The sequence below is a fragment of the Trichosurus vulpecula genome, chromosome 5 (genome assembly GCF_011100635.1).
Source record: "Trichosurus vulpecula isolate mTriVul1 chromosome 5, mTriVul1.pri, whole genome shotgun sequence".
In the NCBI taxonomy this organism is placed as follows: domain Eukaryota; kingdom Metazoa; phylum Chordata; class Mammalia; order Diprotodontia; family Phalangeridae; genus Trichosurus; species Trichosurus vulpecula.
Genome location: NC_050577.1, coordinates 86867523 through 86989418, shown reverse-complemented (window position 1 = coordinate 86989418; position 121896 = coordinate 86867523). Strand labels below are relative to the sequence as shown.

General features: G+C 40.0%; 3 protein-coding genes across 4 annotated transcripts; 1 reads left to right on the top strand and 2 right to left on the bottom strand.

The window, feature by feature from the left end:
* Nucleotides 1–11630: 11630 nt before the first annotated feature.
* LOC118849660 (U3 small nucleolar RNA-associated protein 14 homolog A-like) lies at nucleotides 11631–43167 on the bottom strand. 2 transcript variants are annotated; one of them, XM_036758596.1, is made up of 2 exons: nucleotides 42993–43167; nucleotides 11631–14427 (listed from the first exon to the last, which is right to left on the bottom strand). In XM_036758596.1, the coding sequence occupies exon 2, from the start codon at nucleotides 14387–14389 to the stop codon at nucleotides 12131–12133; it is 2259 nt and encodes a 752-aa protein (XP_036614491.1). In that variant the 5' UTR covers nucleotides 14390–14427; nucleotides 42993–43167; the 3' UTR covers nucleotides 11631–12130. The 2 variants fall into 2 exon arrangements, with proteins under 2 accessions (XP_036614491.1, XP_036614492.1); XM_036758597.1 differs by lacking the exon at nucleotides 42993–43167 and adding an exon at nucleotides 32161–32233 and having other exon boundaries at nucleotides 11666–14427.
* A 77-nt stretch (nucleotides 43168–43244) lies between these two features.
* On the top strand, nucleotides 43245–70747 carry NOM1 (nucleolar protein with MIF4G domain 1). The gene is made up of 11 exons (XM_036761947.1): nucleotides 43245–44308; nucleotides 46290–46411; nucleotides 48364–48559; nucleotides 55642–55965; nucleotides 56458–56568; nucleotides 61252–61416; nucleotides 62477–62598; nucleotides 66183–66315; nucleotides 66944–67075; nucleotides 69755–69864; nucleotides 70234–70747. The coding sequence occupies exons 1-11, from the start codon at nucleotides 43340–43342 to the stop codon at nucleotides 70406–70408; spliced, it is 2559 nt and encodes an 852-aa protein (XP_036617842.1). The 5' UTR covers nucleotides 43245–43339; the 3' UTR covers nucleotides 70409–70747.
* A 34830-nt stretch (nucleotides 70748–105577) lies between these two features.
* Nucleotides 105578–110662, bottom strand: MNX1 (motor neuron and pancreas homeobox 1). Its single transcript, XM_036762159.1, is given in 5 exon segments — nucleotides 105578–105928; nucleotides 106671–106831; nucleotides 110013–110438; nucleotides 110441–110504; nucleotides 110507–110662. Coding segments are annotated over 5 exon segments (1158 nt in total).
* Nucleotides 110663–121896: the final 11234 nt, after the last annotated feature.

Genomic DNA, 121896 nt, shown 5'->3' with positions numbered 1-121896 from the left:
ACTACCTGCCAGAGAAAGCCAGTAGTGGGGAGAATGACAAAGAAGTAATGTTATCAGAAGGGAGTCATGTCTCAGTGTCAGAAGATGGAAGGAGAAAGGAAGAAGTTTAAGAAGAAAGAAATTTGCTAATTATGGAGCATGCATTCCAGAGGGTATGGAATGTCTGAATCTCTAATCACATGCCTCCCTCAATAAACCCCTCTCCAACCATCAGTAATATGGCTGGATCCACTCCTGAATGATTAGTACACTCCCTTCCCCTTTTACTCAGCCCATGCCATTGCTTCTGAACCCCTGGCTGCTCATGTACAGACCTTATTCCCCATCCCAACTGGCCTTCCTCCCTTAGACAACCCTACCCTTATGCCATGTTCCATTCCAGATCTTCCAGGTCCTTCCACTATACCCTCTGAACAGAGCTCAGCTGAACAGAGGTAGAAAAAATTACAAAACTGCTAAACTGCATCTACAACAAACAGACTCTCATCCCTGGCCCTCTTCCACATAAGGAACTGTACCAGGCAGAGCCTACTCCACATTCTTTGAGAAAGAGCCTCCCATTGCTCCTTTCATGTTATACCCATGTTACATCTACATCTATTCGAATGTAAGCTCTTTGAGGGCAGAAATTGTTTTTGCTTTCTTTGTATAGCCACTGCATATCACAGTGCTTGGCACATAGTAAGCACTTAATAAATGCTTGTTGGCTGACTGAATGATACAAGAATAGAATTCAGGAGAAATTAGGGCAGGAGATAGAGATTTAAACAGAGCAAATCATCACCTTAAAGGCTATTATCCAACAAGTTGTCCTCTATCTATATATCAAAAGCATTCAAAAGTCCTTGAAAGATAAAACAACAGAAATAACCCTGATTAAGGACCTTCTGATAATAAATGTGAAGCAAGGCATAAAATGGGGAGATGTATGCTTGCCAAAGGTGTTAGCCACTGTGAAGGAGGAGATCCAGCACCAAGTCAGTCAGTCAATAAACATTTATTAAGTGCCTGCTATGTGCCAGGTTCTGTGCCTAGGGCTGGGTTCAAGTTGAAGCCATGGTATCCTACAGATCCTGCTGTTTATAGAAGACATGGTGCTGATCATATCAGTCCTCTGAACATTGCAGAGCTTCGTGAAAAAGATCTATAACCATTCAAAAGAATTTTGCCTAAAACAAAGACCAAGTGGATGAAGAATGTCTGATTAGGATATGCATTTGAGTAAATGCTCTATATAGCTTGTCTTTTGGTATGTATAGTTAGGAAAGTCATTGTAGATGAACAATTAGTTGGGCCAGAGTTGAAGAGGAAGAGAAGAGAGGGTTAAATTGCAAAGATTCTTTAATGACACCATGCTTCTCATGGAAACAAAGGCCCATGTTTAATGTTTAATGCCAACAGTCTACCGTAGTTACTGCTTGGCAAGTAAAAATAGAACACAACGGTCTCTGAAAAATTAAAAATGATTACCACACAAAGGGCAATAGAGAGGCACATGGTGGGCATAACCAGCTACAACCTAGAACCAATGAGAACTATAAAGGAGAACAGCAGTAAAAAATGTCGTTAAGGGAATATATGACAGGAAGAAAAGATCAAATGGTTGTATTGAGGATTGACAGATGGGCAGCTGGAATGCTCCTCTGGATTCCCCAAGAAGATAGGAGAAAGCAAGGAAGACTTCCAGGATACCAAGTGGATTTTCTACATGGGAGGACATGAACAAAGACTCACACAGGAAGGGCAGGCATGGATGGATTATGATTTTCATTGTTAGAGAATGAGATCACAGATCCATTGAGTATTTGACTATTTAGATCTGAGAGTCATTTGCATTTTAATTGAATCCATGGGAGCTAATGAGATCACTGTGAGAGGCTATTCAGAGTTACTCTTGTATCTGATAAGCTTGGTCACTTCTAAATTCACCACCACGCTGCTAATTCAAGTCTAGATTGACATCCCTCAGCATCCTCTCCCCTCTAATTGGAGGGCCAGAGGGCAGAGTATCAAACTCCTCCCAAAATCTTCCTTTACAGAGCGCAGAAACTGGACTCAGATCACTCCACTTTACATCTACTGTCCCACCTGGTTTCAACTCCAGAGAACAAGATACCACTGGGTGTACTGTGCCCTGTCCCCTAACTCTTTTTGCATGTTGTCTTCCCTTTTAGACTGTAAGCTACTTGAGGGCAGGGACTCTCTTTTTTTATTAATTGTATCTCCAGTGCTTAGTGCTGTGCCTGTCACATAGTAGGCACTTAATAAATGTTTATTGGATTGGAGAGGGCCTGTGACAGAGCCCTCTCAGGGAGTGGGACCTGGATGATGATCTAACAAAGGAGACTGAGTTGCAATTAAACAAGAGGAGAATCAGGAGACAACAGTGTCATGAAAGCCAGTGTAGGTGTATCCAGAAGGAAGAAGTGACCAACAGGACCAAAAGCGGGAAAGCAATCAAGAAGGACAAAGACTGAGAGACCATTAGATTTTTAAAAATGATTTGAGCTGATTGATAACTTGGAAGAGAGTCCTAGAGAGTTTCAAAGCCTCCTCCATAAAACTGAGATATCCATTTCCGTTAAGTGATGGGATCAGAAACCTGTGAATGAGATGTAAGGAAATGAAGGCAAATGGAGGATTTTTCTAGGAGTTTGGCTCTTACAGAGAGAAAAGAGATAGGAGATGAATGCCAGTGGAAAGATCAAACGAGAATTTTTTTGAGTGTGGAGGAGCTCTGAACATATTTAGAAGCAGCAGATGAGTCAATAGGCAAGGAGAGATCGAAAATGATAGAAAGAGAGGGGATGACCAAAGAAGAAAGAAGAAGGCATAGGATCAAGGACAAAAGTGGATGAGTTAGCCTTGGAAATAAGTAGGGTCTCCAGTTCTCAGAAACTACAGCAAAGGAGAAGAGGATGGGGGATGAAGTGGGAGATCAGAGAGAAAAGAGGTTTCTGTATATACACTTGGGATAATTTGGAACCAAGACATAATTAAAGCATAAATATATAACACTAGATGGCATCATATACTGTACAGTGAGATTCACAATAAAATATTCGGGAAATTTTTTAAGACATTTTTTCTTAAAAAAAATCTGCTTTTGTTCCAGCATTGAACATACTTTTAAAATTCAACATTCATTCTTCATAGTGGTTGTCTCAAGGTAATTATTTGCCTCTTCTCCGCAGTAATACACTTACTATCAACATATTGCATAAAAGGATTTCATGTGAATTCAAGGTTGTTTTTAGATTTATAGCCCTTTCAAGTGAAAAAGTGTTTTTTAGAGGTGCTTCCGATTCCCAGTGTCTGGGGAATCTTCTCTTCACCATCAATAATGCCACCTGCAGAAATCTAGCTTCATATAAATCCAGCATGACATTTTCTATAATGTACAGTGCAAAGAGTGCTCTTAGGGCAAGGAATAATATCGATGTGAATTATATTAGGCCAGTATGTGGAAAAACATCTGTCTCATAATTTATAGATTCAGGACATTTCCAGGACATGTTTCAGTGCACCAAATAAATTTTGGTGTTTTTATATTAGTTAGCTATTTAGATGAATGTTCACTACAAATGATGCTGACACCTAGATAATCTTTTCCGCAATTCTCCTTTTAAACCTGTGTTCAATGTTTATTACTCATGGGACTAGATTTACATATCTACCTGCAATAGTGACCCAATATAGCTCTCTATTCAATTCAGCAGTTCTCAAAGTGTGATCTGCAGACCCCCAGAGGTCCCTGAGACTCTTTCAGGGAGTCCATGAGATAATTATTTTCATAATAATACTAAGATTATTTGCCTATTAAAATACTCCTCACTTTTCCATCTACATATCTGTGTAAGGTTAGGTCTTCTTTATATACTTCAATCAAAATAACATATCATAATACATTGAAAGCAGAAGCAAACATAAGAATTCAGCTGTCTTTTATTTAGCCAGATATTAAAGAGATTTGGAAAAAATATGTAAAACAATGCTCTGTTCTCACTAATTTTTTTGTTTTGGAAAATATATTTTTCTTTTTTCCCCCTGAAGTCTATATTTTATTTTTGCAAATTACATGTAAAAAACATTTTTTAACTTTCACTTTTAAAAATTTTGCATTCCAAATTCTCTTACTACCTTCTTTCTCTCCCACTCCCTGGGCATGGCAAGCAATTACATATTGATTGTACATATATAGTCATACAAAACATTGAAAAATATTTTTTACCAAATCATGTTATTTATGTTAACATGTAATGCATTTATTATTATTATTTTAAATGGATAAGTACATTTTTAATATATCTCTTTAAATTTCTAAGATGGTAAATCATAATAGATATAATCTACATAAACAAAAACATATTGGGGTCTTCAATAATTTTTGAGAGTTAAAGAGGTCCTGAGACCAAAATGTTTGAGAACTACTGATTTAATTCAATGCAATTTAGTTTAATTCAGCAATGAGTACTTACTATGCACCCAGCACTGTGTAAGCATTGGGAATTAAAAAACAAAACAGCACCTACCCTTGAGAAGCTTACATTCTATTTTAGGAAAACAACATGTACACAGAAATAAGTAAATATAAAATATACACACCAGAGAACTGGGGTTGGGGCAGAGGCGGGGTGGTGGGAGATTCAGTTAAAGCTTCCTTAATCACTAAAGAGCACTTGCACTGAGCCCCTGAAGGAAGCTAAGGATTCTATGAGGCAGAGGTAGTAGGTCTGTGCTTATACATGTTTAATAACCAGCTTGGTGGGGGGAGATGCCTGACACATTTAAAAGTTTTGTCTGCATTATTAACATTTTCCTCACTGTTTTCTTAATTCTACACAATCAACAAAACAATAAATCAAGCCCTTATTTGTAGTGTTTGCTATTTCTAAGGCCTAAATGCTCACACAGAAATTTTAACATTCGAGCACACCTCTGGCAGAGGCAAGGTGGTAGTGTATTCCAGGTACAGGTGGCAAACATTTATTAATTGCCTACTACATGCCAGACACTGATATATGATAATTCATATATAACTAGTTCCTGTTAATGGTGCCATCATTCTTATAGTCACAAGGCCCAGGAATTCAAAGCAAAGAAGGGAACCAGCCATGAAATCCACAGCATCTATAGACAAATGAGAGATCCCAATACAAAGAGAAAAACTCATCCATAAGATAGTGTGGCCTAGTGGATAGAGACCTGACCTTGTGGTCAAGATGACCCTCTCACATGCTGGCTACATCCCTTGAACTTCTCAGTGCCCCCAGGCAACTTCCCAAGACTATCATTTGCCCAGCAGATGTGGATCAGCATTAGTAGAGAAATTTCTCACCAGGAGTTCCCTATAGCAAGGAAGTCACAGGTCCAGTAAAAGCAGTGCAGTATCCCTCTTACTTGGGATTCATGACTACGGAAGGGTATTTCTTATTTAAAAGAAACAAGGTAGAGAGCCTTTAAAACTGCACATTAATCTACCACATCCTACCCTTTTTGGTAACCAACAAACCATTAACATAGGAGTATCTTGTAGTATCTATTACTCTGAGTCATTTGTGTGACTGTGAAGACATGGTTTGCCAGGGAAAAGCATCCCTGATTTTGTCAAGGATACTCTCAATATTTTTATAGACCATTCTCATATAGATTATATATATATGACAAATAAGCACATGGGTGGGTAGTTGCTGATGTATAAATCATATCCTATCTGTATGAGTTATTCGTGTATTTAGAATGAGATATTTGTAAAGAACTTAGCACAGTGTCAAATGCTTGTTCCCTTCCCTTTCCTCCTGTCTTTTCTCTCTTATTAGGTAGTAAGCTCTTTAAGGTCAGAAACCACTATTTCATCTTTGTGTACCCAGTGCCTAGCAGAGTACCGTGCATACGGTAGGTATTTAATGAATTTTTTTTTTGCTGTTTTCTTTATATTTCTTTATACTCCTTGAGATGCTTATAACAATTTCTTGCACACAGTCAGTGCTAAATAAATAACTTGAAATGCAATTCCTTTTATTATAGGCCCCAATAAACATCTGGGTTACCCCATCATTTCACTAGCCACATGTGATGGGAGACTCATTGATCATGTGGGCAGTGAGTGGGGTGCTAGGGACCAATGCTACTGTCTCTATGCTGAAGGGGAGGGTCATGTCAGGGGGTAGGAAACCCAAAGCCTCTTCTTCCTCATTTCCCTTTTACTCTCTGCTGATAGCTCTTCTTTATTCCTCTCAGAGGTGGAGGGGGTATTGCCTATTGAAATATAAAAAGATGAGGGGTGGGGGAGGGTGCAGAATTATGTCTGAGGTTATTCCTAAACTCCAACTGCCTGCAAGTTACCTTCTACGGGCCCTGACCTGGGGACTACAGAGGCTAAGGTGAAAAGACTTTTATAGCTTTTTAATTTCCTAGTTATGCTCTTTTAATCCTGTCTTAGTAAAGTCTGTTTACTCCCTTCTGCTCATGAGTACTTCATTTCCTTTTAAACTTGGAGCCTGAATCACTGATGTGGCCTACGTTAGGCCTGGCCTAGAACGTTTGGCAAGGCCATAGTGGCTCTTTTGTTATGGTCTTGTGGTTCAATAGCTTTTTTTAAGTGAAGAAAGGGTGTTAATAAAAGAAAGAGAGCACTGGTTAAGTGGATGGTCAAATCCTGGACCCTGGTTTCCAGTAGATAATGTTGATCAGGGGTTTATTAAGAGGACTGCTCATGGGGATAAGAAAGCTTCCATTCACCCTGTGAAATTGGTAGGATGGGTGCTTGATGGGAAAAGTATGCAGTTGTTTTTACGGATGCTCAAAAGAGGCTAGATTACTAAAATAATTTTCCTTGCTAAGTAAATGAGTTTTTGATCTTTAAAGACTTTGCCTTGGAGGAAGAAGACCGATAAAATAGCTCTGCTTATCTCACCAGCGAAAAGTGCAAAGCTGAAAGGGATAGGACTAAATCTTGTCTCCTTGAAAGTTCTCTTGAGGGGACACGGATGAGAGAAAAGGTGTTTAGAGGAGGAGGAACAGGATGGCGAGGGATCTCAAGATTGTGTCCTATAACCTGGAAAGACTTACATGAACTAACGCAAGTGAGCAGAACCAGGAGAACACTGTACACAGTAATAGCGACATTGTGTGATGATCAACTTTGACAGACTTGGCTCTTCTCAGCAATATGACAAATTGTACACAAAGACAAATCCAAAAGACTCGTGATGGAAAATGCTATCCATATCCAGAGAAAGAACTATGGAGTCTGAATGCAGATCGAAGCAGACTATTTTCACCTTTTTTTTTCTTTCTTGTGGTTTTCCCCTTTTGTTCTGATTCTTTTTTACAACATAACTAATGTGGAAATGCATTTAATATGACTGCACATGTATAAACTATATCAGATTTCTTGCTGTCTTGGGGAGGGGTAAAGGGAAGGAAGGAGAAAACAAAATTTGGAACTCCAAATCTTACAGAAGTGAACGCTGAAAACCACCTTTGCATGTAATCGGAAAAAATAAAATACTATTAAGTGCAAAAAAAATAAAAAGCCCAGAGGCTCTAAAAAAAAAAAAAAAGGACATGCCCTAGAAGGATATGGTGAAGTACCTAGGGCTAGTTAGTCTGGAGAACACCAGGCCTAAGGTAGACAGGTTAGGCATCTTCCAAAATCCGAAAGGTTGTCAAAGGACACAGAGAAAAAGAAGACTGGATCTGGAGTCAGGGGACCCAGGTTTGGATCCCGACTTTACCTCTAACTGCTTCTAAGCAAACCACTTATCTCTAGGCTTCAGTTTCCTCATTCGTAAAGTGAAGAGTTGGGACTCTGTGATCCTAAGGATGGAGGAGCAGGGCTGGGATTTCTTACCTAGGGGACAAAACCAGGAGCAATATGTAGAAAGTTATGTATGTAAAATATGTAGAAGTTGCAAAAAGATAAGAGATTTGATGTTTATGAAAAACTTCTCAATAATTAGAGCCTGTCCTTTACTTTCCAGTAAGGAAGATATTGGGGGCAAGGAAAGTGATCCAGAGAAAATAATCCTGCTTGGTACTGCCACCCTGCAGGAGGAAGGGATGGGGAGGGAAGGGAATAAGCATTTATATAGTGTGTACTGTGTGCCAGATATAATCTCATTTGATTCTTACAACAATCCTGTTATTATCCCCACTTTGCAGGTGAGGAAGACAGAGATTAAGTGACTGCCCCGCGGCACACAGCCAGTAAGTGTCTGAAGTTATATTTGAACTTAGGTTTTCCTGTCTCCAGACTCAGTGCTCCATCCCCTGTGTCATCTTGCTGCCTCTAAGTAAGAGGCATCTGTCTAGAGCAGCGATAGCCTGTATCATGATCACCAAGGCCCAGAAGGCTAGAGTTTTTTTCTGGGCTATCATAGCATCTGATCCCCCTTTGCTAGGCCAATCCCAAGGCCTAGCCTATGTATGTAAGAAGCAGTCAACATCAGTCACCCAGCACAAAGGTGTCCTCAATAGGGCAATAACAGGGGACAAGAGGAGTTTACACCTGTCAAAGCTTCTTGTACCTGTAGGTCATACCTGGGCTTGCTTGCTGCCTAGTTCTAGGATCACAGAATCATAGAACTTAAAGACATGTCAAAAAATTATCCAGCCTCCTGCCTTTATACTCCATCTGGATCAGGATGTAACCTATTCTTTTCCTGAAGAACTCAACAGATGGCAACAGCGAGGTCAACACAGAGGATAGTGCACTGGACCTAAAATGGAATTGTTTGTGCCTTGGCCAGTTACCGGCTGTGTTACCCTGGACAAGTCCCTTCCGTGCTCCCAACCTCTGTATCCTCATCTGTAAAATGAGGGTGTTGGATTCAATGGCCTATAAATTTTTCTCTCCCAGCTCTAATCCCAGGGTTATATATCTCTGACAGTGATCAGTGTTCCTAATCTCCCACCATAAAAACATCCCAATTACACTCCACGTTAAAGCAGTGGAGGATAATTTGTTGGGAATCTTATAGAGAAGATTCTTGTTCAAGGGTGGCTTGGACTGAATGGCCTCAGAGATTACTTCCTACTTTTGCGATTTTGTGATTCCATGTGATTTCACCTTTGCTGGTAGTAAAACCCCACTAGCTCAGCTCATATTAGTTATTGGATGAAAGAATTCAGTTCATTAGCTAAATGACTATCATGTTAGCCAACACACTATGAAATATTCTAACTTCACAGAGATCCAAAATTAAATTAGGAATTATTCTTCTCTACCGGAGTTTACATAATCACTTTGTTCAATTATAGTATTGATAAGAAGCCATAGGCTATATATTTTCTGAAACTTTTTCCAGAAGCATTAGAAAATCTAAAGGAAATAAATCAGATTAATTTTCACAATTAACAGGGGCAGAATTTATTCTGAAATCATAGGTATTCTGTTAAAATTAAAATCAAATGTGTTTAATGCCTCCCAGACACATTAAGAAAATAAATGAACTTTTGGGAAACCTTAATATCCTTGAGCCTTGTCAACAATTATGCCAGGTGACTCATAAAGCCTGATGGTTAGCATATTCAGATCTTCCATCTTCTGTCTCATTACAAAAAATGCCTCCAAAACTGTGGAAGGAGAGAAAACCTTCCATCCTTCAACTTTCCTAGAGTGATCTCTTTGGCTAAGCTTATGGTTAGTCAAAGGAAGAATGAGCTCCCTTGCAGCTAGCTGCCTACACGGCCCTTTGCAAAGAGGGGAATCTTTCTTCTGCTCCCCCAAACAAAGTAAGGACAATTCTGCCAGGAGCTCATCAGCAAGCAGGGTTTGAGAGCAGAAGAACTATAAGCTCTGATCACACCTGGTGGGCTTTCCAAGCAGGAGCAGAGCTGCAGCAGGGCTGAAAGCACGCACATGCCCATGGAGGATACCTTCACTCAGCTCAAATACCCCTCATTGAATTTTAGAGACAACTTCATCTCATATAAAGGGACAATCATGCTCATGTTTCCTAGAATCCCATCAGGACAACAAACTACTTGAAGAAACCACATCTTTACTTATTAATAAACCATACTATCTTTACAATACTAAATAGGGTGCCACCCCAAATCCCTTATCTGAGGAAGGTCAAGACTTTTCTCTTCTCTGGTTGAAAATTCTCTTACCCTTCAAGGCCTGCATCCCCTTCTAGCCTCCCCTCCTAATGATAATAGAGGATATATGGGTATATACTTTTCCCTCATGTCTGATTTCATAATCTGATGCAGATAAGGCAACTCAGTGGTAACTTAGAGCCTTAGTGAGCTGTCTAGGGTACTGAGAGATTGGGACTTCTCCAAGGTCATACAGCCAGGGTCTACCAGAAACAGGACTTGAATCCAGGTCTTCCTATATCAAAGGTTAGCCCTCTCCACTATGGCACACTGCCTTCCAGTTCATACTTGTATTTTTGTTGTTTGGTTGTTTTTTTTAGTCATTTTCAGTTCTCTGTGACCCCATTTGGATTTTCTTGGCAAAAATACTGGAGTAATTTACCATTTTTTTCTCCAGCTCATTTCACAGATGAGGAAACTGAGGCAAAGAGCGGTAAGTGACTTGCTCAAGGCCACACAGCTAGTAAGTGTGTCTAAGGCCAGATTTGAATTCAGAAAGATGACTCATATTTATATAGCTCTTAATATTACAAAGTGCTTTACTGAGAAACATTACTCCATTTGATCTTCATAATAACTCAAACGGGAGTCTGGGGATCAATTTCAGAGGATCTAAGAACTTGAATTGGAAAAAAATGATATATTTTAACTAGCCTCTAACTGAAATTTAGCACTTCCTTCAATTTTGGGGAAACCATTAATTACCTTGAGAGGGGTGTCTAGGCTTTGCCAGGCTGCCAAAGCAGTCCACGATCTAAAAAAGGGTTTGGAATGCTATCCTTGAAGCATTGTGACCCCATTTTGCAGATGCAGAAACCTATTTCCTGAGGAAGGAAATGACTTAACCTATGTCATCCAGCTAGTAAGTGACAGAACTGCAAGTTTAATCCAGATCTTCAGACTCTTGTCAGGAACTCCCAACCTGGTCCTCCCAGGTAGTATGAGAAACTTATCAAAGGGGTATAAGAAATATGTGGTAAATAACTATATTATCAAATAAAAATATTCCAAAACTAGCAGTGTTTGTGAAAAAAAATCTTTGAATTCAAGAGAGAATTGGTGAGGAGGTGGGGGAAGGGTGGAAAAAGGGAGGAGCTTTCTAGTGCATCTGGAAAATGTGAAATACAATGAAAAGAATAATTCCTATTGGCCAAAAGCAAATGAGATGAGATATGGATACAAAACCTTTTTCACACTGAGCCAGAAAAGAATCGGCAACAACCCGGTGAAAAATGAGCTAATTAGTCAATGCAGTAACCATTAACTCCAAACTGATTCCCGATAAATGAAGTTACAAAACTTCTGATGTACCTGTAGAGAAGCGTATTTCAATCTTAAAACATACTTACTAGGCTTTTAATTCCCTTTATAACAACCAACTTATCTCTACGAATGAGGATTCTCAGACATGATCTTAATAAAATCCAAAGTAAGGTACAAACTGGGGGCTCAATATGATATATGGGTACCTCTTTCAAAAACTATACCATGAATAAGAAACTGTTGGCTGACAAGAAATAGAATTAAGGTTCTTGTTAATTTATTTAACTGTGTTCTGATAAATATTTAATACTTTTATAGTAAAAAAAAAGTTATGTACCAAATAAAGTTTTCTTTATGAAAAATTTATCTCTTTATGTTATTTCTTATGCAAATATGCAAGATACACTCTAGAATTTATTTCCTTTCCTACTGCATAGAGACGGTCTAGGAAGGTTTGCCGAAAGCCATAGGGATTGAGAAAGATTTGAACTCCCTTGCTTTAAACCCGGTATTTTTTTTTATTTAATTGGAAAGTCTGCTTTATTTCCATTAGGTGACATCACTGGCCACATGCTGGGTTAGCTTCAAGTTTTAGCAGCTGAGGACAAAGGAGAAGTATGGAGTCCTCCCTGTCCTGGTACAACAAAAGGTGGCTGCTCAAGCAGCAGGACCTAGGGTGCTTTCTTTAACATTCTTCTGGGACTGCACCCACTGGCTGCCACAGTTTCCTTTGCAGGGCTGAATGGCTTGAATGCAGCAGCTAGAAGTTCACATCTGCCACCTTTATGGGCTCAATGATGTGACCCTGCTTGACCACAACTCGAGGAGCCGTCATTTCTTGGAAAGCCCTTGGCGTGTTCCAAGTAGAACCCACAGGGGTCTGGACAGTACTTTCAAACTGACAGTGGTGGCTGAAGGGAAACGGAAGCACATTCACCCTATGGGCAGCAGCCTGGATGTTACGCTTTTCATTGACAATCACATTTGGCAAGCTCTTGCCTTTCCTTGGGGGACCATCAGGGGCTTTGATGAGAAACCTGTGTCTCTTCCTGGTCCTCTTCTCAAGCCCTGGGCCTCCCCACTCACCCCAGCCAGGCAGGCTCAGGGCCACGGCTTTGGGCTTGCTTACTTCCTTTGCTTCTTGCTTCTCCTTCAGGAAGTCAGCAATGACATCATCCCCAGCAAAGGCCTCCTTTATAATGTGCTTTTGGGTGGCAGCCTCATCACTGAAGTCCTCCTCTTCTACCACGGTGGGAAGAGATAAAGCACTTGCCTTGTGGGACTTCACAGTGAGGTTGGCCTGTAGGGCAATCACCACCTCTTTTTTTGACTTTGGGGACCTCCTCTGTTCAGCTGGACTCCCCAGAGACTGCTGTGGCTGCCCTCCTACTAGAGATTTGAGAAGTCCCTGTTCTTGGGCACATTCTTCCATTCCTGGAGTGTCTATCTCCTCCAGTGTTTGTACTCTCTCTGGCTTTTTTCTGGGCAAGAGTTCCTCCTCATACTGGGCAAGTCTCTCTCCCTGAACAGGCTCCTTGGGGGCTGTGGTAGCTGACCTCTCACTTTGCTTTCTGTCTTGCCTTGACTTCTTTCTGATTTTCTCAGAGAGAGCCCTTAATTCAGCCAACACGCCCTCATCCTCTTGCCTTCTAGGTTCTTTGGTCCCCTGTGTCTGTGATTCTGGGAGGATGCCCACCTTTTTCCTTAGGGCCCTCCTCTTTTCAAATTCTTGTAGCACAGACTCCTCTGCTATGACCTTTTCTTCTTCCTCACTCTCAGATTCTTCACTGGCAACATCTTCGGAAGGTTTTTGAGGGCCCTTCAGGGTCTTGGACACCTCTGCGTGAGGGCCACGGTTTCTCTGCATCCAGGGATTCAGACTCTCTGTCCCCAGCTGCACTTCATTCACAACATGAGGGATGAGGTGGCACTCTTCTGCATCTTCCTGCTCGCTATCAGATGGTATTCGAGGTTTCTGGGTCAGTTCTTTGTTCCTGGCCAGCTGTTCCTGGATTTCTTTACGGGTCTTCTGGTCATGCTTGGCCACAGCAGCCCGGGCCCTGGCCCGCTTCCCTTTGCTCTGGTGACTGAGGCTCATCCGCTCCTCCATTCTGGCCACTTCTCTCTTTTCCAGGTCTTCTAATGAGGCAGGAGGACTGACTGTTCCTTTGAACTGCCTGAGGACTTCTTTGGCCTTCTTTTTCCTTAACACTTGGTGAAACTTTTTGCTTTTGATTTTCTTCTGTCTTCGAGCCCTGGCTTCAAAGTAGGACTGCAGGGCCCGGGCTCTCTGAAGCTCTGCTCGGTGCTGTTTGGCCACCTCCAGGCTCATGGCTTTGAGGGAGGCCTTCTCCACTGGGGTCAGTAAAGGATCCCTCAGTGGCTCCTGGTCCTTATGGAGGAGGTCAAAAATTTCCTGTTCCAGGGGAATTCTTGCCGTGCAGTCACCCAGAGCCACCTCCTCAACAGGGGCAGCTTGTACTTGTTTCTCTTCCAGGGGAAAAACTAGCTGTTCTGCTCTCCTGTTCTTCAGAACTACCACATCCCACTTGGCCATGGCCCTGGAGGTTTCACTGTATGCAGCTTCCCTACGGATCTGCTCCGTGTGCTCTTTGCTGAGGAGTAACTCCACACTCTTCTTATTTTTGACTTTCTTCAGCTGTCTTTTCACTTTGGCCAATGAGGAAGGCAGCTTGATATGTTCGAGCAGTTCCGAAAGGGCCAGCTTTTCCTCCATCCCTGCAGTGCTAAAGCTGAACTCTGACACTTGCAGACTGGCCTCAGACCTCTCAGCCCATCTCTGTCTGCTCTTTCCATCCAGGCCACTGATTGCCTCTAGGAGCTGTAGGTGTTTTCTCTCTCCATCATTGTCTTCCTCATCCTCACTGGCACTTATGGAATAGTTGTTCAGAAAATCTACTACTTCGTCCCCTTGGCGCAATGCCAGAAGGCTGTTCTGCACAGCCAGCATCCTGCTCACCTTGGCAGGCAGCTGGTCATTCCTTATGCAGGCTGCCATCCAGTACTCTTTTCACAATACCACGTTTCCTCTCAGCCCTACAGAGAAAAAAAAATGAAATAATTAATATTATATAAGTGTTCTGAAGGAAAAATCAGCATATAGCCCCAATGCGTACCCTTATAATCCATTTGTTTTTTAAACTAAGAGAGCAGGGGATCCTCAACCAGCAAAGGATCAAGTGGAAGAAATGCAGGGAAGTTGGATACTTTAGTCCAGTGGTATCAAATTCAAATAGAAACAGGGGCCACTAAACCATATACAAGGATCCCTGTGGGCTACAAATTGACTGTTTTACTGCATTTTAATTTATTTTGTTAAATATTTCCCAAGTACATTTTAATCTGGTTTAGGCTGCACTCAGGAGTGTTGTGGGCTACATGCAGCCTGTGGGGTATGTATTTGATGCCTGTGGTTTAGTACTGAGACTAATGAAAAACCTGAAAGAGTTTCTGGGTAATTAATTATCAATTTACTGATTAGACTAGCTGGCAATCAATAAATTGATGGTCAGTGGTTTCTCTCAGTAACCAAAGACACCAAGGGAGACCCTGAAAGGCCTTAAATCTCTTCTGAAAGGGGACTCCCCAACAAGTGAAAATCAACCCAGATTGGTGACATTTAATGAGGAGGTAGGTTAAAAGTCTCCTGCTCTTCCTCCTGAGAGACATCTGAGCAAGGAGAAGCCTTCTCCAGCTGGACCTCTCTAGCTGGTTTCCTCCTTCCTGAGCTGGGTCACCCTAAATGCTAAGGGAGGAGATGAAGGGCAGGAGTTTCTTTCCTCAGGATAAGGGGTTGCCTAGACTGGATTCTGTTTCTGCTCAAAACAGAAATTGGGTTTCCTAGTTGGGTGGGGTCCCACACAAAGTTGACAAACATATTCCTTGAGGGCTAGGAGCAATCTCATCAATCTGCCATGTCCTTCAGAGACTGACTGACCTTAACAGGAGTTAGAAGGGAAAAGGATGGGTCACCCTTAATAACTGGTTATTAATAAAATAGCATAATATTAATTTCTCTCAGGGCTTTAAATTTTGTCTCGGGCTAGTTCAACTGGCACATAACTTCTTCACATTTTTATAATAATAAAAAGATACTGGATACTGATGGATCACAGAGATATCACCATTTCCGAAGGAGCCTATGCAATGTCTTACTGGTAAGAGAATGCCATTCTAGTATTAGTCAGAGAAGATGGCATCAGGAAATAGGAAAATATTCATTTTATGGTATATAACTCAGGTCACCCATTGGCAAAAAGAAATGGAACTTTTAGTCAGTTATTTGAATGAATCTGTCTCCCACCCCTTGTTCTCTTGCCTCCCTATATGCCCTCACAGGCTAAGTCATTGCTTATTTAGTGAGTACAGTGGGAAGAATTCTAATTTTGGCAGAAGTGATTTTGTCCATTTTATCCTGATAAGTATGTCAATTTTACATGCTATTTTACTAGCGGAGCCCTGGATAGTGTCATGAACGCCTATGTTACAAAATAAGACTTCTAAAATAAAAATAAATCACTGTCCTAAAAAAGACTACTTAGAATTTGTCTCAAATGGGTATCATAGAGGAACACAGATGGGGATGCCTAGAGACTGTACTAATCAGCAAGAAAATGTAGAAGAAGGCGATGTGGAAAAAGCATGGCACAATGGAAAAAGAAAGAAGGGGGCGGCTTGATTCATAAGTGCAGAAATGTTTTTATGCTTTTAAACTAAAGGAGGAGGTACAAAGTCAAGTGAATTAGAGACAAATGAAAACAGCAAGGATATATGCTGTGGAGGAGAAGGAAGGTCACACAAGATGGACTTGAAAAGAAGTACAACTTCTCAATATGTCACCCAAGTGATTCCACTGTTTAAGTGGATAATTTAACTGTTAAGTATCTTTGAAATGCTCACTCTGCAGTGCCCATGACATGCAGGATGCCTACTGAAAATACAATCAGAGGACTCTATGGAGGCCAAACAACATCCATGTATTTTATGCTTATTCCCTTATCAATATGGTTGGAACCTTTTTTTCTTCCTCCATAAACTCTGAGTTGTATTCTAGCCTTAAAGGTCCTCTTAAAATCTGTTGTTATTCCACCTAACCTGAGAAATGACAAGTGTGATGATTTAAAAGTATTTCATCCAGTTTCTCACAGTGGAGAGAAATGAGAGTTTATACATCCAAACTACAATGCAATCTGACTTTTATATGCAACCCGTGCCAAACTTTAGCAAAAAAAGGATGTATACTCAATTTGACATATCTTAGCAACTATCTCCCATACTCTAATTATAATTTTTTATGCCATCTTTGCATATTATCTCTTTGACAGATTTTAAGAAAAACACATATTAGATAAACAATATAAATTATGACTAAAATCCATATTTCAGGATGGAAAGCAGATGTCAAGAGGGCTGTTCCAACAGCACCACAAGACAGCCCCTCTCTCTAATATCTGGAAGTGTGGATTTCCCCTCGGCGATTTGTGCCATTTCCCCCAGTGTCATGAGAGTCTATGGGAGGAATTATTTCTACTAGTTAATGAGGGATTAAGAAAGACTTGATTGCTTGAGTTTTCCTGTCAGTAATATTTTGTTAGTATGGTTCAATCAATTCTCCTCCTAGATCACTGCCTTGTTGTGGCAGAGGAGTTTGTATAGCTCAATGAAACTATGAGCCATGCCATGCAAGATTACCCAAGATGGCCAGGTCATAATGGAGAGTTCTGACACAAGGTGATCCACTGAAGAAGGAAATGGCCAACCACACTCATATCTTTGCAAAGAAGACCCCTATGTACAGTATTAAAATGATAAAAGATATGACACCAGAAGATGAGTGGGAAGATGTCCAACACACTACTGGGGAAGAGCGGAGGATAACTACAAGTAGTTCCAGAAAGAATGAAGCAGCTGGGACAAAGCAAAAGGGAAGCTCAGTTGTGGATGTGTCTGGACATGAGAGGAAAGTACAATGCTATAATGATCAATATTGCACAGGAACCTGGAACGTAAGGTCTACGAACCGAAAGTAAGCTGGACATGGTCAGATGGGAGATGGAAAGATTAAACATCAACAGGCTGGGTGTCAGTGAGCTTAAATGGAAAGGAATGGATGGATTAATTAATTCAGGTGATCATTAAATATAGTACTGTGGGCAAGAATCCCTTAGAAGAAATGGAGTTGCCCCTCACAGTCAATAAAAGGGTGAAAAAAGTAGTACTGGGATGTAATCTCAAAAATGACAGAATTGGGGGGGCCGAGCCAAGACGGCAGCTGGAAAGCAAGAACTCGCCTAAAGCTCTCCCCCAGGACCCTCTAAACACCTATAAAAATGGCTCTGAACAAATTCAAAACTGCAGAACCCACGGAATAGCAGAGGGAAGCAGGGTTCCAGCCCAGGACAGCCTGGATGGTTGCTGGGTAAGGTTTATTGCACAAAGCTGGGAGCAGAGCGGAGCAGAGCCCAGCATGGGCTGCACCCGACCAACTAGACCATTAGCTGGGTGGAACAGGCCCTAGTGCCCTGAATCAGTGAGCTGTGGCAGTTACCAGACTTCTCAACCCACAAACACCAAAGACAACAGAGACGGTTAGTGGGAAAAGCTGCCGGGACAGAGTGAAAGTTTGCAGTTCAGCCACCACCCCGGGAGCAGCAGAGGTGGTGCAGCTACAGAACAACAGCTGCAGTTGCTTCCAGCCCCAGGCCCACCTGGTGGGAGGAGTTAAGTGGAGGATCAGAGCAGGAGTGCAGAACTTGCTCAGATCTGAGTCAGGTCCAGGTTGGCGGTTCTTGGGGAAGGAGGAGTGCTGGTGTGGCAGAGCTGGCTGTATACAAATAGCTCTGAAAACACCAGCACAGCCCCTCAAGTTTGGGACAAAGTACTCTCTACTTTACAAGCAGTCATACCCTGACAAAAAACTCAAGAGTCCAGTAGTTGGCTGGGAACACGGCCAGGCAGTGAAAATGGACTCAGATTCAGTCTCAGCCTTTGGAATCTTTCTTTGGTGACAAAGAAGACCAAAACACACAGCCAGAAGAAGTCAACAAAGGCAAACAGCCTACATCAAAAACCTCCAAGAAAAATAGGAACTGGTCTCAGGCCATGGAAGAGCTCAAAAAGGATTTGGAAAAGCAAGTTAGAGAAGTAGAGGAAAAATTGGGAAGAGAAATGAGAGTGATGCAAGAAAACCATGAAAAACAAGTCAATGACTGGCTAAAGGAGACCCAAAAAATACTGAAGAAAATAACACCTTAAAAATAGACAAACTCAAATGGCAAAAGAGCTCCAAAAAGCCAATGAGAAGAAGAATGCCTTGAAAGGCAGAATTAGCCAGATGGAAAAGGAGGTCCAAAAGACCACTGAAGAAAATACTACCTTAAAAATTAGATTAGAGCAAGTGGAAGCTAGTGACTTGATGAGAAATCAAAATATTATAAAACAGAACCAAAGGAACAAAAAATGGAAGACAATGTGAAATATCTCACTGGAAAAACCACTGACCTGGAAAACAGATCCAGGAGAGATAATTTAAAAATTATTGGGCTACCTGAAAGCCATGATAAAAAAAAAGAGCCTAGATATCATCTTTCAAGAAATTATCAAGGAGAATTGCCCTGATATTCTAGAGCCAGAGGGTAAAATAGAAATCAAAAGAATTCACCAATCACCCCCTGAAAAACATACCAAAAAGAAAACTCCTAAGAATACTGTTGCCAAATTCCAGAGCTCCCAGGTCAAGGAGAAAATACTGCAAGCAGCCAGAAAGAAACAATTTGAGTATTGTGGAAACACAATCAGGATAACACAAGATCTAGCAGCTTCTACATCAAGCGATCGAAGGGATTGGAATATGATATTCTGGAGGTCAATGGAGCTAGGATTAAAATCAAGAATCACCTGCCCAGCAAAACTGAGTATCATGCTTCAAGGCAAAATATGGATTTTCATTAAAATAGAGGACTTCCAAGCTTTCTCAGTGAAAAGACCAGAGCTGAATAGAAATTTTGACTTTCAAACACAAGAATCAAGAGAAGCATGAAAAGGTAATCAAGAAAGAGAAATCATATGGGACTTACTAAAGTTGAACTATTTTGTTTACATTCCTACATGCAAAGATGATGTGTATAATTCATGAGACCTCAGTATTAGGGTAGCTGAAGGGAATATACATATATAGAGAGACAGAGGGCACAGGGTGAGTTGAATATGAAGGGATGATATTGAAAAAAAATAAAATCAAATTAAAGGATAAGAGAGGAATATATTGAGAGAGGGAGAAAGGGAGAGATAGAATGGGGTAAATTATCTCACATAAAAGTGGCAAGAAAAAGCAGTTCTGTGGGGACGGAAGAGGGGGCAGGTGAGGGGGAATGAGTGAATCTTGCTCTCATCAGATTTGACTTGAGGAGGGAATAACATATACGCTCAATTGGGTATTGTACCCCACAGGAAAGAAGGAGGAAGGAGATAAAGAGGAGGGATGATAGAAGGGAGGGCAGATGGGGGAGGAAGTGATCAAAAGCAAACACTTTTGAAAAGGGACAGGGTCAAGGGAGAAAATTGGATAAAGAGGGATAGGATAGGAAGGAGCAAAATACATTTAGTCTTTCACAACATGAGTATTGTGGAAGGGTTTTGTGTAATGATACACATGTGGCCTATGTTGAATTGCTTGCCTTCTTAGGGAGGGTGGGTGGGGAGGGAAGAAGGGAGAGAATTTGGAACTCAAAGTTTTAAAAACAGATGTTCAAAAAAAAAGTTTTTGCATGCAACTAGGAAATAAGATATACAGGCAATGGGGCATAAAAATCTCTCTTGCCCTACAAGAAAGTAAGGGAAAAGCAGATGGGGGGGGAGTGGAGTGACGGAAGGGAGGGTTGACTGGGGAGTGGGGCAATCGGAATATATGCCATCTTGGAGTGGGGGGAGGATAGAAATGGGTAGAAAATTTGTAATTCAAACTCTGGTGAAAATTAATGCTTAAAACTAAAAATATTAAATAAATTAATAATGATAAAAAAAGAAAAAAAAGGCTAAACAAAGGGATTTAAGATTCATAATAAAATTCAAAATAATGGTCTCAGCCAAACACTTTAGTTAAAGTGAAAGGACCTAAATGTGCCAAGAAAGTAAAATCAAATCATTCAATATGAAAAAATTTCATTTGTATGTAATGGTGAAAAGTACATTAAGTGAGGCATCATCATAATTCTTTCTCTTTGGTCATGGTCTTAGGAGCTCTACAGAAAATATACATATGCCTTAAATATTACAGATTATATCCAATTGACTAAAACAGCCTGTGTATAGGTAAAATAATGGATGAGACCGAGATGCCAAGATTAAACTAAACTAGATTAGTGACAGAAGCCTAGCATGCAGTTTCAATGTAATTAAATTGATGATTTAATGTGTTTTTTAGCCCAGAATCATTTTAAGAGGTTCTGTATAGGAGCACAGAAATGGATGTGCACTCATCCAAGCTGCAGACAAATAAGAGCTTGTAATATTTTGGAGTCCTCTTGGCAAAGTAATCTATTCTCATCAATCTTAACTCTATGGGAGAAAATAAGGCAGAGATATTTCTCACCCAATCATTCATAGACATCACTTAATATAAGAGAACAATCACAGTCCTCATTAATATATTAACCTATGGCCCAAGAAGGCTTCACAATAAACAGCATAAGAACACCTCACCACAGATATGCGTCCTTGACACATTCCATCTTTTCATTAGTGGAAGTGAAGAGGGCTTTCTGGTGGCATTCTCTAGCTTCAATATACTGGCAGTGTGCTATGTGGAGGTAGTGGTGCTCGGTAGTGCCTGCCACAGAATTCATATTAATCTTAAACATTTTCCTCTGGAACAAGGCTGTTAAGTGCTAATTCTGGCGGGCTAGGTAGTAAGCATATAGAGACTCGTAAGTTATAAATCCTACATTTTCTGGTTAAATGTTATTTTTGTTTTTTTTTTTAAAGGAAATTTCTACATGTAGGCAAGTAGGGAGAAACCATGAAATCGTAGAGTTTGCAGTTAATCATATTAACTAGATAGCAAACTCTGCAAAGGCAGGTACTCCCTTTACTAGGCCCAATAAATAACAATCAACTTTTATATACCTTAGATAGAACTATCTCATCTGAAGCTTACAACAATCCTGTGAGGCAGGTTCCGAGGATGTTACTAGTTCCATTTTATAGTGAAGAAAACTGATCATCAGAGGTGGTCATTTGCCCAGGTCACAAAGTGAATATCAGAAGAGGGATTTGGACCCAGGTCTTCCTTACTCCCAGTCTAACATTCTGTCCAATAAACTATGTGGCCTCTCAAATAGTACCGATTGAGAGACTAATATCTGTTAGCTAATCGGCTAACCTGAAGTGGTTATTGAGTTTATTTCTCTGAATCGAAGCAAGTTTCACAACCCTAGTAAAATCAAGGAATCCTACAACTAGAAGGGCTTGAAAGAGAACACACTCATTCAACCCCCTTGCTTTCGGCAGCACTACACCAAATACATCCCACATGGAGGAGACTCTATGCTATCTTTAGATTCTTACAGAAAAGAAGATTTCAAACCCTTCTTCAGTATTATATTATAATTCTTACTGTCAGGAACTCTTTCTTAAATCTGCCCTAAATCCCTCCTATTGCAATATAAGTATTTCCTCTTGCTGTTTACCTAGCAGAGATAAAGAACAGCTGGCTACCATGCTTAGATGAACAATCTCACATGTTTCAGTCTTTTAGTCTCAGTGGCTCTAGATCCTTTATCCTTTTTTTTTGCCACTATCATCTGAAAAGTAAGCTTGTTTTACACTAGATTATTTTAAGGTAATTAAACTTATTACACACTGACTTTATATTATAATTTTTAAAGCCTGTAATTTAAATTCAATCCAAACAAGCATTTATGAAGTACTTTCTATGTCTCAGATACTCTACTAGGCACTGGGACAAGCTAGCACAGAGATCTGGCACATGCAAATGACTGAATTATACCTTATGAACCACCAAAATAGATATATAAATTCAAAATTGTTGTGTAAATATTTACTTGAGTAAAATTGGCATCATTTTCATCAGAAAAATAATCAAGAAATTAAGGTTCAAATCCTGGCTGTACAGACTAGAACCTGTTGGGTCTTGGTAACATCATTTACCTTTCCTCTAGGCCTCACTTTCCTCACTGGTAAAAGAAAGGAGTTATACTACATGATCTGTAAAGTCCTTTCTAGCCCCAAATCCTATGATGTCTGACTTGGCTTATTTTCCAGAATTCAGATCTTGACAGTGATTTCTGGCCTTGCCTCATTTTTACTAAGAAGGAGATCCTCATTTTTGAATTATCAGGGTAAAACCTAGGTATCAGGAAAGTCAAATTATATCCCTGCATTTATAAGTAAGGGAGTAACTTTAGCATGGCACAATCCAGCAATTATCATCAGTCAAAGAGAGGACAGAAAGCAAAGTAAATTCACCTTGTTAAATGGTTACCGCTTGAGCACTAATGAAAATTGCACTATAAATGACAAAGTAATGGGCCAGCTTCTGCAGTCCATAAGAAGGCAAATGGACAGCAGGATCAGACCCAATACCAGTAAGTGTTCCCAAGGTGAGGGCAACTTTCATCTCCATGCTGAATCTCACCAAACAGGAAGAATTACTTTCCTTGGCAACAGATAGATTAATTGTATAAATTACACAAAGGAAATGCAAAGTTCCATAATGCAAGACATTGATTAATGATGCTCTCCTGATTTATTGTTGTGTATTTTTAAACCAAGGCTATTTAAAACAGAACGAATTTAAAAGCTAATATTTAGGCAACACTTGATTATTGCTTAAGATTTACTCTTATGCTAACAAGAAAATTATTCTGACTACATTTTTCCAGTGTCCAGGTCAAAGGTTGAACAACTAATAAAGTGACTGGTCAGGCGGTAAGTACTCAGAGGTTGTTTTTTATGTACCCTGTTTCTTGGTCTCTTTAATTGTTTTCCATTATTCTTGAGGATGATCTTGAAGTTTCATTCAGTAGAATCAGAAATTTCATGGTTATTAACAAATGGATGCTTTCTATTTACTTATGCAAATGTGTTTTCATCTGCTGGGGAACTCCCACTCTTCCCTGGAAGATCTCAATTATGACACAAATCACAATTGTCTATGAAGTAATAAACAAATCTTAGAGAACTGCCAGAAGCATATGGAGATTCGCTGATTTACCCAAGATCACACAGCTATTTTGTGTCAAAGGTAAAATTTGAACTCAGGTCTTCCTGGCATCAAACCCAGCACTTTACCCATTGCACCACAAATAGATCTTAAGTTTCAAATATTAAGTAAAATTCCTTTTATGCATACATATAAAATAAAGGCCTGCTAAAATTCCCCCCAAACATTTTAAATATGTCTATGTGAATCATTAAGGAAAGTACGCAACTCAAAAGCATGGGATCTCACACAGACAGAAAAAGACCATGGTATTTCACCGGAGCTCTGTCAAAGTCTGTAATCTGAATCACCAGAGCACAAATGCTCAACCTAGTCTTACCCTTACTCCAATTCCAAACGAGTTTTTGTATTGCCATTAATAGGCAGTCCGGAGGAAGCAAGTGGTTGTTAACAAGTAGCAAAATGCAGCCGACACACAATCTATATGATTGAAAAAGTACATCACAGGTAGTGAATAGCAAATTCTATCAAGTAATAAGTAATCTGATGAACCCTCAATTCATATAGCATAAATTGTACTCAATAATGCCCTGAAATCAAAAGCTGGGAAACAATTTTTACAGCAAGTATCTCTGATAAAGGCCTAATTTCTCTAATATATAGAGAAATGGGTCAAATTTCTAAGAGTATAAGTCATTCCCCAACTGATAAATGGTCAAAGGATATGAACAGGCAGTTTTCAGGCAAAGTAATGAAAGCTATCTACAGTCATATGAAAAACTGCTCTAAATCATTACTGATTAGAAAAATGCAAATTAAAACAACTCGGAAGTACTACTGCACACCTATCACACTGGCTAATATGACAGAAAAGGAAAATGATAAATATGGAGGGATATAGGAAAATTGAAATGCTAATGCACTGTTGCAATTTGGAACTCTGCCCAAAGGACAAACTGTATATACCCTTTGATCCAGTAATACCACTACTAGGTTTGTATCTTAAAGAGATAAAAAAAAATGGAAAAGGACCTACATGTACAAAAATATTTATAGCAGTTCTTTTGTAATGGCAAAGAAATTGGAAATAGAAAGGATGCCTAACAATTGGCTGAACAAGTTGTGATATATGATTTTAATGGAATATTATTGGGCTATAAAAAATGATGAGCAGGATGATTTCAGAAAAACCTGGGAAGTCTTAGATGAACTGATGCAAAATGAGCAGAACCAGAACACTGTACATAGTAAGTAACACAGTAATATTACACAATGATCAACTGTGAATGACTTAGCTATTCTCAGCAATACAATGATCCAAGACAAATCCAAAGGATTCATGATGACAAATGCTTTCCATATCCAGAGAAAGAACTGATGGAGTCTGAATGCAAATTGAAGCATACTATTTTTCGCTTTCTTTTTTTCATGGTAGGTTTTTTTTCTTTTGGTCTGTGTCTTCTTTCATAACACAACTAACATGGAAATATGTTTTGCATAATTGCACATGCCATATGGGCAGTGCAGGAACAAGGAAAAAGGAATAAAGAAAATTTGGATCTCAAAATTTTTAAAAATGAATGTTAAAAATTGTTTTTACATGTAATTAGGGAAAAAATATTAATTTTTATTATTTATTATTTTTAAAAAAAGATTGCCTTGAAATCATGTGTCTTTTCTAGCTTCCGTCCAGAGAAGATAGGCAAAAATATAATGTAGGTGTTGGGGTTGTAGATTTGGAGCATCTGCACTAACAACCTGCCTAACTAGCATTAACTAGTAAGTCACATGACCTCTTAGTCTCATTTTCCACAGCTGGAGTAGATAATCACCTAGATCCCTTCTAGCTCTAAAATGTTATAATCCTTTGATTCTAGAGCATGCTAAATTTCCTCATAGTATAGCACCATTAGGATGCACTGAATGTACTCCTGAAAAACTGTTCATGGGAAATAAACCGCATAGATAGAAATATATGCATATAAATAAACAGCCCAGCATGAATAAAAGCAGGCCCACAATCATACATGGCGTTAAGACACACAGTTAAAATATAACCCAAGAAATGCAAAGTCAAATCAAGTCTTGAATGACTAAGAGAAAAAGGCACCATTTAGATCAAAAAGGTGAAATGTACCTGGAATCAGAATCCTGTAATCACTGGCATTTAGATCAGAGGGTGTCATCATGAATATGAAAAAGTGTCTGGATGGAACATGAAATATCTAATGAAAATTAATGCTACATCTGAGTTTCAGCCAAAATCAGATATAACTCCACCGTACTCAACTGGACAAGAGCTGACAGAAGTGGGATCTGAGCCAGGGGACAAAGACTTTGCTTGGACTTTGGTAATAGTGACCGAGATGGATAACCATAAAGAGAGCCATGACATTAATAATGTTGGGATCAATGACACAGACAAATCTAATTTAAAGATCATAGCCTCAGTTGGTGGCTTAAGGAAGCCTACCGTTTTTTTAGAAAAAATTATGCTGGTTGGTATGAAATGCAATTGGCTCTTAGAAAGAAAATACTGAATATCACAATGTGCAATTAGTTATCATATTTCCCTTTCTGTCTTGTACAAGGGTTGTGAACATAGATCTGTGGTCAAGAGACATGGCCTTTCCCCAAATGATGGATGGTATGAAGTGATGAGTAGACCTTCCATTCAACTTCTATTAAGCAGCAGAGCTAAGACCCTTCTACTTCTATTAAGCAGAGGAGCCAAGACCCTTCTCAGCAAGTTCAGGCCAAGGTTTTATTACATACACTGTTGATGGAAATGTTTTTCTGATGTAAGAGCTGAGTAACACATTGCTACTTAGTGCTAGCCTACTTCTGTAAAGAGAATCTCATTCCAAACCTCATTCCATCTATTATCAAAAACAATTAACCTGGAAAACAAATTGAGGACATACAATTTAAGAAACATCTATCAGACTTCCTGAAAACCATGAATAAGAACAAAACAAAGCAAAAGAACCCACCTGGATACTTAACAAAAAAATCAGAATTAAAAACTCCATCAATTAAAACCAGAAAGACATTTCTTGAAAGAAACCCTAAAAATGAGAACTCTAAGGAATGTCAGAACTAAAATCCTGGGCTTCTAGGTCAAAGGAAAAAAAAGTATTGCAGGCAGCCAAAAACAAAGAGTTCAAATTCCAAGAAACTACATACAGAAAAGATCACAGAAGACTAGGCATCTACTACTGTAAAGAAGAGATCTTAAGAGCTGCTATTCCAAAAAGCAAAAAATAATGGCTTGAAACCAAGAATAACTCACTTGGAAAGATTGGATATAATCCTACAGAGGGAAAAAGGACCTCTAATGGAACAGAAGATTTTCAAGAGGTCCTGATGAAAAACCCACAACTGAGTAGAAACTTTGAAACGCAAAATCAAGAGAAACTGGGAAAAGTAAATAGATGAGAACTGGAAGGACTCATAGCAGGGGAAGGGAATAAGCATTTATGCGGCACCTACTACGGACTGTCACTGCGCTAAAGAGTTTATTAATATTACCTCATTTGATCCTCATGACAGCCATAGGAGATAGGTGCTATTATTATCACCATTTTATAGTTGGGGAAACTGAGACAAACTGTGATTAAGTGACTTGGCCAGGCAAACAAATGCCTGAGGTTGAATTTGAGTTCAGTTCTTCTTGACTTCGGGTCCAGCACTCTATCCACTGCACCACAAGTTGATGACAAAATACTTACATTCTATTGGGGAAGAAGAAAAGAGGGTCCCTTGAGAGCTCTAATGTCTTCAGAGGTAATAGAAGGAGTTAAATAAGATAAACAGAGTCTGAGGTGGTTTTGTTCAGTTTTGATGGTCATAAGAAAGAGGAGAGGGAAAACAGACTAAAGAAGAAAGGCAAAAGAAGGTAAAGAAATTTACATCCCTCAAGATGAAGGTATACAGAAAGAGGAGTCTCCCCACATGGAAGAAGGAGTAGGGGGGAGTGAGTAAAGCTCATTCTTATCTGAAGTGGACAAAGGAAGGTTTTACACACACACACACACACACACACACACACACACACACACACACGATCATTCTTATCTGAAGTGGACAAAGGAAGGTTTTACACACACACACACACACACACACACACACACGTTTGGTACAAAAATACATTGAACTCAACAGGGAAACATTTGCAAATCAGGAAAAAGGTAGTTAAGAATGGCAGACCCACAGAAGGACTAATCAGAAGCAAAACAAACTCCAACTTCAAAGAGTGAATCATGAAAAGGAAGTGCAAAGGAAAGAAAGACAGGTAAGAGCCTATGATCCAGATCTGGGTAAGGGGAAGAAAAAGGGGGTTTTGGAGAAGAGGCAGACTGCTCCTTCTTCTTCCACCCCTTTCTTCCTCTTTGTAATGAGGTAGGCCGGAAACAAAGAAAAGAAAAAGTATAAGGGGATATAATATATACAACTAACAATCATAACTGTGAACGTGAATGGTATGAAATCACTCAAAAACCAGAAAAGGATAGCAGAATGAATTAGAAAGCAGAATCCATCAATTTTTTTTACAAAAATACATACTTAAACATAATAATTTACAAAGAGTTAAAGGACTAGAGCAAAATCTACTATGCTTGAGACAAACTAAAAAAAAGAGAGATTTAAAAAAGCAAGGGTAGCAATCATGATATCAGGCAAGATAAAAGTAAAACTAGGTTTAATTAAGAGAGATTAACAGGGAAATAAGATTATGATTAAAAGTACCATAGATAATTAATATCAGTCTTTAATACATATGCACCATATGGCATAGCACCTCATTACATAAAGGAAAAAGTTAATCAAATTACAAGAAACTGAAATAGTTGGGTATGTCAATGTACAATTTTCAGAACTAATAAAAAGATAAGCAAGAAATAAGTCAAAGAAATTAAAAGAATAATGGAAAAGCTAGATATATATCTGCAGAATACCAAATAGGAACATAAAGTAGAATACATATCACTCATCTGTGCATGACATCTTTATAAAAATTGAACATTTTCTGGGACATAAAAGCTTCATAAACAAATGCAGAAAGGCAGAAATAATAAACACATCCTTTATTGACTATAATACAATGAAAACTGTAATATTAAAGGTCCTTTGAAGAAAGAATTTAAGTTTAAATGGAGACTAAATTTAATTCTAAACTTGTTCAAGGAACAAATCACAAAAACAATGGATAATTTCTTCAAAGACAATGACAATGAGACAACACACTAAGACTTCTAAGATAAAGACAAAGGAATACTTAGAGTAAAATTAGTATCTTTAACTGATTTCATCAACAAAAAAGGGAAAGAACAGATCAATAAATTAGGCATGCAACTAAAAAAATTCTTGGAAAATCAGCAAATCAAACAATTTCAACTATGTCAAAGTTGAAATTCCATTAGAAATAACTACAGAATGTGTTAAAATATCTGGGAATCTACCAACCAAGATATACACAGAACTATATGACTATAGCTACAAAACACTCTTTAGAGAAATACAGAGCTAATATTAATTGCTCATGGTTAGGTAATGCCACTATAATAATATTATAAATTATAATTTACAATTAATTATAATTGTAATTACAATTAAAAATTAATTGGGGAAAATTTTTGCAGCAAGTTTCTTGGAGAAAAGTCTGCTATCCAAGTTACATAGGAAACTGACTCAAATATATAAGAACAAGACACATGTCCCAATAGAAAAATGGTCAACGAATAGAAACAGGCAGTTCTCAAAGGAAAAAAATCCAAGATACCAAGAGCCATATGAAAAAATGCCCCAAATCACTTAAAAGAAATGCAAATTAAGACAACTCTCATATTTCACCTCCTTTCCCAAAGACTGGTAAAGAAGACAAAAAGGAAAATTCAGGACTGCTGAAGATGGCAGTCTCTAAGAGAGTTAAAATTCCACTTGTTAGAAGAGCTTGAAGAAGATCATAACGAAGTAGATCAAGGTAAGGGTAGCTGGGTACTTGAAGATGATGAAGATATAACACTTAGTAGGGTGACAGGCATGTTAAGGACAAGTTATGAAAATAGAATATACAATCTCTAAGTAGAACGCGGCACTCCTAAGCACCTCCCAAAGCTTGACTTATAACAAAAAATAATATGAATGGGACAAATAATTCCAATGGTATGAGGGATACATAGAGAAGACAGATGGCAAAATGGAAAAATTCTTATAGCACTGAAGACTTCTAGAATTAATGCAGTCCAATGATGTCCAAAGAAAATATGAAGTTGCCACATCCTTCAGAAGGACAAACATATAGCAAGTAATTTTAACAGATCTCAAACTTATTAGAAGCACCAGCCTTCTATTTATGTTAATGTCCTAATGACTGATTCTTATAATGCAAAGCCTACACATTAAGAGTTTTATCTGATATATATGGCTTGGACATTTGTAAGAATATTTTTAATATATGTACACCCATTATGTTTTCATGCCCAATGGGAAGAAAAGTGAAGCACAATTCCCCAACCCCCTTATCAAAGCACTATCATTTAAGCATAAACTCAGAGCATTCCAAATAGAATTCAGGTTTTCTAAGATGAAAGCATGACAAGAAATGTCAGATTGCTGTGAAATAATGTTTCAGAAATCTAATTTCTCAAGAAGAAAAATTATAAATGGCTTGCTTTATCCATCTTGATTAGTGGAAGAGCTCGATTTAAATTGTTTAAAATAGCAGGTACAATAAATAATGTTGCTAATTTTGTTTAATTTTTGAAGACATGTGGGCATTACTAGTAATAACAAAAAAAAACATGTTTGAGATTGTTTTTATACCTGTATTTATAAAAATGGAATGAAGGGGTGGGACAGATTTCTGTTTTAAGGCAGCTCCTTTTGTGTTACATGAAACAGACATAGTAAATACTTGTTTACAGTCTGTTCTGATAAACTAAGAATTTAAGATTAAGTGAAAAAAAACTGGTGTGCAGATGTCATTCTGAAATTCAAGTTAGTAGTAAAATGTAAATAAAGTGTGGAAAGTATCCTCAAAAAAACCAAACATGATGAAAAAAAAAAGAAAATGACAATTGTTGGAGGTACTATGGTGGAACACTGCAGTTAACTGCTGTTCTGGGTTATTTTTTAAAATGTTTTATTGATCCTTTTTCAAAAATCATTCCTCCTCACCATCTCACGTCACCTAAGTTCAGTTAAATAAAATAAACCACGTCGGCCATGTCTGAAAATGCATGCTTCATTCCAAACCCATATATTATTGCTTTTCTGTCTAGACTGCAAGGGTTCCAACCTGGGGTCCATGAACTTTTAAAAACATTAGATCATTGTGTTTCAACAGAATTAGTTTCCTTTGTAACTCTTTGTATTTTATATTATCAAATATGTACTTAATTTAAATTGTATTAAAATACATATTCTATGTCTTTTATTTTATACTTATAAAAATATCATTCAAACGGCTCCCTAGGCTTCACCTGATAGCTAAAGAGGTTCACGACACAAAACAGGTAAAGAACCCTTGGCCTTTAGACTCTCAAGTCAAAATTGGTCACTGAACTGATTAGGATTCCCAAGTTTTTTTTTTTTCCATTTTTTTCATTTACATTATTGTTGTCAGTGTGTAAAATGTTCCTCTCATTCTTTTTAACATCACTCAGCACCAACTTGTCTTTCCAAGTTTCTCTGAATACTTTATATTTGTCTTTTCTTACGATGCAGTAATATTCCATTATATTCACATACCACAATTTGTTCTGCCATTTACCAGTTAATGGGCATTTACTCTTCTTCCAGTTCTTTGTTACTACAAAAGGGAGCAGTATAAATATTTATGGAATTATGGGACCTTTCCCTGGCATTTTGATCTCCTAGTTGTACAAAGAGAACACATCATTTAGTGACTTTACTGTAAGTCTGAGTTGTTTTGCATAAAGATTGGACCAAGGATTGGACGGGTCTACTAATGATGCATTAGTGTACCAGTCTTCTCGTAGCCTTCCCAACAACTGGCTATTTTCATCCTTTGTCATCTTTTCCAATGGGTGTGAGATGGAATCTGAGAGTTGCTTTAATTAACATTCCCTCAAAGGAGTTTTCCTCCCTTTTTTTCTGGTTTTCACTTATCTTTAGATATATAAGCTTACTAAGGGACAGACTAAGATGGTGGAAGGTTTCTGTGTATTTCATTATTATAACAATAACTTTATTATAATATTGTTACTATGACAGCCTTATATTATATTTAGTATTATCTAAGGTTCAGACCCTCAAGGAATTTACATAGGGAGGATGTCAGGATACAATCTATTGGATCTTTCCATCCAATTTAATGGAGATTATAAGATTTAAAAAGGAAAAAAAAACCTCAGCAATAACATAGGAAGAATTCCAAATGTCTAGACCAGGAAGAATGCGATCATAGCGGCCTCCTTGAAGCCCTCTGCAATCAGTTCTCTTCAGTTTTTTAAAAATAGTTTTAAGGTCTGTGGCCCACAGAATATATAGACTTGCTTCCATGGTATAACAGTAATAACTGATATTTAATTAGTACCTCTAGGCTTGAGATGCACTCTGCATACCTGTTTTCATTTGATTGGTCAAAGTTGAGATGGCTGATTGTGGAGGCTGGGCTGTATAAAAAGGCTTTGCTGAAAGGTCTGAGGTTCTCAACTCCAAGGAAGCTTCAGTCAATGGTACCAACTTTTTGCCTCCTCCCACATTTTCCCACTTGATGAGAGATGAGGTCTCATCTCTCCAACTATTGATTTTTTTTGAATAATCAGTCAGGGAATAAACATTTATTGAGCAACTACTGTGTGCGAGGCTCTAGGCTAAACACTAGGGATACAAAAAAGAGTCAAAAGACAGTCCCAGCCCTTAAGGCACTCACAATCTAATGAGGGAGACAACAAATAAACAAATACATACAAATAAGCTACATGCAGGAAAAATAGGAAACAACTCAAAGTGGGAAGGTATTAGAATTAACAAGGTTTGTGAAAGGCATCTGTAGAAAATAGGATTTTAGTTGGGACTTAAAGGAAGCCAGTAGGTGGAAATGAGGAAGGAGGGCATTTCAGACATGAGAGATACCCAGAGACAATGTTCAGAGCCAAGAAATAAAGTATCTTGTTTGTGGGCAAGAGGAGAGTACAAGATGGGGAGTAAGGTGTAAGAAGGTAGGAGGGGGCTAGGTTATGAAGGGGATTGCATGCCAAATAGGTTATTTTGTATTTGCTGCTAGAGGTGACAGAGAGCCACTAGAGTTTATTGAATAGAGGGGTGACAAGATCAGACTTACACTTTAGGAAAATCACTTTAGTGGCTGAACAGAGGGTGGATCGGAGTTGGGAGAAACGTGAGGCAGGCAGAACCACTAGCAGGCTATTGCAATAATCCAGAATAATCTAGGTGTGAGGTGATGAAGGCCTGCACCACACTGCTGGCAAAGTCAGAGGAGATGAGGTGTATTTGAGAGAGATTGCAAACGAGGCCTGGGCAACAGATTGAATAAGGGGTTGAGTGATAGATAGTGAGGACTTGAGGAGGATACCTAGGTTTTGAGCCTGAGAAACTGGGAGGATGGTGTTGCCCTCTACCATAATAGGGAAATTAGAATGGGAGTTTGGTTTTGGACATGTTGGGTTTAAGATGTCTACTAGACATCCAGTTCCAGATGTCTGAAAGGCAGTTAGAGATGAGAGACTGGAGATTAGCAGGGAGATTGGTGGAGGAAAGGAAGATTTGAGAATCAGCAGTATATTGATGGCAATTAAATCCATGGGAGCTGATAAGCTCACCAAGTAAAGTAGTATAGAGTGAGAAGAGAAGAGGACCCAGGACCAAATCCTTAGGGACACCTATAGTTAAGAGAGAGTGATCTGGAGCACTGGATCTAGCAAAGGAGACAGAGGAATGGTCAAATAGGTAGGAGGAACCAGGAGAGTGCCCCAAAAGCCTAGAGAGAAGAGAAGATCATGGAGGAGAGAGTGATTAACAGTGCAGAGAGGATAAGGAGAATGAGGACTGAGAAAAGGCCACTGGATTTGGCAACTAAGAGATCATTAGCGACTCTGGAAAGAAAATGAAAGATTTTTAACACAATTTTTATAATTGATTTTTAAATTGAGTTAACACTGGAGGAAAAAAAGTGATTTTTTTAAAAGCCTGCTAAATTTTTTTATTGCTATTATTGCAACAAGATGAGAGAAATAATAACTATATCTAGCCCTAAGCTATGATTAGTGAAACTTGCAATTTGAGATAAAAATTTCTTGGGACTATTTGATAATATTCTGAGTTTTGAATTCAGGTGTAAATGTCTGAATGATCCTTAAGTCAGAAATCTACCATTTGAGGGAAATGCCACAAGCTGCTCAAAAGGAATCTGATATGGAAAATGCTACAGGTGGATGTCGGTGTCTGGGAAAAACTGTGGGGACAATCTTGGCATAGCTGAAGTCAGGATCCTCTTGACTCGGTTTCCCCACTGTTGTTTCCTTTTTGAATATGATTGGTTCCTCCCTGGTTAATCCTGAGCCTGGCTATGATACCCTACGAACAAAGTGAAACTTTACTGCATGGTTGACTGTTCCAATAGTATAGGCCTGCACAACTCGCAGTCCTCGGGGCACTTGTGGCACACCAAAGGATTTTGGGCAGCTCACAAAAAATGTAGAGGAAAACATCTTTTGTATGTAGAGGAAATTCTTTGGTGTGCCAAAAGCAGCCTGTGGCCTGCAAGTTATGCAGGCCTCTAATAGTAACTACCACTCTTAACCTGATATCAAACAGAACCGAGGATGCTTTATCCTATTTTACCTATGTTTAGTCATTCTGTCCCCTTAGGCTTAGGTTTGCATGACCAGTCTTGATGTTGTTACAACCATGCCCTTACTTCTTCCTTTCGTAGCAAATTTCTCTAACCATGGTAGGCAAATTTTTTTAACATAATGAATCTTGTTGCTGCAATACTCCAGCACCTCTACACTACAATAATAGGATGGAAGTATGAAAGCTCTTACTGTTTTCAATATTAACTGGTAGGCAATTTTATATCCTAAGGAACTAAGTAAATGAGTTCTTGTGTTTGCCACCCCCTCACTAGTAGTTATGAGTTCTTGTGTTTGCCACCCCCTCACTAGTAGTTATGATATGGGGATAACATCCTCCCAAGGGAATTATAAAGATACAAAAATTTTCTAATAAGACAAAGATACAAAAGTTTTTTTCAATTAGAGCTGTAAACTTTGAGAAAGTAACAGGATCAGACTGTTTTCTCTAGAATACTAAAATGTATATAATTGGTTTCCAAATCTTTCTAATGGGAAAATAAGTTTCAAAAATTGGATTAAAGATTTTACATGTAAAATTGCATTGGAAAATTGTTAAGGTAAAATTATTTTTCCATTTGAAGTATCTGTTTGATAATTTTAAGAGACAGGAAGGCCCACTTTACAAGTCAGGCCCCCATAAATTGTTTTTAAAATTCTTTCAGCCTGTTAATAGTAGTTTCCATAACAGGTATAGGGTTTAGGTAAAAATAGTATGTAACAGCTGAAATTCTCTTTAAGTTTCAGGATAATTATGGGTTCTTAATTTGATGTTCCTCTTACAGCTCTACTGTTAATATGATCAGAACCATAAAGGTTGAGCTGGTTTTCACCACATAAGCTAGTTATTGGAAAAGCAAATGTAGGAGTTGGTACTAAATTGTACAGGCAATATTGTGGAGATATCACAGGTTCAGTTCCAGATAAATGCAATAAAAAGAGTCACATGAATTTTGTGGTTTCCCAGGGCATACAAAGCTTATGTTTAAGTGTGTGTAATATACTATATAAGTGTCTAATATACTATATTAAGTGTGCAATAGTATTATGTCTTAAAAAGGTATATACCTTAATTAAAAATACTTTATTGCTAAAAAAAAAAACTGCTAACCATCATCTGAGCCTTCAGCAAGTTGCAAACTTTTTGTTGTTTGGGGGTCTTACCTCAATTGATGGCTGCTGACTGATCAGAGTGGTGGTTGCTGAAGGCTGGGGTAGCTATGGGAATTTCTTTAAAAAAGACAACAATGAAGTTTGCCACATTGACTGACTCTTCCTTTCATGAAAGGTTTCTCTGTAGCATGAAATGCTGTTTGATAGCATTTTACCCAAAGTAGAACTTCTTTCAAAATTGGAGTCAATCCTCTCAAACTCTGCTGCTGCCTTATCAACCAAGTTTATTCAATATCTTCAATATTGTTGTCTCAGGGAATAGGGAGCTCCCAGGAGAGGGAGAGTCAAGGAGGAATGGCTGGTGAGTGGAGCAGTCAGAACACACACAACATATATAGATTAAGCTCACCATCTTATATGGGCACGGTTCACAATTACAATAGTAGGATAAATGGGGGATAATAGGATGAAGGGAAATACATAGTAATCATAACTGTGGAAAAATTTTTACAGCAAGTTTTTTTATAAAGGCCTCATTTCTCAAACATATAGAGAACTGAGTCAAATTTATAAAAATAAGAGCTATTTCCCAATCAATAGTCAAAGCATGTAAATAGAAAGTTTTCAAATGAAGCAACCCAAGCTATCTATAGTCATATGAAAAAATACCCTGAATCATTATTGATTAGAGAAATGCAAATTAAGACTACTCTTAGGTACCACCTCACACCTATCAGATTGGCTAATATGACAGAAAAGGTCAATGACAAATGTTGGAGGGGATGTGGGAAAATTGAGACACTAAAGCACTATTGGTGGAGTTGTGAATTGATTCAACTATTCTGGAGAACAATTTGGAACTATGCCCAAAGGGCTATAAAACCATGCATCCCCTCTAACCCAGCAATACCAGTACTAGGTCTGTATTTCAAAGAGATCAAAGAAAAAGGAAAAAGACCTATATATACAAAAATATTTATAGCAGCACTTTTTGTGGTTGGGGAATGGTTGAACAAGTTGTGGTATACGATTGTAATGGAATATAATTGTGCCATAAATGACAAACAGGATGATTTCAGAAAAACCTACATGAACTGATACAAAGTAGAGTGAGAAGAAGCAGGAAAATATTGTACACAGTAACAGCAATACTGTTTGATGATCAGCTGTGAATGACTTAGCTATTCTCAGCATATAATGATCCAAGACAATTCCAAAGGACTTATGATGAAAAATGATATCTCTCCAGAGAAAGAACTGATGGAGTCTGAATGCAAATTAAAACATATTTTTTTACTTCATTTTCCTTGCCTTTTTTTTTGGTCTGTCTTTTCTTTCACAATATGACTAATATGGAATTGTTTTGCATTACTGCACATGTATAATCTATTATCAATTGCTTGCCTTCCCAGGAGGGAGAAAGAGGAGGAAGGGAAGGAGAGAATTTGGAACTCAAATTTTTTAAAAATGTTAAAAAAGGATTTTTATATGTAATTGTGAAAAATAAAATATTAGAATTTTAAAATATTTTAAAATTTTAAAATAAAAATTAAAAAATTAAAAAAGCAATTATCTGTGAAATGCAATATAGCACAGCACAATAAAACAAGATATGCTTTTACTGAGTCTTGTTACTGGCAGATTTTAGTTAAATTACCTAGCATTCTTTGCAAATGACTTGGAACCAAAGAAGCAAAGACATTTAGGAGCCTGAGAATGAGGCCTATTTCAGAATGTCCAAGTGAAGATGTTTTCAGGTACCAGACAACTACATGGGCTATCTGGGATCCAAGATGAAATGGTGCTGATTAAACAGACATTGAGAGTGGGTTAGTAGAATACAAGAAGACTTGATGTTAGTTAATACTAATGATCATTATTGTATTACTTTGGCTTTTTGGGGTTTATTTGCTGAGTTTTCCTGGTTACCTTGGTGACATGCAAATCTCTCCTCTCAAATTAGTCCCTGGTGAATCCTCCAAGCAGCCTGAATCTCTCACTGGAAATTGAGACGTTGGCTCGGGCCACAAGAGAATCCATTCTTAAAACAACACAGGGAAAGGCTTATGCTATAACTCATAAATCTTGTAATTTTTACATTCACTGGTCAGGAGAAATTCTGACAAGCCTACGTAAGATTCCATGAGTTATAGCAGAAACACAACTACCATCCCCAGGTGACCCCTGGTAGAATCCTTCTTCCTGGTCCACTTGGTTACAAGGAAATGGCCTGATAGCCACCCTTAGTAAATGGACCCTTACTGCCCTCTGTTTTATTCTTTTTAAACTTTCTCTTTATTACTGTGTTAAAGCCTCTTCTAGACTAGCCCCAGAAAAGCTTATGGTAATATGCATTGCTGATAACGACCGTCTTAAAAATCCTACAGAATTAGATTATAGACATATTTCCCATTGATCAAAGGAGGAATTGAGAAAATTAAATTGATTCCATTTGTAACTGATTCTATTTTATACCAACCCCTGACATTTTATCTAACCATTGAAGTCACTTTCATCTCTCAGTTAAGTTCAGAAGTCCATAAATCTGTAAATTCAGTAATCTTGTAAATCAATGTTTTATCTTTATGCCAAGAAGACCTGTTTTCTCTGTACAGTTAGGACACAACCTATCAGCTTTCCCATGATAAGGAAGAAAATCTCTTTCCTTCCACCAACGAAACCAGAGGAGTTAATCCTCCCTACTGTCCTGTCTCTTCTATTTCTACCTACTTTCTCTCGATTATAAGAAGCCCTGTAAACCCTACCTGCGGGGTCTTTTGGCTTGTTGAGGAGCTAAGGATCCCTTTGATTGATCACTGATAACCTTACCAATAAATTGAACATGCTCAGAACTTTGTTGTTTCAGTTTACCTTAATTTCAACTGCAAAAAACCGAATCCTTTTGAGTGTTGTCTTCTCCTATCAGAATGTAAGCTCATGAGAGCAGGGACTTTCTTTTTCTTATTTGTAGCCTCAACTTTTAGCATAAATGACAACAACAATAACTAACACTTACATAGACATTACTGTGTGCCAGTGCTTTACAGTTATCTCATTTGGGCTTCACAACAACTTCGGAAGGCAGGTGCTATTAGTATCCCCACTTTACAGATGAAGAAACAGGCAAACAAGGGTTAAGTGACATGTCCAGGATCACGTGGCCAACTCCAGTGCTCCTGACTCCAAGTCCAGAGTCTATTCACTGGCTAGCTGCCAGCGTCTGGCACACAGTGGTGCTTAATAAAGGTTCACCAAATTGATTTACTGCTGGATCAGCATTGCAATTGCTGATAATGCATTTACCCGGTTTGTGTCTTCAAAGGACGTCTGATTACACAGAACCTGGGGGGCGAAAAGCTACTAGTTAAGGTACTAGCTATGTGCACCTGACTGCTAACAACTGTCACTTTTCTTTCTGTTGTCTTTGCCAATTTGGGGGGGAGGGGGGTGAGGTGAAATCTTAGAGCTGTTTTAACGTGAATTTCTCTTATTATCAGTGATACAGAGAGTTTATTTTCATATGTCTGTTGGTTGATAGCTTGGATTTCTTCCTTTGAGAACTGTTCCTAGCCTTTGACTGTGTATTTGTTATGGAATGGTTCTTAACATTATATTATATATTTGAGTCAGTTTCCCACATGGGCTTGGATATCAAACCTTTATGAGAAGAATCAGCTGCAAAGATTTTTCCCAGTTAATTTTTGAGTGCATTAATTTTGTTTATGCAGAGGCATTTTAATTTTATGCAATCAAACTTGTCTATTTTGCCTTCTGTAATCCTCTGTCCTTTGAGTATTCTCCTATCCATGGTTGCGAAAAGTGTCTCCTTCCCTGTTCTTCTAATTCAGTTATGATGGGACCTTTTATATTTAGGTCTGTATCCATATTAAGTTTATTGTGATACAAGCTGTGAGATGTTAGTCTAAAACTTAATTTCTTCCATACTACTTTCCAGTTTTCCCAGCAGTTGTTTTTTTAATAGTAAACCTTTACCCAAGTATGCAGAATCTTTGGGTTTATCAAAAACACTACATAACTATAATCATTTGCATGTTGTATACCTACTCTGTTCCAATGACTGGTTTTGCTATTTTTTAGCCAGTACTGATATGGATACAAACAGTGCCCTAAGGCTTAAGCAGAATATTAAGGGTTGCTTTCCAGTACTTTGTAAGGCCCCTCCTGTGCCCTAAAATTTCTTCCCCTTATCTTGAAACACCATAAAACTTCCCCTTATCCTGGACAATAAAATTCCTTGTCTCCCTCATCCTGTGTCATGACAATCCCTCCTTCTCTTGTAAGCAACCACTTTCTTCATCCTGTCCCTGATCTCCAACCCCCATAAGAAACCCTAAAATTACATCATCATCCTACAGGCTTGTATAACTTTCTGTCTATATCAGCCTGGTCCTTCCAAATATCACGGCCTTTCATTAGCTTCTCGCTAATCTCAGGCCCGTGAAGCTTTCACGTGATAAAGCTCCCATGGTTAAGGGAAAATCGTCTGAATTCTTTCACACCTGAACCACTCTCCCAAATCTGATTTCAACATTTCTGGTGCTGAAACGTGGGAGTCCAAATATTAATTGGACTCTGCTGATCTTCTCCTAGACACTGGGATAACAGGTAAGTGCCCTTTTCTTTGTTCTCTTCCCCAGGACTTTCTGCTCCTACCGTCTCCCCGACTGTAAGACCCCTGGAATGTTCAGATAATGCCAGCGGCATCTGAAGCTCCGCTGACTTCCGGGCTGTCAGTGGGACTGCAGACCCTCACATAAGGGGATGCTGTTGCATTGGGTCAGTCACATTTTTTTTCTCTCCTCTGTCTTGGGATGCTAAGATGGAGTGATGGGATGTTGCCAGGAGACTACTAGGATGGGAAATCCAGGGAAGGAGATTTTAAGGAGAAGCAACCCTTAATATTCTTAACCCTTAGAGCACTGTTTGTATCCACATCAGTACCAAATAGGTTTGATGGTTACTGCTTTGTAGTATAATTATATATACATATATATATATATATATACACATATATATATATATATATATAATTCATAGTATATTAGTACAGCATACTACAGTGATAGTCTGCTATTGCTAGGCCCCCTTCCTTCTCACTTTTTAAAAAATTATTTTCCTTAAGATTTCTGACCTTTTGTTCACCCGGATGAATTTTGTTATTATTCTTCCAATGGTATATGTAAGCCTTTGGAAATTTTATTTGTTATGGCACTGAGTAAATAAATGTAATGATAACACACAGCAAGCTACAGCTAGCAAAGCACTTATAGAATGTCATTTGATCCTCCGAACGACTCTGTGAAGTAGGTGCTATTATAATTCCCATTCTACAGATGGGAAAACTGAAGGTGAGAGATGTTAAGCAATTCGCCCAGGGTCACAGAGCCTGGGGAAGGATTTAACTCAGGTCTTCCTGCCTCAAGCCTGCTGTTCTACCTGCTGTGTGGAACCATGGGTTCTGAAAGGTGAGTTTCTGCCTGGCCACCTCGTCCTGCATGGACATTCCCTACCTCCACCTTTTCCTACCTCATTATCCATCCTTCCGTATTAGAATGTAAGCTCCTTTAGGTCAGGGACTGGCTCACTTGCTTGCATTTATATTCCCACCACTCAGCATAGTGCCTGGCACATAGTAGCCTTTAATAAATTCTGTTATCTGCTATTAACTGTTGTTATACAAGAGATCGTTTGATTATATTAATTTTATGTAGGGTGAAGCAGTAAGGAGAGGTTTGCAATCTTTCTTGGAGCCAAGAATACTGGGGTTCAACTCCTGTCACCTACATACTGTCTGTGTAATCCCTATCATTCATTTAATTCCTTGGCATTCTAAGAGACTCTCTAAGACAGGGGTTCTTAACCTGGCATCTGTAAATTTGCCTTTAAAATATTTTGATAACTATTTCAATACAATTGATTCGTTACATTGCTGTTTCCCTCTTAATCCTGTGTATTTTATGCTCTTAAAAATATTACTCTGAAAAGCGTCTAGAGGCTTCGCCAGAACACCACATACCAAAAAGGTGATGAACTGCTTTAAGAGGAAGACTTGAGTTCACAATCACATGCAGTCACTAGCAGGACAAGACACTTAACCCTGCCTCAGTTTCCTGACCTGTAAAATGGGGATGGTAATAGCACTTACTTCCCAGAGTTGTTTTAAGCATTACATGGGAGAGTATTTGTAAAGGGCTTAGCATAATGGCTGGTACATCATAGTCATTTAACACATGGTGGTTTCCTTCCTCCCTTCTTTCCCTCCTTCCTTCCTTTTCTTTCTTTCCTTCCTCCCTCCCTTCTCTCTTCTCTACCGCACCTTTTATCCTTCTTTCTTGTTTTTCTCCCTTCCTTCCTCTCCTCTCCTCTCCCTTCCTTTCTTCCTTCTTTGTCTCTTCTCTCCTTTCCTCCCTTCTTTTTCCTTCTCTTTTCTCTTCCTTCACTCTTCTCCTTCCTTCTTCCCTTCTCTCTTCTCTTCCTTTTTCCTTTCTTCTCTCCCTCCTTTCCTTCTTTCTTGTCTCTTCTCTCTTTTCCTCCCTTCTCTTTTCCTTCACTCTTCTCCTTCCTTCTTTTCTCTTCTCTCCCTTTCTTCTCATCCTCCTTTCTTCTCTTTCCTCTCTTTCTTCAACCTTCTTTTTCCTTTCTTTTCCTCCTTGAGTGGAATGGATGAAAGTCTCTCATTTAAAGAAAAGGATACTTAATATTTTAGCCTCCATAACGCCTGAACTATATCTTTGAGTTTAAAAATCAAACCGCTCACCCCCCTTAAACTTGCATATACACCACATATATCCACATCCTGCATACACACAGGGTGAGCATGCCTGTTAACTGCTGTCTGTTAGTTTGAAGTTAAGGTGTTAGATTAAGAAACTTTCCTTGTTTTAAGAATGTGAGGCCAACTACCCCCTCGGACGGGGATAGAGGTCCAGAGGGTTTGGGGGGTTCTTAGAATTTTTTTGCAAGGGGGTTTGGGGAGGGGAGCCTTTAAGAGATATATAAACTGCATGTCTGCCTTCTGAAACTTGCCTCCCTACTCCAATCCACTCTGGAGTAGGCGATGCCCAATCCTCGCGAGAGACTTGCAAATAAAGCCTCTGTCTTTACCTGGAGATACCTTTGATTGTTGTTTCATTTGGGGGGAATTACTGTCCCACACATCCTTTCCTCCGTCCCTCCCCTATTCTCTCTCTCTTTTCTTTCCTTCCCTCCTAGATAATAAATTCCAGAGAAGGTGCCCAGAGGCGTTGGTAAAGGGTTCCCTCCCCTCCAGGAAATCGCAGCTCCATCCCAAGCCTAGGTCACGCAGCACACTATGAGCCCCTGGAGGGCAGGGCCCACTCCCTCTCCAGACCGCGGCTCCTTCCAAACAAGCCCATTAATTGATAATCGGCCCTCACAAGCTTTCCTTCGTCCCAAGCCTTCTCCCCGCCCCCCGCGATAATTACTGCGGCCAGAGGAGCAGAGACTTCTCCTATATCCTGTCCACCATATCAAACTTCGCCATGGGCTGGGTGCCCGGAGAGTCCGGAAGAAGCCTCCACCAGTGAAGCCGGCCCTTTGTCGAAGCCTCCCAGGTGCTCACTGCAGCATCTTCCCCTCGGGCCAGTCGCCCTCCCGCCAGGAGGTGGCGCTGTGACGCGCGCCCTCTTACCTCCCACGCCGGATGGACGGCTGCCTGCCGCTCTTCTTCCGCCCGACTGGAGCCTCGCGACCCTAGGAAGATGGCGGCGTCCAGCTGCATGTGGTAGTGGCTTGCCCGGGCTGGGGTCGGTTGTCCCGAAGGGAAAAAGCCATGAAACGCAAGGCCTTTACGGGCCGCCACGGCGGCGCGATGAAGCGGCTACGGCTGGCGGTGCAAGAGTTCGTGCACGCGGCCTCGGGGGAAAAGACCCCCGGCGGCGCGGAGAGCGCGGGCCACACCGGACCACCGCGGGCGGCCCTGCGTCCCGGCGGGAAGAAGCGCCGCAAGGAGCTGAAGAAGGAGAAGCGACATCTAAGGAAAGCCCGCCGGCTGCAGCGGACCGGGGGGCCGGCTCAGGCCTCGGGGGCCGCCCGGGAACGGCCGGGGGAGAACAAGAAGCAGGCGGGCGCAACTGCGGCTCCGACCCCGGCCCCCGGAAAGCCGCAGAAGCCAAAGCAGCAGCTGCACAGGCCGCTGGTCGAGGACAGGCCCCTCTGCGGGCCCACTCAGGCCCAGTCCCGGGGACCCGTAGCCGGCGCCGCTTCCGCAGCCGCCGCCGCCGCAGCTCGGAAACGAGCGCTTCTGGCGGCCAACGAGGAAGAGGACCGCGAGATCCGCAAGCTGGAACGCCGCCTGGGGCTGAGCAAGCGCCGCCAGAAGAAGAAGAAGGGCGACGGCGCCTCCGCGGCAGCGGCCTTGCCGTCCAGCTTCGTCCGCGACGGCCTGGACTACATCCTTGGGGCGCTGGAGGCAGGCGGCGGCTCTGCCTTGTACGAGGACGGGGATAGCGAGGACGGGGAAGGGGAGGGGTCGCCGCTGCCCCGCGGGAGGGGCCTGGACGGGGACTCGGGACCGGACAGTGACAACGGGGACTCGGGAGAGGACAGTGACGACGACGAGGAGGAGGAGGAGGCTTTTGTGGAAGAGGAGCCCCCAGAGGAAGAAGAGGAGGAGGAGGAGGCGGGGGCCGACACGCAGGTAGAAGCGGAGAAGGAAAAGAAGGAGGAAAGGAAGAGGGTGCGTTTTGCAGATGAGGATAATGGAGATTCCTCTTCTGACGCTGAGAGCACCGCCGATGAGGTAAAGTGAAAAAATATCCCCTTCTTGTCCATGAAAACTTCGCCCTTTTTTTTTTAAAGCACCTTGCTGTACTAACAAAAACCCTTTTGGGTGGTCGTCTGCTTTTTAAGGTATTCAATCCTTAAATCCAGCATTTGTTAAGGGTGTCTTATGTATTGCTCATTCACAAAGAACTTAAAAGGATAAAAATAAATTAACGAGATAAATTTTCTGCGAGGAAAAAAATTACAAATTTTTTCAAGTTGCTTTTTATCCTATTTCCGTTCCGACTGTTAAAGAGCTGAAAGTGAATGGGAAGTTTTCCCCATTGATCGCACCCGCGGGGATGATGCCAGGATAAAACCCGAACATTCCAGGCCGCTGGAAGCTTACTTTCCAGTGGGTCTGGGTGTCCCAGTGAGGAGGTATAATTTACCGTCAAGAGTGCTGAAAACTAAGGAGGGCGAGCTCACGCTTGAGCGGTGCTTTGAAGGGAGCTGGAGATGTACTGATTTAATGCTCCCTGCCTCGAAGACCCCTTGGAGTGGAGGATCCTATTTTCCAAAGGTGCCTCCCTCCTAGAAAGTACGCCTGTTATCCATGATGATGAACAAGTGAAGAAAACGAACATCTGTTAAGTGTGAAAAGCACTGTGCGCGCTCCTGGGGAAGAGGAAAGGAAGGCAGTGTTTCCTTTCAAGAAGCTCACATTCTCATAATGCAAAAATCTTGTCATCATAAAGATCATACAGCACTTACTGTGTGCCAGGGGCTTTCCCATTTCATTTGACCTCTGTGACAACCAGGGAGGTAGGTGTTGTTATCCTCATTCTACAGTTGAGGAAACTGAGGCAGTCAGTAACTTGCCCGGAGTCATAGATCTACTAAGTGTCTGAGGGCTGGATTTGAACTGGGGCCTTCCTCACTCCAGGAAGAACAACTCCTAACTTCCTAACTTTATACACCGAACCGTCCAGATGCACCAACATAGGAAGTTTCTGATACAATTCGTGTAGAGCAGCAAGATAGGTGAACCTTCAGGAGTGTCATTTTTATTAAAACAAAATTATATCACTTTCTGATGTTGAACCATTGGGTATAACCAAATACAATTTTCTTTTCTGGATTTTTGAGATAACTGGGACTTCTGATGGAGTGGGGCCTGTGCACCTATTGGAAGCAGTTGCCAGGTTGTATTTCTACAAGGAATCTGGGAATTTATTGAGCAAGAGACAGATTTTTGTTTTCCTGCGTCTTGGTGTTTTGGACAAATATTAAATTATTTCAAGCTATTTTTGGTCTAGCACTATGTTAGTGAATTGAAGGTGCTCTCTAGAAATACTAATGTGCATGCAATAAATTTAACATGTTCTTAATATGGAAGAATCTCTCCTATGTGCCATTAAATCTGGATTAACATTGTATTAATATGTGCTGTGATAGATAAACTCAGTGAGCGCAAGCTGGTACAATAGAGGATATTAACACGTGCATTAAATAAAACAGGCCACTGTCTAGAACTAGATATCCACTCTGTTTAAATTCTTTATATTTTGTTAATTGTCACTAATCATTATTATTAACATTTAGTTTATGGGGAAATGATTCATGAGCTTTAAAGCCCTAGGTGAATGTTTGTTGTTCTGCCTCCCTGTAGCAGAAAGATCTGGAACTTAGGAAAAGTCAAAATTTGGTTTGAATCCCAGCTTTGACGCTTTAATTCTGTGACCCTGGGGAAATCATTTCATCTCTCTGAGCTTCAATTTCCTTAGTAAAATGGAAACGATAATACTTGTACTACCTGCCTCACAGAATTTTTGTGGGGGCTGCCCTTTATAAACCTTAAGGCACTGCATAAACGTGAGTCCTTATAACATTTCCCATTAATTTTAGCTTTTTAATACTTTAATGGGATTATGACAAAAGGCAATTTGCAAATGAATTTTGAATTTTTTTGTAATAGAAAATTTATCTCACTAATTTATTTCTATCCTTTTAATTAGGTTCTTTGTAAAAGTGCAAAGTATATCCCACCTCATGTGAGAAGATCTGAGGAAACAGTGGATGCCAAAAAGAAGGAAGAATTAGAAAGGTTAAAGAAAAATGTGAAAGGTCTAATTAACAGGTAATATATCTCAGTTCTCGAGGACTCTCTTGTGTCTTGAAATTAGCCCGATTGTGCATTCTCCATAGAGATAGAGAACATTATTTTAAGTGAATTAAATTTTAAACAGCAGGCAGGAAAAATGATTAGGTTATTATTGAATACTTTCTACAGGGAAAGCAGTATGTTCTAAGCCATGAGTTCTCAAATTGTGTTCATCCTATGAATCCTCCTTCTCCAAGGCCTCCACCTCTGCCCTCTCCTTCTATTCTCACCAAAAAAAGCCTAGAGCAGATCATACACTACAAATCACCCTCAGCCTTCTTTGGGAGGGGTCGCTAGTAGGGGGCCTTATCCCCTTCTGGGAAGAAGTCAGAAAATATGTAGTTTTAAGTCATCTCTATTTTAGTTAAGTGTTGTTATAGAGTTTCCTGAGAAATTAAGGGAGTTCCCATGATCTCAAAGCTAGGGTCAGAGGCAAGAATAACTCCAGGTCTTTCCATTCTACAGGTCTCCTTTTGGTGAAGAAGTAAAGGAACCAAGTATACTCTCTACAATGGTAGTTTTGATTCAGCTTCAGTGAGCACCAGCATTCCCACCTCCGCCTGGGAATATCACTCTGCTCTCAACTCCCCACCAAACATTTTGCTGTCCTTTTCTATTTTTTAGGTTGTCATGTGTAAGAAGTCCTAAGATGGATGTAATTCCCCTTTGTTGTTATTGATGACAGCATTGAAAGTACAAGAAGGGGATCATGTTAACTAGGTTGCTTTCTACTTTAGAATCCACAAAGATTTCAAGAAATATAGTTTATATGAGGACTCCTGGGCAAAGAGAATATGGTGTCTCTGAAATCCATGCTATTCGCAGGCCAAGCGGAGTCTTATGACAGGGCAGTGCACTGATTGGGGAGAAGTAGATGGACATTGTTTATGGGGGCTTTTTTGTGGGTAACTTTAAAAATCTACAAGGTTTTATTTTACTCTGTTCTAGAGCTTAATAAGATATTTACACAAGGTCCTTGTTGACCTCCTGTTTTTAACAAATAAATCAGCTTAACCTCTCTCCTCATTTTAAGTTCTAGAGCAGGAATTCTTTTTTTTTTTTTTTTTTTTTTTTAGAGCAGGAATTCTTAACCTGATGTTGACCTTGTTTGTAAAAAAAGATTATAATAGCCATATTTCAGTTTGATTGAATCCCTTTGTAATCATAAGTGTTTTATTCATTTAAAAACATTCTGAGGAGAAATCCAAAGGGTTCATCAATCTGTCAGTGATATCCATGACTCCAAAAAAGTTAACTCTGGATCTAGAGAGGTCCTTCTGCACCTTAAAGGTAAAGGGCTGAAAGACAGAGTTGAGTGTACACTATCCTTGGATTCTCCTTTGCAGTACTCAAGACATAATGATAAAAGAGGACTATATATGGACCTTTTTCTTCTAAGGGGAGAATCTCTAGGCATTATGTTCAACAGAAGGAACAATGGGAGAGCGACAGTGAATGGTCCCCTTATGCTAGCCTCAGTATAGCATTCTTACTACAATAACATCTGGTAACATGAACTGTAAGGAATGTATTATTTTGAATATATGTTTATAATCTTTGAATAATTATTCCACATATTAAAAATCCTTGCAGTGGAATATAAGCTCCTTGAGGAAGGGAATTTTATTTTTCTATCCTTGGTACCTTACACAGAGTAAGGGTTTAATAAGTATTTCTTAAATAAAAATAAAAGTTTAATTGAATTGTTTAGTATCTGTTCATAGTAACCTTTTTCATGGAGTAAGATAAAAGTATTCTAAATGGAAAAAATACTTGGAATTATAAAGTTGTGATGTTTTGTTTTGTTACTGTTTTTTTAACTTGCATCCTGGAGCTTTTTAAACAGAAAATAGAACTTGAAGCTCTAAATACAAAAAATAAGTTAACCTGAAATAAATTTTTGAAAAGAAGCATAATTTTTATTATAGGTTGAGTGAACCCAATATGGCTTCTATAAGTGGACAGCTGGAAGAGTTATACATGGCAAACAGTAGAAAGGATATGAATGATACTTTGACAGATGTTCTTATGACTGCTTGTGTAACTGAAGCTGTGATGCCTGCCAGGCTGATGATGGAGCATGTACTTTTGGTTAGCATCCTTCACCACACTGTAGGAATCGAGGTGAGAAGTTTTTAGCTTTCTCATTTTTCTTCATATGTCTTCACTGTGTTGAAGTTATATCAGTTTATTGTTTATATTCTTTCCTGTTGAGTATATTTTAAATTTGACGGTTATTTCAATTCTAGCACTTATAATCCATAATAAACAATATAGCACCTCACTCTGGCTTACATACTTCACAATCAATCCTTTTGTGTTAGCCCAGTCGTTTAGGAAGGCTCCCATTAAGGAGCCTTCCTTTACCAATGCCAATTGATGCCAACAGAGTGTTAGAGGCTTCAAGAATTTCCCATGCCTCTGGAAGTTTAAATAACTTGCCAAAGGACACAGTATGTATGAAGGGTGGATTCAAGTGTAGGGTCTTATTTGAGCTTATCTTTGTAACTAGCTTGTAAAGTATTTGAAGGTAGGAACCATATTTTATAATTGTCTCCTATATTCCAAAAGCAGGGCAGCTGGGTGGTGTAGTGGATGGAGTGCCAGGCCTAGAATCAGGAGGGCCTGAGTTCGAATTCAGCCTCTGACACTTATTAGCTGTATGACTCTGGGCCAGTCACTTAACCCTGTTTGCCTCAGTTTCTTCATCTGTAAAATGATGTGGAGAAGGAAATGGCAAAGCTCTCCAATATCTTTGCCAAGAAAACCCCAATGGGGTCACAGAGTCAGATATGACAAATGACTCAACAACAACAAAAACAGTCCAAAACACACAGTAGATATTCAAATCAATTTCTCAAATAATACTTACTAATCAACTGTTCCCAGTTTTCCATTCTGTCCTTTTTAATTCTTCTTCATATGTTACTTCCAGATTTCATAGATTTCCTTGCTTGAAAGGGACCTCAAAGCTTGTCTAATCCAACCCCTTAACTGAAGTGAGAACCTCTAATAAACACTCCTGACAGTGGTCATCCAGTTTTTGCGTGGACGCTTCCCCTAGTATTCTGAGATAGCGATTTTACTTTTGGACCGTTCTGATTGTGGCAAACCACCCTAGTAACTGCCAAGAAAACTCCATATGTGATCTTGAAGAGTCAGACACAACTGAAAAACAACTGAACCACAAAAATTGTTGGGAAATTTTTGTTTATATCAAGCTGAAATCTGCATATCTGTAACTTCCATATTTAGTCCTAGTTCAGCCCTCTGAGTTCAACTACAAGTGCAATTCCTCTTCCATAGGGCAACCCTTCAAATGTTTGAAGACAGTTACTCCTCCCTAAGGCTTCTTTTATGCAGGTTAGGTATCTTCTATTCCTTTATTTGAATTTCATACGGTGTGATTTCAAGTTCCTTCAGCTACCGTAATGGTTCTTACTTGGATATGCTCAAGCTCACTAAGGTCCTTCCTAAATGCCTCACTCCAGACTGAATTTCAGATCTGGTCTGACTAGAACATTATAATGGGGATATCACTTCCTTTGTTCTAGATACTGTTTCTGTTAATACAGCATAAAATCACTTTAGCTTTTCTGACAGACATTTTTACACTCAATATTTTAATTAGCCTAAACCCACAGGTACAGTGGTTTACTTTTAACTACATCTTCCCTTTTGTATTTGGACAGTTATTAATTTTTTTTTGAACCCAAGTATATAGCTATCCCTATTACATTTAATCTTAAACAGGCATTTATTAAGTGTTTACTTTGTGACAGACTCATACTGAGCATTTGAAATACAAAGGCAAGAGTGGAAGTACTCAAGGAGTTGATAGTGTATTAGAACAAAATAGGGTGTTGCTCAGATAAGCAGGTCCCCAATACAAGCTAGATCCTCTTGGGTTCAGCCTATTACTACAGCTCATCATCTTTTTGGATTCTGGATTCTTCCATCTAGTGTGTGGTCACATCCCTCCCAGCTTTGTGTCGTCTCTAAATTTGCTAAGTATGCTATCTATACTTTTAGTTCATTGGTAACAATTTTTAATACTGGGGCAAAGGACAGAGCTTTTGGACACTCTCCTAACAACTTCCCTTCCTACCAGCTCCTTAGCTTGTAATTGCCTTGGCTTTTCTGTATTTTGTCCGTTTCTGTTTATGTCCATATTACTTTAGTATTTTAATTGCTTTGTTTTAAGTATTCTGGTAGTCATCTGTATAATTTTGCTGTTACCATTTATCTAGTCACCCTTTCACAAAACCTTAATGTTACCTTCGATTCTTCTCTTATCAAGTCCGGTGAGTTGCCATGTTCTTTCTGTGTTCTTTCACAACGTCTTTCATAACTTTCTCAGTGACTTTTGTAACATCTCCCATCCTTGTCTTCATTTCTCTCCTACTCTGCCCTGAAATACAAGTCATTAGTGCTTCCTAGACTATATTTTAAAAGCCTCCTTGATGACCAACTTCCCCACTTTATGCTTGCCCCTCTGTATTCCCTCCTCTCTAATCCATCCTTCACCCCCAGGCAGGTAGATACTTATCTTCCTTATGCATACATCTAATCGTTCCTCATCTACTCAGTACTCTTTAGTGATTTTCTGTTGCCTGCTAAATTAAATCTTAAGCCATTAGGGTGGCATTCAAAGTTCTGTACAATCTGGAAGCACCCAGTGCTTTCAGTTCAACTCCATAGACAGTTACTGATGCTGTGCACTAGAGATGCAAAGATTGAAAACAAAGCAGTTCTGTCTTCAAGGAGCTTAGATTCTACCACAGGAAATACTGCGTGTACAAAAAGCAAATATAATACCAAATACAAATATATACAAATAATACAAATATAATACCAAAAAAATTACTGTGACAGTACTAACACCTACGAAAACTTCATGGAGTAGGTGGCACCTAAACTGAGTCCTTAAGGACTGAGGTAGAGATAAAGATGGAATGCATTCCAGGCGTGGGAGATGGCTTATTTTATAGGCAATAATGAGCCAAGCCCTATTTTTGTTATCTCCATGCCACATAGTCTTTGCTCTGGCCATATTGTGCTACTTGCTGTTCCACATTGCTCTGGGCTCAGTCTTCTAACTCTCACTTAGCTCCTCAAAAAGTAGCTAACTACTGGATTCTAGGGTAAAATTCTGAGGGTTTGAGAATTGATTTTCTAGTACTATAACTCAAAAGCCCCCACTGGTGTGTGCTCCTACTGATTATCAGTGTATCAATTACCCACCCAGACTTAGCTTTAAAAATGGACATTTACTAAGGTAATATAATAAGAACACTTGGTACAACTAGAATTTCTTTCACTCCCTTTCCACCTGTTTGAAATCCTACCCGTCCTTCAAAATGCTCCTCAAATTTTGCCTTTTATATGAAATCCTCTCTGAGTCCCCTCTTCAGAAATATTTTTTCCTTTGACTTCATGTAGCAATTTGTACCAATCTCATATTCTCTTCTACAGAGTAGTTGTATTTTTATTATATAACATTTCATTTTGGGGATGTGTCATATCTACCCTGTTACAATCTGAACACCATGAAGTTGGAACCATGTTTTAATTATCTTTGTTTCTCCTCAGCACCTAACAATATTTTCTATGTGTTAAATGCTTAACAAGTGGTTAGTGAGTGAATAAGTGAGAGTGAAAAACAAGTCAAAGCGCGTAAAGAAATTTCTGTTGTGAATAATCTGCACATAAATGGTTGGTAATTAACTCTTATGTTTTAAATTATCTTTCATTTCCAGGAGGTGTACTCTTTTCTTCTGTACTTTAATGTTGTAAGCTAGTTCTTCCTGTCCATTATGAAATGTAATGAAACACCTGAATGCCATTCTTAGTAACTTTTGATCGCAATCATACAGTGCCATTATAGGGCCATTTCTGGACTTGCTTAGGTCTTCCTAAATCACATTGTTACACTTTTGAGCAAAGTTACTAGCAGGTTTTAGCATTGATAGCTTAGCATTTCGGTGAGTTATGATAAGTGTGGACAATGACCATTCACAGCATGTCGAGGATTTACTTTATCTGCAAACATGAGATGATTAGTCATACTTATCGTCTGTACCTTAGCTAATAGCATGAAAGACAGTTGAAATTACTTGTTCCAAAGGGGAAGTCATTACTGCAGCTTGGCTAATGACATCCACTGAAGCTTTTGCCAAGGTATAATGAGCTATTTCAGGATGCTAGTTCCATTAAACTTTCTTTTAATTCTGTAATGGCAGAAACATCCTCACAGGAACCCATACAAAAATGTACTAAAGACCTTAGTGTCATTTGATGAAATATTTTTTTATGGTCTTTTGTGAATCAAAATTAAATTCCGGATGAATGTGAACTTTCTTAAATTTCCCATATTAAATAATGTGTGAAGTTGAATAAACTTTAATTCTTCCAGTTATTCATGTAGCAATATTGCTGTTCTTCATATATTTGTATTTGCTAATGGGGCAAGGTTACAGAATGTAGAATGAGATGATCAAGGACACAAGTGGAGGGGTCAGTTTAGGCAGGTTGGAGGGCCCTCTCTTCCTCTGTGAAAATGAGGGGAAAAGGAAAAGGTGGCTAAGGACATTGAGGCTATAATATTAAATTTCTTTCTCAGATTTTATTTCTAATGCATAATTTTAAAACTGGCTTAAAATAAAACTTTAAAATTCTGCACTGAATTTAAATCCATTCAAAACCAGAAAGTAAACATGTGAATTTTTTTTTGTGTCTACATAATTCTACTTTTCCTTTTATGTATTTTGTTTGCTAAAAGGTTGAAGTCACATCAAATGGCCCCAGTGTCCATAGCCACCTTTTCTTTTTCTCTCTCATTCTCACAGAGGAAGGGGTAGCCCTCTAATTTGCTTAAACTGACCCCTCCACTTGTGTCCTTGATCATCTCATTCTGTGTTCTGTAACCTTGCCCCATTATCATTCTATCATACATACTCAGTCTCTTCCCTCTCTTCTGGCTCCTTCCCCACAGCTTATAAGCAATATAGTTCTCCCCTCTCCTATAAAAGTCTCCCTCTCATTCTTTGATCTCCTCTAACCATTATATTTTTCCTCTTTCTCTTTACTTGTAAGCTTCTACAACCCCACCACTAGAACAGCTCTCCCCAAGGTGAATGATGACCCCCACCGCTAAATCTAATGGCCTCCTTGCCACAATCCTCTTGACCTTCCTATGACCCCTACCTTCTGATACTTCTATTCTCTTGGCTTTTGTGACACTGTGTTCATAATCCCCTCTCCTGTTACCCCAGACCCATTTTTCTGTTCCTGATAATGACAAAAACCTCTCCCTGCCACTCAGCTTTGTGATCTTGTAGCCTTTTTCTTCTCCAGTCTCTTATTTTAACGCCATGTGAATTTTTATGTTTCAAGTGTGTTTCTGGTAAACAACCTATTGTTAGATTCTGCTTTCTATTCCATTCTGCCATCCTTTTCCATTTATAGGTGAATTTATTTGTGTATTTCCTTCCATCTCTTTCTTAAATTTTTTTCTTTCTATTCGTTTCCTGCCTCCTCTTTATTAAGAAGAGAATAGTGAGAGAGAAGAACTATACTCAACACCAGTGCTCTGGGTTTGGTGTCATCATCTTCTCCTCCCCTACCCCTCGTCTCCCTCACCCAGGGCCTAATCATGGGTTCTTTTCCTTTCTTTTAAACCCATCTTCAAGATCCACCCTCCTTGGTCAGACTTTGTTTTACCTAGGACTGATTTCTTTTCTTACTGTTTTCACTCTCTTATCCCCCTCTTCCTATATCCCCTTTCTCTCCAATTTCACTGTTAAGTGAACTCTATTTCAGTATCCAGTTCTGAGTGTGTTTGTATACCTTCCTTTGACCAATTCATATGAGAGTGGGGGTCACCCCTTCTTCTGCTTTCATGCTCTGATTATATGAGGTAATTTCCCTCTCCCTTTTCTCCACCTAGCACATTCCTTTTACATTCCCTTTCTGTTCTTCCTTTTAGATCATTAAAACATAACAAAACTCCAAGCCCCATGTCCCTTTTTGTGACCCTTAATGATAGTAAAGCTCCAAGGGGCTGCCTGTATCATCTTATATTAGAGTATAGACCAGGGGTGGAGAACCTGCAGCCTTAAGGCCACATGTGGCCTTCTAAATCTTTAAGTGCAGCCTTTTGACTGAATCCAAATTTTACAGAACAAATCCTTTTAATAGAGTCAGGAAGACCGAAGTTCAAATTTGACCTCAAATTTGGGTAAGCCACTTAACCTCAGTTTGTCTTAATCCATTGGAGAAGGAAATGGCAAACCACTCTTGTATCTTTGCCAAGGAAACCCCGCAGACATTATTGGTGTGCTATACATAGTACATGGAGTCATGAAGAGTCAGACATGACTGAACAAACAACAGTCAAGCTAAATGGTCACATGAATACTTCACAAATTTTATTTAAAAATTTTTTTTCTAATTAAGAAAAATTCATGTTTTTTTCCCTCTCCCACTGTTGGGGGCAGGGGGAGAAAAGCAAAATCTTTGTAATAAATATGCATAATAAAGCAAAAGCAAATTGACCAAGAACTTTCTCTAATGCTCTCCTTCCTCTTTTCCCCAATATTGGTAGAAGTAATTTCCCTTAGACATCACTTTAGCACTTTGTATGTCTCCTGATCACTTATGTGATCTTGTGTATTAGGGTTATTTACATTTAGGTCTTCCTTACTTGATTAATAACCTTGATGGGGGCAGGAACAATATAATTTAGCAATATAATAAGCTTCTATATCACTTGCATAGTACTCGGTACACAATGGATACTGAATAAATGTTTGATAAGTTTGAACTTGTATGAATAATCTGAAATTAAAATCAGTATGTATGTGAAAATTATTCTGAGAAATTTTTTGTTTAAATATTCAGTACTAGTTTTTAGGAAATAGTAAAATCTTTTAAAAGAAAACTGGATCTTAGAGAAATGTTGTGCATATATTTTTACTGTTCCAGACACTGAGAAATTATTTTTTGTTATTAAATATCTGTGTTGTACAAGGCATTGTACAGATATACTTAACACTGGAGATTAAGATGCTCTGTTGAAGCTTACATTCTATACTATATATTTTATAGTCATGTGAAGTATTATTTTAAATGTGGTTAACAAAGGGGACCCAGGAAAATTCTACTTTTTTTTTTAATGTACTTTTTTCATCCTTAACTGTTTTCAGGTTGGTGCTCACTTTTTGGAAGCTGTGGTGAAGAAATTTGATAAAATACATAAAACTGGTAGTGAAGGAAAAGAATGTGACAACCTCTTTGCCATAATTGCCCATCTGTATAACTTCCATGTGGTACAATCTCTACTCATCTTTGACATTCTCAAAAGGCTTATTGGAACTTTCACAGAAAAGGACATTGAATTGATTCTCCTAATGCTGAAAAATGTCGGTTTTTCCCTGAGAAAAGATGATGCTTTGTCCCTGAAGGAACTGATCAGTGAAGCTCAGACCAAAGCCAGTGGAGTGGGCAAGAAGTTCCAGGATCAAACTAGGGTATGATTACGTAACTGAGCAACATAAGAAGTACACCTGATGAGAAGTAGCCAATAAAAAAGAACCAAACCCCAACTTTTGATGAACTATTAGATTTGATTTACTATAGGTAATTCATGTAATGCTTTACTTCAGCTAATTTTATGAATTAGGTTTAACATGTGGAAGACCCAACTCCTTAAAATTGTCAGACTGCAGATAAATGTGAATCTGAAGTTTTAATCTGACGATGAAGGAACATGATCAACAGCCTTTTTTGTTTACGTAGTGAAAGTCTTGTACCCTATTAACATTTAATGTTGTTGACTTGAGTTTTGAAGTCTAGTTCAAAACAATTGCCAATGGTTATGTTAATGAAAATTCCTTACATCATACCTAATGAATAGAATTAATATGAATCAGAATATATATGTGCATATAGGGATATATTTTCTGCCCATTTAAGTAATGCACCATTCACTATAGTTTTACGTATTTCTTTCTTTTTTAAAGATTCGATTCATGCTTGAGACCATGTTGGCACTAAAGAATAACGACATGCGCAAAATTCCAGGCTATGACCCTGAACCTGTGGAGAAACTAAGAAAACTACAGAGAACATTGGTAAAAAAAAAAAAATGTTTAATGTTAATTTACATTTTAGATAATGATGACAGTTAACTCCATACTAAAGTCTACTCTGGTGCCTCATTTAGGCATGGAGGTCATCCCATGTCTTTGCGACTATTCCATTGCAGGTCCTATTCAACTAGAAGGGCCCACCTATCGCCCTGAAGAGAACGTGTGTCTGTGGTCTGAGGATCAGCCTTGCTAATGCAAGGAATAATTTCCACCAGATTAGATTGTTCATCATGATGTATTTTTTTTTGTTTAGTGAAAGTTAAAGACCAGTCCATTAGGTTGCAGAAGTTTTGTGCATTGAGTGAGGTAATTCTTGGTGAGGAAATTAGATATGCTTAAGATAATGAAGTATGTTGGTTAATATATACCCATAATTGCCGACTCCTAAGTCAAGCAATAGGAAAGTAATAATTTTAGTCTGACCCAAATTTCACAGGGCACAAGTAAGAATTATTGTCGAAATCATAATTATGACTACTGCAGATCTCTAGCCATAGTGACTGGTCTGATGGTCTCTTTAATCTGTTTTAATACTATTTACAGCAATAATCAATCTAAAAATTATGTATCATGCAAATCTTGAGTGAACTAATGTTGGAGACTAATGGCATTACCTTGCTATCACTTCACAGTGTGGTTTAAGTGGGAAGAGTCAATTTTGGTCTACCACTTTAAACAAGCTATAATCATTTAGGTTAATATCATTTAAATGACATTTCTAATTTTAATTTTATAAGTAATTAAATATAAATACATTTTTATAAGTCCATTTTAATTGCAGTAGAGGAATCCTCATTATAAAAGATTTTTTTGCAGTATAAATCATTATTCCCTAATATCTCGCTTTGGCAAGCTTGGTTATTTGTAATTTTTTTTAAGTGAAGTCTAATTAAACTTCCACAAAATGGTGCTGCTTGTTTGTGCAGGAGTTTAACCTTGTTTTTATTGACCACATTTAATATGATTATTGAGATTATAGGGGTTAACAAATATATAATATTACTGCTTGTTAGAAAACTTCCTTCACAACCATACTTTTTAATTAAGAAGGTAATTGGGCAACAGACAAATTGGCTCCCCATTTTGAGACTTTGTTTTAATATTCATTGGGGAGAAGAACAAAAGGAAAACAAGAAGACTGATTTTTTCCAGTCATGCCTTAGACTTGCTTTTATCCCTGAGCTCTGCTGTACAATTTGTGAAATACAAGATAATGATAGCTCTTAAAACTGCATTGACAACCTCTTTGTCTTTTTCACTTTTTTCCTTATTCTGAAATGTATGAGTATGAGCTTCATGAATTGTCTACTGTTGTTGTCAAAGCCCTTTGGGGGGATGATGACAAATATTAAGTAAAAAAAAATCTATATAAACTTATTATCTATATCCTTGCCTTTTTCTATTTTTATTCTATATTTATCAGAGACTACAGTTTTACTCATTTTTAGAACGATGGCGTTTTTTATCTGACGAAAGGCCAAAAACTCTTAAATTATGCTTTCTACTTTCTAGATTTTATTTTGCTTTTAACTCTAAAAATTTTACTTAATAATTTAATTGATGTCTGAAAGCACTACATTTCTTAGGACATGCATAATATATGGAATATGTATCATAGGAGTTTTGCATTTCACTTTCAGAAGTGAAATTAAAGTTCATTAAAGAGTTTCCATAATTTAAAAATGCATATTTGTAACCAAACCTATGATTTCATTTACATAGGGAAGTCTAAGGTAGAGGCAGTTTCTTCTGCCAGTACAATCCTTATGATCTTAAAGTATTGCCTGGGGATACTAAGTGGTTTAGTGACTTACTCGGGGTCTGTGTTAAAGGCAGAGCTTCAATAGGTAATCCTAACTCTGAGGATAGCTTTCCACCATCTCATACTGTTTCTTCTACCCTTAATAAGTACAAAAGCCTTTTTGTACATTAAGAAAAACTGTTTATTTATGCCAGAAGTGTGGCATAGGGCATGAGAGCTCTAGACTTGGAGTCAGGACGACTTAGCTTCAAATCCTGCCATTGACACTTACTAGCTTTGTGACTGTAGCAAATTATGTAATATCTCTGCGCCTCAGGCATCTTACTAGGTCTTATTCTAATGAACTATTGACAAGCTGTGATCTTCGTTGATAGAACTATTACAGGAGAATTCACTACAGAGCCTTCAAATATTTATGTATTTTTACTGCTGTAATATTACTAATACAAACACAGTTAACACAAATACTAGTGAACTAACAGTTGAGTCAAACATAGGGTAGTCAAACTCTAACCAAAAACCTCCACAATGTTAAATTCACTGAGAATTGGTGTCATCCTAGGATTACATAATTTCTTAACCATTTTAGAAATCTCTAACCATTTGGAGCAGGAGTTTAACTTTTTTGTGACATGTACCCCCTTAGCAGTCTGCTAAAGCCTGGGGAACTTCTTCTCCAAATAATGTCTTTAAATGCATAAAATAAATTACATGGAATTATATAAAGGAAACCAACTATATTGAAATAGTTGTCAGATTGTTCAAAAAATAAGTTCACAGATCCTAGGTTAAGAATCCCTTATTCAGAACATTAGACAACACTGAGCAGTATAAATTGGCTAGTATAAAATAGTTCCCACTGTTGTTAATACAGCTCTCAGGTCTAAATAAACAAGCATACATATCTATATTTAGGCAAGAAAGCCTCTAAAACTTAAATCTTAATAGAAGTCTTGAAAGAGTTTTAACATTTACTTTTGTGTAATAAGTTTTTATTGAATATATGTGATCCATGTTTGGTATATCAAATGTGTTTTTTGTATACTGATTAATTAGGCAGCCTAGCCACCAACTCATACCCAGTTATTCACTTGTTGACAGTAACAATATTTGAACCCCTTCTGCCTCATATCTTTTCACCTAACAACCAACAACAGGTCTCAGTATTTTATTTCTGTCTTAAAATGACTAGTATCTCATCCCTTCTGAGGACCTGTTGTCCTCTTGGGAAAGTGTACGTTTGTTCTGTCTCAAGGTGTTTTGAGAATGTCACTCTCAGTGGATTGTAGACATAGGGATGTTACCGTGCATTATCATATATTAGCTAAATTTCTTTTCTAAACACAAAGACTAAGCTGATATGATCAAGCACACTACTGGAGAAACCGCCTTCTATATGTTTAATATCTGCAGACAAATTGGCAAAGTCATAAATTCAGGTCATATTTATTCTTCTGCTTTTCAGGCAATTTATTTTTTGGTTTTAAGTAACCTTTGAATAAGGCTGTTAAGGTTAAAGGAAAATATTTCGGTTTTGTGCTCTTAACCACCTCTGGAGCCATAGTCTCAAAATAGTCAATGATACACTGTGCAGGAGTTGGCTAGTTGTTCTGCTTTGTTAATATTTGCCTTTCCATAGGAAAATGAATCCAACATCCCTTTGTATAAGGTAAACACTTTCCATTCCGTATCTGCATCAGATTACAAATTATAAAGGCAGAATTGGGGGTGAGGGGCAAACTGTACTGTTTTGCTAATAACCAGTATTCTCACATGATTTGCTATAACTGATTTTCTCTAGAGCATGAACACTAGACAGTGATAGGATAACAGAATAAGGCCCGAAAAGGACCTGAGAGGTCTCAGAGTCCAGACTTCTACTTTTACAAATAAGGAAACTGAAGCCCAGAAAAATGAAGTGACTTTTTTCAAGGTCACACAAGAATAAGTAACAAAGTCCAAATTTGAACCCAGATCCTTTGGCTCTAAGGGTAATGCCCTTACCACTGCACCATGCTGACTGTCCAGTGATCTGGGAACTCCTTCAAGCACTACGACTCCTCACTCTTAGTAGTAGTTCCAACAGGGACCTTGAGGCCAAACTTCAAACCTTCCTTAGTATGATCCTCTCAATGTGGAAAAAGTTATCAAAGGCAGAGACTGTACTAAAATCTAACACTGACTTTTCTTACTCTGGTGTTTGTGAACTTGTTACTTTAATATTTTGTAATCCTGGCTTGAGGGGGGCGGCGGGGGGTAATGTATTTAAAAATATTACTCTGAGAACAGTTCCATAAGTTTCACCAGGTTGCAACACAAAAAAATGTTTTAGAACCCCTGCTATAAACCAACCCTGAATGAATACACACAGTCACATTCACATTCATGTAGTATCACTGGATTTGAGGTTTCCCCTTGTGGTGATAGGGGGACCTCAGAGAAGCTTGATTTTATAACCTTAACCCCTTAAAGAAAAAAAGAAACATAGGGTTACAGAACATGAACTCTGGCATAACTAGAGAAGTTGGAAATGGGAATCTGATTACTAGTGGGTAGGATAGGTTACTCAATAAGACTGACTTCTGTGTTTGAGTTAACAGTATACTCTTGAATTTTTCTATGAGAATTAAGTTAAAAATCTGTAAGTAAACCCAGTACTCAAAAGTTCTAGCAAAGTAGGCTATCAAATTAAAATAGATATTCCAAGTAGAATAAAATGTATAAGATCAGAATATAGTCTATATACATACATTTATGTTCACTGCCATGATTAAATTAAATGTAGTTAATTGGTCCCCCAAATGCTGTGATTTTTAAATGTCCATAAACTAGCTGTAGGAAGATGTATAGAGTATAAACCAAGTAAAAAAACTACAATGAAAATTGTTTCATTTTTAAAATAGATTCGAAGCAGTGGTTCTGGTAAAGAAACTCAACTTCGGGTGTCCTGGGAAAGCCTTTTGAATGCAGAGCAGATTGGCAGGTGGTGGATTGTAGGGTCCTCATGGAGTGGAGCCCCAATGATTGACAGCAACAGTCACAGCCAGCAGAAACAACTCAAAGGAACGGTAAACTAAACTAATAATGAGGATTCTTATTTGAATTCCATCCTTATGCTGTTCTATTTATATTTCCTCTAAAATGTGAACTTCTTAGAAGAATGACTGACATGTACCCTTTTTATCTCCTGCACATCTTAGGCCCTTAATAATTCTTGAATGAATAAGATTATGCAAATACACATTTTGAAAACTAAAAGAATAATCTCTAATTCCAAGGTGGAAGCCACACAGTGATCATTTTTTTTATTATGAAATAGGCTTCCTATAAATATGCAAGCTTTTATTGTACTAGAAGGCTACTCTTGGAAGGGACCTTAATGATTATAGTTAAAGAAGTTAGAATAGGTAACACAGGGAGAAATGTAATACTGATCAGAGTAAGCGGTTCTGAGTCTTGAAAGAGGTCTCTTAGTAGTGGAAATGCTTTTAAAATCTTTATTTTAGAACATTGTTTTCATGATTCACATAAACTGTAAACTGTACTGTTAGCACATAAGCTTTCCTCAGTTAGGCATGATACTCATCTATTCCTACTGCTTTCTCTAAGTCTTCTCCTATTTCTGTCTTTTCCTCATTTTTAAAAAACCAGCAGTTAAATGATTATCTCTTTCCCCATTGAAAGGTTTCATTTATAAGACTAAATCAATTATGTCCAAGCAGTTCAGTTCAGCAAAATTTTGAGTACCTGCTAGTACCAGGGTTTTTGTTTTCTAGCTGCATTACTTACGTCTATGTAACCGAAAATTTGTTAACTTTTCAACTTTGTACAGAAGGACGGTGGTGGTGTTTGATTTTTTTTTATTTTATTTTATTTTTAGTGCTTTTACTGACAGCTTATTTTATTACTTAGCACCAAATTTCTCCTTATATTTTATTTTGGGGTCAAGATACCAATTTTTTTTTTTTTTTTTTTTTTTTTTTTTTTGCTACAGACTTAAATTTTAGAAGCTTCCATAATCCAAGGTATACATAAACTCATGAATTTTTCATTAGGGTCTCATAAGAAAAAAAAGAGTCTTTGTTAAAATATGCTTATTAGCCATGGCTTATTTTTTCTTCTTTCAAGGTTAGCTCAAAGATACTAGAGCTTGCCCGAAAGCAAAGAATGAACACTGATATCAGAAGAAATGTTTTTTGTACATTGATGATTAGTGAAGATTTTTTGGATGCGTTTGAAAAGCTTCTAAAGTAAGTACACATAGGAATTTTCAAGTTTCTTTTGTAATTTGACTATTTTTGTCTCCCAACTAGAACCAAATCAAAGAATTATTGGGGGGGCAGCTAGGTGGCACAGTGAGTAGAGCACCGGCCCTGGAGTCAGGAGGACCTGAGTTCAAAGCCGGCCTCAGACACTTGACACACTCTTAGCTGTGTCACCTTGGGCAAGTCACTTAACCCCCATTGCCCTGCCTTCCCCCCCTCCAAAAAAACCCAAAGAATTCTTGGTCCTTTCTGATCTTGAAACTAACAATGTTTCTAAACTTCATTGGTTGAGGATGTTTGCTTTGGTTGACTATAATATTATGTGAGTTTTCCTTTCCTTTTTTTTAATAAACATTTGTTAAAGTGCATTGGTCCTCTTTACTGTCTTAAGACGTACTGTGTATACCAAACATATTGGAATTTTTAATTAAGGATGAGCTTGTAGTAAAAACCTTACATTTATTCCCGACATGAATTATGTTATGTAATACTTTGATCTAGAGGGTTTAATGGGTTGAACAGACCCATTACTTTGGAAAATTTGCACTGCTCCTTTCCTCCTTTTTATAAAAACTAAATGCCTCAGTTCAGGTTACTTTCTAGCAATTATCTTTCTCCTCCCAGTAAAGTACAGTAGAAAACTTGAGGAATCTGCTGTTTGAGTTTTTTATTTAGAGATTCAACATTTACTTCACCAGCTCTGTTGCTTTCTGTTATATAAAACAGAAAGTACTCACTTTATATTGGTTTGCCTCAGTTTTTTGAACTGTAAAATGAGAATAATGATACTAGTACCTACCTCCCAGGACTGTTGTGAGGTTTAAATGAGGTCATAATTGTAAAGCACTTTGCAAACCTTAGAGTGACATATTAATGCTATCTATTATCAGTGTCATCATCATCACCATCGCCATCAAATGGACCTCCCTCTTGGGTCTTCTAACATTTCTAGGGTGCCAGTGCAGTACTGGTAAATCAGAGGATTTTCCCTAATTTAGAGCCATAATGATAATAACTGGTGCATGGCACTTGAAAATTAGTAAAACATTTTATGTATATTGTTCCATTGAGCCTTCTAAGAGTGCTGTGAGGTAGATGCCATGGGTTCTATCCCTATTTTACAGAGGCTTAGAGAGGTCAAGTGGTATGCCCATGGTCACTCAGATGGATCTGGGATGTTATCAGATGATGCAACTTATAAACCATTCTTGCCTGACCATCCTGTGTGACTCTTGCTTGCTTATATTATCCCATATATTCATTACAGGGGTTCAGCTAGTAGGCCACAGGCCTTCCTCCATTTCCTTCTACATCAGAAGCACACCAGTACTGCACACAAGCCATTTATCGATCACCCCTTGCTCTGCCACGTGACCAGTGTGTCTCAGTCACATGGCTAGCAAATGTCCAAGGCAGAATTCCAGCCCAGGTTTTAGACCTAATAGCTCTTTATCTAATGCAATGAGCTGCCTCTCAGCCACATAGCATTACCAAGACAGTATTCGTGTTTGAAAGATATGTTTATGCTCATGTGTGGGTGTGTACGTGTGTACGTGTCTATGTGGAAGCAGCTTGTGATGATCGTAGATGCTGCACAGTTTTAGCTTATTGTCCACTTATGCTTCTATCTACAATATATGTACTGGCAGGCTAATAACTCAGTGGACTGACTGCCTCGCCAGCTGTACATCATGATGTGGTGGGAGACGTTGTTTCTCTGGTTTATTTCCTTTGTGCATTGTTAAACCAGGCTCTTGAATGGCCCTATAATATTCTAGTGCCTAATGCAGTCAACACAAAGCCATACTATCCAAGGACTTGCTTTCATCTCCACTGTCTTTACGTGTTTCCTGGGGCAAAACTTTCTAACTTTCCACGTTTTAACAGTGATTTTGTACCCTTAAGCCAGTGCCGCCCTTGGCTACCAATCTTTCCCTTGTCTTGGCAAAGAAATTAGGTGTTTTGTTTTTGTGGAAGCTGTTTCTGAACTCTTCTGTTCCTTGTGGTGACTTAATTACATCAGTTAAACTTCTGTTAGAAATGGTATAAACTGAGTCATTGTCCTTGCCTTTTCCATTTCTTGTTTTTCAAGGTTTGAATAAGTCAGGCTAAAGCTGTTGTAGTTGATGGCAGAGTCTGCTGATACTCTCTTCTAATTTGGTGTTCATTTTTACTTTTGCTCCAGCAGGTAGATGGTTTGACTACATACCAACAGCTGATTTTAAAACCACTCTCACGACACTAATAACAATACATTTTCTGTCTATTGAATTATGATTTTTCATTTTCTTGAGATGTTTGGTGCTTGCCATTTCTAGCGCCTTCCATTTCTCTTCTTCTGGAGAATTAAATGCTATACAAGCATGAAGCTTCTGATTGGTCTATAATACTTTAGCCTCTTTTGTCTTGTTCTATACCCACCTTTGCATTGAAGTCACCAAGGATCAAGGTATATGTTGGCTTGGTTTCCAAAATCTTGTCAGATTCTTCATAGGATTTATCTTCATCCTTAGCCACTGATATTAGCATATAAAACAAAGTTTTTTATGATCTTTATGCTTATGGGAGGGCCAGTGTATTCTACCATTTTTGGTAGAATAAGTAATGGCTCTATAGTCAGAGGATCTGGGTTCAAATCTCACCTCTTAATACCCGGGTGACTTGGACTTCCCTTGGACTCATGGCATCTGAGGTCCCCTCAGGCTGCATATTTGTGATGTTCCCATGTTCTTAAATACTGCAAGAGAAGATAACCAAGTGTCCCATAAAATGATGTTTCTTATTACCTATGAGCATATGAAACCAATTCTTCCAATTCCTTATTTGTCTCTCCAAGTAGAATATCTCCAATGATTAATCTTTCCATTTAACCATAACTTCTTTATGCCTTCTGGTTTCATTCAAATACTAGAAAAATTCCTTTCGCTCCTGCCGGGCCTTTGCATCACTGGCTGTGGTTGCCTTGCATATTAAAAAGTAAACTATTGGCACAAAATAGTTAGTGTTAATTTATCAGCAGTTTGTATTGATGTCAAATGATTTAGTTGTAATATTCAGGTAGAGATAGAAAAAGAAGAAAAAAGTTAGTTGTAAGTGGTTGGGTAGAAAAACTGTAATGTATTTTTTTTTAACCAGGAAAAAACAGGAAAAAAGTTTCTTCCCCATGGCTTCAACATTTCTGAAAACCCTACCTCTATAGTCAGACAATTTTCACCTCCTAACGTGAAAAATACTAGATGGCCAAATGATTGCCTCAAAATAAATCTAACTCTTAAGCTCACATATGATTTTACATCAGCATTGATCTGGCTTTAATTAATTCATAAAATCATTGAATTTTAGAGCTAAGAAAGACCTTAGAAATCTGCTCTAACCTCCACCGAGGCTGAGAAAAGTAAAAAGATTTTGTCTGTGGTCATACAGATAGCAATAGCTTCTGTCTTTTGAAATTTATTTCAAAGAGATTTCATTCTCTTTTATTTATATACAAATAAATAATTCCTGTCTTAAAACAGTTAACATTTTGGAAGTTAAATGATTTCTATGTTATTGCTATTTCTTACTTGCAGGCTTGGACTCAAGGACCAGCAAGAAAGAGAGATAGTTCATGTCCTCATAGATTGTTGCCTACAAGAGAAAATATATAATCCTTTTTATGCATTTTTGGCTAGCAAATTTTGTGAATATGAAAGGAGATTTCAGGTAAGTTGAATGTTTTTTAGCCACATAAGTGCTAGTCAAATTTACTCATTGACCCAATGTATTTTTCTCCTCCTTCCCTCAACAATTCTTTCTTCCTCCTCCTCACCACACTCCCAACTCCAGATGACATAAATTATGCCACAGATGAGATTCATTTCAGAACCAAGTGTATAGCTTGAGTTCTCATCACCTACTTGTATGTCTTCTGCTAAAGAGTTTCTTTAAGCAGCATTTTACATATTTCAGTTCAATGTATTATTTTTATACTTTAAATTAGGTTTTGAAAGAAGATGTTAAAAGAATCCTTAGCTACCTAAGAAACTGGCATATTTGCCTTTAGAAGCCTTGACATGTTTAACAATATTAAATGCATTTTAACTTGCTATTAGCTAAAAGATTTCATTTTATAAGAACAATGTTATAATAAGGGTTACTTTCCTAAGTGCTTTTCATATGACTTTTCACTGAAATGTCAACAAATACCATATTTCATCATAAGTTGCGTTTTATGATAGCATTATTTTAATGAGAAAGGAATAGAATGGCATTCTATTATATGATGTTACATCCCATTTCTACCTATGTCTTTGTTGCATTGTGACTTTATTTTTATTTTCTTTTGGAGTAGATGACATTCCAGTTCAGCATATGGGACAAATTTCGGGATTTAGAAAATTTGTCAGCTACTACATTTTCTAATTTTGTGCAGTTGGTGGCCCACTTGCTGAAGAAAAAGTCACTTCCACTTTCTATCTTTAAGGTTTGTAATTAATTAATTAATATTAACCTTTAAAATACTCTTGGTTAAACATAGATCTTTTTAAAATGACTTCTGCTGTTTTGTTATAGCTCTTTATAATAATTAAACATTGTATGTGTAGCCAATGACCCTATAGTCAATTTATTCCATGCACTAGTTCACTCAATAAGCATGTTCAGAGATATTTTACTAGTCTAGGTAAGTGCTTATATTACTGGATTTAGTGTTAACGTGTGCGTCTTAATTGAAAATTCTCAGGTTGATAATTTCCATATAACCTTAGGATGATGGAAATATTACATATGTCAATGTTCAGAGAAAATAAGGAAACTTAGAAAGGTGGATATGCCCACATTTGTTGGAGGTAGGTTAGTGTCTGTGAATTCTGTCTGGAAATAGGGTATTGGATCAGAGTCCCTGATGTTCATCATCAGAGATGACTTTTCTCCCTCTCATCTCTGTGTGGATCCCAATAACAAACTACCTATCACATTCAGACTGGGACTTTTCTGAATCTAAGCAGACAATATTGACTGAAATGGGACAGAGGTTATGGTTTGCTTATCTAGATTATCTATCTTCGTGGCTAGAAATAACCTTTGGCTCCTTCCCAGTGGCCCTGACTTCGTGAGACTCATCCAGAGAAGTAGAAAATCTGTCCTGTTGAGACAGGCATAGAGAACTGGACCTGGGACATCACTGATCTAGGCAATTCTGAGGGAGGATGTTTCCGCTTTCGGTGAAAGTTGGCACTTTCTCTGCAGCTTCTTGGGAGTTGTCTCAAGGAGTGTGAGATTGGGCAACGCTCTCACCAGGTCACAAACACAGGAAGTGCCATTTGGAGCCCAGCTCTCTCTCCACTGTGGTCATGCTTCCTCCTGAGGAGAGGAAGGCGGTCTTGGCAATTTTGTGTTTCTGGATACCTGGGATATAATCGCATCCCTTAAACCAGTTGAAATTTTCCAACAGATAACCCTGAGCTACTGGGTGGAGTCTGCCCAGTGTTTGAGAAATATTTCCTTCCTTGGCATCTCTGCTGATAATAAGTTACTTAAGTGGCTTCTCTTCTCCTTCATCCACCAAGTGAAAAGGTTGAACCTAACCTACAACCATGCTAGAGTCTTCTTATTTTTCAGGGCAGGAAAGATTGTGGAGCCTCATAAAGGTGGAAAAACTTAACTTTCAAGAGAGCCTATATAGGGTGAGAGATCTGTAAAAGAGAAACCATGAAGGAGAGCTGGCTCCAGAGGCAGAGCTGCCACAAAGAGAGAGGAAGTAAGCCATCTTCCTAGCTTTTCCTCCCCTACAGACACATCATAGAAGCAGACCCTGTGCTGAGTGCTGTGAAATACAGGTCTGCAGCTCCTGACCTAACAGCATAGGTGTTTGCACATCTTTTTTAAAATTTATTTTTAGTTTTCAACATTCACTGCCAAAAGATTTTGAGTTCCAAATTTCCTCCCCATCTCTTCCCTCCCCTTTCCCCCAGACGGTGTGCAATTTGATATAAGCTCTCCATATACATTCATATTAAACCTATTTTTATATTAGTCATGTTGTAAAGAATTAAAACCAGTAGGAGAAACCACAAGAAAGAAAGAAACAAAAACAAAAAAAGAGAGCAAATAATGTGCTTCGATCTGCATTCCAACTCCATAGTTTTTTTCTGGATGCGGACAGCATTTTCTATCATGAGTCCTTTGGAGTTATCTTAGATCCTTGCATTGCTAAGAAGAGATAAGCCTATCAAAGTTAGTCATCACACTTTGTGGCTGTTACTGTGTACAATGTTTTCCTGATTCTGCTCATGTCACTAAGCATCAGTTCATAGAAGTCTTTCCAGGTTTTTCTGAAGTCTGCTTACTCATCATTTCTTATAGAACAATAATATTCCATTACATTCATACTCCACAGCTTGTTCAGCCATTCCCCAACAATGGGCATCCCCTCAATTTCCAATTCTTGGCCACCACAAAAAGAGCTGCTATAAATATTTTTGTACATGTGGGTTCTTTTCCCATTTGTGTGATTCTTTGGGATACAGACCTTGAAGTGGTATTGCTAGGTCAAAGGGTGTGCACATTTTTATAGCCTTTTGGGCATCGTTCCAAATTGCTCTCCAGAATCTTTGGATCAGTTCACAACTCCTCCAACAATGCATTAGTGTTCCAGTTTTCCCGCATCTTCTCCAACATTTATAATTTTCCCGTTTTGTCATGTTAGGCAATCTGACAGGTGAGGTGTGGTACCTTGGAGCTCTTTTGGTTGGAATCAATCCCTGTACCACAGTAGTGTGATCAAGTATCTATAAAGTGCATAGTCTGTCTGTGCTGCTAAGCTGTCGTTTTTCCTTAAAGTATCATATCTGCTCAAGGAAACTTTAGCTCCTATTTCTGTGCTGTGGATTGACTCTAAGTTACTTGTTTCAGTTTGGACATTAAATTTTGACATTCCAATACAAACGTCAGCTGTGTTGTTTGGCTTGTTAATTTTTCTGGCTTTCCAAGAGTTTTATGGGATTTGTGGTGGATACTGTATGGTGGTGTAGTAGTAGTAGAGAGTGTTCTGGATTTGAATTCAAAGGAGTTGTGTTCAATTCCTGCTTCTTACATTTGTCACACTTGTGTGACTGGGCAAGTTTTAAAATTTGTTTTTTATTATTAATTAATATTTTCTTAGGTAATTGAGTTCAGTGAACTAAACAAACCTAGAGTCCACTTTTTACGGAAAATATTACATATGCTATTGATGGAAACAGAAGTTGAAGAACTTACCACAATTTTTGGCAGGTATGTAATCAGATTATGAGACATGTGGAGAATATGACTTGAAAAGTGAAATGTTCCTTGCTTTTTCTTTGGTTCAATCAATTAATCAATTCCATCTGCAAAGGTAAATTTTAGTGGAGGGAATTTTTGAAGCTTCATTTTAAATAGGTGGTATTATTTTACCACAAAGTATTTGAAAACAAAGCTACTTAGTACTAAACTGTCAGTACATAAAATGTTCTAAATTTAGTATTATTATTAGAAAATGATTTTGTTGCAATATGCAATCCTTGGTTGTTTTTATTTTATGTGTATTTATTTTTGGTAGAAGGAGATATATAAAAGAAACTAGTTTTGTTGATTCTCATATCTTTACACTTTTTTTCCCAGAGTATCTGACAACCCAAAGCTGGGAATGTTGCGGGAAGGTTTGAAGCTTTTTATTAGCCACTTCTTACTGAGGAACACACAGGCCCTCCAAAGTGCCGAAGAAGCCAGTGCACTTAAAGAAAGAGCCGATCTTGCAACAAAAGCTTTGCAAGGAAAATCATCCTTAAAAATGTAGCATTTTGGTAAATGGTCATGATTGGAGTGAATCGGTAAAACCAGAAAATCTCTAGGCTTGCAGAGCCAGTATTTCCAGATAATGGAACTCTGAATGAGACTTTATAAGGATCTATTTATTTTTATATATCTTTGTTGTATGTGTATAAAGTATGCTGGGTATAATTTATACAGTTTTTAATATTGAAAATGGTTTTCTATTGCTGGATGTAATGAGACCTTGATACAGATTAAGAGTAGACCACTAGATGGTGCAGTAATCATGAAAAAAATTCAGTGTCATTAGTGACTAAATGTTTTTTTAGAAAAAAGAAATCCCTCAATAAAATTATTTAAATGTAATTTCTATTGTGTTGATTTAAAAAAAGCATACTATTAGATATTCCAATTTATAGAATTTTTTTCTTTTATTTCTCTTTTTAAATTTACTGCATTTGTCTGAATAACCCTTTTGTCCTCCCAGATAAAGTCACCAAAGGGGGAAATGAAAAATATGTATAAAGCTTAAATTCTTAATTGAGTAGTAAACCTTAACTTGAAAAAGGCAAGAAGATAAACTACTTCCACTTGGAGGATAAGTATGTTGTTTGCTTTCAAATGTTTTTTAGTTAATAAAAGAATATACACAAAGGGCTCGTGACAGCTGCAATTGTATTAGTAGCCATAGAATTTTTCTGATTAACCAACTAGATCAGGGACCACATGTGGCTTTCTAATCCTTAAGTGTGGCCTTTTGACTGAATCCAAATTTTACTGTAAAATCATTTTATGATTAATCTCTTTTGGTAAACAGCCTCCTCTGAGTAAAATCCAAAAAAGACCCATTTTTCCAATCAATTTTATTTTGTAGTAAATAAATTGGGCAAAGCAAGCATTCAGCACGATAAATGGCTAGTGTTAAATGTCAGTTTTATTAATAAGCTTTGACATGAGATATGTGAATTAACACCCACTCCAGCTATTTTTAGACCTCTCTGGCTTCTACTTTTCTAAACCAGAATGAAATGTTTTACATTCAGGATATAAGTCAGTTTTTGTCACCTTTATTTCCTTTTATTTTTCAGATTTTCCAAAGAGGAGTATGTAACACTGTCAGATCCCAGCACTCTCGCCCATTATGTGCCAATTGTCTCTCTCTTCAGTGGCAGCCTCAGAACGCACTCCACTCTGTGCCAAATTAAAACCCTGTGTATGCCCCTCTGTCAAGCTCTGGGGTTTGACAACAAAGAGTGGAGGCTGCAGGTGTTAGAAAGAAGTGAATTAAATGAAATCCCTCCAGTCACAAGTAGGCTTTTATTGCAAGCTTCTCTAGCTCCTAGGTAGTTTTAGTGGTAACACAGACTGAAAGAAATGAACCAGAGACGCAGCTGTCAGAAGTAGAAATAAACCAGCACATGACTGGAATAATACTGTCCAATTTCATCATCATGTAATATGTATGAGTTTCCCCCGCTTAACAGAATAGATGAGTTCTGCAAAAATACTGTTAAATTTCATTTAATGAATCCCATTTTCATACTGACTTTCATTACACATTTGAAGATGCATTGAATTGTTCTTTATAAAGAAGTTTTGACTTGACCTGAAATTCCTTAAGAATAAGTTTTCTGCTAAGTGAGGGATCTATATTAAACTCATGTTTGCATCTAGGTAACAAAAGATTTCTCAAAAGATTGACTTCAGAGGATATGTTTTCTGCTAGATGTATGTGTCTTCTATTTTAAAAATAGAGGAAAATCTATATATTTAGTTCATATTTTTGTATTTTTTTCATGAAGGAATACTTTGTTGGTAAACAAGCTTAGGTGAATATCTGGTCATCTTTACTTAATTTCATTTTTATTAAGAAATATTAGAAGAAGGGAGATAAGTTTTCAAGCCAATTAAAAAGGTAATAATCTTTGGCTTTTCTGATATTTTTCTTAAAAAATACATCTCATTAATACCTTTTGTCTTTACGTCAGTCATTTTCCACCAATCTCTTCAGACTGAGCCCTCATTTGTGACAAAAACAAAAACAATCAAGTAAAAACATCAGGTTCAGAGACTGACAGTATATTTTGTCCATGGAACCCAACATGAAGAAGGAAAATATTTCCTTATCTTCTCTATTTTCTATTTCTCAGTTCAGCTTGCATTTAGTGATCTTCTCATTTTATTTATTGTTCTCTTGGTTTTTCTTGTTTTGACCTCAATTCAGTAAGCATGTATTAAGCTGCTGCTACATGCCAGGAGCTGTTCTGAGTGTCAGCGATTCAAAGACAAACGGGAAACTTTCCTCAAGGAGCTCAGGCTCTTTTGAAAGGAAACATGTACATAGATAGATTTAAATACAAAGTATATGTGAACAGGAAGGCATAGGTCTGATAGACAGTTTGTGAATAGTAGAACAGGTTCCAGACCTACAGTGGAAGGGTAGGGTAGAGTGGGACAGAGACACAACAGGTCTGATGAATGGATATAAGAGAAAAGAGGGAGTGGTGGTGGCCAGGGAAGGAATCTGGGTATTCTGAGCGGTCCCTCTTCACTTGTAGCAGTGATAAGGTCAATTTGATTATCTATCCCTGAACAAGAAATGGAAAGGAGGTGTGGAGGAAGAGGCCGTAGGTAGCTTGGGACAGCAAGACAGATTTCAAGTCCCTAGTCCTGCCTCTGATGGTCCAGAGAGGAGTCTGAAGACCTGCGGCCTGGCTAATTATAGAGGGGTGAGGTGTCTTCATTAGCTCTGCTCCGGGGTACACTTCAAGGCAGAGAAGATAATGGCGGTAAGGGAGGGCGGTGTGGGGTCTTTGACTCTGAACCAGTGGTCATTGTGGAGGGGAAAGGATGGGCAGAGCATTTGGCAGGTGCCTGGTCCTGCCCTTTGAAAAGGTACTTCATAGAAACTTTCCTACATTTCTCTGAATTCCTTGTATTTGCCTGGTTTTTTTTTTTCTTTTTGCCTTTTTTTGTATCCGTTGCCTGACACAAAAGGCTTTAAAAGCTAGAGGATTTATATTTATCCTGGAGGTAATAGTGACCAACCGGAGTGTCAAGCCCCACCTGTACATCAAACCAAGCATCAAAGGGGGCTCATTCCAAAAATGTTAGCTAACCGATGTTTTGTTCCAGCATAGTTCTCTTAGGATAAAGCTTTCATTGTAATAATCTCATGTTTTTGAGGAGTGGGAAGGAAAATGAGGGTGACCATGCAACTTCAATTTTTCTTTATTTTTCAGAAATAAGTATCAGCTTTCACTGAAGACACTGTCCTGCCTAATAATGGCATGGAAGTGACACTGAGCAGTGCTAGGAAAACAGGAGCTCCAGCATTAAAAGAAAAATGGTGGAGGCCAGTGAAAACCAGGTTGTAGACCAAGTTGGGAAAAAGAGACTTTCTCATTCTTTGTATCCCCAGTGCCTGACATGATAGTTTCTTAATAAAATGCTTGTTGATTAATAGATTCTAGTTTCATCTAGGATCCATCAATACCAAGGGCCAGAGTCGAGTGTAAAGGCCAAAGACATAGACCATAGGAAAAGGGCCTTAAAAAAAAAAAAACCTTTTCTATTTATTTAACATTTTTTTTTTCATTTTGAGTTCCAAATTCTCTTCCTCCTACCCCTTCCCCATCCATTAAGAAGGCAAGCAATATAATACCTATTACACATGGTGAAGACTTGGAAAATATTTACAATATTAGCCATGTTGCAAAAAATGAAAAGCAAGAAACAAAGTGATTGATCAGTGCTCTCTGGAGATGGAGAACATTTTTCTTTGTGAGTCCTTCGGAATGGTCTTGGATCATTGTATTGATCAGAGTAGCTAAGTCGTTCACAACTATATGTATGATATTGCTGTTACTGTCTACAATGATCTGGTTGTGCTCACTTGGCTTTGTATCAGTTCATATAAGATTATACAGGTTTTTCTGAAACTATCCTACTTACCATTTTTTATAGCCCCTTGGGTGTTCTCCAGAATGGCTGACCAGTTCACAACTCTGCCAGCGGTGCATCATTGTTCCTGTTTTTCCACATCCCCTCCAGCATTTACCATTTTTCTTTTCTGTTGTGTTAGCCAATCTGGTACGTGTGAGGTGGTACCTCAGAGTTGTTTTGATTTGTATTTCTCTTATCAATACTGATTTAGAGCATTTTTTATGTGACTATTGATAACTGATTTCTTCTTCTGAAAACCATTCATATCCTTTGACCAGAAAAGGGCCTATTCATGAAAAAATATAACTGTAGATCACTGAAGGCAGCCTAGGGTGTAGTGCTGGGCATGTCAGGAAAGCCTGGTTCAAATCATGCCCTACAACACTGATTGTGGGCAAGTCACAACCCCTAAGCCCCTTCCTAAAGGGGTGGAGGGAGTTCCCTGAACTGATGACATCACAGATCCTTCACATCTATCTAGAAATAATGAATGCTGGCAGATCCCTTTATAACTGCCTGACTTATCTCTGATCTTCACCTGAAACTGCAGTTAGATAGTTAAGCCAGAATTACAATCAGCCTCTTTATTTTAATATTACTGTTGAGTCATATCAGTCGACTCATTTTAGGATTTTAGCTAGTTAAACACTTTATTTGTTTCAAATGTAAATGGTCAATGGTTCCATAATAAGCAACTAGGGGATTGGGACTGAAACTGTCCCTATTTTATTGTTAGAAGAAGTTCAAGGATGGGGAAACTCAGTGAAGGTCTGCAATTTATAGTCTTGTAGAATTGCCTACAGTGTGTGTGTGTATGTGTGTGTGTGCCCGTGTGCGTGTGCCAGTTTGGGTCTAATGATAGCCATCTTGAGAGGGGGAGAGAAGAAAAAAACTACATGATAATTTTGTATATTTGAAAGGAATAGCAACTTATGTACAGTAGATTTGCAGTTTCACATGCAATCATCTTTTTTATCATACTATGCTATGGAAATGCCTGTTTAATTTTGTAAGTTTAAAAAAAATTAAAAGTAAAAAAAGTTTTAAAAAATGTACCTACTGCATTAAGAAGTTAAAGGACTTTCCCAAGATCACACATTCAATATGTGTCAAAGGCTGAACTTGAACCCAGATAGACATTCCTAGCTCCAGGCTGACTCTATCCACTAAACCATGATAGTTTGAATTGCAAGGACTCAGAAAAATGGGTTTACCAGTTAGCCAGTATCTTTTATGAAAGAAAAAGAGTATCTTAGTCATCAGAGAGCTGGCAGTTCTTTTAAATCATACGCTGTTTTGCACTAATAACCATTATTGGCTTTCTGAGGTGTGTTGAAATGGATTTGGCTCCATCTGGTGTGAATTAAAAAGATTTAACACGTTTAAAAAATGCCGTCTCCCACATCTAACAGTAAACAAAATAATATATCCTTTGCCACAGCTTTAGAGGAATATTGTTTATTACCAGTGGAAATAGCTTCATGCCTTTTTATGGTTTTAATTACATTAAGAGTAACAGTTTGAGGCATGGTGTTTCAGGTGATGCCAATCAGAGCAAACATAGTGACTCACCCCAGGAGGCTGGCATTAAGACACCGTTGTAGATCTGCCTGCCATGTTTCCCTGCCTCCCAAGGTTGTTAAGAGTAAATGAGATAATGTTTGAGAAAGCACTTTGAAAACCATAATGTGCTTTACAAAATGTAAGGTATTGGCTATTTTGCACAAGATGGTTTTTACTATAATTACTTTTTGGGAGGATCAAAAACCAGTCTTTGTGACTTGAGGGGAAAGACCTTTAATTTATGTTTTTTCACGTGCCCTTTTATCTCTTAGGCTGGTGGTTTGTCACGTAGTAGGAAATTAATAAATACTTCATTTAAAGCATTTAATGGGCATTTTTTAAATGCCTGTTGTGTACAAGATACTGTGCTAGGCACTTAGGGGATACAGCAATAAATAAGAAAGAGGCCTTCAAGGAGTTTATCATCTAATTGAGGTGATAAGATATGCATATAACTATAACAACAAAGCAGAATTTAATAAATACATAAGAGAAGGAAAAGCGCTCTTTGGTTCAGAGAGGGGAAAGATCATCTCTGAGAGAAAGACTTGAAAATGGGAGAGACGGAAAAGAAATTCCAGGTGGAAGAAACGACTCACGAGCGATGGTTTAGAGAGGAGAAATAATGGTATGTCTTCCGCAAACTGTTTTACTTCATCTAGATCATTAGGGAGAACAGTATGGGGGTATAGGGCTGGAAAGGTGATTTGGAGTCAGATTGCCAAGCCAAGGTGTCACGGTGGGTAGAGTGGCAAGTGACCAAAACATCTGGTTTTAAATCCAGGGTTTGTCATTTTGTAGTCACTTCAGTCTCTTTGGGCCATCTGGGAGGTGAAGGAGTTGAACTATATAATCTCTAACTCTTCATACAATAAAATCTATGACTATTTTGTAGGCCATGAGGTACCATTAAAGATTTTTGAATAGGGAAGCATGCTTTATGGAGATTAACCTGGCAAGGCTGGATGAAGTGGAGGGAAGACATTGGAATCAGGGATTCATTAGGAGGCTCTTGGAATAGTCTAAGTGAGAGGTAATACTGGTTTGAAGTAGCATGGTGGCAATGATAATGAAAAGGAACTCAACTAATTGACTATGGGAAGGGGACGAATCGAAAATAACTGAGCATGATCCAAGACAACTTTGAAGGACTTATGAAAAATGCTGTCCCTCCCCAGAGAAAGAACTGATGGTGTCCGAATACAGATTGAAGCATACTTTTAAAAATTTTTTACTTTGTTTTTCTTGAGTTTTTTCCTGTGTTTTCTTTCACAACACTACTATTATGGATATGTTTTGCGTGACTACCCATGTACCACCTATGTCGAATTGCTTGCCTTCTTAATGGGGGGAGAGGAGGAAGGGAGCAAATCTGGAACTCAAAAGTTTTAAAAACAAATGTTAAAAAATCATTTTTACATGTAACTGGGGGGAAATAAAGTACTAAATAAATAGAAAGAAAAAAAAGAATGAGAATCTGAGCTTGTGTGAATAGTGGTACCATTAACAGAAACTGGGAAATGAAAAGGCGCAGATTTCAGTTAACTAAGTCTTTATTCAAAGTGACCACTATGTGTTAGACACTGTACCAGGTAACTGGGATACAAACACAAAAGTGAGACAGCCTCTGCCCTCAAAAGGCTCATATTCTTTTAGAGGCATAGAGTACATGAGGGGAGTGGTGGGCAAGGAAGGGAGTTGTGATCTAAAGAGACCAAGGGATTGTAAGTGGAGCCGTAGGAGAGGACGTTGGCAAACCCTTTCTAATAACACTGGTGGTATTTATCTGGGATAAGAAGTGAAAAGGAAGGGGGAGGGAAGGTTGTATTCAGGCATCAGCAGGGCAGATGGTAAGATATCCTCGCTGCTTAGGCCTTGGTGTCGTAGTGGAGGACCAAATGGGAAGAGATGCATGGTCTGGGGTCAGCTAGATACGATTAGAGGTGATATCTCACCCACCAAAAAGGACAGCTCAACTACTAGGCAGGGTCCCAGTGTTAAGTGGATTAATGTCCCCAGTGTTGGGAGGAACACATGTTCTGGAAGTCCAGGCCAGAGGTTTGATATTCCTGGTGGGAAGATCTACCCAGGTGGAGTTGTAAGTAGTTTGAAAGTTCAGTATTTCAGGAATGAGGTTAAAAATGGGCAAAATGTAGATAGGTGGATGGATGGATGGATAGATAGGTAGGTAGGTAGGAAGATCATCCTACAGAATTGTTCATTAAAACAGAGTGAGAGATGACCAAGGAAGAGAGTAAAGACAAAGAATTGAAGAATGAGACAAAGCCTTGGGTTAAATGTAGGTTTTTAGGGTTTGGCATGAGGGAAGAGGAGTCAGAAGGGAAATCAGAGAGTGTAATGCCACCGGTGCTAAAGGAAGGAAAGAGAATCAAGAGGAGAGAATGTCAGCGTTGCCTGATGTTTTAGAGAAGCCCAAGAGATTGAAGACTGAAGAAAGGTCAGTGCATTCATCAAGTCCCTGTGCATTCTCAGTAGAGCTGGTGGAGGTGAAAGTCAGTTCAATTCCACAATCTCTGCTCAGACTCAGACGATGGTTCCTCAGACTCCCTGGCATTTCCACACGTTAAGATGGTCCCACATTGAATCTCACTGTTACCTGTTAGTGCTCTACTTCTTTAATTAGCAACTCTGATACTCTTCTATCTGAACCAACCATCATTCCACATTTCCCTCCCAAACTTATTCTTTGTCTTTATTGAATCCTCCACTACTTACATCCCTTGGTAGTTTTCTCAGACCATCAGTCCTCTTTCTCTACTTTTCTCTTTTCAATCTAATTTCTATTTCTATTGTATTCCTATTTTTTATTATATGCCATTTTAACTCTGCACTATCCTTTGCTCTTAAATCCCTCACTCGCTTGTGCTATTGGCTACTTACTCATCACTAGATTGTTCCTACCATCCACTTCCTCCTTGAAGATGAAGGAAGTAACAGTAGCGTTGACAGAGTCCTTATAAAAGCACATTATCCAACTTCTGCTGGCACTCACCGCAGCAAGCCATTCCTTTTATTCCTCCCTAATTAACTCCCAGTCTCGTTGCCCACAGAAGCCGTTCTAAACCTCTTCCCTCCTCAAGTCCCCCACACTTCTCCCTCTCCCTCTCCCACTTCCCCAAACTGAGGACCTTGCCTCTTACTATACCGAGAAAATTCAGGCTCTTTTACTTAAGCTACCACTTCTCCCTTTGTCTCAGACACCTTGACATCATCCCCAGCTTTTTTGTCCTTTCCCCCAATCTCTAAAAAGAGGCAGTCCTTCTTCTTGCCAAGGCCAATCCCTCAACATATGTGCTTGATCCTATCTCCCGTATTCTCCAGGAGATTGCAACCTCAATTGCCCCCTGTTTCTCGAGAATTTTGAAACTCTCCTATTTACTGGTTCCTTCCTTACTACCTTCTCACATCCTTTAAAAAAAAAAACAAAAACAATTTCTCTAGTCCCTAATATTCCTTCCTCCTGCTGTTCTATACCTCTCCCTTTTTTGGTGGATAGCCAAAAGAAAGCTGTCTCCACTTCTCACTCTTCAGCCCTTTGCAATCTGGCTTCTGACCTCAACTCTTAACTGAAACTTGTCTCTCCAAAACTACCAAAGATCTCTTAGTTGCCAAATCTGGTGGTGTGTTCTCAGTCTTCATTCTTCCCTACCTATCTGCCATATGTGAATTGTTGAGCATCCTCTCTTGGATGCTCTCTTCTCTCTGGGTTTTTGTGAACACCCTCTCCTTGTTCTTCTACCTAACTGTTCTTTGTATACCTCATTTGCTGGCTCAACATCCTTAAAAGCGCCCTAATTGTGGGCATCTCCCAAGGTTCTTTCCTAAGCCCGTTTCTATATTCTTAGTAGCCTCATCAGCTCCCATGGGTTTATTAACTACCATTTCTATGCAGGTAACTTCCAGACCTAGATATCCAGTCCCAATCTCTCCCCTGAGATTTAGTCCTATATTACCAATTTGGATGTCCTGGAAATATCTCAAACTCAGCATTTCCAAAATGTGCAAACTTGCCTATTTCTGCGAAAGACACCAACATCCTTTCAGTCTCCTAGGATCATAATCGTGACATCACCCTTGACTCCTAATCAGCTGTAAAATCTTGCTGTTTCTAACTATAACAACCTATCCTTTCTGTCTATTCACACAGCTGCTACCTTAGTTTCGGCACTCATCACCATTAACCAGCCTCCTGACCTCTTTTAGACTCGTGTCACTCCAGGCCATTGTGATTTTCCTTTAACACAGATCTGATGGAGTCACTTCTCTACTCAGTCAACTGCAGTCACTCCCTTTTTTTTCTAGGATGAAATATGAGCTGTTTAGTTTTGAAAGTCCTTCACAACATGGCCTCAACTTATCTTTCCAGTCTTACTGAACATTACTCCCCCTCCTTCACTCTTCAAAGCAGTCGGCCTGGCTTCTCTGTGCCTTTGGCCTAGATGTCTCCCATGCCTTAAATACACTTGCTTCTAATCCCTTCCTCATAGAATCTTTTTCTTCCTATAAGACATAGCATCTTCTCTGTGAAACCTTTCCTCTAATCCTGCCCACTGTTAGTCCCTTACATTCCAGACTTCCTTGATTTCGATTTTTGTTCAGTCATTTAGTTGTGTCTGACTTTTCATGACCAGCATGGATGTCTGTCCATGGGGTTTTCTTGGCAAAGATACCAGAGTGGTTTGCCATTTCCTTCTTCAGGGGATCATCTTTTGTCAGAACCCTTCACTATGACCTGGCCATCTTGGCTAAACCTGTATAGTTTCATTGAGCTATGTAAGCCCCTCTGCCATGACAAAGCAATGATCCAGGAGGGATATATTTCAATACCTTATATTTATTCTCTTGATATTTATTACATGTATACTTTTATGTTTACTTGTCTTCCCCATTAGAATGCAAGTTCTTTGAGTAGAAATTTTTTTTCACTCCATGTATTTCATTCCCTAGCACCTAGCACAATACCTGGCACATAGTAGGTGTTTGACAAATGCTTGTTGGTTGATTGATAATCAAACCTCCTCATTTTACAGATGAAAACCAGAATTCAAACCAGGGTCCTCTGACCCCATATCCAGTGTTCTTCCCACTGAATCAAGATACTTTTCTTTGGGCATAAAATACCTCAGATGTTTCAGGACATTCAAGAAGTATTTTCCCTCACTCTCAACAGATATATGTTAAGGCATTTTTTTCTTTTTGCAAATAAAACTGATTTCTATTCCCTGATCAACAACTTAACAATGATTTACCCTAGTTGAAGATGCTGCCTGTCTGGTCAAGTGGAAGTAGGATTGAAAATACAGGTACTTATTAAGAGGGAATTATTTTGTTATATGAGAATCGATAAATTGATAGATTCGTCTACATTAATTAATTGCCCTAACCATATGTATGTTACATATGTATGTATATGTATTTAATATTAATAACAATAGCTAAAATTTATATAGCACTTGAAAGGTTTACAGAACACTTTACATATACTATTTTATTTGTTCCTCACAATCCCATGGGGTAGGTATTATGATTCCCATTTTCAGGTGAGGAAACTAAGGTTAAGTGACCAAGGTTAAGTGAATTTCCCAGGAGCACACCACTTAGTATCTTTGGCAAGATTCAAACTCAGGTCTTCTGAGTCCCAAGTCCTACATTCTCTTCACTACCCTGCCTCACTGCCATTAATGTGATTAGTGATCTGCAAACTTTAGACTTTCTTGTGTCAATAATGCTGGTCTAAGGATTCAGTTTTGCTCTTCACCCTGGCTTACTTTCTCCTTCCTCGTTTTAAAGATTTTTTTTTAAATAATTTTTTTTTTATTTTTAGTTTACAACACACGGTTCTACATAATTTTGAGATCCAGATTTTCTCCCCTCCCTTCCCCTCCCTCCCCAAGACGGCATGGAATCTCATATAACTACCATGTATAACTTCGCATTGAATTAATTTATACACTAGTCAAGTTGTGGAGAAGAATTATGACCAATGGAGTGAATCATGAGAAAGAAGAGACAGAACCAAAAAAAAAAACAAAAACCCAAAAACAAAAACAAAAGAGAAGAAAAAAGGTGAGCATGAAGTGTGCCTCAATCTGCATTCAAACTTCACAGTTCTTTCTCTGGATGAAGATAGCATTCTCCATCGTGAGTCCCCTGGAGTTGTGCTTGCACCTTACGTTGCTGAGAAGAGCAAAGTATGTCAGGGTTGGTCCTCACAGAATCCATATATCTGTGGTTGTGTACAATGTTCTCCTGGCTCTGCTCCGCTCACTCAACGTTATATTGTGTAGGTTTTTCCAGATTGTTACGAAGTCTGTATCATCCCCATTTCTTATGGCACAATAGTATTCCATCACCTTCATATACCACAGCTTGTTCAGCCATTCCCCAATTGATGGGCATCCCTTTGATTTCCATTTCTTGGCTACCGCAAAAAGAGCCGCTATAAATATCCTTGTACATATGGGTCCTTTTCCCGCTTGTGTGATTTCTTTGGGATACAACCCTAGAAGTGGTATTACTGGGTCAAAGGGTATGAACATTTTTATAGCTCTTTGGGCATAGTTCCAAATTGCTCTCCAAAATGGCTGGATCAGCTCACAACTCCACCAGCAATGTAGCAATGTTCCAATTTTCCCACATCCTCTCCAGCATTTGTCATCCTCCTGTTTTGTTATTTTAGCCAATCTGACAGGAGAGATGTGGTATCTAAGAGTTGTTTTGATTTACATTTCTCTAATCAGTAGTGATCCAGAGCATTTTTTCATATGCCTATAGATAGCTTTAATTTCTTCCTCTGAAAACTGCCTGTTCATATCCTTTGACCATTTCTCAATTGGGGAATGGCTTGTATTCCTATATATTTGGCTCAGTTCCCTGTATATTTTAGAAATGAGGCCTTTATCAGAGATACTAGTTGTAAAGATTTTCTCCCAATTTTCTGCTTCCCTCCTAATTTTTGTTGCATTGGCTTTTTTTGTACAAAAACCTTTCAATTTAATGTAATCAAAATTATCTATTTTGCATTTTGTAATGCTCTCTATCTCTTGTTGGGTCATGAATTCTTTACTTTTCCATAAATCTGATAAGTAAACTATTCCTTGCTTTCCCAAATTACTTATGGTATCAGATTTTACTCCTAAATCATGAACCCATTTTGACTTTATTTTGGTGTATGGTGTGAGATATTGGTCTATGCCCAGTTTCTGCCCTACCATTTCCCAATTTTCCCAACAGTTTTTGTGAAATAGTGAATTATTAGCCCAGAAGCTGGCCTCTTTGGGTTTATCAGAGTAGATTGCTAAACTTGTTGATTTCTCCTACTTGTGTACCTATCCTATTCCACTGATCCACACCCCTATTTCTTAACCAGCACCAGGCAGTTTTGATGACTGCTGCTCTGTAGTACAGTACGGCAAGGCCACCTTCTCTAGCATTTCTTTTCATTAATACCCTAGATATTCTAGACCTCTTGTTTTTCCAGATGAATTTTGTTATTATTTTGTCCAGCTCAGTAAAATAATTTTTTGGTAGTTCGATTGGTATGGCACTGAATAGATAGATTAATTTAGGTAAAATTGTCATTTTTATTATATTAGCTCGGCCTAACCATGAGCAACTGATATTTTTCCATTTATTTAGATCTGATTTTATTCACGTGAAAAGTGTGTCATAGTTATGCTCATATAGGCCCTGGGTTTGTCTTGGCAAATAGACTCCCAAATATTTTATAGTGTCTACAGTAACTTTGAATGGAATTTCTCTTTCTATCTCTTGCTGTTGGGCTTTGTCAGTAATGTATAGGAATGCTGAGGATTTATGTGGGTTTATTTTATATCCTGCAACTTTGCTAAAGTTGTTTATTATTTCAAGTAGTTTTTTACTTGATTCTCTAGGATTCTCTAAATAAATCATCATATCATCTGCAAAAAGTGATAATTTAGTTTCTTCTTTTCCTATTCTAATTCCTTCAATTTCTTTTTCTCCTCTTATTGCTACAGCTAAAGTTTCTAGTACCAAATTGAATAATAGGGGTGATAATGGACATCCTTGTTTCACCCCGATCTTATTGGAAATGCATCTAGCTTATCCCCGTTACAGATAATGCTTGTCGATGGTTTTAGGTAGATACTATTTATAATTTTACTTATTCCTATGCCTTCTAGTGTTTTTAATAGGAATGGGTGTTGTACTTTGTCAAAGGCTTTTTCTGCGTCTATTGAGATGATCATATGGTTTCTGCTAGTTTTGTTGTTGATATGGTCAATTATGCTAATAGTTTTCCTAATATTGAACCAGCCTTGCATTCCTGGAATAAACCCTACCTGGTCATAGTGTATTATTCTCGTAATGAGTTGCTGCAATCTTTTTGCTAATATTTTATTTAAAATTTTTGCGTCAATATTCATTAGAGAAATTGGTCTATAATTTTCTTTCTCTGTTTTAACTCTACCTGGTTGGGTATTAGTACCATATTTGTGTCATAAAAAGAATGTGGTAGGACTCCTTCTTCACCTATTTTCCCAAATAGTCTACAAAGTATTGGAATTAGTTGTTCTTTAAATGTTTGATAGAGTTCACATGTAAAACCATCTGGCCCTGGAGATTTTTTCCTAGGGAGTTCATTGATGGCATGCTCAATTTCTTTTTCTGAGATGGGGTTATTAAGAAATTTTACTTCCTTTTCTGTTAATCTGGGCAGTTTATGTTTTTGTAGATATTCATCCATATCTCTAAGGATCTAGTTCAAGAAGGGAATAACATACCCTGATAAGTTTAGAAATCTAACTTGTCCTACGGGAAGTAGGAGGGGAAAGGGGGAAAAAGGGAGGGGGGTGGTCAGTAAGATAAGGGAGGGGAATAAAGAGGGAGGGTAAACTGAGGAAGGCGGCGGTCAAAAGCAAAACTTTGTTGAGGAGGAGAAGGGGAAAGGGAGAAATAAAAGCATAAACGGGGAAATAGGATGGAGGAAAAGACACAGATAGAAATCATAACTCTGAACGTGCAGGGGATGAACATTCTCATAAAACAGAAGCAGATAGCAGAATGGATTAAAAACCATAACCCTACAATATGCTGTTTACAAGAAACGCATTTGAAACAGGGGGATACACATAGGGTAAAGGTAAGAGGCTGGAGTAAAATATATTGTGCCTCAGCTAAAGTAAAAAAAGCAGGTGTAGCAATCCTAATCTCAGACAAAGCAAAAGTAAAGATAGATTTAATTAAAAGAGATAAGGAAGGACACTACATCCTCCTAAAAGGCACCATAAACAATGAAGCAATATCATTGCTTAACATATATGCACCAAGTGGTAAGGCATACAAATTCTTAGAGGAGAGGTTAAGGGAGTTACAGGAAGAAATAGACAGCAAAACTATAATATTGGGAGACCTCAACCTCCCCCTTTCTGAATTTGATAAATCTAACCTCAAAATAAATAAGAAAAAAGTTAAGGAAGCAAACGGAATTTTAGAAAAGGCACATATGGTAGACCTCTGGAGAAAACTGAATGGGGATAAAAAGGAATATACTTTCTTCTCAAAAGTACGTGGCACATACTCAAAAATTGACCATGTACTAGGGCATAAAAACCTCACAATCCAGTGCAGAAAAGCAGAAGTAGTCGAAGCATCCTTTTCAGATCATGATGCAATCAGAATCATTTTTAATAAAGAACCATGGAAAAATAAGCTAAAAACTAATTGGAAACTAAATAATTTAATTCTAAAGAATGAGTGGGCCAAAGAACAAATCAGAGAAACAATAACTTCATTCAAGAGAATGACAATAATGAAACAACATACCAAAACTTATGGGATGCAGCAAAAGCAGTTTTTCGGGGAAGTTTTATATCCCTAAATGCCCACCTGAATAAAATAGGGAAAAAGGAGATTGTTTTAAAGATTTAAATCATATGCCACATTTGCTGAGGCAGGAATTGAAACAAGACAAAACTTGGCTATTCCAAGAGGTTGAAGCCATTTGTGTTGGCTCCTGTGTAATTGGTGATGTCAGTCCTGTCTGACTCTTCATGACCCCATTTGTGGTTTTCTTGCCAAAGATACTAGAGTGGTTTGTCACTCCCTTGTCCAGCTTATTTTGCAGATGAGGAAACTGAGGCAAACAGGGTCATGTCACACAGCTAGTAAGTGTCTGAGGGTAGATTTGAACTCAGGTCCTCCCGACTCTTTCCACTTCACCACCTAACTGCTCCTGAAAAAAAAAATAGGGTCAGTTTTAATGTTCTAAAGATGATAGAAGTGATCTTTGGAACACTGGTTGCTATGTTCACTTTGACAAACAATTTCTCATACATATCCCAGACAGGCACAGGCTGCCAGACAGGAGCTGCTTTGAGCCAAGCATGCCCCAACACTGACTTTCCTCAGGCTATTCAGTCACAGCTCTCCCACACTCTCAATATGGAATAAAAATTTAAAAGACAAAAAAATTCCTGTTCTGGGGAGCTCTCAGTCTCCTTCTCATCTTGTACCAAACCTTCTGCTCTGGGCTATGATAGGTGATGTGGCAGCAGCCTCCTGAACTCCCTTTGTAAATGCCCACTGGATCCTTTCTCTACAGCCCGGCACTGGTGATCTCCTTTGCCTGGGGTGGGGAGTGGGGTGAGTTAGTCCCTTCCCTTCACGTGGTAGAGAGGTAAAAAAATAAAAGCAGGATTAGATTTTTGGACTGTAGTACCAAGTTTGGGCTGCTAGGTGGTGCAGTGGGTAAAGTACCAGCCATGGAGTCAAGAAAGACTTACCTTCCTAGGTTCAAATCTGGCCTCAGACACTCTGACTCTGTGACCCTGGGCAAGTCATTTAAGCCTGTTTGCCTCAGTTTCCTCATCTATAAAATGCGCTGGAGAAGGAAATGGCAAACCACTCCAGTATCTTTGCCAAGAAAACCCCAAATGGAGCCACAAAGAGTCAGACGCGACTGAAAAACAACTGACTGAAATACCAAGCTTTGCCTAGAAAAGAGGAAAGGACAAAGAAGATGCCCCATTTATCTTCTACAGTGGTGTCTCCCAAATGCTGCCTGAATCAGAATAAAATATAATTGGGAAATATTTAACAAAATAAATGATACAACATAGATAATGTTAATTTTTGGTTTCCTAAGTCAATAAGCGGGCTGCAGGGATCTGGTCCTGTTTCATTTGGGCACCATTGTTCTATGGTTCATTTCATCCTGTTTTCAATGATAGAAGTGCTACGAAAGAAACAAGGGAGGGAAGGAAGAAGCCAAATCCCTCTTTCAAGGTGTAGCTCCACCGAGCCTTCTCTGACTCCTATTAGTTTTTCCCATTAATCTATTTTCTATTTATTATGATTACTTTTTGGATCCTTTCCCCTATAGGGTTTTGGATATACAGAAGGCTTTCAAAAAAAAATTTGGCCCTAAATTAACAGAAAAATCTCACTATATCTCATTGAAGTGCCATTCTAGAGAATCTTACAAATTACTTTCTCCACCTTACCCCACCTTTTGTGATATTTACTCTCTGACAAATGCTCCAGGATAGTTTTCCCTGTCATTGTGAGTATTCCAATGAAAAATAAATTCAAATATGCAAGCCAAGTATATTAAATGAGGTTATCCTATCCTGCCAGACTAAAAGTTCTCCCAAAAGTGCAGGCAAATTGTCCTGTCTATTCTTAAAAATTCAGGACATCCTTACATTTTTTTTAATGCCAACTACTCCATTTGTTACCTTGCATATTTTCAAACCTCTGATCTCCATAAGATAGGTATATATTTAGGAGTTTGGCTTTGATAAATGGCATCATTAACAGCAGAAACTATGCCTCTTAGATGGAGCCTTGGTACTTAAGTATCTGTTGAGCGCTTAATCTGTGTAGGGAGAGAGAAGAAAGCACCATGGTCCTCAACAAACTGAGGTCACAGGGAGAAACTCCAATAGGTCAAGAGCCCCAAATCCCAAGGCCAAATTGTTTTCATCATTGAGCAGAGAGGGAAAGGGGTGGATGAGAAAGATATTCTCTCTACTCATCCAGATAGCTGACCCTTCTACAGCATATAGAGTGTTTGAGAATTGCTACATTGGAAAAATTCATCACGCTGAGCCTAATCCAGTGATGACCTTCTCTCTAGCTTGGTTCTCAGATACAGATATATATAGTCAGTGCCTGAGCCCTTTACTGGAAGTCTTGGAAGAATTTACCCAAAGAATGTGCTTTATTGGAGTAATGGTAGAGAACCTGGGGTCACCTGCCACAATAAAATATGTTATTACATTATTATTATGAAAGAACTATTATGTAACAATGATATAAATATTACATAATAAAGGAATATATAACAAAAGACTTTAGTGAAAGAATAAGAGCAGAAAATGGTTCCTATTTAGTTAATAAAAAGTGTTATCATTTGAAATTTGTTTCATTTATACCTTTATATAACAACAGCATTTATAAAGCACTTTAAAGTTTGAAAAACTGTACACACATCACCTCATTTGATCTTCATATGAACCCTACACTGTTATTATCCCATTTCACAGATCAGGAAACTTGGGGCTTGGGGCTCTTACTTTAGAGGTGGAAAGGCATCCTAGACAGGCATCTAGTTCATCTAGGCCGCTTAGGAAGCTTGTCCGTGGTCACACATGGCAGTGAGTGAGCGCAGAGCTGGGGCTGACCCGTTGGAGTTTCTCCCTATGACCTCAGTTTGTTGAGGGCCTTGGTGCTTTCTTCTCTATGTATACAGATGAAGCACTCAACAGATACTTGTCATTACCAAGGCTCTATCTATGAGACACAGTTTCTGCTGTTAATGATGCCATTTGGCAGAGCCAAGCTCCTCGATATACACCTATCTGATGAGAGGGTTATAGCTAAGCAAGAGTCTGAGGCAGGATTTGAATTCAGATCTTCCTGACTCTCATTCCAGCACTATACCACTACCATCATATTTGATCAGAAAAGGAAATATATTTCAGTCTGACCTCAAGTTAGCTAATAAAATCCACACAGTAATTATTAACAAGGCAGTTCAGTGGTACAATAGATAGAGTGCCAGGCCTGGAGTCAGGAAGACTTATCTTTGTGAGTTCGAATTTACTCTCGGAGATATACTTAGCTGTGTGACCCTGGGTGAGTCACTTTGTTTGGTTTCCTCATCTGTAAAATAAGCTGGAGAAGAAAATGGCAAACAACTCCAGTATCTTTGCCAAGAAAACCCCAAATGGGATCACAAAGAATTGGACATAACTATAAAAACTATTGCCACCTCTCTGTGTTGGGTTTTTTTTTGGGGGGGGGGGGGTTGAGGCTGTTTGGAATTTGGGGTTGTTGAGGTTTTTTTTTCTCAAACGGACAACCAGATTTTCAGAGCCTCTTTCTGTTTTCTAAATCAAAATGACCATGGCCCAGAGTCTGGTTTTCAACTTTGTGGACTACGTAGACAGATAAATCAAATTGCAAATACCTTTGGCAATATGTTAACCCTGAGTCTCAGCAAACCCAAATTTCTGCCAGGCTTCTCAGGCCTCTGTGCTTCCTCAGCCTGAATATAAAAGATGGATAGTTATGATGGGATCAGAGGGGGACAGATAGATCCCTAATTGCCTTGTTTTGTCCTAGTCTGGGTTGTTTTGGTTTTTTTAATGTTACTTAGCACTACTCAACACAGAGGTTAGGCAGGTAGGTATCACAGTGGCTGGAGTGCTTGGAGTCAGGAAGACCTGAATTGAAATCCAATCTCAAATACTTAATAGATATGACCCTGGACAAGCCACTTACCCTCTGCTTGTCTCAGTTTCCTCGAATTAGAAGTAGGGATAATAACAAAACCTACCTCTCAGAGTTGTTGAGAGAATCGAATGAGATATTTGTAAAGCACTTAGCATGGGGCCTGGCATGTAGTCTGGGCTATGTAAATGCTAACTATTATTATTAATATTCTTTGAGAAAATTGGGATTTGGGACAGCTTAGGTAGGAAATGAATAGGGCACTGGCCATGGAGACATTAGGACCTGAGGTCAAATCTGATCTCAGACACTTGCTAGCTGTCACTTAACCCTGATTGCCTCCAGAAAAAAAAAAATTGGAAATCCTAAACAAAACTGAGCGTTAGTGGGAAGGTTTCCTGCATATGTATTTTTATGAATACGTATTTTTACAATTTTAAGCATCCCTGCCTCCCTGTCACTGGTCTGTGTATTACATTAAGAGTTCATCAGACCTACACAGGGTAGAGGGCTATCTTTCTGCAGTTGATTTTTTTAATGAGTCTAAGCCTTTCCCTTCTGGGGAAATCATGATTTCTTTATTGGTACAGTAACAGGAAATTGTAGGTGACGGAATTATCATTATCTCACCATATGTCGTTTTTTATGATTTCGTCTTCTTAAGGCTTACCCCTCCTCTCCTCCTCCTCTCTCCCCCTTCTACCCCTAATAAACCCACGGTCACACAGATAGGTCAGTAAGAGAACAGAATTAGAACCTAGATCTTCCGACTCAGAGACAGTTGAATGCTGTATTTTTTCCCACCCTAACATGAAGCCCCATACCAGCCACCAGCCGCCAGCCTCTTTGGGAATTCTTTCCAGTGCCTAATAACACAGTCATATAATACTTGTGTGTGAAACACCTTGCAAATCTAAAAGGCTCCTTAACTGCTCACTAGGAATAATAAAGTACTTTGTTATCCCTCAACGAGAGGCCTGATAAAGGCTAAATATTATCGCTACCATCAGTGATTAGGAGGCAGCTGGGTAATGGAGACATATTAACATTTACGAGAAAATATAATTATTTCTGTTCTCTGATTATGAAGGTTCACAGTGGTTTACCCAGTTGAAAATGCCCCAGACGTTTTATCTGGTTAAATAGACTGGGAAAGAAAACAAAGACAGTCATTAAAAGGGAATTATTTTGTTTATGAAGATAGAATTGAAAAGGCCTCTGAGGCCTTTCTGTTTCAGCTTAGTTAGTGTGGGCCCTGTGAAGTGACTTTAGCTTCCACGAGTAAATACGAATGGATAGTGGGTAAGGCATGAGGGAGGAAGTGAGTGATATGACTGACAAGAAGCGCCCACAGTGGGATTTTTTTTTTTTTAGTTTTTGAGAGAGGCTCCAGAGAGCTGTTTGTTCACTGCAGATTCTGACTAATGAACAGTTCCCTTCAGATTTGTTGGAAAAGCTTAGCAAACCTACTTTCCTTCATTTATTAAGGTCTGGATGACATGCAGACTTGAAAAATTGCCAGTATTGAAACATAGCAGCTGACTCCAGGTTATAATTTTCTTTTAAAGCTAATCAGGGAACAAAAGTTATCAATAAAGTTAAAGTGACTTGCTAAAAAATTTAAAATAATTTCATTTATGTCAATGAGAATGCTTACTTTGGCCATTATATTCTCATGTATTAAAATACTAGGCCAGGGGTGGGAACCTGTGGCCTCAAGGCCACATGTGGCCTCTAGGTCCTCAAGTATGGCCCTTGACTGAATCCAAGCTTCACAGATGTGACCTGGAGGCCACAGGTTCCCCGCCCCTGGATTAGTCCTTTGTAAGACTTACAAATAGATTTTAATAATCTTATTAAACTTGCCTTTTGTAAAATAAAATTATCAATAATTACTTTTAAACTAATTAGGGAAAGATTTCTGAAGCCAAGAACAAAAAGACCTAGATCTCACACTTTCAAATTTGACAGAAACTTTTTTTAATGAGAAATATTAAAATCTTTACCCATGGAAGACATTTCCCTTTTACATCCCTTCCCACCTATACTACCACCACTTTCTCCCTCCTCCTCAGCCCATCTTAGCCTTCTTAATCCACAGTGGGTTGAGCAATGAGCCTGGAGTCAAGAAGACATGAATTCAAATTTGACCTCGGATGTTATTTATTAGCTGTGTGACACTGAGCAAGTTATGGGACAAATGTTTGCCTCAGTTTCTTTAACTGTAAAATAGGGATAATAATAAAGCACCTACCTCCCAGGATTATTTTGAGGATCAAATGAGATGATATTTGTAAAGGGCTTAGCACAGTGCCTGGCGCATGGTAAGCACTTCATAAATGCTGGCTGTTATTATCATTATTCTTATTAGCATTCTTATTAGCATTATTATATCTGAAACTTTCAATCGATTACTTCTAAGGATAAATCTTGAAGAAGTTTTTTTGGTAAACAAAATGCAATGGATCAAAAAATTCATTTCTGTAAGAGCTTTTAATAGGACTTATGTTAACTTATAATAGGACCACGAGTCCGTTTATAAATATCCTCTGGAGGTTTTAAAGAAAGGCATTAAAAACATTCTCAGAGGAGTTTAGGTATTGTTCTTTCTTAAGGTAGGAAAACTGATGTATTGACCTTGTAGGTTCCTTGTGCTCCTGTGATTTGATAATAATTGTGAATATTATTTAGTCCCTTTTCCACATGAAGCATGTCTCCTGTTTCCTGTAATTTTCAGTCTCTCAATAGGCATAGAAAAAGAACACAGCTTAAATTGAGTTTACTTACTATAGGATCCTTAAAAGGAAACTACCTAACCATAATGCCTGCAGTGTACCCTGTTGAGAAGTTTTACAACATGCATAGCAAAGTGACCAAGATATCTGATTACTGGCCTCAGTCCAACTGGATTCCACACATGTGGAATGCACCTTGCTGTGAGCCTTGGTATAATTTAGCATCCTCACACCTGATCAATTTCCAGAGTAGGGAAGGTGTTATCTATCTCTACAAGCCCCCAAAATGACTTAATGAGGGTTACAATTCTCAAATTGTTGCTTTGAGTTTGGACCCCAAATGACACACCAAACTGGAATTAACCGGAATTACCCGAAGTATACCACCCATATTGTCCCAGTTTGGGGAAAACACAAATCCAAGAACATTAGCATTGAAAAGGAACCTTAGAGTTCATCTAGGCTCCTAGGACCTGTGGAAATAGAAAGGTCCTTAGAGGTCCTTTGAGGTCAATGATTCTAGTAATCTCATTTTACAATATGAAGACATGAGGTCCAGAAAGACGAAGTATCTCACCAAAAACGACAGAGGGAGTTAAGCGGCAGAGCTAGGAATCCAATGTGGATTTTCTGTCTCCAAGTTCAGCGCTCTGGTCATATACAAGTACTGAGAACTCCCAGCTCCCAACAACATTGAGTCGGAAAACACCCTAAAATCTCCAATGCTGCAAAAGGTCCTAAATAGACCCTGGGAGTTAGGGCTAAAGGAACATCTTAACCTTTCTTGGTGAGGAAAAACAGCAAAACAATTCATACATTACATTACTTATATTGTTATGAATATTAGATAAAAATGAAGATAAGGATTATGGAAAATGTACTCTACTGATACAGACTGAGACTTTTCTGGCCATATTGTTTCGTTTGACTATGCATATTTGTTATAAAGGTTTTGTTTTTCTTTTTGGAAGATGGGAAGGATGAGGTAGAAGAAGAGAAAATAGATTTTTGTTCATTAAAAAAATAAATTAAAATTTTTTTAAGCAAAAAGGAAATTATACTACTGGACAAGAGCCATCCCTGGCTCCTTTGTGGTGAAATTTGGAAAGCACTTATAAGGTCTCTCCCCCCAATCTCTCTCCAACCTATTACTAAAGTCCTGAAATTTTACTTTTAGAGATTCTTCCTGAATCAAGGGATGCCTCTTATAAACCTACCCCTAGACAGAGTTGCACGTTTTAGCCCCTCATCAGGAACTAATGTATTTGGTGTTTTCCAAGGTTTGAGCCTAAGAGCAATTTTGATAGAGAACAGGGCAAGGAGGGAGGATAGTGTCCCTGTCACAGCTCTGGACAGTAAGTCAAATGGTAGTTAGAGGTGTAAAGATTATATAGGTACAAAGGAAAGCAGCCAGGAACCAACATGAAAGTACCGGGTAGCTAGTGAGTTTATTGGAGGGAGAGGATTCCAACACTCAGGAGAAAGAGGAGACAAAAAAAAGTAATGAAAAAGAATTAAACTTTTTTTCTTTCACAATTTTGCCTAGGTCTAAACTTGATGCTAGATATGTTAACTATGGCTAATTATTGCTAAATATTTTTATTTAAAATAATCATTTTCAAGCTAGTTAATAACTGATTTTGTACTGCTTTAGGTTTTGCTAAATGATTAGCAAATCATATTACTCTGTGAAGTAAATGGTATAAATCTTGTCCCCATTTTACAGATGAAAGCCCTTGCATTCAGAGGAAGTGAAATTATTTGCCCAGGATTACCATTAGGACAAAGAGTGTGGAATCAACTACCTGACTGTGCCTGCAATTTCTCCATACCTTGCCTCTTTCATTAGCATAAGGGCCAGTCCACTGGGGGGTGGACAAATAAAATATTTGATCCCAGCCTGCTGAAATTATACTGTGTCTGATGGAGTGCAGAGACTATAATTCTCCTTTTCCTAGGGACACAGGAAGGGCAGGGCAATATAATTTTTACTTTCAAATTGAATCTTACCAGAGATTGCATGCAAAAACAGTTGATTAGATCTTCCTTCCCCCTTGTATCTCCCTGAATCGAGCCCGGCTGCCCTTTCCCCTCTGGTAGCATCCTCCTAGCTCACAGCATAATCCTCAGGATCAGTTGGTGTCTTCCATAGAGCCTGCAGGAGTTGGGACTTTTTATTTCGCAGAGGCAAACTGATTTCAATTCAGTTCAACACATTTGTTGAACTTCTAGTCCCATGCAATAGAAAGGATCTATATGCATGCAGTCCTTGCCTAGAAGAACCTTGCAGTCTAGATCATGTGTGAAGCATTAAGAGCATAGGCAATGTAATGAGAGCCAAAATGTTGTAGCAGAGGCAGCAAAATGCAACTTTGCCTGTGCTAGGGTTGTGGGGAAGGCTTCCTGGAGGAGGTGGGATTCTAGCTGGTTTTAAAAAAGTGAATAGAATCTGGAAAATGAGATATGGTTGGGGAGGAGAGAGATAAAGGAACATTCCAGAGAGGGCAAATAAAAAAGGCCCTGGGCAAATAGGAATGAGTTTGAAAAGTTTGTAAGTTTATGGTGGATTTTGTAGTCGCGCAGTTGTGTTCAAATCCCAGCTCTGCTTCCCACCATCCCAGTGACTGAGCAAATCAGTTACCTCTCCTGGCCTTAGTTTCTTCAATCTGTAGAATAGACTCAGTTACCTTTGAGGTTCTTGCCAACTGTAAATCTCTGATCCTATAAGACCTTGCTGGAACAGTATACATTGCTCTCACCTGGCTTTGGTTTTGTTCTGTTAACAAATTCTCAAGTGGGGCATAGAAAGTCCACTCTAAGTGGTACTCAGTTCAGTTGAGTTCGGTTATTTTTCCAGTCATATCTGACTCTTTGTGACCCCATTTGGGGTTTTCCTTAGCAAAGATACTGGAGTGGTTTGCTATTTCCTTCTCTGCCTCATTTTACAGATGAGAAAACTGAGGCTTGTAGGGCTACAGTACTGGGCCTGGAGTCAGGAAGAACTGAGTTCAAATCCAGCTTCAGACACTTACTAGCTGTGTGACTCTGGGCAAGTCACTTAATCCTGCCTCAGTTTCCTCATCTGTAAAATGAGCTGGAGAAGGAAATGACAAACCATTCCAGTATCTTTTTGAGAAAACCCCATTTACAGTATGGTCCACAGAATCACTAAGAGTCAGACACAACTGAACAATAACAAAAAGCAAAGCTATCAAACACCATTTCTATAATTCTGCAAAATTCCTACCAAAGTGACTTATACGATTTGAAATGGGGAGGGCCTTAGAGAGTCAACTCTTTTATCTTTCAGACAAGGAAACTGAGGACCAGAAAGCAGAAGTGATTTGTCTCTCTTCACATCAGTAGCAAGTAACAGAGCAGTATTTGGACCAAACCTTCTGACTCCAAGTGGATTTTTGTCTATCTTTTGTTTTTACATCACCTTCCTTTCCATATAATATGTATCACCTCCATCCATGTCTTTGTAACAAAGAATAGAAAAGAGATTTTTTAGTAATTCAGCAAAAGCAAGCAATGAATCAACTGAATCTGACAGCACATGTAGTGTTACATACCCACAAGTCCTCTACCTCTGTGAAAAAAGGTGAAAGGTCTAGTGCTCTTTCTAAACAGTTAATTTTAGCTGGTTTTCTTTACAGAGAAATTTAATAGCATACTGAATGTGTAGTATTTATGAAACTTTCTTAAGTCATGCATAAAATCTGTATCTAGTGGAGGAAAGCATATGGCTCCCCTATCCTGGAAAGTAGCTCCACCCAAAGGGATGAGGTCATTTAAGAATGTTTTTAATTGAATATCAGAATGTTTGGAATAAATCTTTAAACGTGCCTCAAAGACCACCCCCACTCAGCTCCTTAGTATGACCTTGGTGTGTTCCTCCAAGCATTCTTTTCACTACTACAACCTAGTATTAACTGTCCTTAGCCAATCCAGTAGAGAGTGTGATTACAATAAGATCATTTATGTTGGGGGGGGGAATATAATCTGCCCTTGGTTTATAATAAATTTGCAAGTGTATCTATAAAAATGTAAATCACCAGAAATAATCAATGGCCTTTTTAGTTAGAAATACTAGAGCCACAAGAATTTCATGATTTGTGCCCTACACTTGGAGGACTTTTAGGAGGTTTAAGGTATAAAATAACAAAAACCCAGAAAGGCAGTTTTGCACATTTTCCAGGGCAGCTAATCCTCAAAAAGATTCAGGGACAGTCCACACTTTCACACAGAGCAGGTTTTTGGACTGAATTCCCACAGATTGTGGAGGAGCAAATGAAGAAAGAAGAAATTACTGCTCAAATATAGAGTTATAGTAGATGCCCTATCTGGGAAAAAGATAAATACACTTGTTCTAGGGGAAATGTTTTATACCTCTAGTCAAATTCTTCAATCACGAAGCACAAAATCCATATCTGACTCTTCCTCTTCATTTGCAGTTTATTATTGTCCTTCTATTGAAGTTTCAGAGAAGCTGTCCACCTGCACCTAGGGGAGTCTCCTCCTGCAATTCCCTGGAGTAATGAAACCAGAGTTCAGTTCCCATTCCCCCCTGCCCCATCCCATAGTCCTTTTCCTTCCTACCAAGTCTCCAATATCTGTCTTCCTCTTCAAGTTGGTTCATTGCCATATTTTGATGTCTTTTCTAATGGGAGAAAGGCAGATCTACTAGAGGCTTCCCCACTGGGATCACCTTCTATTCTACTCATGTTTGGAATGTGCCCAGATGTTTTCATGTTGTCTTCATCATTTGATTGCAAGCTCCTTTAGGGTGGGAACTGCTTCTGCTTTTCTGTGTATCCCTGGTACCCTAATACAGTATATGCCACGTAGTAAGCATTTAACAAATGTTTGATGACTTAGGGAAACCTAATTGGGCATGAGCTAATAATGATAATAGCTAGTGGGTGTGTGTCTGCATGTCTATACACACACACACACACACACACCACACACCACACATTTAGCCAAATTACAAATACTCTCTCATTTGAGCCTCACAACCAACCTGGGAAGTAGTTGCTATTGATATCTTCATTTATAAATGAGGAAACTGAGGCAAACAAAAGTTAAGCAGCTTGTTCAATGTCACACAACTAATAAGTGTCTGATGTCAGATTTGAAGTCGAGTCTACCAGACTCCAGGCCTAGCTGCCTCCAAGTGTCCTCTGAAAGTAAGCCTACCTCTAGATCCTGAGCCTCAACAATTTGGGCTGCTGAGAAAAACCGCTGTGCCCTCCCAGGCCAAGGAAAAAAAGAGCATCTCTAGCTGGAAACACATTGGATTTTGAGGAGCTCAGGAGATGGGGAGAGGGAGAAAATGAGGATCTGAAATTTATAAATTTAATTAAATTGAAATTTAAAAATCATTCAAGGAAAGTGGGAGGGCAGGAGAGGTGCAAAAGCAAACATCTTCCCACCCATTTTCAACTAACTCATCAGAAACCTTATTAAGGGCCTACCATGAACAAATGTTGTGCTGTGGTTCTCAAACATTTGGGACTCAGGACCCACTTTGTCCTCTTAAGAATTATTCAGAACCTCCCCTCCCCAAGAACTTTGTTTATGTGGTTATCTCTATCTATATTTACCTGTTACAAATTGGAATATCTTTTATCATTATGAACATTTATCTCACAGACCCCTTGGAAGTGTCTGTGGACACCCCAGGGATCCGTGGACCACCTTTTGGGAATCAGACAGCCCCTCTTATAGTAAGAAAGCCTTCAGCATCCTTTTGATTTACTCTAGTTGAGTTACTGTCAACAAGTCGTTTAACCACTCAGTGGCCTAGGGGATTCTCTAAGATTATGAATTGCTGAAGTCTGAAGATTTCCACCGGTGAAGAGACTTTCTACACTTATGAAATCACAAATCTGGACAAAACAAAACAAAAGCAAATACACACACACACACACACACACATCCAACACATCAGGGTGCTAGAGCCTGGGCAAAATCGAAAGTTAAGATATTCAAGGGCTCTGCCTTCTTGGAGTTTATGGTCTAGTAGGGAGGGTGTGTTGCATACAGTAACACTGAATAGTACATAATTATGTACTCCACTATTTAACTTTTTCAGACGCAAGGGTAATTGTGACCTGTTCTCCCAGACTATCTATCCCTCATTCTTCACCTCACTTCACTTCTCTAGAAAAAGAACCAGCTGACCGTCCCATCTCTCAAGCAGTGGCTGCAGCATCTTTCTTTCCTGCAACCTGCTCCCCATCCACCGTCCTAAAGGGAATGACCTCTGGGTCCCTGCGGTGCTCCGGGCGCGCCCTCCGTCTGACCCCGGCAGCCCAGGTGGATCGCCCCCATTGACATAGATTCGTTCCAGGGGCCCGGAGTTTGGCCACCCCTCCTCTGTTCCGGGCCGGCTTGGGAAGAGATAAGCCACCTAGAAGCCTTTGTTCCAGCTCCCAGCTGGGTAAACCGGCAGCGGCCTCAGTTATTGCCACCTTTGCCGCCCTCCCCTCCCCCCCCCCGCAACATACACATACACTCTGTCCCCCGGTTCCCAGCGCCCCCTCCGCCCCCTCCCACGCTCTCCAGTTACCCCTTTCCTCGTCCTTTCCTCCACCTCCCAGCTGAGGCGACCTAGGAGAGGGCACCCTTTGTCCTCCCCCGGCCTCAGGACGGGACATTTGCTCAGAAAGACAGAGGCATTGTCTCGCACCTTGTATACATTTTAGTCGAGGGAAAGAGGGGAGTAACCAGGTGCTGAGGGCTGCGGAATGAGGGATCGGGCTAAGGTCGGGATGGGGATGGGTATGTGGTTGGGGATGGGGGTGGGGGTGCGTAGAGAGCTGAGGCGTGAGGCCAAAGGGGTAAGAGTGCAAGTTGGAGCTGGGCAGATACCTGCCACGGAACCGGAGAAGAGAGGACACCCCCATCCTCAGTCTCCCCAAGGTCCCTTTCTCTCCCCAGCAAGCCGCCGTTCCTTCTCTTGGAGATCCAGCTGTAGACCAGTCCCAACCCCGGGGCCTTCTGACCATGTGGACTTGCCCCTCTCCAGTTCCGCCTTCTCGCCCCAGGAGAGATAAAGAGGAGAGATCTGGGCTAGTTTTCCGGCCACCTTTCACCCTCCCCCATCCCTCTTTCCTCTCACAGGGAGGGACCTGACTGGCTTTTTAGGCCAGGGGAACCGATTACTTCTCCTTTCGGTAATGGATTCCTCACTAATCGCCTCAAAGCCTTTTATTACACAGCCGCCAGGAGGGAGGATTGGACTCTGAGAGTAGTTATCGCGCCTAGCAAGGTGTCGTTCCCAGTGTCACCCCCACATTAGGGCTCCACCCTTCTTTCACGACACCCAAGCCCAGAGGGGGTAGAAGGACACCGGAGGTTTGTCTCTTGTTAGTTTTGAGGAGCTATAGACAGATTTTCAATAGGTTTAAGGTCTTGTGGGGGTGGGTTTTTTGATGGCTTTTTTTTTTGGTTGCTTCCAGTTTTGGAAACACCTGGCAAGTTGTAAAATGATTTATGAAGTGAAAGTGTTAAATGAGGCCACCAGCTGGAGGACTGACAGAGCTTTATGAGTTTTATTAGGTGCCCTATTATGGAAAATAAACTTTAATCCGACCATAAAAACGGAATCTGAAAAACATATTTGCCCTTGTAGTCTGGAACACTGCAGCATTCTTGTTAGAGGTTACACCTTTAAAGGGATTAGTTTTATTGAGGGAGACACAATACACCAGTAGGACTTTGATACAGAGCCCAGGAGTAGAGAGCCTATGTCTTGCTAGGTGATTTCCCCCTGTTCGTTGATAGAACACACACACACACACACACACACACACACACACACACACACACACACACTCGCACGCGCGCGCGCGCATGTTCTTTTCCCTCTACAAATGAGTATCATAATCCCGAAATTACTGATCTTCAATTCTAGGGAGCTGTCCGCTTGGAAGAACTTAGAGCAATAAATTCTCTGCTGGGAACGTTATTTCCTTTCCTGTAGCAGGGTCCTCAACCTTACTGGGGGTCTTTATTTCTTCCCCCCCTAATGATCCCAGTCTCCGACGAGGATTCGAACCCCCGGATTTTGTTCGCCAATCCGGCCCTATCCCGGCAGATGTTTTCTAGGCACCTCGGAAAAGGAGGAAGCGACCAGGATCCCTCTAGTGGAATCCAAAGTCTCCCTTCCTTGAAGTCGAGATAGAGCTCTGTCACGTGCGAAACGCGATTTATTTGGCTTTTCCCTCACCCTTCTTCACTTCCCCACCATCCAAAAGGTTGAGTACTGACCCAATCTTCTCATTCTTATCAGAATCTTGCTTGTCTTCAAATAAGAAATATAAGCCGTTGGCTTTACTTTGGGATAGTCCCTCGTTGAGGGTGCAGGGAAGGGCCAAGACTGAACTAATAGGTAAGTTCTCTCCTTGTAAACATTTTTAAACTTCACAGTTTACATTTTGGATTAGCTACACCTGAAGCAACCAGAGGGGCTGTGTGTGTTTTCTCTATTATAAGCAATGACTCCCCTTTTTCCCGACCTGGGACAAGGTTCCACATGCCACGAATATCTAAGTATTTGGTTAAAAAAAAAGTTATTGTTTTCATTTTGAAGGAGAGCACAAGTTGGTCTCTACTTGACATTAAAGGCTTTGTTTTCAGGGCATACATATAGACACGGAAGCTGCACAATGCGGGGGGTGGAGAGAGAGAGGGAGAAAGAGAGACAGAGACAGAGACAGACAGAGATGGGAGGCCAGCTTTCCAAGAAGGGCAGTAGAGAAATGTTCATTCCTGAAAAGAACAGATAGACAACACCAAAGATCTCAGTTCTTAGAAACGTCCGAGAGAACCGGGGTAGGCGGGGATTGTCTATTGGATTTGATCTGATTCCAGGCTACCAGTGACAGCCTTGGGAAGTCGCCTTTTTGGCAAGGGAATGACAAATAGAGCTCCATTTCCCTTCCCCATACAGAAACTAATGGAGCTTTTTTTTTTTTTTTTTTTTAAGACGGGGAACAATTCGACTCGGGTCCCGTGGATTGCCAGACTTCAAGAAAACTTGCAGAATTAAGGTCTCCCTTTCCTTAGAGACTAAGGTCTAAGGTTTAGACCAGGTCAACAACTTCTTAATTATTGCGATGGGAGAAAGGGGGCGGCTTACTTGAGCTTTATAGTATCTGTCTTTGGGGGAGGAAGATGGAAACTCAATTATCCTAATGCATTAATGGGGAGGGGAGTCGGGGCTTTGCTTGGGTTGCATAGACTCAGCCTATGGTGCATTGGGAATCAGGCCCTTCTGTAGGAAAAAAGAACAGTTGTTCCCCATGGGATCGTTGGGGGCCACCCTGTTTTTTTCTGTTCCGACATCCTGGCCTTGCTCAGCTCGGTTCCATCCTCCCGGGAGCTGCAGCCGAGCCAGCCCCCACTGGGCACGAAGCCGGGGAGGGCGGCGGGGGAGGCAGAGGAGAGCAGGGACACGCAGTCATTCATTAGCGGGAATGAATTGTTCGTCGTGGCCCCGAGTGGGTGAGGATGAGCCAGTGATTATATTTAAATTTGCTATAATTGATTTGGGGAAGAGCTGCAGTGACAAGAACGAATTGATCATTAAATTTATTAGCGAGATAAATTCCACTGCGATTAAGCAGCTGGCTGGAGACACTGGAGCTTCCCGGCCTAGCCCCAAGCCTTTCCTAAGACAGCCCAAACCCGAGAACTCCCAGCCCCAGTGCTCGTCCCTAATCACTAGTTTGGGCGTTCGGTTTGGGGTTTGCAGTCTGAGGATCGGATCTGGAACCCGGGTCTAGGGGTGACTCGCTTGAAAAAGAAATGTCCGTTTGTCACCTTTAACCTCAAGAGAAATTGCTAACACTAAGGGCCGCTAGAAAATTCCTAAAGATATCGCAATATGTCCCTAGGGTCGTGTTTGCCGAGGGGTTTGGGGTGCAAGGGGAACAGCAAATGGGACAGGGGGGTAGTGGCTTCAGCGAAGGAGTTGATCTCAAAGAAGACCAGAACTCAAAGGTCGTCCAGGCCCCAGGTGGGATATAATTAATAGTTTCTTTTCCTAATCCTGACCTCTCGCCCCACCCTATTGCTCTTCTCTTGAGGCCTGGCCACTTGCAACGTGGCCACTTCCACAGAAGGAGAAGCTCTGACGCGATAGGCCTGGGTGAGAAATAGCCAGGCTCCAGAAGTGATTTTGCTTCAAGCTCATCTTCATCCAGCGTTAGAAAAATTAAAATTATATGTGGCTTTGCGTGCACACACGAACAGTACATCGTTGAGTTGTGGTTGGGTTTTTTGGTTGTTTTTGTTTTTCGTGGAGTGAGTGGAGGGGTCTGGGGAACTCTGGCTAAAGTCTTAGGCAGTCCTCTGCTCATTTGTTTCGGCACTACTCTCTCTCCTAGGAATTGCTGTTTTGAGTCAGTCCTCCAGCAGCCGAGTAACTAGCTGCCAGTTTGAGATCAGTGCAACTGCTGGAGGCCATATTACCTCAAAGCACCTTTGGACCCTGGGGCCAGTGTAATAGTGCTTTCTTCCTCCACCCTTTCTCTCATCTCTCTCCTCAAACCCCTCCCCTCCTCGATCCTCCCTAGCTTTGCCTGCGATTGGTTTTCTGGAAGGAGCTCGGGGTGATAATGAGCTGCCACAGAGGATATTAATCTCGCCCAGCCCTATAGGTAGATGAGCCGTTGGGCTGGCCTGGGCTGTAATCACCCAAATGAAATATCAGACCCTTCTGAACTCATTTATCAACTGGGAGGAGGCAGGGCGGTGGCAGCTGGTGGACACTCAAGTGCTTATAAAGAGAAGAGAAGAAAAGCCACCTGTATTTTCTCCTCCCCTTCCCCTAGAGATTGTTGAAGAGGCCGACATTTTCATACTGCCAAGGAAAGGAGCAGAACCACGGAATGTTACAGCTGGAAAGAACTCAAAAATCACCTAAGGTCCAAGCCATTTTTTTGAACAGGTGAAACAGAGTCCCAGATTAGGGCAGAGACTTGTCCAGGGTTCCAGAGCTAGTAAACAGCAGATCTGACTCAGAGTTCTGGGCTCTTTCCTTTAGGCCTCTTTCTCCCAAATAGAGTGGAGAAAGCTGTCTGACTCCTTTCATACTTCTCAGCTTATGCCCTGGTCCGGCTCCCAGCGCTACTTGGGGATCCCAGTATGGCACTAGTTTGTGGCAGTAGGTTGGCGGGGGAACCGCTGCAGCAGCAGCCACAGGCTTTTTGATCCAGGGTTTCTGTCCTCCATGTGCATAGCACATGGCCAGTCGCCCTTCTGCAGCCTCTGTGTGATTGATGAGACACATTGCAGAGGTTTATTAATCCAAAGCCATTGCAGCTCCAGTGTGAAATGTTTCTGCAGTTTGACTGGCTCTCCTCACGTTTGTTCGCCTGCAAATTTGCACAGATCTGAGAGTGAGCTCTTACCAGCTAGGGAAAGGGAAGAGAAGAAAAGGTGCAAAGGGGTGGGAAGAATCTATTAAACATTAAAAACTTAATAGAGGACAATTAACTTCAAAAAAGCAGGAAAGGAGCAAAAATTCCACCCAAAAATAACATCAATGCTATTTTGTGACTTTAAAATAATTATGAAAAACTCAGAGTTCTAGAGAAACACTCAGATAAAAATAATTAAAAAAATAAAGATTACAAAAGGGTGAGGAGATGGTCATTCTGGGTCCATGCTTAGCCTGCTTTGACTTCTCCAGGTCAATTAATATAACTGCCCGGCACTAAATTGCTCACTTCCCTTTAAGAAAGGTAGTCCAGGTAGGTGGGTATCTAAGCCAGCGCCTAAGGATCTCCTTTGATGAATAGTTTAGCTCTGGGATGTATCTCTAAGCTCTCATCTTACTTTGCAATTCTGATTTCAGCCACCCTTTTCTCACCCTCACCCACCAGTTCAATACACAAAAGAACTTTACACAATAGAGGCCACAGTTGTGACCCTTCATATGTTCATTTCAAGCCCTGATAAATGGCAAAACTTCTGTTGTGGTTTGTTTTTTTTTTTGTTTTGTTGTTTTTATCTTTGTTTCACTAGTGAGGGGTTTGTAACTTGGAGCCAGAATTTTTAAAAAAATATTTTGATAACTTCTTAAATATTTTTGTAAAATTCAAATTGCATTTATTAAACTATTGATTCATTAAAATTTATTATTTTATTTAAAATACTATTCTGGCCAGAGGGATCCATGACACAAAAAAGTTGAGCCCCCTGATCTAGTTAGTCTGACACTGGGCTGGAAAAATGAGAAGCTCTTAATAAGTGTTTGTTGAGCTGAATTAGATCACATTCTTTTAAAAAAAAATCCAGATTTACACTCAAATCTAGTATAAAACCAATTTATTTTACATTCCATCATGGACGATGGGGAGAAGCTAAATAATAATTTAGCATGCATAAGTAGAGGTATCTTTTTTAAATACAATATACAAAATAAAGACAATACAGTCTTGAGATTTCCAGCAGTTTGAACGTTCATGACATAAAGTTTTTTTTCCATGACACATAATAAGCACAAAACATTTTTCCAATACTCAGCAAAAGAACAGCGGTTCCACGGTTCAAGTTTTAAATGTCATTTAACACTGTGTGGTAAGTTTTCTCTACTTGGTGGGGAGATGGGAGGGTCTCGAATGTATTATTCGACCCCTTACAACATCTCACTTCCACCCTCCACTTACTCAACCACCACAACAAAATTAAATAAAAACCAAAGGAAAAAAGAGATTCAAGTTTGAGCATTCCCCTGGGTTTCCTTCTTTCGTTCAGCAGCAGCCGAAGCTCTGTAGCCAAAAAAACGACCAAAATTGCCAGGATTTTCAGGTGGGGGGGGTGTGGCGTAATGGGAGAATAGTCCCCAGATCTTCATCCATTTGTCAGTGGCAGCAGCTGGATTTACCAATCCCCCTGAAAGCCAACTCGGGGCTGGAAACCCCCAGGAAACCTCAGGGAGGCAAGGAGATAAAAGTGGAGATGAGAACTGGGGAGAAGGGATGAGGCAGTCAAGGAAAAAATGATCCTTCCTTCCCCCCCAACCTCTCCACTCCCCTGTCCTCTCCTGGTCAGAGAAATCGGAGTTGCAGGTTGCTGAATGCAGCTTCCCAAGTCTTGGATGGACGTGGAGGATGCTCTGTTGGATACGGGAGTTGGTTAGGGTGAGGTCACACCCCCCTTCCTCCTTCTCCACCCCAGCAGGCTTCACGGGCTCTTCATTGGGGCAGGGGCTGATGCCCCGGTCCCGCGGGTCTTGTGTGCGGAGAGTCGTCCTCAGAGGTGCAATCTGAGGAGTGGGCCGTGTTATTGTTCTTGTAGGAGAAATGCCCTTCCTCCTCCTCCTCGTCCTCGTCCTCCTCCTCCTCTGGGTCACTGTCCCTCAAGTCCCGAAGGCGGCGGCTGCTGCTCTTGTCTGAGGGAAGCAGCAGGTCCTCCTCTCCCTTTTCCTCCCCTCCTCCACCTTTCCCCGCCCCTCCCTTCTGCTTCTCGGCCTCCTGCGCCGCCTGTTCCTTGGCTTTTTTGCTCCGTTTCCATTTCATCCTCCGGTTCTGGAACCAGATTTTCACCTGAAGTACAGAAACAGAAGGTCCCGGGGTTAGCAGGACAGCTTTTGGCTCTTCCTACCCTTTCCTTTCTTGGAAAGCTTCTTCAGGCAATTTAGGATTTGCGACTGTGGCCTTAACTTTCTTGCAAATCTTTCCTAAGGGCTCCGTTGCTAATAGCTAGAACCACATTCGGGTCACTCTTTCCTTCATCTCCCCCATTTCACTGAAAACTTAACCCTGGACAAACTAACTACCTTCCTTCCATCTACACCTGCCTTGTGGCCACTTTGGCCCTCAACCTTTCTCTTTCCCTTCATTACCCCTCCCCCTCTCAACCATTAGCCATTTTGTTAGAACATCTCTCAAGTCTTGAAGTTTCCTCCTTTTCCCCACTCCCACCTGTCTCCAGAGGAGAAAGCAAATTCCAGAGCAGTACTATTAGAGAGAGGCCAGATGACTAAGTAGTTTAGGAGGAAGGAACTTCTAAACTCCCCTGTCTTCACTCAAGGGAGTGGAAAAGGAACAGAGCCAGATGTGCTGGGATGAGTGTACCTGTATTCAGGGTGACAGCCTGAAAGGAACCACCTTCTCTCTAAACCTAGGTATTTCCTGGTAAAAGCAAGGGCTTTTCAGCATGCTAGTGATAGCTGCAATGGGGGGGGGGGGGGGCCTGCAGTGGAATGTGAGAGGGGAGGGCACCAGCGGACCTCTGAGGCAAGGTAGAATGAGGGTCAACAAAACGAGAAAATCCAAAAAGGGCTACCTGGGTCTCGGTGAGCATCAGCGACGTGGCCACCTCGAAGCGCTTGGGACGGGAGAGGTATTTGTTGAGCTTGAATTGGTGTTCCAGTTCCAGAAGCTGCTGGCTGGTAAAGGCAGTGCGAGGCCGCCGGCATTTCCCCAGAAGGTTGGACTGTGCCTGGGCTATAAAGAACAAGGTAGGGAGGGGAAGGGGAATCAATAGAAGAAGGAAGTGATAAGGAGTCTCTGAGGAGCTAGATTCCTTCCTTTCCCCAAACCAACAAAGCTCGAAGCAATAAATTCAGTTAAGTCCACTGGCTTCCAATGGAGGCTTCAAGCTCAGACCACAAGGCTGCCTAGCTCCTCTTCTCTGTTTCCACTCCTCGCTCTTACTCTTTACCAATCCTCCAAGGACCTGAAGCTTTTCCTGCTAGCAGCTCACAGCCATCGGGATTCAAGGCTGAGACTTAAAAAAAAAAAATGAAACCAGGGTTGTTGTTTTTTAAATTGTGCCAAATCTTTAGTCATATTTCTCTGTGCCTGCGAGTTCTGACATCTCGCAGGTGGCTTCCAGAGAAGGATACTCTGAGAAGCCAGAAGGGAGATACAGAACAAGTCGCTCCCCGATTCTCCGTCCACTCTACTCATGAACACACACATATAGATGCTTTCTCATCCCATCGGGTAAAAACCCAGAAGGTGGAAAACTCAGCCAGTTGCGGGACACAACTCTGCCTCCTTCCCAAATTTAGCCCAGGTATCTACTACCAAGTTACATTCACTGTCTTTTCCCCATCGAAAATAAAATCCACTTTCCTCTCTTTGAGTATTAAAGGGATGCATGGGCGGGAAGGGGAGGAGGCGAAAAGAAAGACCTTTTCTGTTGAACTCTCATTACGCAAATTAAAGACCCACCTGTCTGTGGTGACAGGGCTTAACTGGCTATTTGAAACAGTGGTTTTATTTACATTATTTCGCACGGTTACATCACAGGGAATTTTATGACCTCAAAATGAGTCTCCCCTTGATTTCCCAGGAGCCCGACAAGTGGTAGACAATAAAAGAAAGGAGGAAAAAGAAAGGAGAGAAAAGAAAAAGGACTGGGGCGGGGTGGGATGCTCAGTCTCCCTTGGGAGTGACAATTTGCTTTATTTAAAAAGGTCCACGCCCCCCGCTTAGTTACACAAGGCTCCGAATTCCCAACTTGACAATACATTAGAACTTTAATTAAATGGAGGCTCCGAGGGGACCACTTGAGAAATTGCAATGGAGTGGGGATGAGAAAAGCTACTTAGGGTAAGCGAAACAAGTTTCCAACAACCAAAGAGGAGGTGTCTCCTGGAATCAGTTCCAACCCCTTCATAGTTTTCGTGATTGTATTTGAACTGTGTTTTCTGACCATTAAATGGGAGGGCGCCTTTGTTTTTAAATTTAATTAGATCATTAGGAATCAAGGATGGGGGTACAGGAGGGGAAGGATGTTGGAGAATCCATTCTGGAAAGAAAAACTTCCAGACAGGTTTGAGGGAGATACTCCTACCCTAACCAATTGGGGGAGAAACTACCTGGTTTTACGTCTTATATAGATATTAAGGAAGATTCCAGAGCTTCTTCAGGGTCGAAAGTTTCTGACCTTAGTGGTTCTGTAAGAAAGATATCAATCCTCACCACGACCACCATCACCCCAACCACAATGATTAAGTATCTCCAATGTCGGAAAACGCAGGTATAAATGGGAAACGTATGAAAGGGAAAGGGCTGCATGATGGGTTGTTTGTTTTTTTTTTTAATGGCATATGAAGAAAAAAGGTGTTGGGCCAGGAATTTGGACTAACTCAAAGATATCTGAAGGTTGCTGCCCCGCAACATAACTGACTGCTCTCTTCCATTTCTTGGAGTTCACTGTCTCTTCTTTTGCTTTTGGAAACAAAAAACAGCCGCCGCCACCTCAAAAGAATAAAAATCTTCGGATTATGCAGGAAAAAGTGGTAGGAGAGAGAAAGCGGTTTTATTACCTCATTTGGAGCTAACCTGTTAAAAGGGCCAAGGGGAAAAGGGACTAGTGTCCGGTGAACAAATAGTAACCCAGTTGGGATTTTCTCACTGTCCTGTGATTTCTTTTCCCCAGTCTCCATTATCACTACCCTTCTCAGTTCAGTTACAATCAAGCTTCCCTGAAAAGGAGGCAGAATTCTGGCACGTTTTTCTTTTCTAGTTTTTTTTTTTTCTTCTCCTCAGGTCATCTTCCTAGTCTAAACAAACTCACACAGACGAAAACAATGGGTCCTTTTTGTTTAGGCGTACGGCCACGGGAAAAAAAAATAAATACGTATACACCTTCCTATCCTTCTGGCAGGGGGCTAAGTAAACCTACACCCTAATGGATTGAAGGCTTTGCCATCTCCACCAGAAAACTAGCATCTGAGCTAGGATTTGCAGGGTGATTTAAAAATCTATCCAACCTAGTTCCTCGGCCTAGAAGGGGCAAATACCGGCGCCTGGCGGCCCGAGGTTCGAGCAGCTTGGAGTCTCGGACTGGGACCTTCACCAATTGCCCAAGTCTCTCAGTCTCTAACTCTGGTCAGTTCGATCAGACCCTGGGGTTCTCACTCGCAGCTGGTATAACCTGCTCAGATTGTTTTCCTATCGGATCTCAGTAAGGCAGGGAAAGTACTGTCTCCAATCGAGAAATTATTTCCGGCCCAGTCAGAGAAAAGTAACTCTCCCCTTCAACCATCTCCCTCCCCTCCAAAACACCTAAGAAATAGACGGGCATCTTCAGAATTAGTTCAAAGCTACAAGTCTCTGCAGTACTAGGAAACGTGTGGGCCCTGTTGATTCTTCACGGCCTGAGATCCCATCATTGAGGGGCTTCCTCCATAAAAGCCTGCATGCACTATAGGGGCCCACTTTCCCAAGGAAACATTCTTATTAATGGATACCAGTCCACACAGCCGGGTGTAATTCTTAACGTATTTCGTGTTGCTACCCAACTCCTCATAGTTAATCATTACAGACTTGAGGCTCACCTCCTTTTCTCACTTTTCACGAAAAAAAAACCAACCAACAACAAGAAAAAGGACTACTGGGTTGCCATTTTTAATAATTTGGTTTTGAACGCTCGCTGAGTGTCTAGAACCTGGGTACTAATTATCATAGGCCCTACGAATCCCAGATTCTTTCGTTTTCTGTCTCTCTGGAATCGCGAAAAGAAGAGGAAACAGGAAATACTCCCAGGGTCAAACCTCAATTTCTCCCCTCACCCCCAAGCTCTGGTTTTTCTTTCCCACCTGCTTCCCCATCTCTAGTCCTCCCCCTCCCTACCCGGCCTGCGCCATTGTCCCGTTCGCTCTCGGATACTCACAGTTAAAATCGGGCATTTTGGGCAAGATCATGCCCGCGGTGGACGCCCTGAGCCACTGGTCGAGCTGGAAGGTGCCAGCGCTGAGTTTGATGGGGTCTGCGGGGTGGGTGGGGTGGGCCCCTTGCACCTGGGAGTAGGAGTAAGACAGAGCCGGGTGCTGGCCGGCTAGCGCCGCCGCGGAGTAGCTGTACATGGGATGACCGTAGAGAGCCGCTTGGGTGGGGATCCCCGCTCCACCCTGCGCTGGGTGCAACCCTAGGGCCATCCCTCCGGCTGCGGCCGCTGCTGCGGCTGCAGCGGCCGCACCAGGGTGGTGGTGGTGATGGCCAGCGGCGCCGCTGCCGCTGCTCAGGAAACCTGGCTTGGGCACCAGCCCGCAGTGGGCTGCGAGGATCCGAGGCGGGGACGGGCTCTCCGTCCTCAGCAGTCCGAGCCGCCAGTGTGGTGCTCCGAGGAAGGGGGACTGCAGCTGCTGCTGCTACTGCTGCCGCTCCGCTGCTGCTTCCCCCGCTGCTGCTGCTGTTGCCAGATGTGGCTGCCGAGGCGGAAAGAGACGTGACCAGAGCTAGCGGAGAAGTCTGTGCCGAGGCAGCTTTCGGGGGGTCGACTGCTAGAAGAGCATCGATCCGGAAATTTTTGGATTTTTCCATCAGTTCTTTTTGGATATGTATTTTTTTCAATCTTTCGAATCGTTGGGGGTTTTTTGTTTTGTTTTGCCTTTTTTTTTTTTAAGTGGTGGTGGCGGCGCCTGGATAGCCTTATTCTTAGGGTGATGGTGAAAAATCTCCCGATTTTTCTAATAAGAAAAACTATTGGAAAATCAGACCCGAGTGACCATCGTCTAGGACACCCCTCCCTCCCTCCCACCCCAGAACACCGCACGCCCAGACACACAACTCGCACAGCCCCTGAGGACACAAATTCTTCTGCACCTGGTCGGTCCGAGAGAGCCAAGAGTCTTTTCGCTCAACCCCCTCAAGTAACCACCGCAAAATGTCGCTCCCGCGATAGTAAGAACCCAGGCTCCCAACTCTTCCCACTTGTAGGCTCAGCTCGGTCGCTCATTGGCAGCCCAGGAAGAGACGAAACCCTTGGGGGTGGTGGTGCTGTAGTCCGGCCCCCGGGATTGGCCAGGCAGAACACCTGTCAATGTCTCTGGTGGCCGGGTCCCACCCTCCTCCCCTCCTCCCTCTCCTCTGCCCTTTCCTCCGACTCACTCTCCGCCCCACCCCCCGGCCAGGTTAAAGGGAAAGACTCTCTCTGCTCCGTCCTAAGAGATTTCCTTCATCGAATGCTAGGAAGGGGATAGGGGAGAGAGTTAATAAGATAGAAAGAAAAGAAAATGAGCAGAAAAGCCTCCGAATGCAGCCAACTGGTTTCCACTCTGGCCTTTACGGTGAGAAGGTTTTAGAGGTGGCGGTTGTGCATGGTTGGACTCCGTTCACAGATCTGAAGTTGGAAAGACGTTGGAAAAAAATCGTAAAGTCCAAATCCTTCATTTTTCACCTGAGGAAACTGAGGTCCAGAGAGATGAAGACACTTGTCCAAGGTCACACAGCTAATAAGTAGCAGAATCGAGATTCGGACCCAAGTTCTCTGACGGTGTGGTGAGCCAAAAGTTTAGTCATCAATCTCTGAGCATCAAACCCAGCGGGGTGCCCAAGTCAGTCGGTCTCTTTTAATATTAGGGTCCTGCAGGACGTTGGTTTAAAGGGTGAGCAGATTGAAAATGAATACTGTGCGTATATACACCCAACTCATGTACTATGTGAACACACACACTGGCAACCGAGATAAGGTGTTTCCTTAAAGAGAGAAAAAACTGGACTTCTTTTTGGTGGCCTAAGGAAGGTTAGTTCGCTGTTTTCTCTCTCAGTTCCTCTTCTCACCCATCCCCACCCCCGCCCTAGTTCCTATCAAAGACTAGGGCATGCAATTTTTCTCCAAATTCGAAATCATACCGTTGTGTTAAGAAATTATATTGCTAAGCATAAAGCCCTGTTAGCTAATTTTAAGGGTAAGAGGAGGGAGCACAATGTCTTCATGAATCCAGCCCTTTTGCGGATTAAATGATTTTCTCCTGGGAGTTTTGAGAATAATATAAATATTTTATCTTTAGCATCTTATTTCCTTCACCCCAGCAGATTCGTGATGCTGTGTTCTGCTCAGCCACCCACCCATTTTTCTCACAAGTGACTTTGCCAGCCGCCGATCCCCATTTTTGTGGTGCCTGGAAAAGCTAACCTCAGTTGCAAGGCTTTAAACAACACTGTCCTATGGGTTTTCAGTTCCGCCGTGGAGAATACATAGAACACATGGAAAGATAGAATTCAGTTTTCCATGGAGCCCGAACTCTTCCTTTCTGTATGAAAGATGTTGGGGAAGGCGGGGTTAGAGGAGAAAGCTCCCACACATAATCGTGTACCTGTAGTTCTCCATGGCTGGTTTGGGAGTTGCAGGGATAGTGTATCCTGGGGTTAAAAGAACCATTCTCTAGAAGCTCTAGAAGGTGAAGAGGGTGAGGCGAATGGCTTGGGAGACTTCGCTCTAGAATAAGCTAAGATATCACTGGTAGGGCCCTTCCCACATCCCGCCCCCCCCTTCAAATTTAGTGCTAGAGAAAAAAAATTCCCTTTTTTTTTTTTACCTCGGCTGCCTGAAGAGTTTGGGCTAGAACTGTACAAGTAATGGGCTTAGATTCCAGTTTTCAAACATGCCTTGGCACTTCAAATATTTACAGTAAATGCACTTCCAAGCACTTTTTAAGGAGCACGAAAGATCAACACCTGTAGGTCAAAGAGTCAAGTCTGCCACCAAAAATAAGGCGTTGTCAACAGTGTTATTAGATTCACTTATCTTACCCAAACAGGCCACACAGAGAACTAAGAGAAAGAGGTCCAGGTTTTACAAAGTCACAGTTTCCTGTGTAGGTGATAGTTGAATGAAGGGTACAGGAAGGAGGGCATGTGGAAGTATGGAGTGGGTGGGGGAGGAGAGGGAATGTTGAGGGGAAAATCCTGGGGAGGAAAGTTTTTAATGAACAGAAGAGGATCTATAGGTATATCACAGCATGACAGCTGTTTGTTTTTAAGTAAATAGGGGCTGGATTCTCTCTTCAAAAGGCTTCACCTAGGTCACAGTTGATTACAGTGGTTCTCTGTCCTCATGTGAGACACATTTCTCTTAATACCAGACAGGTTATTTCTTAGGGCAAAATTCTATGGGTTCTTTGCAGGGGGGGGGGAGGGTGTTGTGATCATCTAAATAACAAAGATGACCTAGCTTTTGCATAGTGTTTAAATAGTTTCTTAGTTGTGCCTATAGATACTTTGGAAAGAAAGGGATCATAATCAAAGAACCATCTCACCTGGAGGAAGAGAAGGCTAGGTAGCTTGGTGTAGTGGGAAGAAGCCTGGATTTAAAGGCCTGAATCCTAATCTTAATAGCTTATGTTAATCTCTTGTTTAGCTGTTACATAGCACTTACATATATGATCTCATTTGATCCCTACATGGCCCTTGGTAGGTAGTAGAAGTATTATTCCTCCCATTTTAAAGATGAGAAAGGTTATGTTAACACACACACACACACACACACACACACACATTTTATGTGGCTGAATATAGGTTCTCTATCTCTCTGTTATGTCCCTTAGAGAAGCCCATGAATGAGTCAGGCTTTGACCTTTAACTCCCTGTATGGCCCTGGGCTCAACACTTCAACTTTCTGGTTGAAGGACCGATTTATATGTTTAAAGATTGAGATGAAAGAGCTTTTGTTTATGCAGGCTGTATCTCCTGATATTTATCATATTAGAAATTAAAACTGTTACATTTAAAAATAACAGTAATAAGCCCATTACATGTCAACATACATAACTATGAAAAATAATTGTTTATAAAACAAAAAAATCACGTGAGAAGAGTGACGTTGTTTTATATGGTTTTGCAAATACTTTTTACTACTTGACTTAATAGAAACCATTGAATTTTCCTATCTGCTTCCACTTTCAATCAGCTGCAACATGTCATTTTGGTTAAAGTATATGAAGAAAAATTTGGCTTCACACAGATATGTAGCTGGGAAAGGGAGGAGTGCTCTAATAGGTAATACATCTTAGTGTTATTATGAAATTGTTTTGACTTCTCAGGCCCCCTGAAAGAGTCTCAGGGACTCCTCCCAGTCCTCAACCCACACTTTGAGAATCTTTGGATTGGATGGTCTCTTTCTGGGTCTAATATTCTGTGCTTAGATGAGCCCTCAGATCATGCTGAATCTCAGAGTTGGAGGGGTACTCAGATGCCGTAAGCCCAACTCAAAACAGAACAAGAATCCTGGAGTGACATATCCAAAAAGGAGCTGTCCGGTCTTTTCTTGAAGACCTCTAATGAGTGAGAGATTCTCTGTTTTCTTACAAGACCATTCCAATTTGCATCATTCTAATGTTGGGCCTATCACCTCCTTATTTGGCAGCTATGTTTCTCTTAATGCAGCATAAGATTAGCACAAGATTAGCTCCTTTGGCTGCCATATCACACTGCTGATTCATGTTGAACCTGTGGTCCATTGAAGCCCCCGGCTCTTTTTCAGACGAACTCTTCACCATCCAACTAGCCATCCCCATTTTGTATATGTGAAACTGATTTTCCCCCCTTGCCTTACTCTTTATATGCTATATTATGCTTCTAGCTTTATTTCTCCATTTTACTGACCACTTTACATAGAGATTTTGTCCAGGGGAGACCTGTGATCACCCAGGTACTTTCTTGGGCCGGAGATCAATGAAGTAACTAGAGACTTTGTCCTTTTCCTGCCTCCACTGTATCTTGGCCACAGGTTGATTTTTTTGAGTTGTAAAGCAAGGATCTGACCAATTGTGAGCTCAGTTGTCCATACTTTTCAGGGTACATGGGAGTTGGGAAAGCTGTATTGGCTGAGAGAAGAGTCCTATTTGAGCTATCTCTGGGAAACATGCTTTCTCCTGAACAAAATGGCCATAGGGCATGACTTGCCTAAATGTCCTAAAAGTTCTGGGGTTTTCTCAATGTTATTCCAGCATTAGCCAGCTCAGCATTGCAGCTCAGCAGCAGTGGGACACAGGTATTGGTATCCTCGGATGGTGTGGGCTCCCAAGTGTAGGTATACCTAGGTGTGTGGATAAGTGTATAAATCTAGACTTGCTCCTCTGCATATGTATTGTGGAGAGAACTAGACCTGTAGCCAGAAGACTTGAGTTCTGTTCCCAGCTAGGTCATGGGGCTAGAGCTGTGAGATGCTGGATACGTCATTGCATTGCTCCAGGCTTCATTTTCTCCATCTGTACATTGTGGGGTTGGATTAGATGATTTTTCTCTAAAATTTTCCCCTCTCAGTTCTAAATAGAATTCTGTGATTTTATGTGAATGAGAAGAGTGAGTGGCAGAGTGAGTGGCATGGCAGAGTTTGCATACTGTAGGGTTATTCCATATAGTATATGGTAATGTAGGAGATACACATCTTCATGTGCGTGTCTGAATGTGTAAACTTGGAGAGTGGAGGGGGAGAAATCTCTTTGTACCTGTAAACCTTTCCAAAGCTGGAGGTGGAGAAGGCCTTCTCTCCAGGTAAATACTCAGGTAGGGTTGTCAGAAAAGATCAAATCTCAGGCTGAGGACACCAAGTATTAGTCCTTTCCATACTCTTGGTCCTGAGCCAAGACCAAAAAGGCATATTTTAATTTCTAATATGATAAATACTAGGAGTATAGCCTACATAATTGGCAACCTCCAATCAATATGAAATACTCTTCAGAGTTTGTTGGACTATAGAAAGGTAGCTATGCCTCCAAGCATTCAGTGCACGGGCCTGAAGTCAGGAAGACCTGAATTCAAATCCAGCCTGAGAATTAGCTGGGTGACCCTGAGCCAGTCACTTAATGTCTTCTGCCTCAGTTTCTTTATCTGTAAAATGAGGATAATAATAGAACTACCTCCCATAGTTGTTTTGAGAATCAAATGAGAATATTTGTAAATTTCTTAGCATAGTGCCTGCCACAAAGTAGGTACTATATAAATGCTTATTCTCTTCCCTCACCTGTTGTGAGATAAAATTTGTAAAACACTTGCAAACTTGAACGGTTATAAATGCTAGGTAATATTATTAGAAAGCAAATGCGGGGCAGCTAGTTGGAGCAGTGAGTAAAGCACTGGCCCTAGAGTCAGGAAGACCTGAGTTTAAACCCAGCCTCAGACACTTGACACACTTACTAGCTGTGTGACCTTGGGCAAGTCACTTACCCCCAATTGCCCTGCCTTCCCCCCTCCTAAACAAGAAGAAAAAAGAAAGAAAGAAAGAAAGAAAGAACAAAAGAAAGAAAAGAAAGAAGAAAAGAAAGAAAGAAAAAGAAAGAAGAAAGAAAAAGAAGAAAGAAAGAAAAAGAAAGAAAGAAAAAGCAAATGCTCCTGACAGTCATATACCCAGACACTAGTTCCCTTTTCAATTCCATCCAGGTCCTATGTTGAGCATCAGATGTGGTGATTGATTCCTTGTAAGAGGCGGAGAAATGGAAAAGGGTACAGCAGAAAACCCAGAGGGGAAGAAAGGAAGTTCCAGCCACATTTATTCATATCTTTGAATAGGTAGCATTTCTATAGTGTCTTAAGGTTTGAAAAGAGCAAAATGTCATATATTTGATCCTCACAACAACCTTATGAAGTAGGTGTCATTATTATCCCCATTTTACACATGAGGAAACTGACATTGAGAGAAATTATAATGACTTGGAAAAGGTCACACAGCTAGTAAGCACCTGAAGCAGGATTAGAACTTGGCTCTTCCTGATTCCGAGTCCAGTGTTCTATGCACTCAGTTGCTCTTTGAAAGATGCATTAATACTGGTGGGTCAGAATAGAAAGTTCTGTTGGTTCTGGGAAAAGAAACTTAGAAACTGCAGCCCCATAGCCAAATAGGGCAATAGAACCCCAATGGGTAAATATATCTATCTGGATTTTTGGAGTTAAGGCAAGAGGAATAAGTAGTGGGTGAAGGGGACCTGACCCTGACACATTTCCTTTTATGTTTTTCTCCCCTTTCCTTCAGAAATTTCATTTGCTCTCAAGGGGGAAAGAGACACTTTGAAATAAAACCAGAGCTTCTGGTCCTAGTACTCTGGCCTGCCTATCTTCTCCTTCCCAATACTGTGGTAGATCATGATCTAGGTCTGAGTTACAACCAGGGCATTTGTTTCCTGCAGCAGAATCAGAACGTATCACTGAGCATAGAGCTTCTTGACCTGTGACTGGGTGGTTTGACCTATGACTCCATCCCACCCCTGCTTCGACACTTTTCAATCTTCCCACCTGAAAGCTGGGTATGAACCAGCTTCTACCAAGAACCAGCAGATCCCCGATCTACTAGACTTTTCCTAGAGGGACTAATGGAATTTAAGATGGAAAGGAACTTTCTAGGTTGTAAATATATGAGCAAATCCAATTCCCAGTATGAGTCTAGTATCTGTACCATTTTTTTTCTAAGTGGGAAAGAATTTTCATAATCCTGTCTGCATCAGCCAAAGTTGGTCTTAGCCTTGGAGGTGGGGGAACTAAATTCTGAGGACTTGCCTTGAATTTAAAGAGAGAAGTGGGTAATAGGTTACCAGGAGTGGGGAACCTTTGGCCTTGAGGCCCTCTAGGTCCTCAAGTGCAGACCTTTGACTGAATCCAAACTTCAAAGAGCAAATCCCAGATTGTCCAAGGTGACAAAGGCAGTTTTAGAGGTAGAATTTGAACCTAAAACAAGTTATTTGCTCCCTACATCACAGAACTTCCAGCCCTCTTTGGAGCACAGCACAATAGCTGGATTTGTTTCAGGCATGCAGAGTAGAGTGCTTAATTGTACAAATGCTTCCCCTCACAGGAAAAATGGGGAGGGGACAGCAGATGTGAGCAGTTCACTTATATAGGGAAATGAATAGAGATGCAGGTTCTGTGTAATATCTCAGACCATGGGACAGGAGTTATGTATATTCCTGTTTTCATGACAGATATTTTATTGTATCCTGATATGTGATAAATACACAAATTAGATACAGCTAGAATGCACTGAGGTGGGTGCTATACATCTTCAAATACAAAGTTAACTGCATACATCTATAGATAGGAGAAAGAGATATAGAAACATCCACCTTTTCCATGTGAAAATGACTCAATTGTGCATTTAAAAATAAGCCTGCATATTACAGGACCACATAAGTTAGACACCCAGGAATGAGAGAAGACTTCCTATTATTTGATATCTAGCTTGTGCCTGTATGTCACTTGGAATTCAGGCAAACACAAAGAACTTGGGGTGCAGGCAGGCAGGACACAATTCACAATCAGAAATCCCAGACCATTATCATCGTTAATCATCATCATCATCACAGCTGACATTTACACTACTCTCAGAGTTTAGTAAGCACTTTACATAGATTATCTCACTTGAACCTTACAATCACCCCGTGAGGCAGGTCCTACAGACTTTATTATTCCCCACTTTATGAAGGAGAATGCTCTGTCACTTCTGTACGGTCACAGAGCTAGTAAGTGTCAAAGAATCAAGGTACATGAGTATTGCCAAAAGGATGTATTTCTATCCTATCTATATTTACAGATGAGGGTAACAGGGAGGATATAGATGGGGGAAAGATTGCTATAAAATACATAGGTAAGTACACATCCCTGTACCTGTAGGGATAAATATACCCTTGGTCCTGGACATAAGCCTTCACCTTTTAAGGCTTCAGTTCATGAACTTTAAAGTGCATTCTGAGTCGAAATTATGGATGAATAGTAGCGCTGTAATGTTCGAATCCATGTTAGATAATGGCAGGAAGTCTTAGTTAATTGGTCTATTTAGTAGGTGCTGATGCTGCAGAAGTGGCAGATTGGAGAGAGAAGGAGGGGCCGAAGGCGCTAGTCCTTTGGAGATTGGAGAGCTTTGTGCCACTTTATTCTAAGGTTCAGGCCCAAAAGTTGAAATTTCCCAGAACCCCAAAAGGAGTTCGGGATAAGGAAACCCTTAGCTCTCTTCCTTCTAAATAAATACTGAATGAATCAATCCAAGAGAATCCATTCTCTTGTAGGGAAAGGTGATGCTATAACTGGCAAAATAGTTTTATCTTTCCATAGGGTATTCTTCAACATCTAGCCATGGCTTTTCTCTATGGGTAAACAAAAATGTTCATGTTTATTGTATTTATGGGGAGGCACAAATCTACATTTGTACACATAGATATACAAATCTACACACCCACACACACAGATTTAGAGGGAGTGAGACAGGTCCTACACTAGGAACCCCAAACATAGAAGTCTAATCTGGTTTTTGTGGGATAATTCTGATAGATATCATCTTTCCTGGCTGGATGGCAAACTCCTTAAAGGCAGAGATAAGATCTTTTAAAAATTTTTTCAGAGACAGATTAAATATTCTTGCTTGTATCTTGGAGAGCCCCAAGTAAATGACCTTGGACACTTAAATTTATGAATTAAACTGGAATTTGTTCTGAATTATTTTGCCCCAGCATATTATGTTTCAAACGATATCATCTCCTCTCTCTCTATAGATATACGGAACTAAAACGTTTTTATAGTTGCGTTGTGATTGCTCTTAACTTGTTAGAATGAATAGTTGTCTTCTTGGCCCAGTATATTCATCCTATAATATCTTATTCCATGATTTAAAAAATCTATGCACGTGTATAACCTATATCATATTGCTTGCTGTCTTGGGAAGGGAGGTAAGGAGGGAGAAAATTTTGGAACTTAAAATTATGAAAAATGACTGTTGAAAACTATCTTTACATGTATTTGGAAAAAATAAAATACTATTTGCATTAAAAAAAATCTCGGATGGTAGCAGCCGCAGGTTCACTGTGATAGTGGCGCCCTCCGCCATGACGCACAGTCATTCCTACTCGTTACTCCTGACAGGTGTTTGTGTTGGCTTCCCTACGATGGCAGGACCACGGTGGTGGGTACGGAGACACCCTAAAGCAAATGGCAAAGGCACCGAGAGGACAGGCACCTGACCTCGAGAGCGCCAGGCGGCTTACCCTGTCCTCACCCCTCCCGCCCCTTGGCTCCCCCTCCCTATCCTGCGGGCTGAGATAATTTGGCTAATGAACTCGTTAAAGGGCCCCTGGTGACACTCGGCTCGGCCTGGGCTCAGCCCATCTGGGAAATTCTCTGAAAGGCCTCAGAGCTCGCTTCTGCCGGAGCCTCAGCCGTCTGTCACTGAGGGGAGGAGGGGGCAGGCTCGGGTGACTCTTCGGGCTCTTGCATTAAAATAATTACCCCTCGGAACAGGTGTCCGTTCGGCCCCCAGCTCCGCCCCACCACCCCCAGGCACAAGAGAGGGGTCAAGACTGGAGTCAGGGCCCCAGACACAGAAGGCGAGGCCTACTCCTGGTTATGTTGGGGGAGGGAGGGGGGAGAAGAGGGTCTCTCGGGGAGCCTAGGGATAATGGGTCTCTGAGTAGGATTTCTTTTACTGTAGCTCCCGTTTGTTTTTGCAAGTTTGACAACATCCCTGAGACTCGGAATTCAAGGTGTCCATGTAAGGGACCCACTGGACAGAGATAGGATTTGTATATTATAGCAGGATCTCTTCATCGTAGGTCTAGATGTAGGATCCTCTGGTAGTACGATCCTGTATTCAAAAGCCTTCATCTGGTCCTAAATTATGTAGTTAGTAGGTATATAATAGCCTTTGAACAAATGAAGTCAGTGAATTTCCAGGGGGATCAGAGGAGCTGGACCTTAGCTCAGGCCCCTCGCCCTGTGTCTATCATCCCGGAACTCAATTCTATCCAGTCCTTAAGGGGTAAAAGAAAAACACTCCTGCTCTCCCCTTTCCCAGTCTGAGCAACTCTATGCCCCCTTATCGACCCCAGGGATAGAAGGGAAGCGGGAGACACCAGATACCTGACTAAATGCTGACCAGCCATGCCTGCCAGCATTTCCAGGGCCTTAGGTGGATCCCACAGGTGACAGGGCTGGAGGTGAGGGAGCCCGGGACAGCTCTCACAGGAGTGGAGGGCAGCTGTCTTCTCTTCTCCCCCCCCCCCCCAAGATTCCTACATCTCCTTCTATCTCACCGTCCCACCCCCAACCCGGCACAGCTTCCCCTTCCCATGGACACTTCGACCCATTTCTTCCCTTCTGCATTGGGGGTCAAGTAGGTAGGAGCGGCGCTTGGGCAAAAGAAGACAGCGAGAGCATCAGGCGCGGGTCCAAGCCTATTGCCAAACACAGATATTACACTGCGACATTCTGTAAATGAGATAATGATACATAAACCCGGATGATAGATGTGACATCCCCGGGATGTCTTCTCTAAATTAGCTGCTCGCATCGACTGCTAATAATGGTGAGTTTATGAAAGCAATTTCAGTGCAGAAAGCAGGAGGGTCTTCTTACTCTAATCAGCCTGCCTCGGTTAATGGATGAGGGGGTCAGGCTGAGAATTATTGACACGCCGGTGCCCTTAACCTGTTTCCCAATAAAGCTGATTAGTTTTTGTCAATTCATCAGCTAACCACTCTCCCTGGAACTGCATCAAAGCCTTATTTGCTCAGGGGAAATCAACAAGTCACAGATCAGATCCATTAAGGAGCGGCTCCTGCAGAGTACGCGCCGGTGTCAGAAACCCACTCCCAGACAGACTTAACCAGTTGGTTGGATCCAACTAAGTTAAAGAGGAGAGAATCAAATGTGTGTGTGTGTAGACGAAATCTTAAACTCCAAGTGCGGTATAATTAATCAATTAAAATTATTCTGCAATATCTAACTCAACATCCTTCGTTCAGGTCTCTTAGAGGGTCAGAGAGGGTGGGATGGAGAAGTCTGCGACGTCTTCTCCCTCT

Bases quoted from the DNA above. Each gene is read 5' to 3' on its own strand.
- LOC118849660 (XM_036758596.1), bottom strand. From the start codon at position 14,389: ATGGCAGCCTGCATAAGGAATGACCAGCTGCCTGCCAAGGTGAGCAGG.
- NOM1 (XM_036761947.1), top strand. From the start codon at position 43,340: ATGAAACGCAAGGCCTTTACGGGCCGCCACGGCGGCGCGATGAAGCGG. The intron at 61,417-62,476 runs GTAAACTAAACT...TCTTCTTTCAAG, and splicing joins AGAAACAACTCAAAGGAACG to GTTAGCTCAAAGATACTAGA. The intron at 69,865-70,233 runs GTATGTAATCAG...TTTTTTTCCCAG, and splicing joins CTTACCACAATTTTTGGCAG to AGTATCTGACAACCCAAAGC.